The sequence below is a fragment of the Tauraco erythrolophus genome, chromosome 20, assembly GCF_009769465.1.
Source record: "Tauraco erythrolophus isolate bTauEry1 chromosome 20, bTauEry1.pri, whole genome shotgun sequence".
Taxonomy (NCBI): Eukaryota; Metazoa; Chordata; class Aves; order Musophagiformes; family Musophagidae; genus Tauraco; species Tauraco erythrolophus.
This window is the reverse complement of record NC_141484.1, coordinates 6,703,369-6,813,373: the sequence shown is the minus strand read 5'-3', so window position 1 is coordinate 6,813,373 and position 110,005 is coordinate 6,703,369. Positions and strand designations below refer to the sequence as shown.

Sequence of the window (110,005 nt, the reverse complement as noted above, 5' to 3'; positions counted from 1 at the left end):
CTCCCACAGGAGGTCACCCGTGGAAAGCAAGAAGCCACATCTCGGCAATCGACCGGCGCCTCCCGCCCCGAGGGGCGCGGGCAGCGGGGCGGCGGCGCTGGCACCTCCCGCCGCCGGCGGGGAGGGCGGGACGGGGCGCGCCGGTCCCGCTCCTCCCCGCCCTCGGCCCGCCCAGGAGCCGGCTTCTCTCCCGTCGGGTGCCCGGCGTGGGCCTGGAGGAGGCTCCGCGCCCCTGCCGCGGCCATGGAGGCTTTCTGCGGGTCCCGCTTCTGGTAAGCAGCGCGGCTGGCGGTGCGCCTCCCTCCCCTCCTTCCCGCGGCTTACTCCCGCCGCGGAGAAAGTTGGAAGGGGAGGTTTGCGCCGAGGGGCCGGGGGGAAGCGGGGACCAGCCCCGGGCGGAGGCTGACCGCCGTGCCCGCTCTGCCGCCGCCGCCGCGGAGTTTACCCGCGGAAGGGGCCGTGCGCTCGGCGCGCCGGGGCTGAGGGGCTGGAGCGGGCCGGGAGAGGTCGGTCCTGCGGCTTCGAAGGGCTCTGCTGCGGAGCTGCATCTTTCCCCGGGTCGCGGGGGCTCCTCCCGCACCCGGCTGGGGAGCAGCACCAGGCGCAGAGCAGTGGCATCTTTGCTGTTCGCGATTCAGCATCTCCAGACCAGAGCCAAGACCCTACAAGGCCCCAGGGGACCCACGAGACCCACCTTCCGCAGGAGGTGCGGTGTTTCTTGCGGCTCTCCCAACAGTTGTAGTCCACCTGTGGAACTCATAGCGATGGACCTGCTATTGCCTTCTTCTGAGGGGTCCTGGTTTAGTGTTTGCTGCTGCTCTTCAGAATCACTCCCATGAGTGGGAAAGTGCTCCTGTTAAGTGCTTTGTTACTGCTAAAAGCAATGGGTCCATGGCAGCCAAGGGTGGTCACAAGCCTCCAAGGGCTGCGATGACTTATGTTGGTATTTGGAGCCGTCAGCCTTTTGGAAAGGCTGATTGCAGCAGGCTCTGGGTTTGTAAGAAGAAAAGTTTGAGAATTGCTGCTGTGGTCTGCTCTGATGGCCAAGTGTGTAAGTGCTAACTGTTACTTGGTGTGGTTTTTTCCCCAAGGTACAGTGTGCTGCTTCCCTCTCATGCCGTGGAGGTAGACACTTTAGACCGTATGAAGCCAGGGGGATTTGAGTGTGTATGGTGAATCTGGAACTGCCCTCCAATAAATCACTCTTTTTTGCATGTGCCTTTCTCTTTTTTATTGATTTAGTTCAAGGGGGATTTTTTCAAAGAAAGATGAGTGGGAATGAAAGGAATGTCTGAAGATGAATCACTGCTAGAAAGCTATTAAAGGACAACACAAACAATTGGGTAGGAGGACTTAATGCTGAGCTCCATCTTCAGAGAACTATTATCTTTCAAAATCTGTTTCAACATTACTTTTTAAAAGAGGACTTAGGCTCCTAAGCCCCTTGGTTACATTTCTTTGTTCAGTTTCAGATTTCATTTCCAAGTGCTCTGCACGCTCTCTGCTGCAACAGCTGGCAGATAAGCTTGCTCAAACAAGTATTTTCTCCTCTTATTTCTACTACAAACACTTACAGAACAGGAACAAGCACAAACAGATCAACACTGCTCACTAGTTTATTGATTGCCTCAAAAAGCATGTCCTTAGCTTCTCAAGAATGGCTTGTAGTGCAACTACTCTTCATGGCCAAAGCTTTTGATAGCAGTTGTTGATACGTTACTGTAAAATGTTTAGGCAGTTTTGCTGGTTTTAAGTATGAAATAAGCGTATCATCCAGTACTTTATGCAGTACCATAAACTCAAGCACAGTACCTTTGTGGTTCTGTGCCTGGTGTATTGTGCTCAGGTAGTGTATCCTGGTTTTAATATTGCCACAGCTTTTCGAAACTAAATCGCAGGAAGTAATATAAAAGTAATCCAGGGAAGGTATTTTAATTAATAGACATTTATTTACAGCATATATGATGAAGAGATCTAAATGTGTTAATCAAAGCATAAATAGTGATAGAAAATACACCTTCAGCCTTGCTTGAAGTAATAGTGCAAATGTGATAACTCCAGTCGATCTGAAATGTCGTAGTTTGGATTGACAGAGGAATGCATTTTCTGTCTTGAGTCTATGAAGGAAGATGTCAGGCTTGTGTTACAAGCTCTCCAGAAACTTCTTTTTTCGAGTAATTATCAGATACTTACACCTTAACATAAAATATTACTAAATAATAAAAGGGGACTGGTTGAAAAGAGATGGGCGGTGTTCTTTAAACAAAATGGGCAGACTGCTTAATACATGTAGACCTGTTCTGTTTCTTTGGAATGAGTTGTTTAGGGTCAGAGTAACCTTCCATCTCTTTCATTGTTTTAAAATGATATTCAGTAGCTGTGTGAAATGGAACATATGACCCAGTGACTGGCAGATTGAACTCAGTGACCAAGTGTCTTAAAACCCTGGTTGTGGTAGCTGGTGGTATTTTCTCTCTTAACAGGAATATATGCAATGAACTGATTTATGAGACGTTTTAAGATGACCGTGTAGATGACAGTCACCTTGAAATTATTTGCTGTGCAAATATGCTGTTCCATAAGAAAACACAGGTGGAGGTGTCTTTTTGAAATATGTCCTCAAAAGTTGGGTGTCTCATACTGCTGTACGCTTGAAGAAAGAAGAACGAGGTGAAAGGCAGTTACTGACTGGTGGACACAAATGAATGGTGTTCGGCTTTGCAGTTAAGATCAGGAACTTGATAAAATGGGAACCAGTATTAGTGTTCACTTTTTCATAGCTTATGAAGTTAGACTCTTTCTTCCTATTTTGTCAAAGAAAATCCAGATATTTTTGGAAGCTGAATGACCCTACTGGTGTCAGTTTTAAAACTGTTTAGAGCGAAAGGAAACATGCTGCTCCATTTAAACAGTTCTTTATTTTGAAGTTTAAACCAACTACAATACTTTTCTGTTAAAGGGAAGTCAGAATCAAACCAAAACAGTTCAGAATTAGCTCCTGAAAATGCTTACATTGAAATATATCAACTTTAACAGGTGATTGACTTATCTTGGGGTTTTTTGGCTGATCAAAAATGTTAAGGTTTCAACTCCTTTCTGATGCAGAGTGGGGAATTTTGCTGGAAATGTCGTCAGGTTGGGTTTTTGTGTTTGTGCAGAGGCAAATAATTTCCTGTTCGACCCATTTTAGAAATAAGAAATTAAAGAAAACACTGTAGGTCCACGTTAGAAATCTATAAAAGCTTCTGACTTCCAGCTACTAGTTACCTGTTGAACATGCAATCAGCAAATTGCTAATACAAATATAGGGTGTTTTGTATAAAAGAGGAACAACCAGAACACTAGTTTTTTCGAATGCAGAATGAGCAATCTCTTCATCTGAACAGGCAGAATCATACTGTCTACTTCAACTGAGAATTCAGAGCTAATTGTTGGTATCTCCTAGCAGCGTTCTCATGCCAAATATCTTTTTGGGAGCAGATGAGTGCGATAGCGTGTACCCACACGAGCAGTCCTGAGGTGTGTTGTTACTGTTGCCCGTATTGTTTCCTATGTATTATGTCACGTACTTACTTTGTGGTAGTAAGTGTGCTAGATAGGCATGCAAATTAATGTGACCCACAACCTCTACACTTGGGAAGTAGGTACTAGTGAATTATCACTTATTTGTGCTGATGACCTCCGCTGTAGGTAAAACACGAGCAGTTCCTCCAAGAGGAGAGCAAAGTGATCCTAGGGAGAGTTTGCTGCAAAGTATTTTGGTCTAGAGACAAAGCAACGTGAGCTTAGAAACCAAATTCTATTCCAGTGAAAAGATGCATCGTCTATTTGTGGCTCAGACTCTCTGGGTAAGAAGTGGCCCTGTGCCTGCTGTGAGGATAAAACATTAGTGCTCTGCAGTACTTGGGTGCTGTTGGGATGATAGGTGGGATAAACCTTAGCCTACAGACAGGCAAAGTGCCTAGGCTTACGCAGCAGCTTGTGGTTTAGTGTTTTGTTTGGGTTTTTTAACAGCATAAATAGGAAATGGAATGACAAGTGATATAGCGCTTCAAAGGAGAGATCACAACTTCTAATCAGTTCTGAATGAGATCCAGGCTTGTTCCTTTTGACTCTGTGTAGCCCACAGCACTCAGTTTCCTTCCCTACCCTGTGTCTTGGTATCCTGACGGATATCTTTTTTTTTTTTTCTCCCCCATCCCACGTGGAGTGCTGGCTCCTTCTTCATCCAGAGACTCTTGAGTAATTCAACAGGAAGTTGCAGCAACTCTCGAAAGTAAACAATACCTCACACTTCTCTTGGAGACAGTCTCATACAAGCACCCTTTAACCTTTAGGTTTGCGGATATTCCTTCACCTGAGTCATTCTGTGAAATTTCGGTAGATTTGGACTAAAAGTCATGCTGCTCTCTGGAAACGCAACTTCCTGCTCTGTTGGCTCAAAGTGCCAACCAGCTTCCCCTCTGTGTAATTTCCATTTTTGCTTCGTCATGTATCATGCTTAAATTTTTCGTAGTTCAAGATGACTTAGCAGAGCTGCAGTAAGGAAAAAATGTTTCTTTTGAGGAAGATGACAAACAATGTACTTGTAACATATGTACAAGTTTATTTTTAAAACCCACAACTTATGTGATTTGACTCTAAATTTAATAATAAAACATTAAATTTCAATTATTCTATTGTATTTTCAACTAAATTCCAGCAGGGGAAGAGTGAAGCGAAAGGTGGTAGCAGGTCATTGCAAAGGAGGGATTCTGCAGTAGGATGGTATGGCTCAGACTGGCTGCTCCTTGTATACAAGCTTCCCCTTCTGCCATGTAGTGATAAACACAGAATATTCAATGTTTATAGATACTTAAACATGATACAGATCTGCACGTAATCTTTGTTAACTCCATCCAACTTCAGATGACTGAGTCCCACTTCTATAAATCTCTTCACAAACGGTCGTGTCGGGTATTTGTGTTCTGTCTCATGTTAGGTAGGAGATCAAAATAGGTCACTTTAATGTTCTCTACAGACATCAGATCTATGAAGTTGTGCTCTCTCAAAGGATAGCCGTGTTGGTAATATCATGAACTTAAAACAAATAAGTACTCAAGCTCAAATCCTCCAAGGATTTTGAGATTCTTGAGCTGAGTTGAATGGAAGCTGTTGCTAAAGGATTTGGGCCTCAGATTCTCAATGTCAAGAGCAGTATAAATATTAGCATTAGATTTGGAGTATTATCCAGGACCTTTCATACCAATGAAAGCTGCCAATATCAAGGATATACGGAAGCCTTAGTGTCAATTAATGAAGCATGTGAAATATAGTAGAATATCAGTAGAATACGTGAATGTGATTGTTCATATTTTTCTAGGAAAGCAGTCACTGCCATTTCCTTCAAACCAGCGTAATGACAGGTCAAACAGCACAGTCCTCTGTGCAGGAGAGTGGGGCAGCTGATAAATTGTCACCACAGCATCTGACCAGCATGGTTGAGTCCTTTCTGAAATTCCCTTTTGCAATTCTGGAATTCCGGGCTGCAATTCCAGAATTGAAGGATTTGTATGAAAAAAAAATGCCCAAGGGGAGAAGAATCTTTTTTTTTTTTTCCCCTCTGCCCAGATGCACTGTGGGTTTCTGGGACATGCTTCACAAAGATCTTCTGGGCACAAAAGCCTGCTTATCCCTCCTTTCCATGTATTTCCTGAGGGTGGGACAGGTTGTCATGACATGGAGCAGATGGTATGGAGCAGGAGCCTGTTGTAGGGAGGCAAGGTCCCACTTTGCTTTGATGGGAGATTAAAGCCCCACAAGGAGACTTTTTCTCTGTAGCAAAACTCAAGGTCATATATATTCTTCAACTTTCAACATAACTGTTCCTCCCTGGTCACAGCACTGACCGTTTATCTTAAGCGGCATGGCTGGTAGATGTAGTGTCTAGGACTTAGGAATTCTATAAAGTTTCCCTCCTGAAAAGAAATAATATTTAAAATAAAATCTGACTCGCTTGAGGAGCTCCTTAAAGTGGAGCTTATTTGATCATTACAGTTAAGAATATAAAGCATTTTGAGATGGGCCTAACCTACCTGGTAGGCAAATTGCTATGCCACTGGAGATACAATTCTTTCCTTTCTACACGTGTAAATTTGTAATGTATTAAAATGAACAGACTATTACTGTTTAAAATTTAATTTTAAAAAATTCCTTTGAGAAGCCTATTAAAAAGGATCTTTGATTTTTCCAGTAAGCTAATGCTCCATTTTTCTCCTGATACTGCCATGAATATGATGGGCCATTATCCAGTTGCACGTTTTTTGGCTGAGCTGGAGGAGAGCGTAGCGGCAAGCGGCCAGAGACCTTCCCAGGAATGCATTCAGGCTTTTGTACCACCGACAGCCTTGGTCCTGTGCTGGGCCCGTGCGAGCGGGCGCCTTGTCCCTGTGCCAGCCTCACAGCAGCGCCGAAGGTGAAGTCAATGCAGTAAAACTTGGATCGAAAAAAGCAGCATACTTCTCATTTCTTTGTTTGGTATCTCTCCTTTTCCCCCTAGCCGAGTGGCTTGTATTCTAGAATTTCCCTCACCTCTTAGACATGCAATTTTTTTCATTTTCCCTTTGTTATTTTGTACAGTGGGAAACATGGAAAAGTAAAAGGAAAAAAACCTCCATGTTCTGGATATCATCTTTTTATACAGTAAGGGGAGGTGAGAGCAGGCAAAGTGAAACAAAAAGCCTTAAAACACTTTATGTTTTGTCTCTTTTGAAAAAGCAAGATGTATCTTCTTGGGGGAAACAGTTTGCTACTGGAATATCTATCAGATGGAAAATCGTAGCCAGTGGTGATCTTCATATGCACCAATGCTATTCCATGTGCTTCTTTTTTTCCCTTTATTCTCCTACCCTGATACAGAGTTGCTACTTGTTGCTTACATGTTGGTGACCTGCAAAAACTCATTTTCCGTGTCTAAGCCTGTTTGTGGCAAAGCGTGGAAGTTCTGGCTCATTTGAGTGTTTGAAGCATCGTTATTGTCAGCATGTTGCAATTGGGCCACTGTGGTCTCACAGCAATTCGTTAGGGACGGTGCCGCTCTCCTCATACCAGCACCGGATGGGCAGGTTCACTTGCAGGGTGTTTGCACGGATCATAGTTAAACACGATTCTTTTAGAAATAGGGGGTTTCTGGGTGTCAAAATCACGTTTTAAGCTCCATGTTTACATCGCTTAGTGATACTGGAAAGACGCTGTGCATGGAACTGGTTTGGGGTTAAAACAATGTACCAGGACAGTTCTGCCTTTGCTCTGATTTCTCTGATTAACATGTTCCTTTTCCATAGTAGCCTGATCCCATCTTTTATTTATGTCTGAATTTTTTGGCTTCACTACACTGCAGGCCAACCTTTGAGAAGGGAAGAGAAGAGAGAGTAGCTGAGAGGGTAGGGAGAGGTGTAGGAGCAGGCATTTCCCATGGATGCTACCATTAGTGGGGCTTTGTGAGCTCTTTTTCTCTCTGAAACTTCTCCCATGGCTTAGGGCCGGACTGTAGAGTTCACTCTTTTTCCAGATAAAAGTGACTGAAATCAGTAGGTCTGTGGACTGAGAACGAGTACGGTTTGTGCAAATTGACTCCAAGCGCGTAGCGAGAGTGTAACGCTTGTCTGTGTTAGGTGAGCTCAGGTCAGTTCTGAGTGGTAAACCAGGCTGAGTCTTGGCATTAAAGCTCATTAGCACCCAGAGTCTGTTCGTTGCCCTCTAGCCTGCTGCTGCATTGGACTCCTTGGTGCTCCCCTAATGAGTGTCCCTGCAGCTGAAGAGCGTGACCAACCATGTGTGCTTGAGACGGCGCGTCACCTTTGTGTCCTGCCCCCCCGAACTCCCACGTTACTGTCGTGTTGGAGTCAGCCTTGAGCAGACACTGAAATCTCATTATTGCTGCAGTCAGTTTGTCGATTCCAGCTCTCGCTAGGCACACAGCGTGTCAGAGCAGCACTGATGACATTTTTTTGGTGACAATCCCTTTTATTGTTTTTGTATATCAGCCCGGCTGGATGGGCCAGCTTCAGATGGAGGAGTCAGGATGAAAATAAGCAGAGTCCTCTTGTTTGCAGCTGTTTCAGCTGTTCCTACCTCTTCTTAATTGAGCGACATTCATTATGATCCTTGGGTTACCCTGTTCCTTTCAACTAAGAGATGGGATGGCTCAAATTAAGGATATTCCCCCACACCCTTCATTATGCTGGGCTGAAGTAGAGCAACCCACTCCTTTATTTGTACTTGCACAAGGCCATGAGAGAGGCCTTTGATGCAATTAGAAGGTTTTCTCTACAGCAGTGTATAGCTTTGTTCAGTTCTAAAGACAGTCGGGGACTTTATTCTGCTGAAAGAATAATCCTGTTTCCTTTTCCTCTCAATCCTACTTTTGATTCATGAGCATTTGTACGTCTGTCGTCGTATTATACCTTTCCCTCTGCAAGTCAATAAATGTCCCCATGTCCAAGCAAAAGACTGACTGTTACTAAAAGAGTTGAAGTAGATGGAGTTTACTTTTACTTTAGGTGTATGTTGTCTTAGATGCAGATATTTGCTGTGGTCAACTTCTACTTTACTCTCTTTGTTAAACTACAGATGCTTTTCTGAAAGCCCTATTTCCCCGAGGTCCTGTGACTGCGGCAGAGTAGGAACCTACTTTTTTTGTCATCCTGCCTCATTTTTGTTCATGATAGCAGACAACCTCTGAACTTCTACTCTTAAAAACTAAAAGGAGGAGAAAGAAAAACTTACTGTTTTGTATAGCATCTGTCACTAAGCCCGTACCTTGGTTGTCGAATGCCTGGTCCACAGTTCTCGGGTGCATTGTGTGGTTGGTACCATTTGTACCAGGAAACTTCAACTCAAGCAAAATCTGTGACTATTTACTTGACGACCATAAACTAGCTCATAGAGGCTCTGAACTTGTTGTGTCAGGTCTATTTGATCTACTAAAATAAGCCACTAAAGATCTCTTTACTGCTGGAAAAGGAAATTCAGTGTCCTGCAAGGTGTCCTTCACTAACATAGGTAGCTGTTGCAGTGTGACTTGTAAACAGAGAAATACTATGTCTCGTTATTAACTATGTGATTCCTGCAGTACTATGAATGCTTACACCCCTTGAAGCCTGTCTTTTTCCAAGCGGTATCGCTGTGGTGTTGGGGTGGAGAATGTCATTATCTCTTGCCCTGCCTGAAGGGGAGGAGGTGGGGAAGGGTTGTTCGTGCAGTCGTGTGAAGGAACTGAGTTGTGCAGCAGTCGCTGTGGATTAATGAAGCATGTTACTCCTTTATGCATAAAGGTGAAATTGTTCCTTCGGAAACGTAACTGAATTGCTCTGAAGAGGCCATTTGGAGCCGGCCAGCCTTCTGGAGGCCTGGAGCAGAGCGCTCCTTGGTGTTTGTGCTCTAAGAGAGGTAGTAGAGTTTGTCCCAGAGAGTTTACCAGCAGAGACCAAGCAGAGAAGTTGGACAACAGCCAGAAGTGGGAGGTGAGACGTGGAGGGGCTGAGATAAGCCAGCGCTGTAGAGGAGTAGAGGAGACTGAGCCCTGATAGATGGTTTCTGGTGGTGTGGTTCAGAGCCGTAACTGCAGAGTCACCCTATGCTTGGGAGGAAGCTGTGCCGTAGAGCTGAGTGCAAGCCTTTTTTTTTTTTTTTTTTTTTCCCCCCTCTTTTTCTTTTTTTTTCCTTCCCCCCTCCCGCCCCCAGGCCTGTGCGAGTGAAACTCACTGCCAAGATATCTACTAGATTAGGGTCAAAAGAAGGGCAGGAAGATTTGCCTCCACATTTAAGTTCTCACTGACAATTTCTTCTACAAGAGATAACATTTCCATGTTTATTTACTGCAGGGAAGCATTGTTACTTTCAGTTATTCACTTCCCTATCTCTTACTCTTCGTGTGTACCTTCCCAGTCAGCTTTCCAATTTGATTTTTAATCTTAAATAACATGCCAGCTAGTGATAACTGACACAGAACCAGCGATATGGCATGTATTAACCTTGGGTAGAGAGTGAATGACGTCAGTGCAATGGCCTTCAACTTCCCAGCAGATAAAGAATGAATTTGTTTCCTGTGCTTTTCCCAATTCTTTTTGCACTATGGAAGCTTAGAAACGTGTATTCATTTGTGCATTCAATGGATATAACTGGTTGAGATTACTAAAGATATTGTTAGTCTTCCGTAGGGTTTGGAAGCTTTCTGTTGAAGGCTGTTTGAGGAGCTTTACTGCAGCATCAGCTGTATGCCGGGTAAAGCCACTGTGAGGCACTTTTATTTCAAACTTCTGTAGTGGAATAGGAGTTGGTTTAGACTTAAATTCAAGACCAGAACCCCAACTGGTCTTTCTCAGCAGGATCTCTTAGCACCCTTGGGGTTTGGGAAAGGGATAGACAGGAATTTCCCTGGTCATTTTTCAGCCTAGCTTTAGGCTTTCTGTTTGTTCCTCCTTTTATTTGAAAGCTGTAAGGGATGATGTGCAGGAAACCCAAGATATGTTGCATTGAACTTTTGTTTCCTTTAAAGGCATTATCAGTTTTAAAGATGGCCTTTTCAATAGCAGTGTTCTTTTCCAGAGGGGAAAGTGTGGTGATAGAAAGCACTAAGTATTAGAGCAGATTTAACGTTGCTCAGAGCTTCCTCTCTTGAATATCTTCCCTCAAATGAAGATCATGTATTTATAAGTGTAAGTCCTACTGCACAGATGGCCCTTACTACAAGGGCTGTGTTTATCCAAAGACTGTGACTGGAGTGATGAGTATGATTGAAAGCTGCTGCGAGGGCTAATGTCAATGATATTCTTAACTGATGAACAGAAAGCCCCACTAATTTGTAAGTTTTAGACTCCAAGGGACCCCTCATCTGCTGTGAAGCTGTAATAAGCATCTCTGATTTCTTTTGCCATAGATGTTGGCATTGCATTGAAGTATTGTTACAGGATTAAGTAATGTGTGTGCCCAGGGAGTTCGGTACAGCGTGCTGGTGTTTCTGCAGTGCTATATCTCACCAGGAGAGCCTCCAGCCTGATGCATGGTACAACATCCAAGGAAATGCTTCTACTTACAGCCAGTTGCCACAGAGCTCTTGGCAGCCTAGAGGAGCCAGGGAGCACAGTGGGAGTCTGGATTGGGAAGAGGTCAGAGGTTACTGCCCTTAAGACTTGGTTGCTTGTGGGGAAGCAAGCTGACAGCAATGTTAGGTGTGATGGAAGTGCTGGCTATTGAGTTCTCTAGGATGAGTTTCTTAGGGCAAGTGGTGTTTCCCAACACGTGCTGCTGAGTGTTTCCCTATGCGAAATGCCCGTTGGTGCGTCATTCTGGCTATGGGTCACCCCGGCTCTGGGTCACAGAGCTGCCTGCAGAGTGGGCTTTCACTGAAGGGGACACTGAGGCAGAGCTGTGATGCACAGAGGAAGATGAGCAGCTCTCAGGACAGCACAGAGCCCTGAGCTGAGGGATGTGTGTGCTATCCAACATCAGCGTATTAGACCTCTTTCAGTAGCAAGTCCAAAGAAAACCTTCAAACTCAGACAGCCCAAGCTGGGTGTTTTCATCCTCAGTCAGAATAGGACACAAGAAACATTTAAACTTGCTCTGCTTACCAGGACAGGGTCCAGAATATGGGAAGGCAAAGCCAGATTAAAGCAGGAGCCTTAAAGATAGGAGTCAAAGAGCAGGTGTGTCCCTCCAGCCGTTGCTTCTGGTGTTTGCTATCAAGGGTGGAGTTCCGTAACTTTAGTGCTGAATTGAAGGGTATTTAGCAATATTTAACAATGTTGGGTTAGTCAGGATAGATTGTATTGAGACTCCATGTCATACTCTGACTTGAGTTGTTTAGGGTTGGAGTGGATGTTGGAATATATGCTGTCAGTGTGGTGGTTTATAAAGCCGTGAAGCGGAACTGCCAGCTCTGTGAAAACAGATCCAGCTTGGTAAGAAATGTGGTAAGAAATGCAACTTTTGGATTCCCAGATTTAAAAGTAATAATAACTCACAGCAGAGTCCCTGCTACATGACAGATTACATGGCAGCATTAGTCCACTGTGGTCCAATCTTGCGAAGGAAAAGTAATTTGCATGGAATTACATGAATTAAATGTTTTAGGTATTGTGTCTTCTAACAGGAACTTCTCTCATTATATTCAAGAGTGGAAAGTGTCTGCTCTCAGAAAACACCAATTCATTGAAAGGGAAACTTTTTACAGAACCAGATTGGTTCCAGGAATGCTTGTTTATCTGGACCAGGATGGAATTGGACCTGGGAAACATTCCCAAGATAGCCAGTAGTCAGATCTGTCACCTTGGCTGCGGGTTTCTCCTTTGTTCCACATCCATGTTTCCCATATGCCATAGAAGTAGTAGGCTCTTGTTGGTCACCGGGTGGGTGCTGCTTCTTGTACTTCCACAGAATTTTGGAAAGGTTCCACTTTTATTCTCAGGGATAATTCAACTGAATCTCAAAATCTTATGTGTTTTTTTTTAGGACAGACTTTTTATTTTCTGGCCAGCTGCATTTATACATTCAGAAATGCAAGTCCTCTGCCTTGTTTAAATAAGAGTTAATGAAAACCTTTAAACGGCTTGGCAGCCATACAGTCTGTGTCTTAGATACAATAGTCAGCTTGTGTTCAGTCCAAAGTTAATGGACATCTGGGGCAGTTTCTAGGTTGCTGTCAGACAGAAAACCATTTCTGGACATTTTGGTCTTACACGAAAGGTTTAAATTAAGAGAGCTTCCCCTCAGCCCCAGTAACTTTTCCCTGAAACAGAATCTTTGTCTTATTCTGGGCCCACATTGTTGCTATCTTCCTCAGCTTTTCTTTTGCCAGGATTTTTTCCAGCAAGGAAAAGGAGCACAATTGCAAACATGCTCAAGACATTGCTAAACCACATGTAATTAACGAGGAAATTAGTATTTTGTTGAATAAATGGTAGAGATGAGCTCCTGCTTTGGAAACTAAAGAGCTCTTCAGGTCCAAACTTCTCGAGGGCATCTCCCTGCTGCAGGCACATAGTGCTAGAGGAGCTTCTCATGTTAGAGATGCTGAAATGTTTTGATGATGAGCCAAAATGGGTGCTCTTTGAATGTTATCTTCCTCTCTGGTGCCAGAGACCTGCTCACTGGAGGAAAGCACAGAAAATAGTTTGAATTTGAGGCTGGTCGTTTGTTTGGTTTTGATCTTGTATTTGAATGGCAGTGTAATTGCCCCTGTGTTGCTGATTTGTGGCTGGAGTTTCCCCTAGGTCTGGACAAACCTGTTTAGGTAAATGGCGATGTTTTTATTCCCCCTGGCCCATGCTGGGTGCTTGTATGCCTCCAAATAGCCATTTCTCTGCTGGAGAGGCACTAACTCTCGGCATTAAAGGGTGCAGTTCAGATGTACAGCTAATGGATTTATGCCCCCTTCACCGCTGCCAGAGGTTCATGTGTGCCAAAGCTGAAGTACTGAGTGACAAACTTGTCACAGTCAGCCAAACCATCCTGCAACCTGCCAAGGCTTTGTAGTTTCATTACACTTACGAGCTCTTTTGTGTGTATGAGGACCGATGCAGTGATGCGTGTTCCTTCTGACAGATCATCACTGAAACTGAACGATTGTCAGCAGATGTGGCTCTTCAGTTCTCCAAAAATCAACCATTGCTTCAGTATGCAGTCTCTTTTGTATTGGTAAACAAAGCAGACTGGAAATGTTTCTGAAGAATTCATCTTCAGACTAGTCATCATTTCATTTATAAGGGTTGGGGAGAAGTTGGCTCAGCTTAACTGGAACATACTTCTACTGAGTGCTCATATCTAGAAATAATTAGGTACAAGTAAATGATTTCTAGTGCAGAGATAAGGCATGTTGAACCCACAGAATCTAGTTTTATCGTCTGCTTGTTAATAGTAGTACAACGAAGTAATTTTACATTTCCTGCAAGTAAGTATTTATCTAGCACATTTAAGATGACACATCAGATGGTGAAATGCAAGTGTGAATTTCCAGTAGATTGGTTTAAAGCCAATTCCCCTTAGCTGTACTGAAATTATTTTAGTTTGAACTTATGTAACGTGTGTTTGCACGTGGTTGCATTCAAATCCTTAGTACAAGTTGCCTATGTGAATTGTGTTCAAGGTCACAGATGGAAAGCGTTGCTTGCAATGTTTGCAAGAAAACCCATATTCCTACCTCCACATGAATACGTTCATAGAATCCCGGAATGGTTTGGGTCGCGAAGGGACCTTAAAGATAACCCTAGTTCCAACCTCCCTGCCACAGACAAGGACACCTTCCACTAGACCAGTGGAAAGCCTCATCCAACCTGGCCTTGAACACCTCTGAATACCGCCAGGGATTCCTTTTACCTTGTTTAGAATAGAGAAGTAATTATAGTTGAAGGTATATGAGTAAGAAGGACAAAATTTTAGTCATAAATGGAGGGGGTTTTCCCAGGTCAGCCTATGGTTGATCTAAATCTGATATTTTCTCCAGTGCTGGACATTCGTGCTGGCTTGAGTTCTCAAGTCAAAGATTTTTGCCTCAAGAGCTTTAACAGTTGCACTCCAGGCTGGAAATGCCTGAGAAATGCTGTGGAGTCAGCACCTGTAACTAAGCCTTAGCAAGACAGAAACCACCAGAGATTTGTCTGCTATGCAATTTATGTCCAACTCTGAGATACAGGAGGGCAGAAGTCTGTTTTTCTAGGTTTCGCCCAGTATTTAAAACTGTACTTAGCCCTTTTACTATAACAGATAACCACAAGTAGCTGGGATAGGTGGTTTTGGAAAGCTTTTACTGAGGCGTTTGCTGACTCCAGCAGAATTTGGATGCGACTTCTTCAAGCAGATGTTCCAAATGGCAGGCTTCTGCCTCTATATTAATAAAATCTCATCTTTTTTTCCAGGATTCAAATCTTTCGATACACACTGATAATCCTGACCTGACACCGTGTTTCCAGAATACCATCCTAGCATGGATCCCTAGCATTTATCTATGGAGTGCATTGCCCTTTTATCTTCTCTACCTAAAGCACAACAAAAGAGGGTACATCGTGCTTTCCATGTTGAGCAGGTTCAAAACGGTAAGATCTCTCTGCAGTGCTCCACAAGTAATGTGCAGTTTTGAGTTTGTTCACATTAGTTCAGTATCCAAGCAAGTGCTGCAGGACAGTTAAACAAAATTCCCTCTGATTTATGGAGGAACTGAAGAACGTACTTATAGGAACAACCAGTGTACATGCAGATTTCTGAGGAAGGATACCAAAAGGATAACTCATCCGTCGAAAATACCATCCTGCAAGCCCACCCTTCTGGGTAGAGAAAGGAGTTGATTGCTCTGCAGAAGAGAGTTCACCCTTATTTTGAGCCAAAACATGCTGCTTCACCCTTGGTTAAGCTTTTAAACCACTGAAAACTGGAAAACAAAGACCTTAAGTTAGGTCTAGTGAGACTTTCATCTCACTGTGAAAGTAAGACTTAAAGGTGTTTTTTCAAGCCCCTCTACCCACCCAATAGCTATGTGATTCATCTGCATCTTGTGCTTAAGAGATGTCTGGTGTCAACAGCACCTCTAGTTTATGAATAACTAGGTCTAAGGATAAGCAAGTAAGTCACTCTCCATAGGCCATGAGAGAACTGGAGAAAAATTTCGGCTTCTGCTTCAGGGCATGTCTGCCTTTAATCTGCATGCTGCCTTGTTTCCAATCTAAACAAATAATAGGGGGAAAAAGCCAGGTAATACATAAGTCTTTCTACTGGCTGCGTTTGCACATCCCTTGGAAAGCAGTTGAGAGGAGATCCTTGGTTTGAATGCAGTGGGACAGTTCCGTGAGCCTGACTGCAGCTGATCAAGGCAGCAGTGTGTTTTGTTGTCTTACATTTTTGGTAGCACTCCGACTGCCCCTGGAGAAGAGTTTACCAATGCTGTTTCTGTTTGACTGCTTCCAGCTGTTTGGTGTCCTGCTGTGGTGTGTGAGCTGGGCAGATCTCTTCTACTCCTTCCACGAGCTCCTGCAACACAGAACACCTCCACCAGTCTATTTTGTAACTCCATTGATCGTTGGCATCACTGTGGTTTGTAGCTATTCCTGTTTTTGTGACTGATAAGAATAACTCTTTCTTAGATGAAGGAGGAAAAGGGTTCCTTTGCGTCATTGCCTCATCCTGTACTCTTTTAACTGAACTATTAGTACTTGTATTACTGAAGCAAATTTTGCTTATCAAAAAGGCCAGTTACAGATATCTCTTCATGTAGACCCAGCTGTGTAAATTAAATCTTTATAATGGAGAGATTGTTCTGCCTCTCACTTTGGTCTCATCCATTTCTCCAGGCTTGTGATCCAGGTGTGGAGAGAATTTGGATATGACTTTGCCTAAACAGGGAGATGTGACAGACTGTGGCTTATACATTGTTCAGTATTGTACTGGACTTTGCCAAAACTGTGTCTTTTATCTGGTGGTTGTTCCTCCCTTAAACAGAAACCAAATTTGCTTTGCCTAGGATGACAAACAGGCTTGTGGCTGTTGAATGAAAAATGAAGCGGTAAAATTTGCCATTAAGTTTTTAATCCCCTTGGTTAGATTTTTTTTTTTAATCTTGTTTTCTGAACAAGTTATGATTGTCCATCTGGACTGGAGAAATAATTTTACATTTGTTTAAAATGTTAGTAGCTAATATTTAATTGTGTCTAGCCCTAGGTACAAAGTCTGGTTTGGAAATTAAATTCTGGAGATGAGGCTCTAAAAACAGTAAAACCAAATTATTTCATAAAGCTATTTGCTGCCTTCCTTAGAGAGAGGAGGTTTTGCCATTGACTCCTATGAAGTTATGATGGGCTTTATTTCAAAGAGGTCCTGTTGTCGATGATGACTGTAACAGCTGCCGACTGAGAGCGTGAATAAAGGCTGCAATGGGACAGGATTGTGTTCACGTGTTCCTGTATTTACTTTTACAGCTGTTAACTACATTGCTTATTCAATACGAAAGGCTGAGAGGAGTTCAGTCCTCTGGAGTGCTCATTATCTTCTGGTTTTTGTCTGTGCTCTGTGCCGTGGGGCCTTTCCGGTCTAAGATCATGACTACAACAGCACAGGTAACATGCCATCCTTGTTAGCACTTGGAGAACAGGAAATGTAGCATTAACATCTCAGTGAAGGGAATGAATCACTGAGTTTGGAGTCAGATCTGAGCTCAGCTTTTGCCAGAGAGAAAGGGAGGTTTGGTTCCGTTGCCTTGACTCAGACTTGAAGGGAGCTGGGATTTCTCATGCAATGTCAAGAAGCAGATTTTGCTTAGCCCAAGGCTATACTGGATACCTGATAGACACATGAGGGCTGTACCAAGACTGAATGTATATTAGAACAGATGCTTTTTCTTCACCCCCACCCCAGCCCCCCCTTCCATTTTCCCTTTTGCAGCCTCCTTCATCTCCTGTGCTTAAAGAGGGATGGGTAGTAATCAGAGATGACGCATTTTAATATATAATGTTCCATTTTTGCTTAGGCAGCTTGGCCACATTATACAGCTCCATAGGCTGTCTTTTGTCAGTGCCTGATGTGCTGAAGACAGCGTTTTGACTCCAACTGTGGCTGTAAATAGAGAACAGAAAGTCGGAGGGAGAGGAAAGAAACCTGGGATGTTATGAGTCCTTTTTAAAAACATAGCAGGTTTTCCCACAGTAAGAAAGTTGTTACATTTTCCAGAGAAATGAATTTCACTAAGTAGGGCAAAGCAGATTGCTTCAGTGATTAGATCATCAAAGGCTAAGAGTGAAAAAGAGTATTTGAAAAACATTAAGTTGATTGCTTCTCCTCAGTGAAATCAGCGTTGATTCTGCTTGGTGATTTCTGTTTTTTATACTTACTTTTTTGTGACTATTAGCAGCATTATCCTTTTAGCAAGGATTTTGCTGCACCAGCCTGTTGTAAATATTCCAGTGGAGATTGAATTAAACCTTAAATGACAGTCTGTGCAGAACTTCTTCAGAAAATAGCTGCAATCCTGGTGAGACACTCTCAAACACCACTTAAAGTCGATTTAAACACGGTAGTAGTGGTGAATAAGTACAAATATTGAACTATCAATGTTTGAATCCTTCATCAACTTAAAATTGTGGGTGCGGAGTCCTATAATGGGCATGGGTAATGTTTCTCCTGTTCTTGCAACTGCTGAGGAACAAATATTCTTTCTCCTGCACTTAAGGTTTAAATATTTGAAGTGAACATTGAGAGCATTCACTGCTACATTAGAGTATGAGAGCTGTATAAGGGATGTACCTTCACAGCAAGAAGTTTTAAGTCTACTGCAGACTCGTATGAGGACGGAAAATATCTCTAGAGCAGATGGAACTGTTATTATGCAATACAGTGGTTTTTTGCAGCTTCTTCTGAAAGTATTTAACATTGACGGCTTGTCAGGGGCAAGATACTAAAGTAAATGGATGTTCTCTGATCTGGGTTGACAATTCCTATGCTTAAGACATGATCTTGCAAGAATCCCTGGAGGTAATTTAAAAGGATGTCATGTAGCCCTGATTCCAGAGAGTGTCTGCATGCAGTGAAGATGTATAAGCACTTTGAACTTGACGTAATTTAATGAAAACCTTGGAGATAAGCATGTTCTTAGGCACTTTACAGAGTACGTGCATACTTTTGTAAGATAAGTCCTGCTAGCAGCTACTTTGCAGTATTCAACTGTAGAGGAAGAAAGGAATTGCCAAAAGAAACTGAAAAAGTCAGAGTGGGGGGTGTATGTTGGGGGGCTGGGAAGTACAATAAAACCAGTCATTTACTGTGTTTCTTTTTCCCTCTAGGGCCATGTAAATGAAAGGTTCAGATTTACCACCTTTTACATCTACTTTGCTTTGATAATCATTGAGTTGATCCTTTCATGTTTTAAAGAAAAGCCTCCATTTTTTTCCCCTGTTAATACAGATCCTGTAAGTATTTTCGTGTTGTTTTATTTGCCCTTTACAGACTATATCATGTTTTGAGATATCCACTGAACATACTTGTCATTGAAAACAGCTTTGGATTGTCATTGAGATTGCAGTAGGTAGTGACCCTCTTATGAAACACTGGGTATGGAGAGTGATATTGGGGTGTGAAGCCTTTTTCCATTGTATGTGCCATCAATAACAACTGGAAACTATGTAGTGAAAGCAGCTCTCCTACTTGCTGCTTCACAGCAGTTTAAATTACATTTATGAACATTGAAGTGTAATATTAATGATTTCAAGAGTGAGTTTTGTGGAGATAGTGTACTTGCTTAACATTCGTTTAGAGTTAGCTAAAATCTATAAGGGTCGTCTTAATAAATGAGTTCTATATGTGTTGAGACTAGATATGGAAAAACATTAATAACAGAAGACACTAGTGGTGTTACAGGTTAAATTTCTTCTGCGATTCATAAAATGGTCTCTATAATTGGATTTATATTTAAACCAAGCTGAGAGAGAAGTTGAGTTCGTTTCTTAAAATGAACATTTCAGAAACATAGAATGACATCGAACTTTATGTAAGTGTGATTTAAAGGCAGTATATGAAGCAATTTTTAAAGATAAAGAGCTCTACTTGACACGGGAAATGAAAGAAGTCAATTTTATGTCTCGTTAAGACAAAGGTACATACATGTAATATACCATATAATATACCAAAACTGATCAAAATAGACTGTCTTATTATTAAAGCAATGGTAAATGACTTGCTTTATTTATTTTGGGTTTTTTTCCCCTCATAACTTTACTATAGAATCCCTGTCCAGAGTTAACTTCAGGCTTCCTGTCAAGATTGACATTTTGGTGGTTTACAAGGTGAGCTTCTCTTTTCAAGCTGTTGGACAGCTGACAACCCTAAAGTCTACTTGTGATGTGTGGTGTACAGAGTTAGCACTACAGAGATTTTTCCTCTGTAAGTAGTTCACGTTGGATGCTCTTTCATCCACAGTGGTGTCAGCACTTCTAGCATTCGCCCTTTAGAAACAGCTTTCAGAGTGCTCATACTGCCCAAACTTCTGCCCTGAAGAGCAGTGGCAATGGTTGTGGCATGACTAATAGGGTGTACAGCCTAGTTGTGCTTACTGCATGCTGGAACGTAACCTAAACAAGATGTAAGACTGTGTTCTACAAGATTAATTGTGGCAGCCTTTCACCCAACCTGAGGATGCATTTTGTTTCCTGTAGAGGTTCATGGGTGAATGCTCTTTTATGAGGACATTTTCTGTGCCAGAGGGAGAGTAAACTGGATTATAGATACAAATGATTACCACCAACTGATAACTGCTGTCAAAAGGCACGTGTATTAAAGATGCAAATTTGAGATTGGGCTTACTACTATTCCACAATAAAGAAGTGAAACAGCTGTCAAAGGTCATGTTAAGACCCAGTTTTTCCATATCCGTTGAGAATGTTGAGATCTTCGTTCTTGCATCCATGTAACTTCATTGTCGTGGCAACAGCTCTGTAAAGTTCTTTTTAGTGAGAGTGAGATCTTTCTAAACTTCCAGGGTTTTGAATGTTCAGCTTCCCCATTGAGATTCTCGGCAACTAGATGTTTGTATCCCTTGACAAAATTCCTCTTACAGTTGAGGAACTCTAGTTTTCAGAGAAATCTGATTTTCCTTTACCTTATGAGAGCTTCACTTTTGCATTTTCTTCACCTCTGACAGTTATTCCAGATAGACTTCTAAAGCTTCACTGTTTTCATTTAACACTACAGTTTCATTCAAGTGCTTCTGGTAGCTGTTTTTTTTTGTCCTTTTTTTCTGAAGTGATACTTTTGATAAAATATGTGTAATCAAAACTATGTAATGTTCTTTCCTTAATTGCAAACATTGGTGTAAAGAACAAAGGAGACTGAGGTATAATTATCACCCTTTCTGTGGAGATGTATCTTCTTGCTTTCATTAGCTTAATAGTTTCAGATAGTACTATTAGCCAAATAGTTCCAGTAATAAGTACTATTAGCCAAACTGAATTGAGCTGTTTTTCTCCATATGTGCAGCATGGCAATCCAGGGGTACAAAAGGCCCCTCGAAGATAAAGATTTGTGGTCACTGAATGAAGATGATACTTCAAAAGTGGTTGTGGAGCAACTAAGTATAGAGTGGGACAAAGAAAAAGCAGAGTGCAAACAGTAAGTATACAAACAAGTCTGCAGACAGAGATTGATCTGAGTTGTTTCAACATTAATAAGCTGCTCATGGCTGAAAATGAGCCAACTAAAAATGGCACCTGCCTCTTCAGCCTGTCTCTTCTTCATTCACATCAACAGTCAAATTTGTTTATTTTAGTATGCCTAGGTAGGGGCAAGCAGCAGCCTTCTGGGGCTTGTGTACCACCAACACACTTTTTAGCTTGGTGCTTAAAATCCACGTGGGCGAGTAGTGCTGGTTACCATGTGGAGAAGGGCTGAAGGTGCACCAGCAGAAGGGATGGAGTTGAGTGCATTGTAGAAAACGAACCACTTTCATCACTGAGCTGGTAGAGGTCTAACTCTGTAATTGCATCCCTCCTAGGCATGTTAGAGCACAGCTTCTAGGCACCATGAACCAAAACGAATTCCTCATCATCCCCATCGTGGGTTTTTTGGCCTGACACTATTTTTAGCCTTAAGGCTCTTAGCAGTGAGCAGCTGTTCACTTCCTAGCAGGAAAGATATGGAACTCAAAAGGTGTGAAAGGCAGGAGGGGAAGAGATATCCCACTTTAAGAGCTGAGACCCTACTCCTGTTGCCTAGAAAGTTACCAGCAAAATTCTCATCGTCTCTGATGGAAATGGGATGAGGGTCATAACTGGCATATAGTTACATCCGTGCCGGAGAGGATATCCTTTTTATTGCATGTTCTGTCCTAATTTGATCTGAAGAAATTATCTATTGTGCAATTGTATTTCCTTCTCCCACTGGTTAGTGTCCAAAAACTTTCCAAACAAATAGATATGATAATAGTGTGTTTCAAATCAAAAATGTCAATAAGGAGGAGGCCTGCACGTCCATTTCCTTTCATTGTGTAGATTTCTTCTCCATGTGGAGGCTTTCCTCTGTTCTCATCTGCGCATATCCTTGCCAAACTGGAAAGACCCTATTATGTGATAATATTAGGAGAGAGTTGTAAGGTTCTTGGCAAGGCTAAATATGATGTGGAGAGTTCCACTTCACAGCTAAAATTTGAAAGGTTTCCAGCACTAACACCAGCAGCGTGTCCACTAATGCTCTGTGTGTATGTGTGTTGTGGTTTTACTTTGCTTTTTTGTTGTTGTTGTTTTCTTAATGTCTCTATTTTTATGGTGTGGAATAACGTGCATTGTCTGGGTTCTGGTCTCATGACATAGACATAAATCTTACTCCCCCACGTTTTCATGTAGTAAGAGCGCAGCCATTGTGCAGAAGTGCCTGGGGTCCAGGAAAACTTTTGCTACGAAACCAGAAACCGTGCCTGGAGTTTTGTCAGGGGATTCATTGCATTTTGGAAATTATTCATACAAACTGGGGCCAGCTGGCAATGAATTTAACCATAAATTCTGGCTTTTATGTAGCTCAGGTAAAATTTTGTGGCAACTATATTAATGATTCTAAGGTGGGGAAAAGAGCAAAAACAAAGCAAGTCTCTATACTCCAGATTGCTGGGTTTCATATAACTGTAAAAGCTTCGTGGCTCTACTTACTCTTCAGTTGTAAGTAGGTATTCTCAATTACTTCATGTCAAATAATATTAGTGGTAGTTGCTTGGGAGCTGTTGTAAATACTTTTTTTTTTAACTCTTTTCATTAAATCTGCTTTTATGACATTAAAAATGCTGTGTCAAGTTGTACACATGTTGAAAGTGTCATGGAAAATATTTGCAGTGTACATAGTAGTAATTTATTTAAAAAAAAAATCAGTTGCAACTCTGGCATATCTAAAGCTTTGAACTTATTTTATGGTAATGATTATCACATTTCTGTTGTTCTTAAATCTACAAAATCTTTCTTAAATCTTGCTTCACAGCTGTCTTGTGAATTTCTGTTAAATAATTGCTAATAATTCATTTGCTACGAACGGATTACAGGAGAGATGAGTGTGGATTTAAGTTGTTAATATAGATACTAAAGCATTTTTCCTTTCCTTTTGCTGCCTTTGTGTGTATGGCTGAAGTCTCTACTCACTCACTTTACTGATAAGTGCAGCTGGTTCTAAGAAAGTTAGAGCTGTGCTGGATGGAGAAGACAGAGCTGGAATCTATTTTGCCTCATTTTTAGTTAGCTTCTGGTTTTAGAGACCATGCTTATGAAGACAAATTGAAGATGCAGGGCCTTGTCATCACCACTGAGAAAGCTGTGTGTTTTCCCATGAGATAACCAGCGTCTATTATCTGTCCTGCTATAAATAATGGAAACCAGGCACATGCTTTTTGCTTTGATAAAAAACTGGGTGTGAGCAGTCCCACACATTGCTGAAAACCTGACCTCACCTAGCTACCCGTAGTAAACACTAGAAGTGCATTTTCTCCCTTTGGGATTTTTTTTTGCTGTGAGAGAACAGTTGCTTTGCTCTTAGCTCACTGTAATAAACATTTTTAACAGCACAAAGCCAGGGGCAAGTAGTCTTGTTTCTTCAAATCCTTCAATGAGTTTAACAGCCTGCTTGCCAGAAAAATAAGGCTTTGCTCATAAACCCTCCAGGTTTGATCTGGAAGGACAAAGACAACACTGTTTGTTCTTGTCTGGAGGAAAAATAAAATAAATTGTCTGGTTTAGGTTCTCCCCCTGCTCTCAAACTTTATTGCAAAGAAATTGGGATTTGCACATGCCTTTGTCTGAAAGGATGTGAACAAGTTTCTACCTGTGAACTGTTAGGCACAGTGATCATTTTGAACGCTCACAGGCTGTTGGAATTATTTGACTCTGCAGCCAGCCAGCTCCAAAAAATCTGCACACTCTTTATGAAGAATCATAAATCCAACCTCACTTGGTAGTACTTACGAGTTATTTTTCAAATGCCTTCTTGTAAGTCTTCAATGTTTCTAGGGTCTCTCTTCCATCTATCCCTTTTCATAAGACTTATGTGCTCTAGACTAATTTCCTCTTCCCTGCTCCACCTGAACTTAACCTTCCTGGCTGACGTTCAGGAAATTGTTCTCTAGGTCCCCTAGCCCCCAAGAAACAACAGCAATTCGGTATTTGCTAGTAGAAAAGCTGCCAGGCTGCTCTTTGAGAGCAATTCGTGGAGGAAATAATTTCCCAGAGCACCCCCTCTTTATTGATGGGCAACACAAGTCAGGATCCTAAACCCCGGAGGTGCTTCTGGAAAACACACCTAGAGCTCTGGAGAGCAGCATGGACCTGTTGAGTCCATTTTTCATCAGTCAGTCTCAAAGAGCTTTGAAGAAGAGGTCACTTTTGCTGGCTTCTTTTCCAGATGAAGAAAGAGAGGCACAAAATAAGAACTGGATACAGCCAAACAGGGTTTAAAAGCTTAAATTGTCACCTGAGTAAAATTTAGGCACCTAAACCCAAAGTTTCTGTCCTGGAAGAACCTTGAACAGCTGTGGCCCAGATCTCGGAGGTGGCTCGGGTTTGGAGGTGCTATGTTTGCACTCTTTCAAGTTTCTAGGAATGCGAAACTATATTTCGAGAGGGCTGTGCCTGGTTCCTCTCTTAGCTTGGCGGGTGGTTCAGCGCTTGTCTCCACAGAGGGATTCAGGCTGCTTTTCTGAAAGCAGCTGTGTGATCAGATAAGGCTAAAGGTTTAGTACAGCTACTAATTGAGTAACAAACACACTTGCAGAGGACTAGGTGAGATGCCTTTTGTGGGATGTAGATAGCAACTGTTAGAGGATTCATTTACAAGAAGTTGGAGATTCAAGGTCAGCTCTGTCCTCTGCTAAAGGAAGTCAAGCCTTCATCTCCTACTCCTTTGGGCCATGTTCTCATCCCATGGTGACTGATTTTCTGGTCTATGGAGTACCTCATAAGTACTGCAGAAAAAGAAAAGAAAACAAGACTCACTGCAGAAGAGTGGCCTATCCCTGAACACATATAGGTCTTGTTGAAAGTCTTGCTGTTGATCAGTAAGTAGCAGAGTAAAGAAAGGAGCAGACGTTTAGATGTTACTGCAGTGTTGTACACGTAGGAGAATGACGTACTTGTTGTCAGTTGTCTCCAATTGCTTGTTTCTTTCTCCTAGGAAAGAAGATGTGACATATATGAAGAAATCTAACCATGTGCTGAATCATGTTGGTGATGGTCCAGAGGAAGCAGAAGTTCTGATCAGAGATAAAAAGCACAATAGAAAGCCTTCCTTTCTCAAAGCTTTGTTGAGGACCTTTGGGCCATACTTCTTAATTGGCTCCTTCTTCAAGCTGATACAAGACCTACTTTCTTTTGTCAACCCTAAGCTGTTAAGGTTGGTTTACTGTGTGAGTAGTTTCTGTGTGCAATCCCTACGGAGCTTGGCTTTGGCACAGATTATTTATTTTTGAAATGCATAGCTAGTTTCCCTCACAGTGCTGTGTGTGTATGCTCCCTCACCTTCCCACTGAAATGCCGTAAGACAGGACTTCTTTATTGTGGACTAAGCTGTAAATTGGACAAGCTTCACTGAAATGCAAGGTTCGTAAATCACCCATCAGCACTAGACAGCTTTGAATTACAAATTACCTGTTGCTCCTTGCAGCAGTCCAAAGCAATTTCTCCCCGTTTCTAAAGGATTATTTGTGAAATCGAAGTGAAGCACTGCTTGCTGGATCCAGTAGTCTCTGTACATATGATACCCACATGTGTTGGTGGTGGCTGCAGCTGTAGCGTGACTTGATACACAAATGAAGCATGATGCTCAAGTATGTGGTGCTTTGGCCATGCCACTGTCATCTGGGAAAGATTTGGAACCATTTAGATGAGTTCGTGTGTTCTTAGTTGTGCACAGCAATGCGAAAGTGTGAGGCACAGTGGCAGTAAATTTCCATGTGAAAGAAAATTATGGTTCTATTAAAAAAAAAAGAGATCTTGACAAAAGTGAGATGTCCTCAAACTCTCCTTGTATGAGGAACTCCTGTACCTCCCATGTCCAGAGGGACCAGTTCCTCAGCCTGATCCATAAAGGATTTTGCATGACCCCCACATTTTTTTCCTCTGTTAGTACTGTTCTTAAAGTGAGAATTTCGCCAGATAATAATTAACTAAGAAGAAAGTAACAGTGGAAATACCAGCATTTCTATCAAACAATTATTTTTTATTTCCAAATCAATGGAAAAGCACATAGTCCTCTTAATGCATGAGAGAGGAATGGAGTTTGGATGGAGGCCACAGGTGGATGTGGGGAAGGGGAGAAGAGGGCCCTGCTCCTATATGAATGTCTCTTAAAATAACACCGGTGAGGAGCCGTGTTCTGAGATAACGTTCTGTGGGTGGTTTGTGACATACCCAAAAATTTGCTAAAAAGAGGGTCTGACCCAGCATGGTGACATTTAATAGCTTGCAGTCTGTCTCCTTCCAGAGTCCCTAGTGAAGAGGAGGCAGCTGGCTTCCTTCTGAAAATACGTTAAGTATGATCTATTCTGGGAATTTCTCAAATTTGCATAAATTCCTGGATATGTTGTCAATGATATCTCAAGGCATATGATGGGGAATTTCTTCTCAAGTCTAAATTCCTGCAGTCTTGGAAAATGCACTGCTAGTAGTAAGAGAAAATGAAAAAGCCATGGCTGTCTGGCAGGTTGCATGTAAGATAGTTCTATGTTTCTAAAAAGATTGCTGAATCCCGTGCTGGGACTGCGAGGAGGAGGTTTTCCTGAAGCTGGCCACTTACATGAATGACTGGTGCAGTGCAGAAGGAAGATCTCTCTGGACTAGAAGAAGAAATATTTAGCGACTTCATGCTTCTAATGCAAGACTTTGGGGCCTGGTTTATAGTTTCCGGGTGTATTTTCCCCCTGCTAGTTATTTGAACCATGGAGTCAAATCGCTGTTTCTCCCATATTTTGACAATTCAATACTCTGGTCAGTAGGCTGAAATCACAAATATGTTTTTTGAGGACACTGGACATTTCCATATGTTGTTCTGCTTGTTTGCTGTATGACTGTGCAGATCTCGTGGGGAGAGCAGCTGTGTGTAGTAAGAAATGGCTTATTAATAAAAGATGATATAGCCAGTTTAATGATACTACCATTTCACCAAAAAATGTAGGAGTGAAAAACTCTTTATGCACCCATCCAGGAGGTTGTCTTTTAATCTGGCTTTTTTTTTTGTGGGAAAGCACCCCAGGCAGCAGCACTTAGGCTGCTTGAAAAGGATTTGGGTAAGAGGCTGGTTTCACCTGCTTTACTGCACTGGCCTACTGTGTCCTCTCATCCACCTCTTGCCCCCGGGTGCTGCCTAACAGAACTCAGCCAGTGAGTGTGTGATTAAATGCTGGATCTCAGGGGAAACCTAGAGTTTCTGGTCATTTCCTTTTCTACAGGCTCATTTGCAAACGGACTTTCTCCCTGGCAAAGCCCACGGTTTTGCTGGTGTATCTTTGCAGCATTGTCTGACTGAAATCGTAACTCAGCTTGCATCCTGGAGAGCTGTTTGCTTTTTGTGGTTAGAGAGAGGATGTGGCAGGATGCCATGGTTGAGAGAAGCTGTGTTATGTCCCATTAAACTTGCTGCATGTTTTTAATTTTTGTTTCTTTTTCCTCTTCCTTCCCTAATCTTCTGAAAAACAGTGTATTAATCAGCTTCATTAAGAACAAAGATGCCCCAGCCTGGTGGGGATTCTTGATTGCAGCTTTGATGTTTATCTGTGCTGTGCTGCAGACGCTCATACTCCACCAGCATTTCCAGTACTGCTTTGTTACTGGGATGAGGCTGAGAACTGGGATCACTGGAGTGATATACCGAAAGGTAAGACTGGAGCATTTTATGGACTGGAACACCAGTGTATAGCCAAGCAAGTGGCCTCAGTTCTCAAATACTCAGGGAAGAGCAGGCGTATTGGAGAAGAATAGCGTCCTGGAATATGAAAGATTGGGGTATTGGGTGAGGTTTTAGGAGTAGCTTTGTCATACTTCACAGAATTTTCTAGTGGTCAGCAACTTAATGTGGGTGTCCTGGTAGGTCACCAGACATATCACAGGCAAATATTCGTTCACTTTAAATATTTGGAAAAGGGATCCAGGAGAATAGTACGTTTGTGCTATGAGTTGATTAGATGCAACTAGGTTTTCTTCAGAATGCTACATACAAAGCAAACCATTTTATGAAATCTTGTTCTTTGGAGATTAGGAATTGATGTAGCTGTGAATTATTTTATTTTTGTTGAAGAAGCACATTCTTGGACAGTGTCTTGTTTTGCTAATAATTGAGGATTTCTTCTCTGTGTTTCTCCATACATATCAAGATTGTGAATCCACTGAATTTCTCTTATTTATCAGTCCTTAGTCATCACAAACTCAGCGAAGCGCTCGTCTACTGTTGGAGAAATTGTCAACTTGATGTCGGTGGATGCCCAACGTTTCATGGACCTGATGACTTTCCTGAACATGTTGTGGTCTGCACCACTCCAGATATTTCTAGCTTTATATTTCCTCTGGGAGGTACAAACATTGTCACATTTTTTCAGAATTTGTCTAAATGGTGTGCAAGCTTATTATTTTTTTGTTAATTTGACCCACCACTGCTTTTTTAGAAACTTACTGTTCTGCATTATAGTAAAATAGCTTGTACTGGTGTACATGATCAATTAGTCTCTTACTTACTTTGTTCAGCTGGTAGGCGAGATAAGGCATTTGAAGCAAAAGGTAGCCTTTATGTCTTCTCTGTCCATACCATGCTTTGATAGGATCAGTCTTGGACTCATCACAGTGTTCCCAGTAGTTGATACAAATGAGAGCTTGAGCAAAATGGTTTGAAAACCAAACCAAACAAAAAAACCCTGGACATAAGGAAATGTAAGCCGTGTATAAAGATTATATCATGCCATATAAAGAAGTTTTGTGGAAGTCAACATGAAACAAATCTACCTGGAATAACTGTAATTTTTCCTGTGCTACAGTGAGTTGTTTCTGGTTTATTCCAGGTTCAGTCTGAACACTGGCTTTCGTCCTTAAAATGTTTCTATGCAATTAATTTGTTTTACTGCATAAAACAGTAGCAACAACATAACCATATTGATTTAGACTTGAAAGCCATTAAGTTGCAGCAGCTTTATGAGTTACTGCTCTGCTGGTAAGCTGAACTCTGGTAGCTAGCAGTTCGTATGCTTTTACTCGGATTGAGGGTACTGGATTAATTCAGTAATTACAGTCCCCTAGGTCAGAGAGAAGTCAGTGGAAAAATTCATTCTGTGTGGTTATTTGTTCCCTTTCTACATTTGCTCAATAGCTCTGTATTTGCGTTAGTTCAAACTCACTTTCCCCTCCCACTGGGAACCACTCAAATCACAAATCACTCTATCACCAATACTAGCATAATAATAATTCAATTAATTTCAGTAATTCAATATTTTCAATTACTAGCATAATAACAATGCAATTCAATAATTCACATAATAATGTGATATTTTTCTGTCTCCTCCTCATAGTTGTTCTGTGGAATTGAAACACTTCACTGGGAGGGGTTCAACTTGTCCATTTAAAACATTCATTTCTGTTTCTGTAACCTACTGTTGTTTTAATGCTCACCATAGGGAACAGCGGCACTTGGGTACAACAACAACTTACCTTTTTTCTTTCAATCAAGACTTTAGGGCCTTCTGTGCTGGCAGGAGTTGCTGTGATGGTTTTACTTATCCCATTTAACTCCGCAATAGCAATGAAAACCAGAGCATTCCAGGTAAGGTACCAGCAGAGAAGGTGACGTTATCCAAATTGGCAGCTGTGCTAGGAGAAATGAAGGCATCAGTGATTGTCGTGGCTGTTAATGAGCTGCCATTTGCACCAATTTACTTATGAGTAAGATTGTACTGATACGTTTAATAACTGTATCCTCTCGGATAGTTTTTTCCATAGGGAATTGAATGCTATTTCAGGGAAAAATGTGGCATTGAGTCAGTGGCTCTTCATAATGCTGGAGCAGCTGCTGGGATTAGCAAGAAGTTTCTTTGTCTCGATATCCCTTCACCTGGTAGCTTCTTCTAGGTGTGTCTAGAGAAAGAGCAAATAAATGCTGTTCTTTAATCTGTGAATGACTGTTTTCAGAGATGGGAACTGAAACCTGGGAGCTTGTTCTTTATGCTAGTAGCCAGTGCTGACTTTCACTGCTACTGAGCTGGGCTAAATTTGAATTATTACCTTAAGGTAAAAAGATCCTTTATTCCTTTCTTTGTACTCTTAGTCATCTCTAGTCAAGGAAGGCTGAAAAAAAACCAATATAACACAGCCCTCTGGCTTTGTGCTAGAAAAATCTAATAAGTGGCTTGTGCTGTGTAACCTATCAGTGACTGTTTGGAAGATTTAAGAAAAAAAAATCAAGCTGTTGATGTGAAAAAGGTAAGAGTTGGAAAACGAATATAAATTATGACATTTAAGCACAGCCTGAGTAACAGAGTGGTATTATTATATGCCTTAGAGACATCCAGGCTTCCCATTAAATCTCTTGGAAGCTAACATGTTAGTATTAACATTTCTTTTCTCCCTTGCCCATTTTAAGATGCTCAGAGCTGCATAACTTGGTGTGCGTGTGTGTATGAACGCAGTTTTTCGTTTTGTCTGTACAGCTGAGAAAAGATTGATTTTTTTTTTTTTTTTTTTTTTTAAAGTAACTGAATGAAGCACTGTATTCTAATGTATAGGAAAAAAAATAAACTGGGAGTAACCACAATTTTCAGGGGATGCCCTAAGAAATACAACTATGCATATGAGGAAAAAAAATCTGAAGAAATCAAAGGCAGAAGTGGGGTAGAATTTTTGTGAAGTGCCTGAATCTTTATTTAAGGTGGTTTTGAAAAATGTAACCCCTTACAGTTAAGATGAGCAGAAAGCTTTTATAGTCTGCTTTTTAGCCATTTTCTTTGATTTCTGATTTCTTTGCAGGTATGGACTTGCACAGTAAGTGTACTGATAACAGTCTGGCTTTCTTTAATTACCTTTTGCATCCTCTTTAAGAATAGCCCAAGGACCATCACCCCTGTGAGACATGTTGAAAGCTCTCTTCTAGTCATTCCTGTGACACTCTGTCTCCTGTGTTTGCTCATAACCTAGGTGGAACAAATGCGATATAAAGACTCCCGCATTAAATTAATGAATGAGATTCTGGGTGGCATAAAGGTGCTGAAGCTGTATGCTTGGGAGCCATCATTTTCAGAAAAAGTGTTGGAGATACGAAAGAACGAGCTACGAGTTTTGAAAAAATCTGCCTATCTCAATTCTTTGTCCACCTTCGCATGGATCAGCTCGCCATTCCTGGTAAATTGAATTTGCATGACTTTTGAAGCTGTACAAGTACATCCTTGAAGGATGAGTGTGAGGCTTTCTGCTTACTAAGTGTACACAGGAATAAAATGTAAATAGTTTTTTAAAAAAAAATATTCACATGCTTTGAAGCAAAGTTCCCTGTTCGCTAAAGCCTTTTTTGTTAATCGGTATTAGAGTGTTTCTTGATAAAGCCTGCTAGTGGAAGCTGGGAATAGCTATCTCCGTAGAATTTCCAACCACTTCAAAGTACTTCCCATAACAAATTGAAACTGGAATTTGCAACCTCAGAGGTATTTGTGAATAGCAAAAATAGCAGAAAAAAAATTTTAATTGAGTCAGTCAGAACAATGTCTGTCTTAAGCTCTCATTTCTACCTTTTGTGTTACAGTGCTCTGGTGGGAGAGGGAGTTGTTAAATTATTCTATAGCTTAAAAAAAGATTGATTTAATGTAAAAAAATAAAGCCCAAATGGTACATTGCCAATTCTGAAATGCTTTTTCCTCAATTTTCTTTTTCCCTCTATTTTCTATTTCATTGCACTGTGAATCCCTTTTACCGAAAGAATTTTGGTGAAGAAAAATACTCAGATAAATGCTTTGTCAAAAATATTCCTAGTGAACTGTTGTTGAGATCAAAGGCCCAACCCTGCAGAAATATTCTTAACAGTGTCAAGATCCTGCCTCTTTCGTGTTTCTTTAAAGTTACTGCACTTCCTTAAACACACGTTCCCGTTCATACTCACCGTTAGTTTACTGCAAGGGATGGTCCCTCCGCAGTGGATGATCCCTGTCTTACAGCGAACCAGCAAATAACTTGGGTTTTACTTCCTTTCCTATTGATGAGTAAGTTTTGTTTGCTTAGCCTGCAGTTTACAATGGGAAAATTTGGTTGGGTGGAGTTGGAAGTGCAGCCAAACCACAGCCAGATAACCGCTTCTCGTTTTTGTTTACCCAAGTTCTGAAGTTCACCTCTTGAATCTCCGAGTTCAACTAAACGTAGGAGTTAGTAGTCTGAACGTTATTTAATTCTGCGTGCCCTTTGTTCTATCAACTTGTTCATATGACTTGTCATTCTTAGAGCATGTTGAAAAGGTTGGAAACAGAGAATTTGCCCAACTTTGTTGTTGATAAGCATCTTTGAAATAAAAGTATCAGGCCTGACTGCTTTTCAAAATGTCAAAATATTAGATATGTCTGGCAGTAAGCTCACTTTCTGGCTTTCAGGTAGCATTGACAACATTTGCTGTGTATGTTTCCGTGGGTGAAAAGAATATCCTGGATGCAGAAAAGGCCTTTGTCTCCCTCTCGTTGTTTAATATCTTGAAGTTTCCCCTCAGTATGCTGCCGCAAGTCATTAGCAACATCGTGCAGGTAAGGAGGATCTGGTGCACGAGTCGTTTTGAACAACTTGAACAAAAAGATTTCCGGAATGCAGAGATCCCTTACACCTGCCTGTTAGCTGGTTTTCTTTCTTAGATCCTTTCTCTACTGCTGCCCTGTATGGGAAAGCCTGACCTCTTCTGAGCAAGCTTGTCTGTGTGAATTTTGCATCACTCAGATTAACTCAGCTTGGTCTGAGAAATTTCACAGTTGAAAGCTTGAATTTCGGCATAAGACTGATGGCAGGGAAAGAATGAGTCACTGTTCAGGAAGCCCCTGGGGTGAAAGCTTAAGCCATTCTGCATACTTTCTTTTCCAGTAGTAAGAGTATTAAGTCCCTATGAAAAGAATGACAAAATAACACCGCGCTCTTTTCTTAGACAAGCGTTTCCCTGAAGAGAATTCAGCAGTTCCTGAGTCATGATGAACTTGATCCAAACTGTGTGGAAACAAAAGTGATTGCACCAGGTAAAGACATCAATATTTTTCTAAACTATGCTAGTACAACAAACATCTTGTATTTGTTTTGGACTAGTTGAGCTACAAAAAAAAAGCAAAAATACAATAACAATAATATTCTTTGTTTTGAAAAAAAAGAAGCTGCTGCTTTGAAAAGTGTATGTTTGTTGTTCAGGCTATGTGAAAATTACAGAAGTTTCTGGCTATATTTTTGAGCTTTGAGATGAGTTATTGGGCCTGAGTTTGCACCCACAATGTATTGGATGCTAAAAGTGCTGAGTAATGAAGTGCATCCACTGACTACGGACAGCAAGGCCTGCTCAAACCTTTTACACTGCACAAATGCCCAGGAACAGTGTAAACAGTTTTTATTTCTTCTGTTGGAAACAGCATCCCAAAACAAATAAGCAAACCAGGTGGTCTCAAAAAAACGTGTCTTCTTACGTAATGTGTTTTGGTGATACTGTGGTTTGAAACTTCTCTTGTGTGTGATGCTGTAGAGACAGGAGGAGGAGGAGGGATGACTCTGTGGCTGTCATGCAATTACTGTTTTACACTACTTCACCAGGAGGTAAAGAAAGCCTGCAGATCTGTAACTTGTTAGTGTGGCAAGCAAAAAGCTGTGCAGAGGCAAATTTAATCTGATACATCAAAGTCAACAGCATGCAGTGGTCTCCTCCCGACTCGGAAGTGGTTTCCGAAGTGAAGTTGAGCTAACAGTTGCGTGGGGATTCGGATCAGCAAATGCTGGGACCAGCCTCACCGGCGCAGGGTGAAGCAGGACAGCTTTTCAGCTCTATAGGTCTGTAAGCTCATAGTCTATAGCCCAAGCTGCGATCAGTCATTTTGACTCTGAACAAGCCTGTCTTGTGTCCCGCTGTCATGAGACTGTGCTTCCCATGCCAGCAGAAAAGGGAACTGTAGTGTATGTGAAACACCCATAAATGAAGATTGCTCTGTCTGCCAGTCTCTCAGCCATACAATTCTGTGTTATGTATTTCCTGCCTTCTCTGTTGTTGCATTTTTGTCACACAGGCTGTGCCGTCAGTGTAACAAACGCGACGTTCAGCTGGGGAAAGGAGCTTAAGCCATCTTTGAAAGAGTAAGATTTCTTAATGCAATTGCAATGCAACATCTACCTGATTCCTGGTTTCTGGCTCCTGGGAGATCTGTTTGAAAGGTCTAGTAATATCTGCAGGCTCACTTCTGGAAAAGGTCGTTTCCACACATCCCACATGTGCATCTCGTCTGCTTTTAAAACATCAGTCTAATCCTCGTGCCTCGTGGTATTTAGGCTTTACAGAACAGTGCTGTGAGACTTGAACTCCACAGCGACTAGCATGAAAGAGTTGCCTATTAAAGGACAGAAAGGCTACATAAATTTCTTAAATATACTTTTTTTTTTTCTGAAGTGTTGGACAAATCAAATTGATCCGATGGATTATGAGGACAGTTGAGATATCTGGGTTTGGACTTGCACGTGCAAGTGAGAGTCTTGTGGCAGACTCGTCCCTGTGGCTCTACATGGGCCATTTCCAGACCATGGGGGTGCATGTTTTCCTCGTTTGCCTGTTTGAATGAATGCAAACAGAATTTGCCTGAAAGTATATACTTCCTTATGTTATGCTTTGTTATCAGATCAAAAAATCGCAGAAACCTGATAAGTTTTCTTAGAATTCTCAGTCCAAGGAGCTCGTGCTGCTGTGCTGAGTGTATTATATAAGTTAACAGGTTATACACAGGTAACCTTCAAGCAAGAGGTTTAGAGTTCAAAGGAGCAAGTTTGGTTCAGGCAAACAAATATGCAACCAGGTAGACTTCAGTGTTCTGGAATTTATTTCAGAAAGAACCATGCATCTCCACCTCAAATTGCTAGCCACCTGGGTCTAAAAATTACCTGGTGACTTCCTAAAGTAGCAGTAAGGCAAAACTCAGCTAGAGGGAAAGAATAATGAAAAAAAAAAAAATAGTGATTTTGAGTTTTCCTGCTTTGAATGTTTTTTTAAAACAAACAAAAAACCTCTGACAGCATTCAAAGCATCGACTACCTGCTTGTTAAGAGTATGCATAAGATTTAGAACACTAGTTCTGCATCAGGATCTGTGCAAACAGAAGTTTGGCTTGATTTCGTTAGTGAAAGACACTTTAATGGCATAGAAACTGTGTCTGTCAGTCATCTCCGAACCAGTTCACCTCCAAAACCAGGATCTAAAGGAATACCTTTAAGAACATAGTGGAGAAAACAGTAAAGGATTTTAATTGGGAAAGTTTTGATTTTCTCATGTCGTCATGAACACTAACACTGGAAATATGATACTAAAGTGGTTTGAACATTTTTAGATGAGATGTATTCACTCACTGCTTTCATACAATTGCTCTTGGTTTTAAAATCAAAACCCAAAAGACATCTGGAAGATTGCTTTCAGAATGCTTATTAACCCTGTTTGCCTTGCTGATGGACTGGTACGACACACAGCAAAGAGTCTTAGAAGGCTTGCTACCAATCCTACTGATCTCACAACCAACAAGATAGATTAATGCTGAGTTTCCATTTACTCCTACAGTTCTGGTTACAATTCATTGTGCACAAGAAAGAGAGCAGAAGACCAGTGGCCAGCCTATGCTTACTATATCCAGTCAGGCTGATTTGTCACTGCCTATTTCAGCCCTGGTTTAAAGACCTGTAATGTCTTTAGTAAACTAATGTTTAATTAATTTCCAGCCTGTTTCCTCCACAGTGTAAATCTGTTGGTCTCCAGTGGTGCTTTGGTTGCTGTTGTTGGCCATGTTGGCTGTGGAAAGTCTTCTCTGGTGTCTGCTCTCCTGGGGGAAATGGAAAAGCTGGAAGGAGAAGTGGCTGTGAAGGTTGGTATTGTTTATGATGGCATTTAATGATGGTACAGTAATGTGCTGCTTATACCTGCCATTGCTTATAATGTACATGAGGCTGGAGAGGGAATTCTGTTTGCTCCTATGTCAGCTTGTCTGCATGTTTATTTGGGTTTTTCTCACACCTGTTCAGTTGTGTTTTATGTGAAATGACTTTCCTGATTCTATCAACTCTACATCAGCAATTAGCACAACTATGTGTATAATGCGAACGTATATCAAACAGAAGCCATATCTATGTGCTGCAGATCTTAATCAGAGTTGTAAGCATGGATTGTTGTTTACAACAAGTTAGAGGTTTCCTTTCTCCCTCCTTGGTCTAGGGTTCTGTTGCTTATGTGCCTCAACAAGCCTGGATCCAGAATGCTACACTGAAAGATAACATTTTGTTTGGCCAAGCTCCTAATGAACAAAAATATCAAAATGTCCTGGAGGCTTGTGCTTTAAAACCTGACTTGGAAATGCTGCCAGGAGGAGATCAGACTGAAATAGGAGAGAAGGTAATTTTTTTTTTTTTTTCCAAGTCAGGCCTGCTTGTGATGCCTGTTCTGTTTAGCTAAAGAGAGAATGCTGTAAAGCCAGTGCTTAATCTTGCTTGGATCTTTACGATGACATTCCTGCTGCAATCAACGCTGAAACATGTGGTGCAGTTTTGTAGAAGGCAGTTGGACTTAAAACTTATTCATAACTTTAAGCGTGTGTTTGTACTGTGATGCATGATTTGCACATCTAGCCGTGGAAAATCAGAGCATCCCCTACTTGTTGTCCAATTGTAAAGGTGCATCTGTCCAGAATGCTTAGTCTTTCCTTTTCTTGTAGAGTTAAAAAGGGAGGGAACATATGGTGTGCTTCAAGTGAAAAAGTGATATGATCATCCCTTAACACCTCATTTTAATGAGAAACTTTTACATCTGTGATTACCAACAAAGATTTTTTTCATAGACTGCTAAATTTGAAATAGCTTTCATGAAATGAGGTGGATATGAAGATTTGTATGTAAGATGAGAGATGTGGAAGATGTTCCAGGTGCCACAGCCCTGCTTTGAATGTTTGCATTGTACATCCTGGTTGATGGTCTTCCTTTTTATAGTTTTGCATTTTAACAGCTCCCTTTAGGAGCTTATTAAGCAAGAGGCTTATTCCGTCTCCAGATTGCCGGGTGAGTGGAAGTTTGGCAGTGAACAAACAGATTTAGAGGCGTTCTGTTCCTGTCTCTGGCACTGAGTGAGTTATTCTCTTCAGCATCTCATGTTTCATTTAGCATCCGTGTGTTTGACTGGGTGAGAGCCATGAAAAGTCATAGCTGTTGTTGGAACCGAGTGGTGTGATATGTTTTGTTCTCTCTGGTTTCCCTTCAGGGCATCAACCTCTCAGGTGGCCAGAGGCAGCGAGTGAGCCTCGCTCGTGCGGTGTACAGCAACTCTGACATTTACCTATTAGATGATCCTCTTTCTGCTGTGGACTCCCATGTGGCAAAGCACATCTTTGACAAAGTTATTGGTCCAGATGGGGTACTTAAAGGAAAAGTAAGCTGGCATTTAGATCCTCTTAAAATGCACACAAACTCAGAAACACTGATGGGTAACGGGAGAGCTGTTTCACCACTGAGGCTTGAGTGCTGAATCATCCCTAAATTTCTGTGTTTAATTGGCAACATGGACACCTTTTCCCCACAGCACAGACTGCAGTGAGCTGCTATTTAGGCGTGCCCAGAAGTGATGTGGTCTAGTCAGAACATGTAGAGGCAGAAACTTGGTCTATTTTTTGGTCTATTTTTTTTTTTTTAAATCCCTACTGTGAGATCTCCAAAAACAAGGCATTTGCAGAAACTTGTAAAGGTTGTCAGCTTGGTATTGCTTGTTGTTACGTGGAGGCAGTGCAGTGAGGAAGTTGTAACAGCTTACTGATTTTACAGAGGTCTTTGGCATTATGCAACCAAATTGTGATCTCCTTACTTCCCCTTCTACTCCTGTTACCATCTTCTCAGACTATCTCAGAGCTCTGAAGGGATGGGCTGCAAAGAAGGTCAGCATAAGGGAAAGGGGGAAATGATGATTGAGTTGGTTTACTTCTCTCTGTGGTTGTATCAGCGTGCAGTAGGAAGCGTACTAAGTTCATGTACATATTTCCAAGCTAATTTGGCTAACAAGGACAGTGTATTTCCCCTGGAATTTCATCTTGACATAATTAACTCATGCCCTGTCCAAAAATGTGGTAGTATTTGGCATGCTGAGTAGTAGTGTTAGTCCCCAGGTGACAACTGAGAGATGTGGGTTTTTCCTCTTTTTCCCTATCCAGACCCGAATTCTGGTGACCCATGGCATCAGCTTCCTGCCTCAGGTAGACCATATAGTTGTCCTGGTAGATGGCAAAATCTCTGAAATGGGATCTTACCAAGACCTTCTGAAACAAAACAAAGCCTTTGCAGAATTCCTGCGAAATTATGCACTTGACGAAGACATCGAAGAGGATGAGCCATCGAGTACAGTATTGCTTTTTCTTAAAATATGTCTTATTCTGTCAACCAGATTACAGAAATTTTCTCTGTATAAAGTGTCCCCTGCTTTTTTATGACAACCTGGCGTTTGTCTTTCTGCACTACCAAGAAAATTGTTCTCTATGGCCAGGTCTGAATTATTGATAAATGTTTTCATGAATTTCTTTCAAAGTTTCATGTGGTTTGCCCTAGAAAAAAGCGATTCTTGTGTTAGAAATTATTTTGAAGTTGGGAATTTATTTTACAACTAGCAAGGTCAAGCTCAGCAGGAAAATGGAGTAGCCAAGAACAAAGAGGCTACCCAGAGTCTGGCATTTTCTCTCTGTTTATGTGTTGTAATTTTTTTTTTTTCATATAGCAAAGTTAAAGTGACATTTTAATCTTGGGTTACTTTTCAGCTTGATTTGATTCTGATAAAATGATACAAGATTAAAGCGTTTTGATAAGTGTTCCCATGCTCTTTGATTGCAGCACTGCTTCTCTCCAGACAGGCAGAGAAGAACATGCATGACATCTACCAACAGCAGAGGCTTGCCCTAGTTCCTGACGTGACTTCCCCATCCCAAGATCATGCCTAGAGCATGCCCTATAAGTGAATTTAGCTAGAACCAACTATAACACTATTGCTTATCACATTCCTTTAGCGTGCCAGAAGTGTTGTAAATGCATTTGGCAGCCAACCTGCCTCACAAGATCTTTGCAATCTAGTTAGGAAAAGTGATGCACAGACGGGATGTAAGCAAAACTGTGGGGGAGTTTATGCACTTTGATTTTCCTGCTGTGGTATTGTTTTTTATGACTCTTGCTCTGTATAGCCAGCTTTTTCTGTGCTTTCTGCAGCAGAAAATCTGAGATGTGATGTTGTCTTGCAGTGCTGGAGGAGGAAGAAGTCCTGCTAGCCGAAGACACCCTCAGCATCCACACTGATCTGGCAGATAGCGAACCGGTGACAAACGAGGTCCGAAAACAGTTTCTTAGGTAAACATGAGGTCCTTTTGTGTTTATAATCTGTGTCTGGCCTGAAATGCATCTGAAAGATGTTAGTCACATACTGCCTCTCAGTCTGGGCTTTAGTTTCCTCTTATAAATAAATTGGTTTAGTGTCCTTTTCAAAATAAATGTGAAAGAACATCAAAAGAAGATCAAACATCTGCAATCCTCCTTTTAATCTGAACTGAACCGATTTCTTAAAGCAGCTCTCTGGTTCTCAGGTAACACCACTGTATGTATTTACCCACGCAACACTGAGCTGCTGCCACTTGCGTGATAAATAAACCCTTTGTGTTGCGCCTTTCCATTGGGAATCTTGGAAATCTTTAAAAGTTTTCATGACCGTGCCCATGGACACTGTCCAGCTGCTGTTGATGTGAAAACAGAGAAGCTCAGGGCTCAGCTTTGAAACATCTCTCTTGCAGTGAGGCATCTGATGGCCTTTACCGCAGAGCCCAGGCCCTGCCACAGCCTTTGTTAGGAACTGTATTTCTGACATGACTGAACGTTCAGAGCGGTGATACGAGCACCCGTAGCTGTGAGTGAGGCTGTCATGGGAACTCAGCAGAAGAGCTGGGAATAAGTCCAATCTGCTGCATCCCAGTCTTGCCTTAGCACTGCCACAATATGCCCTTTTTCTCCTAATGACTCTCTTGTTTTGACTAGGCAACTTAGTGTAATATCTTCTGAAGGAGGAGAATGTCCCAACAAAATGTCAACAAAACGAAGAGTCTGTGAAAAGAAGCCAGCAGAGCCTCCTCTGCCAAGAAAAAATCCTAATGAGAAACTTATTCAGGCTGAAACCACTGAAACGGGAACGGTATAGTTTGATTCCCCCCTCCCTTCTTCTACATTTTTTTTTTCCGTTTGAAAAAAAAATATTTTTACATTTGATCAATTCTGTTAAATGTGTTGTATAAATTATGGCTGCAGATTTTAGGCATTAATCTGGTGGCCACTGACCATTCAAATAGGGGATTTTGGCAGAGATTTCTGCACCTGGACATACTTAGAGGGGAAAAAAAAATGTCCCTTCCAGCTCCTGCCACAGTCACCTGGTATGGTGTAGCACTGTGCTCCATCACCGCTGTGTTTGCATTGCGGACCTTTCAGCGCTTTTTTAAACTGTTTGGCTGCTGTGGAGTCCAGCTGCAGCGCTGGGTATTTGAAGACCTGCAGCAGTGGGTTGTACGAGCCAGCTGCCTGCTCTGTGCCAGTGGGTCTGTTCGAAGTGATACCTGCCACCCCATCTTCAAGAGCATTTTAAGCTCCTAGATTCTATATGGGCTGCGCTCTCACTGAGCAGGGACAGGGAGTCACATAGAAACAGGGGAAAAGAGAAAAGATGGAAAAAACGAGAAGATGGGAATACAAAAGGGAAAGAAAGGAACAGAAAAGAGCAGCAGATGGAATAGGAGCAGGAGGTTTTTGTTAAATAAAACCCCTTCCCTCCACTTCAGAAGGCTCTGTGTGTCCTGTTTAATCTGATGTACATGGTCCATGCTACAGCCATGTAATTAGCTGTTTCTGTGGATTATTGTAGCTTTCAGATTCCCTAATCAGCAACACCTATTCTTTTAATTATTCCTTCTTACACTTTTTTAGAGACAGAGTTTTGTCCTGAGTCTCTGTCTCTCTGCTTCTCTGCCTTTCTGCACTACTCTAAATAGCATCTTTACTTTTTGCCACAGGCATCGTCTGTGGATGTTCCTGTTGGGGTGCACTACCATTTGGTACCTTATTGAAGCTGCTGTAAAGACACCTGAATGGAGGCTTATTCGGTGCTTTCCCTTAAATAGACCACTTAAACTAGTCCTGAGCTTGATATGTCTGCCAAGTTACTTCTTTGCCTGAGAATCTTGGCTCCTTTTCTTATTACCCATCCTTTGCTGCTATTTGATCAGCCTCTTTTTTTTCTTTTTCACGTTTGGCATAGCCTTAAAAAATAAAACCCCACAAAATTAATAAAATATAGTTCCTCAAAATGGAGGAAAAGAGTATTTCAGAGAAGTTTCTGGTTTCTTTTGAAAGTCATCTCCCTGACGTGGAGCTCAGGCAGATGAACTGTTCTCTGTGCTATATTAGAGTTTGGGCAGTTTTTACCTTAGCAGTTCCTCTGCTGAAGAGGTTTTTTTTTTTTTTCTCTTCTTCTGTCTGAACTCCTGGTTGTGTAAGTTGTACAAACCAGCTCTGGTGTTTGATTTTGCAGGTAAAGCTAACAGTGTTCTGGCAATACATGAAGGCTGTCGGCCCTGTCGTTTCTTTAGTGATATGTTTTCTCCATTGCTGTCAAAATGCTGCTGCTATTGGGGCCAACGTGTGGCTCAGTGACTGGACCAATGAGCCGGTGATAAACGGGACTCAGCAGAACACAGCCATGCGAATCGGAGTCTATGCTGCCTTGGGCCTCTTACAAGGTGAGCCTAGACAAAATCGTGATGCCTGAATGTTTAGTAAAGAGGAATTAGGTGAGAAAGCCATGGCTCCGGTTGCTGGTGACCAAAATTGCCCTCCACATCCTGTCCTGAGGAAGGGAAGTAACATAACGTGGAGCTACAAAGTCTGAGCTCGGTCCAACACTTTTAATTTTTTTGTGAAGCCCTTGGGGTTGAGCAGGTGACATGGAAGCTTGAGAAGTAAGTTGGAGAGAAAACATGAAAACTTAGGTGCAGAAGAGGCTGAAGGGTTGAGGCAAAGGTGTAGCATTAGGACTTCATGGAGGCTCGCGGAAAGCAGAGAAAGGAGGGTTGTGCATCTGTCTTATGTGGACAGCATGGTGAAATCCTACAGGAGATGTTGCTGTGCCTTCGGCACAGCCGTAGTGCCGGTGGGAAGGGTGGACAGGGAATATAGTAAAGCAAAAAAAGCTTCTAGCACAACAGAAACTACCGAGAGTCAGAGCTGCGAATCGGGAACATCATGTTCACTGGTTAACATGTCTCCTTTTCACCTGGTAGGCCTCATAGTACTCATCTCTTCCTTCACCCTGGCCATGGGAGGCATTAATGCAGCCCAGACACTCCATGCTGCTCTGCTGGAGAACAAATTGCACACCCCACAGTCCTTCTACGACACAACCCCAACCGGCCGCATCATCAACCGCTTTTCGAAGGACGTCTATGTGATCGATGAAGTAATCCCACCAACCATCTTGATGTTCCTCGGAACATTCTTCACCTCTTTATCGACAATCATTATAATTATAGCAAGTACTCCACTCTTCGCTGTGGTTATAGTTCCACTTGCAATTCTGTACTTCTTTGTTCAGGTAACTGGAAAAATACCTGACTACCATTGCAATGACTCTTTTTCCATTGCTCATGTTTCTTTTTTTGGATAAAACCCATGAACTTGGGGTAAAATGGAAATATCTGAAGTAACTACATGTTTATGTAAACAAAGCATTATTTACTTCTCCCAGAAAAAGAAATGTTCTGTGAGATGAGGTCATGAAATAAATAGGCATAACCTTTTTTTTTGCTTTTAAGTAATAACAAATAAGCCTACTGCTAGAGATGGAGCTGCAGTGCACTTCCATATATTGAAGTGTGTATATATTTGACATATTGACAATCTTTTAAGGTGGTGAGGAGTTAAAATGTTGAAAATAGAAAACATCAATTTTATTGACTTCTGAGCAAGTGAAGCTTATTTTATAGACCATAAATAGAGACCTGATAACGGAGGTGCAGATTCATGTTTCATTTTCTTGGAAAATGAGGCTCCTACAAATGGATTCATTTTGTTAGGCTATACTAACTAAATTTAAAGGGACATAGATAAATTCAACTTACAGTCTATAGAAATTGCAGTTACCCGTTACTCTGTTGTGGAATGAAGCAAAGGTAACTTTCCTGAAATTCTTCTTAATTGTAGAGAATATTTTGGAGAGTTGAAGTGCATCAGTAGCAATCTCCTTTAAATCCTTAACCTAAAAATTTCTTCACTATTAATTAAAAGAGAAAGTATTTCATGTACCCTTCAATTTTCTCCAAAACACATCAGCGATTCTACGTAGCTACCTCTCGCCAGCTGAAGCGTCTGGAGTCTGTGAGCAGATCTCCCATCTACTCACACTTCTCAGAAACAGTGTCAGGGGCCAGTGTCATCAGAGCCTATAGGAGAGAGAAGTCCTTCATAGACATCAGTGATCTGAAGACGGATGAAAATCAGAAGAGTTACTATCCCAGCATAGTATCAAACAGGTAAAAGGCATATAACGTCTTGTTTCCACTTAGATAATTCTGTGTTTGCATCACTGGTCCAACCAACCGTTTACCACTCTGCTTACCTCTGCCTTTTTACCAGGTGGCTGGGCATTCGAGTTGAATTTGTGGGGAACTGTGTTGTCCTTTTTGCTGCCCTTTTTGCTGTGATTGGTAAAAACAACCTGAATGCCGGCTTGGTAGGACTTTCAGTATCTTATGCGTTACAGGTATGTATTACAGCTTTCTGTTCATTCATGGCTTTGCATTTTTGTAGATGTATGGATATATTAGCAATAATTTAAGTGCTTGTTAAAGCCAAAGTTAAGGAAATAATAAAAATTAGTTGTGGGACATCTGGAAACAGTAAAGATTTACACTGAATGCTGACAGACCATCAGCAAGCTGACATGCAGTAGGACTTAAGGGCACTTCGGGAGCATTGAGGTTGTGCTGCACTCCAGTATCCCCAGTGGTGGCATGCAGGAAGCTCAGGGAGTGTCAGATGCATCCACCGAGAACAGGTCATTTGAGCATTATGCCTGCTACGTAGCACTTCTGTGTGTCCAGGTAATCACAGGCGGATCAACAGGATCCATAAATAGGTAAGATAAACTGTACTCACCCAAGCTGTGGACAGTTTAGCAGATTTAATGACCTCAGTCTTGCCAGAAGCTTTTTAGATACCATGAGTGTGCAGGATTGCTGTTAGGAATTTTCCAGTGAGGCCCGTGGCTAGGGGAATGGCTTCAAACCAACTTTGAGAGGGCCATTTGTTAAATCACCGTTGAGGCATATGTTGCTTCACATGAGCACCTGATTATCTGTAGACTTGTCTCATAACTGTGTTAATGTCGATGCAAAGGTAATTATTCCATTCATAATATTAATGTGAATCCGTGTCTTAATAGCACTGTCTGATTTTGTTGTTACTATTATTAAATCTGTTGTTCCTTTGTGGGTGATATTTTGTTCCTTACCTTCACCAAGGTGACCATGTCTCTGAATTGGATGGTTCGAATGACTTCAGAGCTTGAAACTAACATTGTGGCTGTTGAAAGAATAAAAGAGTATTCCGAAACTGAAACAGAGGTCAGTTACCAAGCATCAAGCATGCTCACCAACAAGCGTGGTGAAATTTTAATGCACACATTTACGTGGTTTTTCTTTAGACTCTTGAGAGAGAGTTCCTGCTCTGAGACTGTTATCGTTTAACCTGAACAAATGTCACACTCTGAACTGTAATTTATGCTATCACAGCTCCAAATTATTACTGCTGTCATGCAGTCTGTGCTTAGTATCTCATTTTCTGCTACTGTGAGTGGCTATAGTACAACAGAGATGAGTTTCACCATCAGAATATTGCTCCCATTGGGTTTGAAGTGTTGATGCATAGTCCTACCTGCATGGATGGTGCTCTGATCCAGCTAGTGAGCACAGCTGCGGTACAATTATCAGGCTATGCACACGTTTTCAATAGTATTTTTTTTTAATCAGCTTAATCAGTCCTTGTCTCCCCCGAGAGAACATCTCTAGGAGCACAGTCCTGCCTAACCCAGGAAAATCATCCAGTCATCTACCCTTGTTGCAAATACTTGTGAAGGTGGCAGGTGGAGCTATGCTGGGAAATCTGCTGCCCTGTGGACACACTGGGTTTTGTTAGCCCTGTGTGCATTATGAGAGACTAAGAAGTAGGAAATGGAGGATCTGAGGAGAGCTGCAGTGTACCATTCCAGAGGTCAAATATTTAATCTGGAAGCTAAAAGAAAGCTAGACAAGATGCACGATGCATGTTTTAAGCCAGAGCTTGAGCTGGTGTGAAACAGGCAGTGTTGTATTAAAGTTAATGGAAAAAATGTTAATTTATATCCATCGAGGATTTGGCCCTATATACTCAGACATTTTTCCTGTAAACATCACAACAAATACCAAAATGGGTGAATGCTTTGGAACCCAAGATTTTCCCCCATCGTTATAAATTTATTTGATAATGGTGATTTGATTTATCAGATATGTTTCTAGTAACCCACAAATGTTAACATTTGTATCTAAGTTTGAATTATTTTTTCTTAAACCTGTATGAGGCATTTCTGACTCCTGTTTTCCTTAGGCTCCCTGGATCATTGAGGACAAGAGTCCCCCAGAAGACTGGCCATCCAAGGGAGAGCTGGAGTTTGTGAATTATTCAGTGAGGTACAGGAAGGGCCTGGATCTTGTGCTGAAGGGTCTAAACCTCCAAGTGCACGGTGGAGAAAAGGTGAGTTACCAGCTGTAGATCTTTGCTAGAACTTTGCTCTGCACCTCCAGTGACAACCCTAGAGTGTAGAGTGGAGTACAGGGGCTACAAGCACACTTGACCACTGTGGTGGAGACCTACTCAAGCTGGCACTGCAGGAGCCAGCAGTGATAACCATGCTGTTGGTGTGCCAGCATCCTCCAGGCTGGCAGTAGTAGGACCAATTGCATGGGGCTTTCTGGACTTTCCCAGTTAGGCTGGCAACAGGTGACTGCTCACCATGTAGGAGGCACCAGCGCAAGTGACAAAAATTCAGTGAAAAGAATGGTTTGCTGAAACAGCGCAGATGGGAGAAGAAATTCCAGCTTTTTCCACTCTCTGGCTTTTCCTGTGAAATTTTTGGCATGGCATTCTTCGCTTCCTTAATCAGGAAGTTGTCTTTGTTCTGGGAGATCCGCTTCTTCATGCTTCAACTGAAAGTTCTGGGTTTTGTGTGCTGGTAACAGAACAATTAGCATGGGAAAGTCCTCCAGTTAACAGGCTGTTGTTAGAAGAGAAGAAAATTATCCTTACACTGAGCAGACAGGATGACAACCGCCTTCTGGAGTGGAGATACATGTGCTTACCCTAAAAGCTTTTCAGACGGCAATTCAGACTTTGTTTCTTGTCCTTGAGTGATTGGACTCCTCACATGGGTGCTTCAGCTAATCACCCAAAGTTATGTAGGATGGCTCTAGGCCTATGTACATATTGATATGCAATATCATTCAAATTACAGGGATGGCAATATATACCTTACAGTGTATGACACAGGGAGTTTCTAGGGAAGGATGGTTACATTCTTGGATTCAAATCTTGTGTCAGACCTCTTAGAGGCATCTTGAAAGGTTTGTGGTTTTTTTTTTTTTGTTGGGTTTTATTTTGGTTTTAACTAAATGCTTTGTTGTTAAACCTGTGATTTGTTGTAGATTGGAATTGTTGGCAGAACCGGAGCGGGGAAGTCCTCCATGACCCTCTGTCTCTTTAGGATCCTGGAAGCTGCAAAAGGGGAAATTAAAATTGATGGTGTGAAAATTTCGGAGATTGGTCTCCATGACCTTCGATCGCGGCTAACAATTATTCCCCAGGTACAGTGTCTGTGTGTGTCCATAAAGGAAGGATTTCTAACAGCTTAGCAAACCGTAAGAAATGGTTTATCCACAGAGGAAAACGCTTTGTTACACTCACAAAATTATTTCAGAAGAACAAACTATTTTTACTTTAAGCGGTCTTGTTCTGCCACCTTATAAGCTGGTGCTGGGTGATAAAATAGGATTTAGGATAAAGCATCTTTACAGTTGGAACTTGAGTTAAAAGTGTGTATAATGTAACGTATTTTTGGAGTGGATAGGATTGGGAGGTGGTGAATGCAATGCAATGGAGACTTCAAAGCAATAACTCGTATTTTAATATCTGTACTTAAACCAGCTAAAGCACTTGTCTAATGAAAGTTGGTTTTACATCCAGGATCCTGTTCTCTTTTCTGGAACATTGAGGATGAACCTGGATCCATTTAATAAGTATTCAGATGAAGAAATATGGAAAGCTCTTGAACTGTCTCATCTCAAGAGGTTTGTCAGCAGTCAGCCATCCATGTTGGACTATGAATGCTCAGAAGGAGGAGAGAATCTTAGGTAAGGGATGCTTGGACTGGAAACATACCCTGAGCTTTTGATTGGCTGTAACAGTGAGTGACACCTGAGCACAGGTTTACACTGTAGTCCGTTGTGTCTGACAAGATTTGGCCACCAGGTCCTATTTCAAGAAAACTACAAAGGCTCAAACGTTTGCCTGTGCCTACTGCCACGAGTGATCTGATTCTTCTCTGCTGCTGGGAAGGGTTTCTCCCAAACCGAAATCCTGTCTTACCAGTAAAGAAAGAAGTCTCAGGATGACAGTGTATTAGGAATAGGCAGTTCCTTAAAGATGGTTTGGTAGGAAGAGAAACGCCACAGTAACATATGTAACTGTTGTGCTAATAAGAGTCCTCTGCCTAAACTCTATAATTCTATGATAAACTGACACTTTAGCAATGTTTATTTTCCATTATTGTTTGGAAGACCCATGAAGACATGAATGGGGATGATAAAATGCCATGCTTGGATACGCTGTGTTGGCTTCCAAGACTGTGGTGTAACCAGATTATGTACGTGATGAATGTTCAGCTCCTTCCTCATCCCGCAGAGACACTGGGACAGAGGCTGTGTCTGAGGGGCTGCTGTAGCAGGAGAGGAAGCATGGTCTGCCCAGGTGTTTGGGGTTTTTTTGATGGTAGAAAGGACTTACAGCCTCAGAACACTTCTTTTTCTCTCTTTAAAAAAAAAATAAAATAAATTGCATATGCTGAGTGTCATTACAATAGTGTGTGTTTCTGAAAACTCGTGCCAGAAGCATCGTAATTGTTAGTCCCCCTGGCTTTTGTCACGGTGATAGAAAAGGAGCATTTGGTGGGTCTGTCATTCCTGGGTCAGGCAGCAGGTGAACTCATATGCTAAAACTAGCTGAGTAATGCTGCAATGTGTATTTATTAGCTCCAGGGCTGACAGACGGGGCTGTTTGCTAAATCCTATTTTTCTTGCTGGGTAACTTTACCTGAGGAGCAATCTGCTGTAGCACAAGTGGTTCTGCGCAGTGGAGGGCTGAGGGCAGGGGGGCCTCGTTTGTGAAACCCTGCCTGTGTTCCCAGCGTTGGCCAGCGGCAACTGGTCTGTCTGGCCAGAGCGCTGCTTCGCAAGACGAGAGTCCTGATCCTCGACGAAGCGACGGCAGCGATCGATCTCGAGACGGATGATCTTATCCAGATGACAATTAGGACCCAGTTTGAAGCCTGCACAGTGCTGACCATAGCGCACAGGCTGAACACCATTATGGATTACACGAGGTAAAAATCTCTTCACGGTGCGTGGAGGGGGGGCTCACTGGTTTACTGGGTATGTGAAGCAGCACTTAAAAGGGTCGGGTTTGTCTCTAGATAGTCACACTGAGGCTCTTGTCAGGTAGTGTGTTAGCAATGATGTTTAAACCATATAATCCTAGAATATCCAGACCCGACTTTGCTTCTGTTGGCATAAGAAAGATGTTCTATATTCACTAACCAGAGCTGTGCCAGAGACGCTACCCAGTTGCATTAATGGCCCCATCAGCAATTTTATGGATCCTTTTTTAACTAGGAGCTGCTGTAACTTTTTCTCTAACATCATGTCATATTAATTACTTTAAAATAGATTGCTATACTTCATAAGCTTTTATCTCCTTGGCTTTCTGGTACTACATACCAGTATGACACTTTTTTATTTTTCTTTCTTTGTTTCCCCCCTGGAAGATAGTGACTGTCCTGTACCTTTTCAAATCAAACAGCAGCTCAGGGAGAATGTTTATCATCTGTTATGTTTCAACGTGTGAAAATAATTGAGCAACACAAAGGCAAAGCTTAGAGCAGTTTGCTTTGTGATAAAAAGGTGTATCACGTTTCTTGCGAGGAATTCACTGACGTATCTTCCCCCTCCACCACCACCTTTTGTTTTGCACAGGGTTCTTGTTCTAGACAATGGAACCATAGCTGAATTCGATACACCTGCAAGCCTTATAGCATCAAAGGGTATTTTCTACAGTATGGCCAAAGATGCTGGACTAGCATGAAAAGAAGACCTCTGGGGTTTTTGGTTTGTGTTTTGTTTTGGTTTTTTTAACATTACTGACTTGCCACAAAAGTGACTTGTGAATGTACTGTAATTTACAAAGCAGTTTTTGTAGTAGACTAAACTTATGATATGTGAACAAAGTATTTTACAATTATAAGGACCAGAAAGTGAATTTTATATTTTTAAGTATTTTCTATATACATAAAGTATTTTATTATCTCCTTTTTTTTTTCCAAAGAATGCCAAATATCCGGCCAAGAAAATGTTATGTATCGCAGGGTAATATGTACTGTATTCAGGTTTACAATTAGTAAATTATATTAATGGTACAAAATACACCTGTTTTCTGTGTTTTCTGCATAAGGATTCATTGGCTTTGAAGTGGAAAGACAGGCCCAGTTAAGCAGTGACTCAGCTGAAAAATAGACAAATAATGTATAATCTCTGAGTGATTCCAACCTGTTCCTTTCAATATTTACCCCCAGGACAAGGGAGTTGAATGCCACAACTTCCAGGCTGTGAGCTACCCCAGGACCTTTGGTATCCCTGCCCAGGGCAACTTAAACATTATAAAATTCCTCATTGGCATAAGAATTATGAGTAACGTGTATTTAAAACTAAACCTACAAATGGCTTAATGTAAATCATTAACTACATAATTTTTATCCATTTAGTAGACTCCACATAAGCCTGCAGGGACATGATTGGCACAGAAGTATTATAATTTTGCTGTATTTCTGAAGACACTATGAGTAAGTTTCCACTTAAGCTGAACATGGGTGCTGAGCAGATGTGTAATTTAACTCATTCAGCACTTCATCACCTGACATAATATGTGATTTGTTTTGCAGAAATAAATACCTACCTTATTATTGATAACCAAGCCTCCTCAGATAAAGGGTGTACTGTGTTTAAACAGTATTTGCTGATAGAATCTGATGGAATGTCTCTTGCTTTAGTTGTTCACTTCCTCCACCCAGAGGAAGGAAGTTCGTGGGTTTCTCCATAAGTAAAGTTCAGAAAAACTTTGAGAAGACAGAAATAATCATTTATTAATTCTTACAAATAATACTTACTAAATAGAAGCAAGAATCTGCAGCCAAGCATTCACTTGCCATAAACATTTCATACAGCAGAGCACAAAGTATTTATCATACACAGTAACATAATGATTATACACTGATCAGATTGTTAGCAGTGTTAATAGCATCATCTGTGTATAAACTGCATAAGGTAGAAAAATATTCCTCTGAATGCATAGATAGTGATCTGTATGTGTGCAAAATAATCAGTATAACAATCAAGTCAGCAACCCAGCAGCTGAGCTTTCCTCTAGTAGGTCTGACTGGTTAAGCCTGGTACCTTCATGGATTTAGCTGGCATTTAAACAGCCGATGCCTAAACCCCATCTGTTCCGTGTGCCAGGGATTGCAACAGACACAGTGTGATACGAGGAACAACAACTCTCTTACTTCGTTATACAGAAGTTAATACACCACGTGCAATTTGGTATAAAAAATAAATGACTCGGACCACATTTGACCTCCAACGCTTTTCACGAGAGGGTATTTTGTGGTGACAAAGCGTTCTACTGTTCGCCTTAGGAGACCGAGCTTCAGTCCAGTTAATGGGCACACAGGAAATCTGGGTGTTTGCATGGATCTGTGCTTCCAGGGGAACACTGGACATCCGACTACACGGCAGACTGGGAGAGGGCTCCCTCTCGCGTGCTCAGCCACTCCGGCTGAAGCTGCTTCCCTTTGCACAAAGTGCCATTCACTGGATGAGACAGAGAGAGCACGGGGAAATCTGGGTACCAGTTCCTACTGTATTAGCGGTAATACAGGTGACTGCTCCGACCGCGGGGCAAGGATGAACTTCTTTACCTGCCACAGCCTCTGAGAAAGGAGACAAGGCTGTGGTGGAAACCCTAGTCCGGTCAGAGGAAGAAATCTGGAGCGGTAAGAGCTCACGATGCAGTTCTCACCTCAGCCTTTCCTCCAGCTACTTTGGGTGGGTCCCTGCTCACATCCACATACAACGTACAGCTAACCTGGGCTGTAAATTCTTAGACAAGACAATAAATTCCTTTGGTTGCTGTAGTTTCCAAAGAAACTGGGTTGGGGAGGACGGGGGAAGGTGAAAAAACAGTGGGAAATTCAGTCCAGTTTGGTGTGTTCTGCTTGCCTGCTATATCTCTTAACTTTAGTTCATTCATCTGATCCATAATACATGCTTTTACAGTTAGGCTACCGAATACAACTCTTCTTCAAATGCAGATGACTCAGTAAATACTAAAATCCTAAAAAAAAAATAGATAAAATCCAGCTCTTAAATACTTTTCAATTTATTTATTCCAGAATTTCATAGCAAAGTAGTCTAATTCTGAATTTTAAGTTAACAGGAAAAGTCATTTTTCAGTAAGCAACGCAAGAAAACACAAGTCATTGGAAAAAAAGAAAATACATTGCATAGGAACATCAAGATTTAATATCAGCCCAGAAAATCCTGGGCAGTTCACTAGTTTCTTTTTACACAGGCAACTTTGAAGTTTCAAGATAGGATCTTTCTCAGGAATGTAGAGGTAAAAGGAAAATAAAATTACAATATTTGTGCTTTTAAAAGGGGAAATTAAAGCAGCATTGGAGAACTGTGTTTTCAATACAGTAACAAAAATAGTATTTTAAATTGCACATGTCAATACTCTCTATTGACAGACAACAATAAAAGGGATTTTGGTTGAGAGCATATTTACGATTTGAAAAATTACTGTCACTTTTTGTTTTCAACCTGAGAAATAGGGAAAAGTGTAAACAGGGATTAAGAAATCGCAGGTAGTAAGTCACTTGATAGTATTTAAACTAGACATAGTTTTGTGCTTCTTCCACAGATTTAAACCCTTCTGGTTTTCTCCTTCTAAATAAGATAAGACTTAAAACACACGATCTAAAAAATTAACGTTAATGGTAATGGACTCAGTAGAAATATTAAATGGGTTTCATGGCAGGCTCTTTAGCTTGAGTACCTCTGCTATTTTATAGCAAACGAATTATTAGAACAGTTTAAGGTAAGCCTTTCCCTGAGAGCTGCTAACTCTACAGTATTTCAAGATTTTTGTAAGGAAAAATGTTGCATTCAGAGACAGTTCTACCAATACTTCCTTTGCTTTAAGCTACTTTTGTATCAGACTCATTACTCTTAGATTAACTAGAGGCTGTAACTGTGCATAACAACTGCAGTTTATTTCGAGGTTAACAAAATAGATTTTTTTAACATCATTAGCCCTTATAGATAATTGTATTTTCAACTGTAGTTTTAAATGAGAGATACAAATATTTTGTTTTATTTCTTTAAACAATTAGTACGTCAGTTCTGATGCCTTCTTGTTATAACCACTCCGTTCAGAAAGTGTTGGGACTCTGAAAAGTAAGTTTTTGTCGCTTACTGTTAGAACAAGCTCCAGTTCTTGGAAATCCTGTAGCCTTGCAACATCTTTGTCCTTTAAATAAACACAATAAGTTGTTAGGTCATAAACCATCTAATCGATTTTGCAGAGGTAAGTTAAAATAATAGGCTCATACTAACACAAGGTATGTATTTATCCATAAATATGACAATTCTTTACAGTAAACTGGAAAGCAGACATCCTGTTGCATCTTGTATTTATTCTGGGATCCTATTCAGCTCCTCACTTCAGGCTGTTTTAGAAGGAATGCAATACTGGCGGTGAGTGCAAGTGATTAGTGGAATCACACTTGTAGAGATCTACTGCATGCCTCTCCCAACTCCTTTTTTTTTTTTTGCCCTTGGTAATTCTTAGAAGCTCATGAATTGATTCTTGCCCCTACCCAAGAAGGTCCTGCACGTAGCCTGCTCCGGAGCGGCCCCGCAGCGCTGGCTCAGGCAGGGTCTCAGGGGAGCAGTGGCAAACACCCCTCCCCCAGCACAGGCTCCAGCTCTGACCCCTCTGCAGCACCACTCTGCTGCTAAACAGCATTACGTAGAATTAGTTGTATGTCACCTTAAGGAACAATAAGTGTCCTGCAGTCCTACCTGGTGAGCCTGAAGTAATTAGAGCCGGAAATAAAAACAGTCTTTTCAACAACTTAAGTTGGCAAGTGACAGAATTGTTTGTCTATGTTTTTTTTTTTCTTTCCACTTCTTGACTAAGTCATCTTATAGTCAGTGAAGATGCAGTACAGTGAAGTCTATTGCTCTAGTACTAATCAGATCAGCTCCACGACTGACGCCAACAATGCTCTAGAGGGATCTGAGAGTAAAAGAAAGGTCAACGGGGAATGAGCACAGCAGGTCAGCACAGGTAAGCATCGCCGAAGCAAAAGGACAGTTACACTCAGAGACCTGCGCTCAGAATAATTCTGCAACGCCTTGCTGGTTTTGGAACGGACTGCGTGCAGTCCGCGCTGAACGAGCACCACTCGGCTGAGCACTGCTGGCTTTTCTGAACGCTGACGGCAGGTCACAGTGCTGAATTCAAGAATGTAGTAGAGAAATCATATAGTAATTGGGCTCAACACCAAATGTTTGTGAAAAGAAATGATCATGAAATTTGAAAACCTTTTTAACTAAACCAAAAACAACTTATGGAAGTTGAAGGGAGGTTTTTGTTGTTTTGTTTGGGTTTTTTGCAACATGGGCCTCTGCAGGTGACCAACAAATTATTCCTTTGTAATGGTAACCTAAAAATCTTTTTTGTAAGTTACTGCACTTCAGAATTGAGAGTTCTTACCTTTCTTAACATTGTATTTGGTAATTTTCTGATCTTCTGTACGTGCTCAGGGTTAACACCCAGCTCACGGCAACTCACTCGGAGCAGCTCCTTATAGGTCAGCTCTTGTCTGTCCAGTTCAATTTCAATGAAGTCATTTTCTCTAAGATTAGGGTTTTGTATTCTAACTTTAAGCACCAGTTCTATTAGAAATAAAAAGGTACATTAACAGGCAGATGTATTTAGGAATTGGAAAAGATATCTCTATTCTAACTTCCAAATATTTCTATGTTTTATTAACCTTGTTTGTGTCATTTGTAACAATACAAGAATCCTCAGAAAGCAAACGACTGGACTTGTGTGACCACAGTCTTCATTAGATTGACTTTCATCAACCTATATGAAAAAATCATTACAAATCTAATACAGTGTGTGCATGTGCATGTATGAACCTTTGCATGAATACTCTTCTTACTGGATTCAAGCTAACTTAAAATCAGATCATACTGGTTATGAATTTCCTGAGCAACCCAAGATTGCTTTTATTGGTTTTTTGATTATTTTGGTCATCGGTTAACTTCTTGCTAATTCATGGCATCAGAACACCTTTTATTTCAAGAATGACATTCTGAACTGAAACTGAAATTCCAGATTTCCCTCTTTGGGCAGGCATTATTTGCCTGCAGAAATGGCAGGTAAATGGTGTAATAGTTCACCATTAGTAAGAAAGCTATTAGTTAGCAAGCTATTTAGAGAATTAGATTACCCTGGTGTCTCTATGCTTTTATAGCGTTTGAGACAAATGGCAAATGTTTGCATCAATATTTTAATAACAGTTCCAGCAGAAACAGGATTATCTGCCTCTTTATGCCTTCAAATGTTTCCTGAATGCCTAAGCATGGGAACCTAAAAAATCTCTGGAAGTGCTGTGAATACGCGTAACCCTGATTAGTCTGTTTTCACTGTCCAAGATGACAGAAGTTCTAAGACAAAGCGAGAAGAGGCTGTTACTGTTACCTTGCATATTAAGTGGAAAAGCTCCTGTGAAGAAAACGGGCTGAAATGCCGGCACGGGCCCTGCACAGGAGCCGTTCTCCTGCTGAGGTACAGACTGATTTGATCCAGCTGGCGAAGGGGCACTCCTGCCCCAAGACACGGGTCCCTGGTAAACCGGACCTCTCTGAAGGATGGCTTTGGAGCGTGGTGGTGCAGTGAACCCTCTGGGCAGCGATGGGGTGCCTCCACTATCCACTGCCTCGGGAGCAGCGTTCCCACTCTGTAATGGTGCACGCGTGCACCTCTCCACATCAGGTAAGGAAGGAGAGTTGGTCTCTGGCGGTCCCACGTGTGCGATACTCCCATTCACGGAGAGATCTGGAATACTGTTACTCATGGTGTTATAAACGTAAGGGAAAGGTGGGTTAGCCAGATAATTGGGGATGATTGGCAGATCTGAATCTTTCTTGAAGTCTGGGAGTTCATCATCTTCCACTGTAAAACAAACAAAACAATGTTCTCCAAAGCTCATTTGAGGGGAAAAAAAATGAAGTATTGCTATTGCACTTTGGGGTTTCTTTCTTTTTTTTTCCTTTCGATTTTTTTTAGGGGGAGGGAGTGGAAGGTTAAAAGCATCACAGGATAAAAGATGAATCAAGAAGCACTATGCCTTTTTTTCTACAGTAAACCGAACCGTGCTCAGGTGTTGCAATACAGTAAACACAAAAGCAGAATCTGATTCCAGTAATTCTACGGGTGCTATTTCCTTCGAAACACTGCAATACTTTCGGTTTGATTCGTTTTCTTTCAATCCATGGCCAGCAGGTTGTAACACGGTCTCTGGTGGTACAACACTATTGTCTTCATAATGTATAAGGCGATGAAAACCAAAGGGTAATACCTTGTCCGATTAAGGCAGGGGATAAAGGGAAAAGAACATGCAGTACTGGGAGAGCTGAAACATTACCAATTCAACAGCTGGGAGACAATAATGAAAACAAAACCAGACAAGGGAATACAAAGAGGAGGGAAAAGGTTGTTAATCGACCCCATTTCAAATTCTTATCACCTCTAGCAGGAAAGCCTACTCTGCTCCAACAGTTACAAAACACAATACAAATGCTCTACGGAAATCCTTTAATGAGCTGTTTCTCTGGGCTGCTAATTTTCCATTTATTCAACACAGTGTCTAAGCTCCATAGAGCACCAGGAAAATGAGGTGTTGCTCATATAAAGGCTTCGTACATATTTGAGAGATTTTCTCCTGTTGCTCTTTTGAAAATAGGAAGCTGCATCTATCTACCACGGGTTTAATCGTGGCATTTTTCTAAGAACAGTTTTTCTAATTTTTCAGTGTTTAGAAAAAAGTTTGGCTAGCTGGATGTAGAATTTGTTGGTAATCCTCTTTTCTTAAACTTGGATTTCTTACCAAGTGAACACTGTGGAAATCAAACCATAGTTATTACTAAAACCCAAACACAGTGTCTTCACATGCAAAATAAAGATTGGAACATACATGCTTTAAACCACCTTTCACTACAGTCTCTGATGATCAGATCGCATAGCCAATAGGTTTACCTCCCAACATCTTCCTTATCTCTCTCTTCGACGTTAATTGGGCCGGACTTTCTCCCTTCTTCGTGAGGATCTCCTTGTCAGCACCAGCGTGCAGCAGGTAAGCCACCACTGGAGCATGGTTCCGTTTACATGCCCAGTGCAAACACGTCCTGCACATGGAAAATGTTAACGCTGTTGGAAATACTAAATTATAGCAGATTAATTTTCACTCGTTCTTGCTGCCTATGAGAAGAACAAGATCTAATGCATGTCTAACTTAAAAAAGGTTTTAATTGCAATCTTCCTTGGAAATTTACACTGGTTTTGGAGGAGCCTGCAGGGACACCTGCTGATGTAATTTTCCCTTGCTCTAATGCTCTTGATACCAAGTTACCAGAGTAGTATTTTTAAAGTTCAAGATCTTTTCCATTTGTCCTTTATTAGGCTGCTAACATTTGTGGAAAAATAAAAAGGCGGCTTGTGTATGCTATTTTAATCTTTAAAAGAATAAGTTGTACTTAAAATACTTGCCTGTGTATATGTGAGCTAATAGAGATACTTCCCTAGGATGCTATTTTTACTCTTTAATTAATGCTCTCAGCACAATGACTTGCACTTTTGGGGAAGTAAATTATGTTTAAAATATTGTAAGCGTAGTTTGTAAGCACAGTTCTTTGCCCAGTTGCTGTTCACTGCACCAGCAATTCCCAAGCTCTGATCTGCAGACAACTAGTATTCTGCATCTGTAACTGATGCACAGAACTAACGGCTTTTCTGGTTTTTTTTCATTATTATTTGCAGTTGCTGACCTAGAGACACTAATAAAGAAACATCTTAAAAGCTACTTAGCTTATTTAGTGCTTAGTATTAGGGACTTAGCAGACTCACATTGTAACTCGCTGTACAGTCTTACCATTCGTCCCTATCTCAGGTTCTCGTGATGTTTGACCTTTCTCCAGCTTTTAACTTTTATTTTAATTCTCTATCTCCGGTTGAAGGAAACTCTTTGAAAAAATGAACACAACCCTTCTCCAAGTTTGTTTGTTTGGTTTTTAAGAATTAAATAAAATAAAGCAGAGATAAATAACACACTTACAAAGGGAAAAGTTTCAGTTGAAAGTCCTGCTCTAAAAAGCTTTTTCCACTTTCTTTTTTTTAAGAGACACAGTCATTGGACTGCAGAGTTGTATCTTGACCAGTAACTCCCAACTTTGAATACAAAATTCTGTTCTTTTAAATTTTCTTATGTAAAAGAATGTGATGGAGAAAAGAAATAATCTAATCTCTAGAGGAACAAACTAGGTAAAACCAAGAGAAGACAAGGTAACTTGCAAAACCTTCTTCTTGTTCATTGTTATATATTCTGATTTAATTAAACCTGTCTTACCAGAAACAAAAGGCTCAATTCTACAATTTCTTCTTACTAAAATTAATGCATCTTGATGGCAGAAAGTATCTCTGCATTAAAGACAGTGGGACTAGTCACTGCAGTAACAGGTTATGTAGAATTAGATCGAACTGAAGACATGAATGTAAGTGTATGTATTCATAATATTTTTCTTCATAGACTACCCTAGGAAGGATGACACAAAATCTGTGTTTCAGAGGTGATATTGCTAACAACAGTGTAAAATCCCGCATTCTCTCTCCAAGGTTGGGCTGTGCATTTCAGCTAGAAAGTGCCGTTTTTAAATAGGATAAAAGAATTTTGTCAGGAGACAGTATTCCTGAGAGAGTATTCCTTAACACCAAAGATGCCACAGAATCTGAGACAAGCTCCATGAAACTCAGACCGGGTTTTTTTTTTACTATGCAGTGTTTTCTGGGCTTTTTACACATATCATCTTGTGAAATGAGTGCAAGACGCTGCATGGATTCTAAAGTAGCGCATTGCCTTGTCATAAACTAGTTTGGACCAAAGTGGTGGGAAAAAGCACAGACAATGGCTGTGTTTGCTTTTCGTGCAAAATCTGCAGGTTTAATTTGTACAGAAGGTGCGTAAGCCTCAATAGCATTGGCCTCATTTTGGATCCATCCTGATCATTTCACATGGTCTCATACAGAGAGGTACCAGCTACCCATGGATTTGACACGTATCAAAATGTAAGTACTTGGCACCTCTTAGCATCAGCGATACTGATGTCATTGGAGACATTCAAATTCTACAGGCAAATTTAAATAACAGAGAAGATCCATTTATTGCCACAGTTAAATATGACCAGATCATTATTTTAAAAAAAAAAATATATTTTATGACCAATTTCTTCGATCAATTCCAGTTTTACACACAAACTCATTTTGATGACAAGCAGCTGTTTATCTTACACACTAAGATAATTTAACATCTTTATGAATCAGTTCTCTAAAATTTTTACAAGTTCTAATGTTAGTCACCACACTTTAAACATCAAGTTGCAAGTGTCCCACGCTTCTCAAAATTACTAATTGAGTTTTCATCTTTAAGAGTCTAGCTCTTTTCCTAATTTTATTCTTCCTATTTTTAATTACAAATTCAAGCACAATACAGCACAGCAAATACAGGCTGAATTGAACTTATGGAAAAGAGTTTCCAAAAATGCCTGAGCGTTCTCCGTAAATTCTGCTTCAAATACCATTGTGAATGTGTGTGTGTGTGTGTTCATGTATAGAGTCCTGCTTGTACAAGTGAATATTACAGAAAAATCTTGGTTTTGGTGTCGTCAGGTGGTACCCGAACGAGATGTCAAAACCAAAGCATTTATATATATATATATATATATCACTGAAATAGCCTTCAAGTTCCCAGCTGAAAGGGAAAGTCATGTTCAAACCTGACAACAAAAAATATTTCTGGTTAGACATGAACACGAGTTTTGCGTTTTGACTCCCGCGCTGTCTCAGGCTGCCAAAAAAAAAAAAAAAAAAGGCACCATAAAGTAACAACGTAGTGACCTGGAGAAGCACAACAGGAGCCAGGCAGGAGGTGGGATGGGGACGCGTGCTTGTCACAGCGGTTATCAGCTGCATCACCGTTTTTCCCTCTTTGGAAGAGAGGTATTTACAGAGAGGAGTATCTGGCAACGGATCGACCTTTCAATTCCATTCCAAATTCAAACTGGTTTGTATTTCATGTAAAAGAGCGAACCCACGGCAGCCTCCGCACCGGAAAACCGGAGGAGAAATCGCTGTTAGAGCGGGGGGGCGGCGGGAGGGAGCCTTACCAGCCGTTGACTTCGTTCTGGGAGTTGAGGCTGACCCCCAGCTCCACCAGCCTCTGAACCTCCTGCTCGTCCCCCAGCGCCGCCGCCTCCCGCAGCCGCTCCTGCCGCTCCCGCTCGGCCGCCGGAGCCGCCATCTCGCCGCGGCCGCCGACCGCCCCCGGGCCGGGGCGGGCCCTCGTCTCCCGCGCACCAACCGGCCGCGGAGAGACACCGGCGGTGGGAAACAGACCCCGCCGGTTCCAGCGGCGGAGCGGCGCCCGGTGTCACCCCCGCAGGGGTCCGGGCCGCGCTCCGCCGGGGGACTCTATTACCGGTAACAACCCCGGCCCGGGCATCGAGTTCCGGCTCACAGCCGCGCTGGCGACCGCGGCCGCTCTGTCCCGCCGCCTTACCGGCCACACGCGGGTACCGGGCAGCCCCGAGGCACTGGGGCATTATTCCATATACACATTGCATAACGCACAGCGTGTCCTGCCCTCGTATTTGTTCCTGCGGGCTCCAGAATCATGCAGTTCTGTGTAGGAGATTCCCATCATCTTTGTGGGTTCTCAGCAAAATCAATTAATCTATTAAAAAAACCCACGACTAACATCTGCCTGCAAATCAACTGGAAAGATGACAGGTAATTCTTGTAATTTGCATTATTTGTTTTGAAAAGCTTGTTTTGGTAGTTGTGGATTTGTCCAAAACCAAGTTACAGGAGAGAGAAGAGCTGGTAAAAATTTCACAGCTATAGAAAGTCAATAATTTCAAACTCTAGCCAGGGAGCTAGCTAGTTCTGTCGTAGTCTGCTCTGTGCGACCATGCCGCTATTCTGGGGAATCTGCAGTAGTCAGGCTCCAGTGTACCTGTTTGCTTTCCTGGTGCACTTGGGAGTAACATAAAGAAAGTGAAACACAGACCAGTTCTACCCGTTTTATAAAGCAAACACCCGCCTCCCATCCCGCCCCCAAAACCCAGACTGTAGGATGTTAAGACTGAAAATTCATACAAGTTATGTTGCATCGACTTAAATTACACTCTTCCAGCAGTTCCAGTGGGTTGTTAAATCATTATAAAATTGCAAAACTTGGAAAAACTTTGTGGTGTCTTACAGCACTGCATAACGGAGGTGGGAAAGAAAACTCTGCAGGTAACGCTGGCGTTTGCGTGAAGCCCTCCGTCATCCTGAGCGAGGCCGCCCGAGTCCTGTGGGTTTTACAAGATGAGCACAAATACAGACTTCGAGCTCTTCCAAAAATACAACTGAAAAGTTTAATTAATTTCATGCACTTAGGATTATCAAAATGATTTTGAGAAATCGAGAAGTAGTTGAAAATTGGTATGAGAAATTCGGTAAAGACAAAGTACAAAGTCACGTTCAGAAAGGAAACAAATACCCAAACGAGCAGAAACTGGTTGTAAGATCTGAGAGGCTTTTTTTTCCCCCACTGTACAGGTAGAATTCCTAAGGGAATACCCGGTGCCGGCGGCACTCGAGAGGTCAGTAACGGTGTGTCAGGGATGGCGCTGACGCTGCCCGGGAGCAGAGGGGCCCGCGGTACCCCTCGAGCCGCCCGCCCCGCCCGGCCACGCACCGGCGCGTTGCCTCCCGGTGCCGGTACCTCCTCATCCCTCCGGTCCCTCAGCGGCCGCGCGCACGACGACGCTCCCAGGCCGGGCCGCGGGAGGGGGTCCGCCTCTCCTAAGTGAAGCCCTCTGCGCTTGTTGGCAGCCCCCCCCCCCCCCCGTTTTTCTCCGCCGCCGTCTCAAGTCTCAACCCAGGAGCCGTCCCGGCCTCCGCGGGGGCGCGGCTGTTCCCGCCCCGCGAGGCCGCCAGCGGGCCCGGCCCGCGTTCCGCCAGGCCCCAGAGGCGGTTAGGCGGCGCGCGGTGCATTCTGGGCAGGGCGAGGAGCCGCGCCGCCATTTTGTCTCTGTCACTCTCAGCGGCGGCGCGGTCGGTTGGGGAGGAGAGGCGGCGGCATTTGGCGAGGGGGGGATTCGGCCAGGAGGACACGATGATATCGGCCGCCCAGCTCCTGGATGAGCTTATGGGCCGGGACAGAAACCTGGCCCCGGATGAGAAGCGCAGCAACGTGCGGTGGGACCATGAGAGCGTGAGTGAAGCGGAGCCGCCTCTCCTCCCCCCTCCCTCCCTCCTTCCCATCCCCCTCGTAGCGCTGGGGCTTTGTAGCGGCACGGACCGCTGGCGCGGGCCTGTAGCTTCTCCCGGCCCGAGGGCAGCAGCGGGGACGGGGGGAAGGGATGCGGCCCCGGCCCAGGGGGGCTCTGGTGGGGGTGCGGGTCGGGCCCTCCGTGCGCGGTTCCGGCATGGCGGCCGCGGGGTGGGTTAGGCCCGAGCCGCTGCGCGGGAACCTCGCCGAGCCTTGAGGAGGAGGAAGCGAGCGGCCGGGCGGGAGGAGGATCCCGCGGTAGCAAAGCGGTGCGGGAGAGGGCTGCGCTGTTGTTTGGGCCGATGGGAGGAGAGAGGCCCTGTGTTTGGGTTCCTGCGCGCGGGGGAGAGGCGGTGTTCGCCGTGGCGTGTTCTCCACCGAGCGTCGGCAAACCGGACCGGGGGTTTCCGAGAGGCCTGTTGGTGGCTGAGACCTCCAGGGGAGGGGAAAAATAACATGTTGGAGAGGCGGGGGTTGTGGAGTTCTTCTCTTAGGAGTAGAAGCCTGCTGGCTTGCACGAAGAGGGATGAGGCAGATGTTAGTAGTTGGGAAGACAAATGTCTTTGGATCTCTTCGTGAGTGTGGAATTGGGGAGGGAAACAGAAGGCTACCAGCATACTGACTTAACTGTGTGGAGGTTGTGGCGCAAGGAAGAACCATAAGACTTTTGAAACTGAAGATTTTGCTAAGAAAAGCTTGATTCCTTATTTCCTCTGTCAAAGGAGTTCTGCAGTTCCTAGTGGGGGGCTAACTGAAACAGTGCGTCGGTTGGTAGTACTAATGTATTTTTTATTAATGTGGTGGTTCATTAATTTTCTGCAATAAATAGCTCAAACAAGATGATGATGATGATTATTATTATTATTAGAGTGGGGTTTCTTCCCGGGTATGGTTGAGCAGTAATGAATTATGTTGTAAGTTATTTCACAGAAAATCAATGGTAGTTACAAAATTTCTATAGGCTTTCTTTGGGAGAGATGAACACAGCTGAAATTCTTTGGGTTTTTATCCCCTTGTTTATAATATATTTTTTGAGTTATGGTGTATGTTAAAAGAAAGTGTCCCAGTTGCAATAGCTTATTTATTGTCTGTGTGGTAGGAATTTCTGTGATTTAAGCTGCAAAAAGCATTTGGTTCCTCCCCTTTTAGCATTTGTTAAACTGGGAGGTGGGAGAAACGTTTACTTTTGGCTACTCTAAATTCCATCATAAATCGCAGAGGTGGGAATTTCATGTTTTCATACGAGAGCTATGTTGTTTTAAACATGGCTAATACATGTTTTAATTTGTCTCAGAATGCATGAGATAAGGACAAAATCTGTCTTCCCTTAGATTTTGCAAGCGCAGGGAACCTTCCCCCCCCCCCCCCCCCCCCCCCCCCCCCCCATTGAAAAACGCTGCTGTGTAAGTAAGCTGTGCATGTCAGGAGGAAATTGTGAGTTCAGGAAGTTTTCATGACCTTCTTAATGTCTTTCTAGACTTCTCTTATTAAACAAATATCATTCAGTTAGGTGTTCAGTTACATATTTTCTTTTGATTCTGAACTCAAGGAAGAGTTGCTCAGCTTTGGAAATACAAAGTCAATGGCTTGAGCCATGTTGGTAGAATAGATAGGGGGGTTGTTTTGGTTTATTTCTTAGGGTGAAAAAGACTTTTTTTCCTCTTTAATCAAGTTCAGATGAGTTTCTTCATTTTCAAATAAGCAATTTTTTTAATTTTAGGCTGAAGAGATTGACTATAACCATAGTAATCTGTCTCTAAGCTGTTATTCAGTTTTACTGTTTCAGAAATGGGGCTTTGTTTCTTCTTCCCAGTCCTCCTTTGACAATTTAGAAAGTGAAGAGCTGTCCTGTGTCTGAGACCAGAGAGAAATTTATAGACTTTGGGTCGAGCCTTCATTCTTGCAGGAACTGCTGCTGTTTGTTTTGTGCCTGCTTTTGTTTATGAAGTTTATAGGACCATAATTCAATGCGACCTCTCGGAAAGGAATGTTTTCATAGATTCCTATGGTCAACTGACAAATTCATAACAAAAAAAAATACTGCTGTTAAAACGTGTTTCAGTTGGTCTTCCTGCATCACCTAAAGATTAAATTTGCAATGCTGACGTGTTTTAAAAGACAGGAAATGCAGATAAGGTTCAAATAGTAACATTAATTCATCTACTTGACTACTGTTTTGCTTTTCAGATGAAATACATATGCTAATGTCATTTCTTGTACAATCAGGCACATATCAACATAGCCTTTCCCGTGTAAGCATGTTGTATTCATACCAAAGTCTAGGATTTTGTGTCACATTTGATCAGTTTTAGATATGGAAGGTTATCAAAACAAGCTCATCTCTATTTTCTTCACCATTTGTAAATTGCATCTAGGTGGATATCAAAAACTGCATGGAAGATGCAATGAAATACAAGATAGGAGTAGGTTGTTTTGAAGGTGTGGAAGCTGAGTGTGATAGCTGAGCATTTATTTTCAGTTCTAATGAAACATTGATTATGTATGTGCCTTTTGTAGACTGTAAGTTCTTACTTTAAACCTTTGACATGATTAAAGCCTTTAATCTTAAAAAAAAAAAATGCAATCCCAGTTGCTGTATATTTCAGTATTGCATCCTTAGATGATCAATTCTAGTTTTGGCATAAAGGCTTTCTGTTTTGTATGCAGGAGGAAATTATTAGGGTCATATATTTTAGTCTTTCTGCTTACTGTCATATCTGTAGACAAAGTATATTTCTGGAACAGTAACTTTATTGATTCACACATTCTTGCTTTAATATGCCACCTATACAAAACTAAATTCCTGTGGAAACAGCGATTGCATAAGAGGTCTGAGGCTGTTGTGTAGCACAAGAAAGCCCAGCATTGACTACCCATGCTTTGTATAAGGCTTTGAGATTGTGATAGTTCATTCAGGGTAAATTCTGTGTTTTCAGAAAGTGGGGAGGGTCGGAGAGCTGTTATGGACAAGTGACTGTGAGCAGTTATCTCTGATAGGAATGCAGTTTCTTGAAATGTAGGTTCTGTATTTAAAATATGATTTGATGGTATTAGCTATTTATGATGTGTTACATTTTTATTTTTTTAATGCCAAGGACCTAAATTGGTTTGCACCTAGGTGGAATCTCAGAACTTAATCCTCCAGGGGGTGAAGGGAAGGAGGACTTAAGTGTTACTTGTTTTGGAATAATACTAGTAACGGAAGGTTGTCTGTAAGAGTGGATTTGGGAGAAGGACTTGTGTGTGTTTGGTTTTGGGTGGCTAGGCATTGCTCGTAAAATGTCTGATGTAAGTGAAATTTAATGATTTCGGAGAACTCGTCTAAATGAAGGAATTTTCTAGTTTTTGGTGTGTAGGCCACAACCTGCTACATTTTACTCTCAGCCTTTTTTACTAGGAATTGTCTGCCTAAAGGAATTTGCTTACATAATTGTTTATTACAGTTATGCTGATACTTCTCCATCAGTAATTAATTTCTTGCAGAAGAGGAACATCGTAATGATACAGAGCTGTTAATAGTTTCTTTATACAAGAAAGCTTTGAATTGGTTCACAAACTGTGGAAGAGCTAACCGTTCTTGTCAGCTTAGTTAACTTTGAGGTGAGGGATACTACTTCACTATCTCCAAGAGATTTCAAGGATTAGTGAATTTGAGATGAAGTGGAAAGTTCCAAGTGTCTATCTGTATTTATTCTAACGTCTTATTGAAATGAGACCCTAAGAGCTTTGAGACGAAAGTTATGGCTAATCCTGCTGCAGTAGTTTGACAGTAACATTCCTTATTCCACCTTCTTGGTAGCAGAGTCATCAGAATAATATGGTAAAAAGAACTAAGTGCTTGTTACCTGCTTAAGTAAATGTCGGTACTAAACTGCCTGTTGCGCTGTTTCTGCAAATATGGAATGTATTCCCATATTCCTGACTTGAGCTAAGCGCAGCAGTCTGATAAGCCATGGATGAGTAATGCCATTTGAAGCATATCACCTCTGTTTCTGTCCTTCAAAGGCTCTGTGATGCTTCATCCATTTTTTGGCCCTTTCTGTTCTTACTCATCATTGATTACTGAAGACCGACCCTAAGTGCAGCTGACTGGCTTCTGCAGCTTGTCAAGGCAGATGTGCCACACCTTGAAGCTAAGCCAGAACGATACCTTTCCAGATAACTGCAAGATTCTCTCAAGTAATGTTTTTCTGTTGAAGCAAAATCAGTTGAAGAGCATAATAAAATAGGTATGAGAGGGAGAAAATTGCTGCAGACACGCTAGTCTGAACCACTCTAATCTAAGTATTTCTCTGCAGACTGCCTCTTAGGAGAGCATGTCAAGGAATTCATTAGGTACCAGAACATCCAGAGCTAGTTAGGAGAAAATTTCTGCAACTTTTCAGTGTGTGTGGTTTTTGTTGTTGGGTTTTCAATATATAAATAATTAATACATGTGACACATGTTTAAGCTGCATATTTTCATATTGGTCATTACAGTTTCTAGCTTTAACCATCAGCTCATAAGAGGAGGCTTTTCCTAGCAGTGCTGCGTATAAAATAATTATTTCTGGTATTGTTTTGGTTTTGAGTTGTTTTTTTTTTCTTGATCATACTTTTGCCTCTAATTTCTCTTTTGCTCCTTTTGTTGCTACTTGTTTCAAAGCTGTTACAGACTGGTTTGCCTAATTTTTGAGCTGATACAAGACGTTCTACAACTCTATTTACATCATAATATGGTCAGATTGTTATTGTTGTGTTCCCTGCATCTTAGGAAATTGTTTAATCCATCCCTAAATTTTTCTAGGGGAAGTGCCTTTTCACTGACTTCAGTACTTGGATGTGAGGATGAGAAAACGGAGGAGAAAAAGAATGTAGAGAGAAATTAGAAATTATATTTCTATTGATTAGTACAGGAGTTCATTCTAGAAACTGCTCCCTTGAAACAACGTGATATTAGAACAAGGGATATTGGAGCTTTCAGAGAAGAGAGCAGATTCTGAAACCACATTTTTTCCAGTAACTTTCTGCTTGCTTCCTAAGAAGAAAAAACAAATTGTGATTTCGTGTGATGTTTTCTTAACTATTCCTGACAAATGGCTTCAGATAGGTGCCACAGTGTTGTAACCTGGATCACAAGAGAAGTATTCAAATTATGTGATAAGAGATTTCTGTTTTGGTTTGGGTTTTTTTTTTTGTGTCCATGGCTTGTTAGTAGAAAGCTTGATTGTTTTTCTGTGTAATCTGTAAAGCAGTCAGTCCAGTTTTAACTTCTGTAGTCTGATTTGCAGTCTGGCAGTTAGTGTGGAAAAATAAATCAGACTGATCTAATTTGATCAACTGGTGTCACAGGCATTTCGGTGAGGTGTTGGTGTGGGATTGGTTTTGGGTGTCTCTCTTCACCTGTTTGTTAAAATACTTTGAATGTATCTGAGGAAATAATATGTCACAAATCTTTGTCCACAGAATGTGTGAAATTGTTAGAACTAGGTTGTAATGTGCAGTAGCAATTACTAGATTTGCCAAACACTAGAAACTGGTGTAACATAAAGGAGATGTTAGAAGAATGTCCAGACTAGTTTTGGATTGATGCTTAAGTTAATTACTGGTCATCACATCCAGGGGAAGGGTCTATTGAAGAATTAATTATTTAAGATTGCTTATGAAGTTAGAGGTGAAAGTATTTCTGATTTTTATCTTCTTGGCTGTTCTGATGGATAGACAGGAGGTATTTCTGTTTATGAACTTCAAGAACTGACCAACTTGACCAGCCAAGCCCATGCTCATGGGTGAGGGTGAATAATCTTTTTAACAAAAGCTGGTTTTATCCCATCATATGTTAAGTATTTACTGGCTAGACTAACAGCTTGGTTTTTTTCTTGACTTCCTGGTGGTATTTTTCTGTTATCAAAAAGAACCTGACTTGCTAAAGTAGAAATAGACTATGTAGAAACAAAACAAATCCTTTTTTAGTTGGCAGGAAACGAGGTTAAAATGAATGTCGTCTGCCTTAAGAGGTATACAGCGTGTCTTTGCATGTCATTCTTAAAGTAGGCATTTTTAAAAGCAATGGAGCAGGGAAGCGTTTGGATAGTTACTGTGTGTGTTCTTAAGTCTTTTGATGGACAGCAGAATCCTTGAGGCAGTGCCTCAGTTTGAATGCTGATGGCTCCTGTTCTCCAAGCCGGTAGCATTGAAGAAGTGGAGGCTGAACACAAAATTGTTACAGACAAGCTAAGAGGAACTTGCTTTCGTGCTTCCAAGGCAGATGTTTCTCACCCCTTGTAGGTGTTCACAGTTAGGGAACTTCACAGTAACTTTTTCAGTAGTCCAGTGTGATTTAATTCCTTTGGAAATACCAAATGCTATATTGCATTTACAAATAGATGACACTTTCCTGTAATCTGAAATATTTAGCAATAGAATTAAGAAATACTGTTATTGCAATGGAAAGTAAGAATTTTGGTGTTTTTTGGTTAAGATGCACCTTGTAGTGTTTACTGCTACCAAGTAACACAAAGATAGAGGGTGTACCTGTGTAATTTTCAGAAATTTTGCAGTGTGCAAAGGGGGCTTTTACACTGTATTTTAGAAGATAGAAGCAATTATCTAAAACTGCTAATTCATGAAGAAAAAAATGATGGTTATTTCTTTTTTCCCCTCTGTCAGGTTTGTAAATACTACCTTTGTGGCTTTTGCCCAGCTGAATTATTTACAAATACCCGTTCTGATTTAGGTAAGTCTGTAAGTCTTGTAACTTTATTCACTTGTATGTAATTACTGTTGAACTTTTGTTTGCACACTACGTTTTTATTGCTTAATGCTCTGTCAAAACACTTTAAAAAGAGACTTTTATTTTTAAAGGGTTGCCGTGATATACTATGTTAAGAGCAGTATTTACTCCAGATCCTACTTCCTCTAAGTGAAAAAAGTTTTTTTTCCTTACATTTTTGGGCCTCATTATGTTAGATACTCATTTACTAGAATAGTTATTACTGAAGGCCATCTCTAATTACTAGTAGCTTTCAAGTGATGGTATGCAGACAACGTGTGGTTTGGAGACAGTAACTAGGAAAAACAGGCTTCTTGTCTTAGCATTAATTTCCTAGTCCATTGCAGAGTTTGATAGACTGGGGAAGGTGAGGAACTTTAACATGACTGCCTTCAGAAACTCAGGCCACATACCTCCTAATTCTACTCGGAAAGTCAACGTTTTACGAAGCCACTTGTTTATGACAAAGAACACTGGAGCTTTGAAAGTGCTTGGTTAAATTACCCTTCCTATGTCATTTTTCTTTTTTCTTTTTTTTTTTTCCTTCCCCTTAAGGCCCCAGGTGTTTAAGGTATTATTTTGTTTGTGTAGTTTCACCTGTGCAGAACTTGATATGGAAATTCTATTTTATGTGAAGACTTTATATGTGATTCAGAATCTCCTTTGGTTTTATAATTAGTAAACCATATTGACATTCTTTTTCTTTAATGTGTCTTTCAAACTCCAAGCAAAGAAAGCAGAAAGGCAGGCATAAGAGTCCCTGGGAAGTGTTTATAACTCTTTTCATTATGGTGCACAAACAAATGCTGATGGAGTGTGAATACAGCATTCAAGAATGCAAGCTTAAACTTTTTGTTTGGTCTTTTTAGGTCCTTGTGAAAAAATTCATGATGAAAATCTACGTAAACAGTAAGTATTTTAGTTGATATGTTAATGCAAATAGTGTTTCTAGTGTGTTTGAAATTTCCTAAAAGCCACCCAACCATGAGAAACTAATTGCTTTTTCATTTATGTAAACATTTATTTAAATGTATAATATGCTCTTACCTCGAGTAAGAATTTATAACATTGTAGGTTTTATTATTTATTTTTCATACGTTATGGAGTGACGTGAGCTTTCATTTTTGAAATATTTTACCAGGTATGAGAAGAGCTCTCGTTTTATGAAAGTGGGCTATGAAAGAGACTTCTTACGCTATTTGCAAAGCTTGCTTGCAGAGGTAGAACGCAGGATTCGAAGAGGCCATGCTCGTTTGGCACTGTCACAGAATCAACAGTCTTCTGGGGTGAGTCTGGAAGAATCATTGAGGCAATTTTTCCTCTAGATAGTGTCTTCATGTTCTCTTTACCTTGTCTCTTTGGGTAAAATATATTGTTTTCCAGAGGATTCCTATTAGATAAATCTCCTCAATTGTTAGCCAGCAGATTGCATCTAGCCCTAATGGACAAGCCAAGTGGCTCCACAGTCAGCAGGAGTCCCTCTCTATTCTCCCAGTCTTTTTTTCCTTAGAATCAGTATCTGTTCTCTGCCCTGGAACATTAATCCTGTCAAGTGTTGTCTTTACCCTCAGATAACCTTCTCTCCCTTAGTTGCAGATTCCTCCTTCCCCCTCAGTTAGTAAGCTGTCTCACATTGATGTTACTGAAGTAGGCAAGTACTGGGTCTTTCAGCAGCTGGTGATGCTAAATCCCCCGGTCATCTGCCACCCTTAGGCTGTAGCCTCTTTCTGCTCCATCACCACCATTGGCAGGCAGTGATGGAATCATGGAAGTTGGAGAAAGAAGTACTTCAGTGCAGCTTTTCTCAGTTCCAAGCTGCATACTAGACAGCTGTTAATGAAAAGCTTGAACTGACTGGGAGAAAAATTTTACATGTTAACTCCACTGATTTTTTTTCTTGTCTCTTGATTGATTGACTTGGAGCAGTCACTGCTCTCTTACATTTTCGTGGCTGCTAGGGTAGCCTTGAGCCTTTTTGCTGCCCCAGTTAATTGTTCTGTGCAAAGTCCAGTTGCTTCAGAGGGAGCTGGGGAGAGTATCCTTGGTCAGGAGAACTTATTGGCTGTGGAATAGAGCAAAGGTGGTGGGGGAAGCAGATGTAAGTCTGTTCCAGCAGCCTATAGAGAGAACACTACTAACAAGTACATTTTGGATGAAGTGAGATTCTTTTTGCGTTTATGCTCAGAAGTTAAATTTCAGGGCCCGTGGAACTTCTAACTCATACTTGAATGTCTGCAAAGATATGTAATAGCTCCATGGCAGATTCAGAGTTTAAATTTAGGACTTTGAATTCAGATGTCTTACCTTTTATGGGCCAGGGCCTTGAACATTTTTGTTGATTTAGGAGGAATTAGTGTGACTAGAGCTTGCTTCACTCAGCAAGAACGGAGTAAGCTGTGTTGAGTGTTTTGTGTTAGACTAGACTATTATTATTAGTAGGTCTTCATGGGAGAAGAGGCAAGGGGAGGTTATTCCTAAAGTGTCTCTGGAATATGAGAAGACACACATTCATGTGTTTTAAAATTATTTTAACTAAACCAAAACCAACAAAACCTCAACACTTGTACTGTTTGGCAGGGAGCGGGACCTACCGGTAAAAATGAGGAGAAGATTCAAGTGTTAACTGACAAAATTGATGTACTTCTACAACAGGTGAGGTTTTTTTACCCCGTATAAGAGAGATCTCTTGCTTTTGTTACTTGATTAAAAATTATAGTTGAATTTTTTAATTGTCCTTTAGATTGAAGAACTAGGTTCAGAAGGGAAGGTGGAGGAGGCACAAGGAATGATGAAACTTGTTGAACAGTTAAAGGAAGAGAGAGAATTGCTGAGGTCTACAACGTCAGTAAGTAATGTGTTTATAGTTCTGTCAGACTTATTTCAAAATTTGATGCAACAGTGTGTTCTTAATAACCTTGTTTTTACACTGAAGGTGTGCAAGTTCTGTGCAGAATTTTTTTAGACAATAACGTGACACTTAAATGTGTTAATTGAGTATGTTGATTTAGCATGCTACTTCGAGAGTGGGTTTCATACACACAAATAATGAAGTTATTTACGTAGCAGTCCTGGAGGTGAGCTTGCAGCTTACTCTAGTTCAAGTCTCAGTTAAACTTTGCCAAGTAGCTTCTGAAATATTATTTCACTGAACTACCAATCTGACTGTTACAGAAAGCCCTTGTGTTAGGGCTGTGACTAGAGACAGGCATCTGTCTGACTTCGAGAGCTACAGAAGCCAAAAGTAATGTGTTAAGTAGCAAATTCCTGTCAACAAAAAGGAGCTTATGTTTAAACATTGTATTTCGGTGTTTAATAATACACCGAAATTGATTTCTGTTTTATTTTTCAAAAGTTCTGAAATGTTGCAGGCAGTAGTGTTGGTCCTACTGAATCATAGTCCATACTGTATGATTCATGAACATTGCACAGTAATAATCGCTTGGGTTTATGTGGAAATTCTGGTGTATTTCTTGTATGTCCATTGAAACAGTGAATTAATTTCGTTGCTGTCCTTTTAAATAAAAGCCCAGTGTTCCTTTTTGTATTTCTTCATGATATATTTCTTGAGACATATTCCATGGTTATTCTGCAGCTCCAGACATTTCAATTCATGCCAAAGAAGTCCTCTTCAGAGAAAACTGATTTTTATTTTCCTTAATCCTGAGATTGTAAGGAATCTACAGATACAGCTATATACATATTAATCCTTTGCAGTGAGGAATAGCGTTTGTTTTGTGTTTTATAATTGACTCTTTCCTTGTGGCTTACATGGAATGGGTGTATGCAGCCTATTTTTGCCCTGTTAATCCTAGTAGCTGCAGTGCTCTGAAGACAAAGCGTTCAGTTAATGATTTTCAACTTTCATTAGTGCCTAGGATTTGACAACAGTAACAGTAAAGTTCTAAACCTCTTCACTGGCTTCTGGCTAAAACTTTTCTTTTGCTTTATTGAATATTTTTCTTCTGCAGACAATCGAGAGCTTTGCAGCCCAGGAAAAGCAAATGGAAGTTTGTGAAGTTTGTGGAGCCTTTTTAATTGTAGGAGATGCACAGTCTAGGGTAGATGACCACTTGATGGGAAAGCAGCATATGGGTTATGCCAAAATAAAAGCTACTGTAGAAGATTTAAAGGTAAGCATCTCTTCAGTTATTGAACGTAAAAAATTGCTTGGAGGCTTCCTATGGTAAACAAAAGGCTGTTCAGTGGACTTTATCAAGTGGGTGAAATACTCTCAAGATAGTATATAAAAATTAAATGGAATCCCACTGCACATTTAGCATTGTGCTTCCACTGATGTTCTTTGTCATATGTGATTACACTGGATGTAAGCAAAGATGTAAATTCAGGTGGGAATTTTTTGTAGCTTTTGTAAAGAACTGCAGTGTGGCCTCTGTTCTTTTGAGAATGACAAGAAAAAAGTTCTGCAAGACAGAGGATTTCTGTTTCAGGGATTTTAGAAAGGGCTTTTGTGTAGGCCATCCTCTGTTTGGAAAGAAAACCTGAAATACTTCAGAAGCTTAAGCTTCTACATCTTCAAAATGTATAAACCTAAGTTATGTTGAATGGTTTATCTTGAGTAATCTTCATTTCTTTCTGTGAATTTTTTTTAAAGGAAAAGTTACGAAAAAGAACAGAAGAACCTGACCGTGATGAGAGGTTAAAAAAAGAGAAGCAAGAACGAGAAGAGAGAGAGAAAGAGAGGGAACGGGAAAGAGAAGAGCGGGAAAGGAAGAGACGACGTGAAGAAGAAGAAAAGGAAAAAGAGAGGGCTCGTGATAGAGAGAGACGTAAAAGGAGTCGTTCACGGAGTAGACATTCAAGCAGAACATCTGACAGAAGATGCAGCCGTTCACGAGACCACAAAAGATCAAGAAGCAGAGAAAGAAGGCGAAGCAGGTCTGTGAGGGTGTGTGGTGGTCTGTGGGGGTGTCTAGTAGTGGATATCTTTTAAGCTGTGTGGTGGAATGTTTGAGTAAATGAAGAAGACAATGTGAAGCCAGGTCTTAATGTACTGAGTGCAAATAATCAATGAATTGGAAAGTGCTACTGTTTCACAAAATACCAGCTGACATTTACATTTTTGAAATTTCCTCTGAATGTTAAGGAGTCGTGACCGACGAAGAAGCCGCAGTCATGATAGATCAGAAAGAAAACACAGGTCTCGCAGTAGGGACAGGAGGCGATCAAAGAGCCGGGATCGGAAATCCTACAAGCACAGAAGCAAAAGCAGAGAGAGAGAACAAGACAGGAAGTCAAAAGAAAAAGGTATGTTTGTGTGAACACTTGAGTTCATGTCATGTTCTGAAACTAATCTTTCCCTAAAGTCTCAAAAGCTCTTAGTCTTTCAGTGAGTGACTGAAAGTTCTTGGCATGAAGTCAGATCTGGTTTTATAAACTCTGGGTTGCTGTTAACCAATTTAGAGCATTTTGTTCATTCCAGTTATTAACTCACGTGCGTGCATACGTGCACCTCAGTGTTCACCTCTTAGTTACAGTAGTTATTAAAAGCTTACCACTTTGTCTGCAAATTAAGTGTGTGAGGATTTTGATGTATTTTAAGACCTGTTTACCTTCAGAAAAATAGAAGCTTGTAATCAGATTTTCGTAAGAGTGAATATCTTCTACTCCTACTCTTAGCAGATGTTTCCGTAATTACCCTTTGCTGGTACGTGTTTTGTGGGAGATTGGTAGCTGGTTTTTAACCTGCAGCATCTATTGCTTCTCTACAAGATCATGATTCCTTTATTTTCCTTTAACAATGCTTTTATTTTTTCTCAAAATCTATGAATGCAGTCCAAGAGAAATCTTACAGAATTTCTGTAAAGCTCTAAATTACAATTTCATGCCCTCTGTCCAATCTTCTGCTCTTCCTCCCATCCTTCTCCCCACTCCCCTTGTTTTGTGGGGTTTTTTTTGTAAATGAAGTGAGATTTGCTTTGTCACTATTCAGGTGAGTCTCAAAGGAATGCTGTATCAGTCCTTGGAGCGCTTTTATAGCAGTATATGCATTGTACAACAGCATTGATGGTGACTCAATGCTTCATCAAAGGCCAGTGTTGAGAAGCTTTACCTTAAAGTAGGATTAAAAAGAGCTACAGAGAGAACGCTACAGATTCACGTTCTGTGAAAAGACGCTAATTCACTGGTACTGCCAAATTTCCCCCTTTAAAAGTCTGGAGGAATGTAATACTAACTTCTGGCTTAAACTGCTGGCTAATGTGCAGTCCGGAGCAGCCGCTCCATGTGTAGTTGGAGCTGACGGTCAGTAATGGGTGAAACAGCTCTGTTATGTTCCTAAGGGGCTTTGGAGGTTCTCTGAAATGAAAGGTGCTATGTGCGTCTTTCTGATTGCATAGGCCTGTTTGCCCTACCCTTACTTTTCCATATTGACCCGGCAGATTAGTTCCGAAAATGTTGGTAATGCTTTATGTATTTTTCTTGCCTGACTTCCTTGGATCGTTTTAATTTCTCTGGTTTACACTATGGTGCATCTTTAGTATCGATTCGTCTCTCATTTTGCTTTGCCCTTTATAAGCAAGCAGTTTTTAGTTGCTTGCTCATTGGCAGTGGAACTGATGCGTAGTGTTTAAATTCGGATTCAGTATTGTAATCTATATCTGTCCATTTATTACTTTATTCCTATCTGATATTGTGTCTCTTTTGTCTACTTTATGAACAGATTTCTGGTACTTAGTCAAGAAAGTCCTGTTCAGTTCTCTGAGTGTATCTATGCATATAAATAACTGTTAGTATTTACTCACATTTGGTCTGTTGCTGAGATTAATGGCTTTTCAGTTTTTTCCTTAATCCTTCCATAAATGGAGGAGCTAGTGAACTTTCTTCAGCATCTCAATATTTTTAGTTTTAACTTGATTGATTTCCTTGCTGGTCGTTTTGTTTGCTGCTTGCTACTTTCTTCCTCCAGAAATGAGAACAATGAGGTGATGCTATGAGCCGTGATGAAAATTCCACCTTGGAAAATCAATTACTTTTTTCAATAACACTTGCAGAAACACAAATAGGCCTTAGAGCAGGACTGTAATACTGAAGAAGTTTGTTTTTCCTTTGTTGAGAAAAATCTTCAATACAAAAAATGGGGGGGGGGGGAAGGAGAAAGCCAAACCAATAGTATTTAACAAGCAAACATTGAATTTCTCTGATGCTGTAAACACCAGTATATCCTCATGTTTGCAGTGTGGCATTGTTGGTAGTTAAGTAGCTTGCTTTAGAGAAATAATGTAGAAGTTAAGGCCTAACTTACTATGTTTACTGCTCCGTTGGAATATTGGCTTCAGAATGTAATTGTCTTTTATCTGCCATTGATCTGCAGTTATAAAAGCAAACAGCAAAGGCCTGACTGTAACTACTCCTGGTAGTGCCTTTCATCTTGAAATCTCAAACTGCTTTATAAATATGAATCTTAACAGGGCGGGGGAAAAAAAAAACCAAACAAAAAAACCACCCAAAAAAAGACCCAAGGAACAGTTACCCAAGACTTGCCTACTGTTACGCATTAAATTAGTGCCATACTTTGAAAATTCAGAAGTCCTGGCTTCTTGTTTACTAAAATGCTGTGGAATACAGAGATCTTTAAGATGGTAAGAAAAAAAATATATGTAAAAATGGAGGCAATTTCTGACTCAAGTTTCAGGAATAGGGATACCTTTGCTAAAGGAGGGAGCCTGCCAGCTGTGAACACCAGCTGAGCATTAGCTTAATATAAACCAGCAGAACACAGGTACTGTCAAGTAAACTGCCCTCAGAGTAGGTGGAATAATTAAGGTGGGTTTTTTTTTTAAGAAAAGGCAAACATCTGTTCTGCAAGTACCTTCATTTTATGAAGAGTTAATACTGGAACTTGCGTCCAGAGCACTAACTTGGCTCTTTAGCTTCCTTAATCTGGATTCAATACTTCTATTATATTTGTGACTGTGTTTTCATGTTAGTGATTAAACCTCAGCAAATACTGTCAGAACACCCAACCCCTCAGTAATACTGGATATTATGTTTGACTGATTTTTGCATTCCCTGAACAGTAAAACCATTCACATTACCCCGGTAAGAATTCTTACAAAATAAATCTCAGTTGCCCACGTGAACTCAATCAGAAAAACGTGCATGTGCTGAATCAGGAAGCAAAGTCAATATTAAGTGATGACACCTAGTAGATCACAGCTGAAATAATAGACACAATTTCAACAGCAAACTAATTGTATATGCTTTTAAAGAAAGAAATCTTACTGATTGAAAATACAGTGGAGGAACTTAACTGCTTGCAGATACTCCAGGAGTTGAAAGAAGTTCAGTTATTGGACTATTTGTTGAATACACTTTCTCAGTTCCGCTTGGCAAACTGGAGGTTTGCTATGGTAAAACTATTTTATTAAAGTTTACAGCAGAGTTTCATCTTTCATACCACAGTTTAGTAGTTTTTTAACCTTAAACAAAATTATCCTTCCTGAATAAATTCAAGAAACAAACAAGACAGAACAAAACCCTGCACACTGCACATCCATAGGGCTATTAAGATCTACCATATCTACATAGGACAGAAGATAAGATTATTGGACTGACTACTAGTCCTCTGCGGGGAAACAAGACTACTATTCCTCAGTGGATCTACGTGTGCATCGGAGATACCTATAAGACACAAAAAGAAGACTTTTTAACAAGGTTAGTTAGAGTGCAATCTACCTGCGGAGTTGCAAAACCGAGGGCAGACAGATACAAAATGATTAGTTCTCCAGTTGGCTTTTTGACATCGCTGCGTGCTTCCTCCAGGCACCGTGCGCTGGATGTGCTGCTTCAGGTGAAACCCCAGCACTAGTGTTCGTTAGGCAGTTGCCCTCATTTCTGTGGGGTCTTTACTCCTCCCGTTGGTGGTCTGTTTTAAAATAAAGAAGTCGGGATGTTGCTTCTCTTTTCAAGCTTAATTTCTACTTTGTCTTCTATATTCCAGAAGTGTGTAATGCCAGTCTAGGTGATAACATTATTTAAAATAGCTTTTTCGGAGTGTTCAATCTGTGTGTTCCTGTATTGGGGGGAAATATATATATATTTATATTATTTATTTTAATTGCCCGGATAGCAGGGAATAATCAGAAAAAAAGAGCATGAATGTTGTTCTGTGTGATGACATCCAAGAGGTTGGTTTTTCAGATTTTTTTTTTCCTTTCCAAAGTGTCTTTACTCATCAAAGGTTGAATATTATGATGTGAAATAATATAGAAAGAATTGATATTTTTGTTAAATTTGCGAATTTATGGATGAGGCACGCAGCTCCATTATGGAATGTTTTTCTTCCCATGGAAATATTTTTATTTCTGGCTTCCTTCCTTCTTTGAAGATTATTGAGGAAAAAATGAGGTTTTCAGCAGTGTAGCAAAACCTCCAGTCAGCTTTCCTGTTCATGATGGAATTACGAGGTTCTTTCCATCTTGCTGTTCCTTTACCTTTGGAAAATAGTGCTTTTTATGTATCTTGCAAACTGTCTCCCCAAGCCTTTTTAATGAGTGGATTATAAATGATTACTGTTTTTATAAAATTGAGAATTAATCATGCTGACAAGTCTGCAGCTTCTGTGACATACTCTACAGTAAAGTTAATTGTCACTGCGATCCCCACCTTCAAAGGTAGCGGTGCTTAATGTTGTTTGTTTCTCCCAGTATTTGATTGTTTGGCGTTCCTCGTTTATTTTTGATTGGCAACTATTGATTTATTTGATAATGCACCAGAACTGGCTCCCTGCCGGTTCTGTTTTCAAGAACCATGTTTAATGAGAATTGTAAACCAAAGAAGGCCATACACATCATAAATTAAAACTTGGGACAAAGAGTGGCCCACGATAAGTAAGGAAGCCATGCATCATAATTACATATTTGCCTAACTTCTCGACTGCCTCTTTAACCCCGATTTTGTGTGTTTGAACAGACAGCTGAGCAGCTGCCTCTGTTAGGAGATCTGTCCTTTCTCCTCTTTTCCCCACCCTTTGACCTTTTTTGTACCCTCTCCATTCCAGCACAGTAGTCTGAAGCCTATTTCTGTAACTTTTTGAGTATTACTGTTATTGCTATAGAAAGTAATTGTCCCATGTTGTATGCAATATATATCTCATGTGCAATGTTTGTTTTTACTTTGAAATCCATGGTCAATGTCTTCTTTCATGGCAGAAAAGAGGGGATCTGATGATAAAAAAAGTAGTATGAAGTCCAGTAGTCGAGAAAAACAGAGTGAAGACACAAATACAGACTCGAAGGAGAGTGATACTAAGAATGAGGTCAATGGGACCAGTGAAGACATTAAATCTGAAGGTGACACTCAGTCCAATTAAAACTGATCTGATATGACCTCAGATCAGACAGAGGTAAGTGCATTATTTCAAACTTTGATTAGGGCTTTTTGTTACTGTTTAACAGTGCAGCGTAAGTATGCACAGATGAAGATGGAACTAAGCCAAGTAAGAAGACATACTAAAGCACCTTCTGAAGGAAAAGACAGTGTAGTCCTGCAAAACATTTTGAGGTACATTGTTTTGTCTCAGCTATTTTGTAGCAGACTCGTGCCCCCATTAATGTGCCTCTTTGGGACATTTATATATGGTAATATAGTCACCATAGAAAAATTAATTATCCTTTTTTATTTTTAGGGATTTTGTTATCGTTTTTTTAAAAAGTTGAACTGTTTTTGTATTTAAGTCCATATTGTGTTGGTACATCAGCAGAAACTTTTGCTTTAATACTTAATATTTGAGGCACATGTTGGACTACTTTGTTTTCATATAAACTGCTAGTATTTCTTTGTCAAGGATGTTTCTAGTTTTTTTGCTTTATTGCCTTGCATTCTAATGCAGTTTGTTCTGTAACTCGAGAGCCAGTAGCATTGGATTGATGGAAGTGTAGGGTTTATGAATTATTGCAGCTGACTACCATACCTCACACAGCGTTGGTGTTGTGAGCGGCCCATGAAAAGCCAAATTAAAAATCAAGGATTCAGTCAAACTAAGCAGGTACTCATGCCAGGTACTCCTTTCTCTACCCACATCCATGTTTGAATGCTGTTGCCTGTAATCTTTAAGCTTACTGTTGTGTTTTTGATTTTCAAGATAGTGAAAAGGACTTTTTGTGTATTGTGTGAATACTGTTAATCTGATGTTAACAGAATGGAATTTTCTTTCAACTGTATGTAGGGATGCAGTGCTGCCCAGAATTAGATATCTTTAAAGAGTTTAAAATGCAATAAACACTACATAATAATCGCCTTGTTACTTTCAATGCAATTCAAGTCTTTAAGAGGTATGTGTTTAATATTTCCTACTGTGTAGGAGAATTTGCAGTCAGCCATAGTGCAGAGAAGTGGAATGGCTGATAACAGACTCCTAAGGCAAATGTAAAGACAGATGCCACCAAATGATTGGAATGTTCATGGCAAGAATGTATGCTGAAAAACTTTGTTGGAAATGAAAGAGCTAAAATAGGAAATACAAATACTCTGTTAAAAGGAAAACCTGAAGTTTTTTCCCCACTCTTGACATAGCTTTCTTACTCTTACAGAAGGTGTTTAGTTGTATACCTGAAATAAGGAACTAACAATGGAGAGTACAGCTGATAAATGAGCTTCTTGCAACATAAATTGTTACTGTAGTTTCATTATTTATGCTAGGAACTCTTAAACACTTAATGCTGATTATTAAACCGTTAATGCTACATTATTGCTTCTAAAGCCAGTCATGTTCAATGTTGACATTTTTGTAGAGTTAAGATGACAGCTAACAACTGGGCCAATATATAGGAATGGTAAACTAAATGCCCTTAATGCTGTCTAATTGTCTGTTTTCCCAAAATTTTCCATTATAGGACTACTACATGAAGAGTCTGCGAAGACAACGGAAGACAGCTTAAACTGAAGATCTGCATTAAAATGAGGTGAAAGAAAGCTGTAGTGGCGTAGAGAAATATAAAGTTGAGTTAGAATTTTTTTTTTATAAAATTTAATTCAGGACTGGTGTTTCCTCCCAGAATTCATAAAGATGTGTTGATAATAGCACACATGCTACTGAGAATATAAGTCCTGTATCTTTTTTTCTTTAAGACTTTTTAAGATAAGAAACCAACATAACCTGAACACATGGCTTGCTCAGTGTTTAATTGCAAGTTTTCATTCTTGGACTTTAAAACACAAGAATAAATGTTTAGTATTTGTGTGAATCGAACTAAAATGAATCCCATTTTTACAACTAAGCTATTCCTAGCTTCTTGATATACAAGAAATGGAAATAAAGTATCTTTGAATTTCTGTTACAAATTTGATTGTCTCTGTCATTGAACGTTTAATATTAAATAAGTTTCTTTCCTAATAAATCTACTCATGTCTTCAAGCTTAGTCCATTAATTTGGATGCTTAGTTATTCTGTGGTGTTTCTGGGTTTGTTTTTTTTTTAGTACCATCAGTTAGTATTTCATTTCAAGCTTACTTTCTCAGCAGTTGGACAGCTGTGGGATTCTGTGTCCCCTAAAAAGTGGGGCTTATGCTGCAGTTGGTTAAGAAATAACAGAAATCGCGCAATGAAAACGTAGGCCCTAAGCCTTTATAAAGCAGTTAAGACTTTGACAGTGTTATTTATCATCAAGATGCCACTGATGAGATTGGCCATCAGGCTGCCTTTATATTTGCATTGCAGTATCAGTTTGAAATGTTAATTAACAACTGTTTGCAGTTGGCATGCTACAACAGATAGCAGGGAAGAGAGACTTCCCTTACGCTTCCTCGTGAAGCATAGTTCCTGTTGGAAAAGAACTGCGTGTACTAGTCGGCAGTAGAGACAGTAAAGTGCACTTCAGTGCTGTGTCTGTGAGGGATATCATTTACAAAGAGCATTATCCTTCCTGTTAGTATGCAGGACTTGATTGTACATGTAACTGAAGTCAAACACGGACAAAGCACCACTGTAACTTGCTTGTTGCAATGTTGGTGTGCCTTGCATCATCTATCTGTGGAAGTGCACTTATGAAAGGACCTGCATGGTGGTCCCTCTGGTGACATGAGTGCTGGGTTTTTGCCAAGGAGGGGTACCACATGCAGCCAGCCATGTGCCTTTTTTTGACTTTTATCTTTCTAAAGCAGACACCTGTATGGGGGCCCAGGGGCATGACACTGGGTAGTGCAGTTTTAAAACAAACAAAAACCCACAAAACAAACGAGAAAAATGAATGCAAGTGAGCATGAGTAAAATTATAACTAAGTTCTAATTTCATGAACACCCACTCCTTTTGAAACTTGTGTAAAAGACATGATTCAGCTACTGCCTGAATGTGTTACTGCTTTCAGTGGCTGAAATGTTTGTCATGCACCTTCCATTGCACATATTTGTTAGAGGACTAGTGTTTTTCCTTCCTTATTTTGCAGAGGTACAAATGATGAAATGAGGTACCTTGTGTTAAGTTGGTGTGTCTGATAGTGGAGTCTTTCTCTAGTGCATTGAAGGTGAAGGAAAAATTCTGTCTTTCAGAGCATAGGAAACATGGTGCCTTTCTGGTAACTACCTTCGTAACGGGAGTCTCCAGAACAGATGCATCTGTGTGAAAAATGTCATCCTCAGGGCTCAAGCCCATGATAAATATCGTCTCAGATTTTCTAAGAATGCTATGGAAAAGCAAGTGGCTTACTTAAATAAGCACCTCCTGCATGGTTTCTCCATACTGGTTTTGGCAGCCGGCCAGTCTTTTGTGAGGTGTTAAAAATGTACTGGCCCAGGATTTTTTTAAAGTTGTGTTAGATTTTTAAGAGGGTGCTGTCCACTCTAGAGTGCCATGCATCATCCCCCACACCCCGCCCCTGAAAAAGAAAGAGATGTAGGTACTTGAAACAACTGATACTTTTAATATAAGTGAAGAGTAGCTGTGTCAGTTCAGTACAAGTCTGTAGTGCAAACAAAAGTTGTCCTTGGAAGAACAGTAAGTTTTGTAAACTTAGTTTCAGTTGTCATACCAACAGTTTACTGTTCAAAGGAAAACCAACAACAACAAACAGTTAACATAACTAGTGTGCCTTAGAGTTTATCAAACTGCATAAAACATACAAAAATATTTCTCTGAATGCATAGACTTACTGTTATTATTACAGTCAGATCATGATTAAAGTTTTAGTCTTACCACATTAACTGTTATTCGTTGTGGAAACTAGAGCAAATAAAGCTTTTTTTAAACCAGCAAATAAAGCTTTTTTAAAACCAGCTGCTCCAATAGCTGAATGTTTAGTAATTAGCAGAGGCAATCTTTACACCGATTTCCTAAACAAAAGAACTGAAAAGAAATTAGGTACTCTTAATTTTGAGCTATTTAACTACTGCTGTTTTTCAAGCAGTTATTGCACATAATCTGAACTAGCTTTAGCTTCCAAGCTATGCTGAAAAGACAAATATGCAGTTGTTAAAACAAAACCTCCTTTCCTGTCCTACAGGAAGAACAAAGCGGGAGCCATGGTTGGGAAATTTTACTTTATACTGTGTCACAGTCTTGAGCTTACCAGGACTTGAATTGGGCTTTAAACTAGTCCAGTTCCTGGAGAGAGAAGAGCCAGGCTTGAGAATGGGGGCTAGCAGAATTTTGAGTGATAAGATGAACATGGAGCCAAGGGTAAAGGATGGTAATTATTTTGAATACACTAAGCAAGAAGAACTTGGTGAAATCCCGAACCCAGAGGCAGGTGTCTCTGCTGGTGGCAGAAGGGGCTGCCATGGGTGCTTTTACTGACCTGGCTTGGAGGAGCCACTTCAAGGATAAAGCAGCTGTGCTGCAGGAAGCTCAGGCAGGGGGCAGCCATGCTGCTCCTACCAGAACACGTTGATTGTACTATTTATAGTCTGAATGTCAACACTACAGTCAGATCAGCAACACCACACACTGCATCGGCTGTGCGTAAACTCTGCTCTAATGTAGCTTAATAAAGCAGAGATGGAAGGAAAATCCATACTGAGTGGGGAGGAGTGGGGAAGCAGCTCATATCCAGAAAAAAGTGATGACTCACCCCTCCACCGGCCCCAGTACCCAATTAAGGTTTTTGGTGCAAAGGTCATCATTGTAGTTTTTGGTACAAAAGAAAACAAAAAGCCTCTTAAGGTGTAACTTTGGGGCATGCCAGGTTAACAGGAAAAAATTCAGGCTGTTAATACTCCAGCAATACTGCCACTTAAATACTTTGTTTGGACTGAAAAGGAGTGACTTAGGGTGTGGTTTAATGCTGACTTTTGCCATTCATAAAACCACAGATGGATATTTTCATTACTGACATGCGTAAATGAAAGTTAAGCAGTCAGTAGCTTAACCAGAGTCCGTTGGGTTTTGTGGGTTTTTTTCACCAAAAAAATGCAGTTGAAAGCACCTGGAGGTATTCAGCCCTTCTGGTACTCACCTCGCTAAAACGCTGGATGCTGTGTAGAAGCCATAGTAGACCGTGCGACATGCAGAGTTACAGGTTGGTTGTTTCCTGGTGGTGTATGTTTCCAGTTCAGTACGGCTCATCAAGGGCACAGTACGTGCCTTACTGTTGTGCTTCTCCTGCTCCTCACACAGCAGGAACTAACCACACGCCCTGGAACTGGTCTGTGAGGGTGGGCCACGAACAAGTTACCTGACTTTACTGACGTCTGGTGCGAATAACACATAGTCTCCTTGTCGCTGGGGAAAACAAACAAAACCACGGACACAGATTTGTGTTCCTCTGCCCTAGCTCTTTTGAAAGGGCACCTTAACTTGCTTTACGACTTAAATGCTCCTTAATTAAGAGGGGCTTCCATCTATTTTTTGTGGAGGTGGAGGGATGCCATCACTTAAGTTACAGTATTCTCATACAGGAAAGAAACAAAACATTGAAATGTGGACACTCTTGCTCCACTTAACTTTCAGCCCAGTGAAAGTTTTTCTCCTGTCACTTCAGAGCACTACCTATTTCTAGCCCCAGTAGGCACCACAACACATCCTGGTAAACCTTTGTGAAAAGGAAACAGATTAAGGACTTCTCAGTTACACGATTTTAAGAGAGCAACTGTTCATTTTATGCCAAATACTCTCTGATATTTAACTTAATCAGGAAGTTTAAAAAAAACCACGTAAACACACACACACAAATTCCTGAATCTTTTTTTCCATGACTTTCCATACTTGGTCAAAGAGTGGGAGTACTCAAAATACTTTTTGTATCAATAATTAAGTCTCCTGCCCTCTGTTGACAAATACAACCAATGAACTTCACTGAAAGACATTGGAAGCTTGTGATTTTAGTAGACAAATGAGGTATCCCTTATCAGAATACAGTATCAAGTAAAAAAATAAAAGCAAAGGGGATATTAAATATAAAAGATAAACTATTAGTTAAAATAGTAACCCTAACAATAACTTAAGGTTTTATACACGCTTAATTCACTGCCTTCAGAAGGCAGCAGCATATAATGAGCAGGTTTTCATACTCTAGATGCATCTGGAAGAGTCAGTAGGTCAGCTTTGATGCTCTGCTGTTGTAGCACGGTCTCTCAGTCAGGGCTGATGCAGCATTTCTGAAAGGAGAGCCGTCACTTTTCACAAGAACCAGCTCCAGCTCTTGGAAGTCCTGAAGTCTGGCAACATCCTTGTCCTTTTATAGAACAGACAGAACTACGTGTTACTTCTAAACATATCTGGTCTTACTTTGTAAATCTTTATAATAACAGCTAAAGGAAGCACAAACTAGAATTCCAGGGAGGTCACACCCAATGATAGGAATAAATAATGAAAGAAAAAAATCCTACCAGTATACACTCCTTCTGTCAAAGCATGTTGTGGTTTCTGTTCTCCTTGAACAGCACATTTTTGTCTCCTGGAACATCAGTATGATTTGACCGTGTTTGTGCGTGTCACTTAACTGAGAGCTGTGACCAAATGTGCTTCATTTACAGACCTCCAGAATAGGTATATTTGGAACAGAAGAGCATGTTCATTTGTTAATGGCACATCTTTAAATTATTCACATGCCAATTTGTGGGTTTCTTTCCCCTATTTGTTCTTTTTAAGCAAGCAACCAGTGCAGTAGTCCAAGGCAATTATGTTAAAAGCATACTAATGCACTGTTTCTGAGACATTTTTTAAAAAGTCAAGCTGTAATAGTTTCATGTGCTTTAGGAGCTGAAATACTCTGCCTGTTTTGACAAGAATATTTTTTAAGTTATGACGAAGTTTTAAGGAGTCCAACATCCTTTTGAATTCATGAGCTTATGTCAGTTTTGCTGGTCATTTCACAGAAATGCCTCCTCTCTTGCCTGCAAAGTCAAATTAATCTCTGATGTCAGTTCTTACCTTTCTTACTAGCGTATTAGGTAATTTTCTGATCTTCTCCACTTGTTCTGGATTAACGCCCAATTCACAGCAACTCACTCTCAGCAGATCTTGATAGGTCAGTTCTTGTCTGTCCAGTTCAATTTCAATGAAGTCATTGTCTCTGAGGTTCTGCACTCTCACCTTAAGCACAAGTTCTGATTGAAAAAAAGATTAAAAAGTTTTTTTCCTCAAAAAAAATCCAACCCAAACCTAACACTACAGTATTTACCATTATCTTTCAAATTCAGGTTTTATAATGCAATGTCTATTATTTCACTGAGAAATACTGTGCAGTTAATGGAAGCCTCCATTTCAAGAGCAAGAAATACACCGGGGAACCATGTTTACAGTGTTAAAAATCTGATCCATCCAGACACAAAGTCAAGTTATTACCAAACTACCAGAGATGCGTTTGATGCTATACAACATATTGCAGAATGTGAATTTTTATGCTGCTTGGACTGATCTTTCCATCGGTTCACAGATTATTACCATGTTTAAAATACAGTGTAACAGTTGTTTTACTTAGCAGAGCAGAAAAAAAGTTCTGGGTACTTTTGGCCAAGGAATTCAGCATTTCTGCCTCTGTTGCACACAAGTCTGAAAATGGAATGATTCTTTAAATTCATCTTTCCCCCAGTAACAAAAACATGGAACAGAGTATAACAGAAGGACGGGAAATGAGATGTCATTACCTTGCATGTTATATGGGAAAGTTCCAGTAAAGAAAAAGGGCTGAAACGTTGGCGTGGGACCAGTAGGAGAACTGTCGGTGTGCAGAGGTGCAGCCTGCGCGGATGCTACCGGAGAGAACAGCCCCCTGCTGTGCTGCGCCGGCTGCCAAACGGGGCCGTTCCGCACCTCGGGCTCGTTCCGCACCTCGGGCTCGGCGCGCTCCGGCACGGCGATGGTCGCTGACGGGGCAGGCAGCTGTTCCGCAGCGGCTAGTGCAGGAAAATCATCTTCGCTGGTGCACGATGTGGGCGTGCGTGTGCTTTCAACCTGAGTCGCCGATGAGCAAGGACTAGTTTCACACTGGGAAGCAGGAGAGGTGGAAGCACTTTCATTCTGGGATTCTGCCAAGCTGCATGGAATGCTTTCTTCGGTGTAAGCGTAAGGGAACGGTGGGCTGGCCAAGTAGTTTGGAACAATTGGCAAATTTAGATCCTTCACTCCTTGACATTCAGTTTCTTCCTCTATTAATGGAGTTCAGAAAGGGGGGTAGGGGATGGAGAGAGAAAAAAAGCCACCATGTTACTGGATAGACCTTTCTCATTTTGAATATAGTTAGTTTTCCTGTTGCGTCCTAAAACTACATCCCATTCTGAGGTAATCAGAGGGTGATACTGATTTATCATAAGCATGTAATACCTGCAAGGCAAGTAGCTGTAAAATGAAAGAAAAGTCTCCAAATTTCTACAATGTATTGTGGTTTTTAAAAGCAAAGTGGGGAAAAAAATAACCATTGCAAGATACGTCATTTCTAGCAGTGTTGTTCCAGCGTTTTCAAAGGAACTGACTGACTAGTAGTTCTTTGCTAAATGTAATTTTGTAATGCTTTTAGTAACAGTGCTGTAAAGAGTTTATTATGACCCATGCCAACAAATTAAACAGAGTGTTTCTTCGAGTGAGCATTTGATACAATACCCAAGCCAACTCTTCTGTTGCTTAAAAGTACTGCAGTAAATGACATTTTTGCCTGGCTGAGGATTACAGGACACTGATACTAATGTCGAAGGAGTTCAGAAAGATGTGCTCAATAGCACTGCACTCCCAGAATAAAAACCATTTAGGAGAATGTGTGATAGGTGTTTATTCCCCAGGAAACGCATGAAAGCTTGGCAGACAGAGAAATAAAGCAGTCATGAGCAGAGTTCATTCACACACCCTTGAGATGGTGTAGAATGCAAGTCGTTTGCCATGAGCTAAGTCCAACAGCTGAGCACTTTGCCCAAAACAAAACCAAAATGCTTATGCAAAGGACATGCCACTCCTTCAGCTGTGGCTTGGAACCTCAGTCATGATTTGGCTGCAACTTCATTTAAGATAACCATGCACTGTTGACGTAAGAGTGTACTATTGTAGAGAGCAATTTAAATGCAATTAGGAGAAGACAGAACATCAACATTCCCAAAGGTGAAGCACTTCAAAATTTTAATCTGGCAAACGGTACCAAGATGCTGATGGAAACAGGCACTGGCAGCATTCCGGGGTGTCACATCTGACTAGGTTTGCTGTGTGTATGAGAAGTGCATGACACAATTATGGGCCAAAAATTAATCACGCTACAAGTCACAGTATAACAAAATGTTCAGAAGCCATAACTTCTGAAATGATGCAGGTGTTTTGAGTGGATTTGTAACTTTTCTTATGGTCAGACAACAGTCAAATGGTACAACTGTGAAAGCCTGCATTTGCAGCCTGCATGCTAGGTTCTGCTTAATGAGCAAACAGGACTGCAGTGGCACATTTCCCGAAGTATCTGCTTTTCAATCTCTCAGTGACACAGCTCAGAATAAAAGGCCTCCCCACCTGAAATCCCCCAGTCCATTGGTCTGAGTATGAATTACAGAGCTGTCTCATGAGATACAATAGTCCCAGCCAAAGTTTTGCCAATCCACCACCTCAGATAAAAGCACTAAAAATGCTTCAGACCAAGAATTCTAGATAACTTTTAAGATGGGAACGGTACCTCCCAAAATCTTCCGGATGCCTGGTTTCGAAGTTAACTCTGCAGCCAGCTCTCCTTTAGCAGTGAGGATCTGCTTATCGGCACCAGCATCCAGCAGGCAGGACACCACCTGCGCGTGGTTCCGCTTACAGGCCCAGTGCAAACAGGTCCTGCGGGGGAAGGAAGCGGAGTTGTGCCACCAGCCCCGGCGCCATCGCCCCAGCTCCATCGCCCCGGCTCCTGCTCACGCGCCCATCCTAACTCGCCTGAGTTGCACGTCGAGTGACAACAACTGGGAATAAAGTTTCCTTCACTGCATCACTTTTTTAGGGGGAAGGCCCTCCTTGGCCTTCCTACAGCGTAAACGCTGATTGTCCTCTGCTGTTGGTGGACATGAGCTACTTGAGCAGAGGTCCTCGAGCCAACAAAACCCACAGTGCCAGGTGGAAGGAGGATGGCGGCCTTTATTATGATCCTCCTTAGCAGTAAATCTCAAAGCCTCTCGAGATAAGCATTTCCTTTTCTGTAAACGGGAAACCCACGGAGAGCTGCATCCCCAAAGCCGCTCTCTCCCGCCTCTCCCGAGGGGAGCCCCGAGCCTGCCCGCCCTGCCGAACACCCCCGCGGGGCGAGGGCAGCCGCCTCCCCAGCGGGAGCCGGGCCCGGCAGCCGCCCGCGCTCGGGGCCCGCCGCGGGCACCGGCAGCCCGACCCACCGCCCGACCCGCCCGGGGAGGCGCGCGGCCCGTCCGCCCCTCACCAGCCGTTGATCTCGTTGCGGGAGTTGATGTCCGCCCCCGCGCTCAGCAGCCGCCGCACCTCCTCCACGTCTCCCAGCGCCGCCGCCTCCCTTAGCCGCTCCTCGAGCTCCCGCGCCTCCGCCGCGCCGCTCATCGCCGGTGCCGGGGCGCGCCAGACAGGGCCCCCCGCGCCTCGGCCCGCTGCTGCAGCCCCACCTCGGGCCGCCGCAGCCCGTCAGAAGGCGGCGAGGGGCCGGCGGGCCGGGCAGCCTCCTCAGCGCCGCGCCGCCGGGCCCTCCCCGCCCCGCCGCCCGCCGCCCCGGCCCTTCGCTCCAGCGGGCGCCCTGGCGGCCGCCGCCATCTTGTGCCCGGGCCGGGGCGGGGTGTGCGCCGCGCGCGGGCTGCGCTTCCCGAGGGGAATGCCCGGGGAAGAGGGAAAAAGCTGCGGTTCCAAATCGCCCACCCAGCGGGGGCGCGTCAACGTGGCTTTGCCCTCCTTGGGGCGTTTTTAACCGGCTGAGCTGCCCCCCGGGCTCCTGCCTGCGCGCCCCGGGGCCGCCCCGGGCGGGGACCCCGGACGGGTTCCGAAGGCGCGGGCCGGGAGCGACACGTGCCAGGGCTGTCCCTGGGCACCCCCGGCACCCCCATTCCCAGCCCTTGCCTCTCCGGCGAGTTGCTCACGCTCTTAATTAAACGCTGTGGTGTGCGGTGGAGAGCCCTTTTTTAACTCCAGGGTTCCACTTTTGGCATCAGTGCCTGCCGCTAATGAGAAATCGGCACTAAGCAGGGCGGTTTTTCATCGCGTCTCTTTTATCGCTTACTTTTCTTATTAGCGACATTATTTTTAACCTGCTGTTTAATTTAGGACTTGGGTTGCCATGTTCCTGCCATGGCAGTTGCTGCAATTATGTGAAGACTATTCCTGCAGCATTTAACGTCCAAACAGTTCCCAAATATCTATCAATATAAATGGAGCTTCAAAATGCGGAAAAAGAGGAACAATCATCTTCATTCTAATCAGTCGGGAGAGGCTGTGGCACACAGGTTAGACCTTTCTGAGTGCCCAGCATCCCTGCAAACCACCCTCCGGAACGCAGGAGGGGCACGCACAGAGAGCGGTGGCATTTGTAACTGGCATGACAAAGGTTACACGGTGACTCAGTAGCATTTTTTTAACACCGGATCACATGCCGTTGATCTCACGCAAGAGAATGCCAACAGGCTGAGCAAAAATTTTGCCCAGCTTGTACCAAAAGACACGACCAACTGTAGGAGCAACAGTTCGATTTAGAGAAGGGTTTGCAAACAAGATTTAACCCTCTTCTACTCACAATTAGTAATAACTGCAAATGCAGACCTCAGAGACCTCCAAGTCCAACCTTCAGCTGCTGTCACTTAGATCTTTTTATTTTAACTCACTTCTTTTTTTGGTAAAAGTTGTCTTAAACGATCACACTTCTTAACCCCATGAGCTCTTTTGTCTATTTCAGCATCCGTGGCATAAAGCTGTAAAACAAAGACAAGACACAAATGTGGAGACGTGGCAATACACTCTGGGAAGCAGAAGGCTCTCTTGCACTCCCTGAAAGCTTTAAGCAATCCTAGTTTATAAAATCCAATAGGATAAAGTGGCAAAATAGCCTTTTCCAAAGTCACATGCAACCTCTCTCAAACTGATGGGGAAAAGCTGTTCAGGAGATGAGTGCAGGAGCAGGCCTAAAAAACCAGACCCGAGTTGATGAGTAAAACTGCACTGTGCCACTAGATGTCACGGCGGAACAGCAAGAGAAGCCGCGCTGTGGCTTTGCACTTCCTGCTGTAACTGTAAAATGCCTTTAAATTTGTCTCGGCACATCCATAGTGCCTCCATACGGCTTCGATCCTGCGGATTTCAAAGCTCCGCGTAGTGCAAAGGGACATTATGCAATGTTTCAGCAACAAGCGCAGGGAAGCCCAGCACAGTGAGCTGATTTCTTTAGGGTTATGGGGCCTTTTTTGTCCTCTTTTTTGTTTTCTCTACTTGAGCTCCTCTCCCAAGGCCACACCAGGGCTTTTAAGGACTCGACACACTGCGATGGTCTCTCTCACGCTCTCTGGGGATGAGTATCCTACTCTCTCGTGTTTGTGCCAAGCCCTGTTAAATGGAACTCGGGTTCACCATTGCTTAGTTACACAGTGTACTGCTCCGAGGTGTCATAAGATTTCCTCCCACAAGAAAGACTGTGTGGAAGAGGATTAGCGGCGAGTTCCCTTGATTCAAAACTCCTCACTGCTGCCATGAGCCTTCCAGCTCCTGCCTCGTGCGTGGAGCCTCAGCCCCCCTTGCAGGCACTGCCCCCCGCCCCGTTTGTCCCCACCAGTGTTGCACACACCAAAACCGAGCAAAGCCAAGACCTTGTTCTTTCCCTGCTCCTCCCCTCCCCTTTCCCACATGGCAGCTGGGTTTGTGCCCGCGCTTGGTGCCTGTACCTGTGCAGGGCACACCGCACGCATCTCCCTGCCAAGAGCAGCAGGGGCTGCACGGATCCGGCGGCCCAGAGGCAGGTGCCGGCAGAGAGCTGGCCATCGCCTTTGGAAGCTGCTGGGAATCGCACCCGCTGCCGCACGCAAAAGCGAGCAGTCGCTTCGCTTCCCAAACCCTTCCCTTTGCCTGCTAAAAGCCCTTGGCCTTCGGCAGCAACACGCTGAGCTCTGAGCCGCAGGGAGAGCGCTTGTGCCTGGAGCCCAGATCAGTGATGTTTGGTTTTCTTTGTGATCTACAGGTGCACAGTGCTCCCTGCGCGTTCACCGCTCCACAGGGAGCCGTACCCACCAGCCTCGGGTGCAGCCCTGGCAGCCAGCGGGCACGGGTGGGAGCGCCGGGGCATGCCCGGCAGTGCACAGCCAGCGCCTGGCTGTGACGTGCTTGGGCATCCTGCGGCTGCTTGGAGGAACCACAGGGGAGAATTGGGCCCTTCTTTGTCCTCAGAGCAAGTTTTCCAGATTTTATTGGTTTGGGTTTAATATCTGTCTTTTTGCAAGCTTCTGACTGTGACTGAACCTCTGGATTGGTTCTTTTCTCCTTTTTTGGAGAAACCATGGTCTGCCTGTTTGGTCTTTGCTTCTGTGGGTTTTTTAAGGCTTAGGAAGTTTTTCACTCTCTTTGCATTTCAGGTTTTATTCCCCAACTCCTTTAACTGAATTCTCAGTCATTTAAAATTATTATTAAACATTTTTTTAAAGGATTAATTAATTCCCAGTTACTCAGTGATACAGCTGTACAGTTGTATTTGAAACACCCAGTCCTCACCCAACCCACCAAAATAATGTTTCTGGCAATTTCAACCAACCCTACAGTTGTGAGAGGGTATTCAGAAACCTTAAATGTTATACTTAATGTGCATACACACATGGATAGGGATTTAAAGCTGTTATGGCATTAAGGCTCCGGGAAATGGCAGGCCTGGTGGAGACTAAAGACGGAATGAATTAAAAATCAAGCCCAATATTCACCTAGTTTTAAATTAATTTATGCTGCTTACTTTGGGCCTTTCACTGAGTGTTTGAATGCAGAGGAGATGGTCTCAGAGGGAGAAGTCAAAGTCACACGGGACAAGCAGTTTCTACTATACCAGTTTTTGTGCTGGCCCCATGGAAGTCCCTGTGGGAGGGTTTGTAGGTGAATTAGGCTAAATTCGAAGCTCCACGTTATCAAGTCTGAGCCTGCGTCACCCAATGCTCACTTCATGCCCATGGGAAGAAACAGGCAGCACAGAGGCTGATTCATCTCATACTGGGACAGGTGTCTAAGAATAGCACAGACAAATCATCCTCTGGAGATGCCTATTGTGTTCTACCTACTGTCGAAGGAGCCAAAGGTAATGAGTTTGAACCCAATAATTTCCAGCTGTCTAGTGGCAGGAAGATGAGCACCTGAGACAGGGTGGCTAGGGCCCTTCCTTTAGTTTCTCTATTCTTGATGAGATAAATAAATCCTTCCAATGAATTGCAAAGTTGCAGGAAACTCATTGATCACCTTTCTTTTGACCTTAAATCATGGCTCTTTTCACCAAATCGCTGAGCAGCAACGCTGAGAGCTGGGATTTAGGCTGGGTCTTAGCCACCTGGAGCATCCCTGAATCACAGTGCAACCAGCTATCCCATGGATTTTTCAGCCCTGTTGAGGGCTCAAGGGGAAGCTGAATGCCTAAGAAAGAGATTTTTTAGGCAGTGTGAGCACACACGCATGCACACAGATGCACGCGCCTGCAGCATGGAGTGAAATTTGATGGGGGGGTTGGCAAATGGCATTGATATTTGGGGGACTGGTTATCTGCAGGAAAAGGATCTGCTCAGGCAGCCAGATCCCTTTAGAAATCAGGCATGGTGTGTGGTTGATTTTTTTTTTTTTCATTTGTTAATTTAACATTGTACCTATTTGTAGGACAAATAAATCATTTCTGAACAAACAAGTCAGGGAACTGGAACCTGAGGGAGGTGGTACATCAGCTCAGGGACTCATGGTTAAGAAGTCCAATAGATTTTGATAACAACTGGAAATTGTTCAGTGGATTAGTATCTAAAGCCAGTTTGGCTTCAAGTAATGAGAAGCCTGAGCTGCAGTGCCGTGGATCCAAACTTCTCCCCCTGAGGGTTATTGTTGCTTGTGTTGCGGTTGTGGGTAGGGTCCCCAGTCGTGCGCCTGGTCCCCTCTGAACTAAGAGATGTCCTAACCCAGACCACTGAGCAGATGAGGGACCACCTTTGCTTTTTCTGCAGACATCTGGTGCATTCCTCTCTGCCTGTGTCTGTAGTCCCTCACTTTCGTCTCCCAAGTCATGAAACATCTGGGGGACATGGGGCAAAGGTATGTAGTTGCCTGACTCCTGCATAGGGCCATGTCCTATCTAGGTGTTCAGAGCCAAAACGCTTCTTTGGATCTTGTCTCAGTTCATCTCCCACAGGAGCTGACTCGTGTGGAAAGTGCACGTGGTGTTAACAAGATGACAGAGGTGGTTCACCTGCATTCCTTAGAAAAAAATTGTTTTGCTAAGGCAAGGTCTGCATCATTTGTTTCTGCAGGGCTTTTTTTTTTTCTTTAGAAGAAGCTGGCTCTGTGCAGGAGACCAGATCAAGGTGTCTGGATTCTCCTTAGGTTGTGTTTTGGCCATCAAGGAGAAAGCCACAAAAGCAAATCATAACCGGTTACACGTAAGGGCTATGCCCTCTGCACTCTTCGTGGTCCTGAGACATGGCCAGTCAATTAGAAACACTCCACTGGCTTGGACGGGCTTTCGACCACACGCTAAACAATTCAACAGAGCAATTAGCAAAGCTGTAACTAAAAAGGTCTCCATGGAGATTGACAGCATCACCTCCCAGCTGGTACATTCTCTGCCTCCTATTCTAAATTTGTTCTCGCTGTCTTCCTGGCTCTAATCCATAAGGTTAGCTAAATCTTCCAACATTTGTGACACATCAGAGCAGTGGAGAGAAGGACAAAGGCAGCTGGGAGGGCGCAGAGGAAGAAATAACCCGGTGCCTTAAGGAAAGCAACAGAAACTGTTCAGACACATGTAGTCGGAGTTTGGAGAATGGGATTAGGCTGAACAGCACCTCTGCCTGCCTGTCACTTGCAAATTCTTGCTAATACTTTAGGAGCTTATTGGAGGTCAGCACCAAACACCCAAACAGACTAATCTGTATTATAGACACATAATCAAAGTCACAAGGTTTTACATAATATATATTGGTGACACAAGAAGTGTTTGTTCGAATCATTTTGTCACCAAGATTAGTGGCCATGAAAGCCTCTACTGTGCACTAACCTGGTTTTCTATGGCCGTGGGTACGCCAGGTTCCGCAGAGAAATCGGGAAGGAGCTGAGAAAGTACAAACCAAGTGTATGTTCTGAAACAGTAACAGTACTAGGTTTCTAGCCAGGGCAAAGTTAAAAAAAAGTATGTGTGTGTGTGAGCTAGAAAGGGTTGTGCTTAAGCTGCAGCTTAAGACACGGAAACAAATGGTGGTAGATACAATTTTTGCACTCGTCATTTTTTTCAGACAGTTTTGGGGTTGCAGCAAGTCACGCCTCACACTCACACATCGCTTCTGCGGCAATGGCAAGAAGTAGGGGTTTAAAAGACAAACTGATGTCATTTGACCCACTTGTGAGCTTTGTGTTCCCCTTCGGAGAGGTGGGAGCTGTGGCACAGGGAGAATTAAGTGGTTTAGGCTCGCAGAGCGAGTCAGTGGCAGAAACAGGAACGGGTCCTGTGCAGGTAACAATTCCGTATTGACAAATCTGATTGATTTTAAAAGGAAATTAGCTCATGGAAATGTTTGGAAGCGTGTGGAAGTGTCTGATTTTCCACCCTGCAGAGCTTTGTAACTGCACTGTTGTAGAAACACACAAGAAGTATCTACCCAGAGAGGTGGTAGATGCCCTATCCCTGGAAACACTCACGGTAAAATTACAAAAGAAGAAACACAAAAGATAAATGACTTCAAGACCATTTTCTCTGTGATGGGAAGAGACAAAGTCACAGCTCATGCCATGGGTTGCAGAGATAATGTAAAGGTTTTCCAGGCACATAGGCCGCCTTGTTGTCATGGCTGATGCACAGCAAAGACAAAGGTTTTGTGAGGGTACCCCAGATCCTCCTGTCCCACTGCAGGAGTTCACCCCACCAAACCAAAGTACCTAATTAGGAATCCCATTGCCTTAAACTTCCCGATAGTCAACGAGGAGAGAGCAAAAGCGATGACAGCCAGACATCTGCAGAAGAGAAATCAGAACTTGGGAGGGCTGAATTGTCCTCTAGATTTGCCACAATTCACATGCTCCTACCATGTGAACCCTGGGCTAAAATCACTCCGGCAGCTTTTACAGGACTCCTGAAAGCTCCTTTGTGGAAGCAGAGCTGACTGAACTGGCCTTCAGGTCACGAAAAATCAAGCGCTGGGTGGGATTTCCAAGAGCGTTTGGCTGTAACCTCACCCCGCTCCCCTTTGAAGTCAGCAGAATATTTACCATCGACTTCAATCGGGGAGAAATCAGGCCATTACAGAGCGCGTTGGAAACGCTCGCCTCTAACGATGCTCCGGTTCCTTTGTACCTCCCTGCTCAAAGGCAGCCTGCTGCGTCTATCATTAAAACACAATCCTGGCAACTGGGTAGACAGTGCAATGAACCCAACGCGCAGGCCCTGGAGGCACAGGAAAATTGTAACGATTAAACCACGTGAATCTCTTCACCATTACCTACAATCGCTCTGCCGGCCACCATCACGTCAGGCAATCAAGGACTCGTTAGCTTCAAAACTGCCATGGAAAAGAAGGTGCTGCATCTCAGTGAACCCTGCGACGACGTAGGCTGCAGGTGGACTCTTCATGCTGCAAACAATAAAAGATCAAAATAAAAATGTACGTTCAATTAGCTGAAATCAGAAAGAGCTACAATGAAAAAAAGGCCATTAAATGCAGACAAACATCCCGTTGGCAGGGCAGGCAGGACTGGCTGGCTATTCTAAAGATCAATGGAAGTGGATCATCACAGCTTTGCAGACATCACTCACACATCTAGCCTGGGATCAGATCTGCTGCGGACTGAATGCCAGGAGAGGGGCACCCTGTTTACACCAGATCTGCATTTAGTCTCCTTTGGGCATTTCAAGTAACGGCGTCAGCCGCCCAGAAGAGATTTACTCTTTCTGATGGCCATCATCGAGGTTCAAGCAGTGCAGACCAGATGATGTCTTGCATCTGGTGGCTACAGAGTACACAGAGCAAGTGGAAACAAAATAGTTCCTCTCTTGGGAAGACTGTTAATAGACACAATTACCAGGTAGGGGACTGCTTCTGGCAGAGGTCACACGCTGAGTGTGGTCAGAGGATGTGCTGAGTGACAGCCAGGACCGCTAACAACCAGCAAAGCCAAACAAAGGCAATAATTCTTCAGTTAAAAAGAATTTTGTCCTAATTTAGATTTGAATTCCAAGAAGACGGAATTGACACTAAAAGGATTTCATGATATTTGCAGAAATGGAAATAGTTCCATTTTGTGAAAATTAATTATTGTTTATAGTGAAGTTTTGGATACCAAACCCTCAGAGGAGCTCTGGGACTTCCAGGTTGTCTGAAAAAGCCAACGCTCATTGCCCGATGAAAAGCACAGTCGCTGGGAGCTGCTCTGCATCTCCTGGAGAGGCTCCCAGCCACAAGGAGGGCTTCCAAACATCGACAGATTCAGTGGTTTGGTGAAGTCTCACAACAAAGCACAAAACCAGGCAAATCCGCAGCAGTTCTTATCTCACCTTACAAACCCTCAGCTTCGACCTCATCCACTGAAAGGTTCATTAACTTTGTTAAAGGGTCATCTCAGAGCGACAAAGGGTCACCTCATCTCAGAGGTGGTATCTGCATGCTGAAGTTACGGCAATGAAGGCTTACAGTACAAACCAGGAGAAACTCTGTTTTTTCAAGGAAGAAAGGTGATGGGGGGAGAAGTTTAACTTAAATTAGCACAGCCGGTTAAAACCTTACAGTTTATGTAAGGTGGATCACATCACAAACAAACACAACATGACATTTCTATATTGAATTAGGGTTTTGACAAGCAAATGGTGCCCGTGGGGTTGGAAGCAGGGTCTGGAACTCCAGCCTTTCATGGCTGTTGCTGCGTGATACTCAGCAAGTGATTTCCTCCCAGCTTTAAATTCCTAAAAGTAAATAAGGGAGGTTAAATTAGGGTCATTTGCAGACTGAAGTGAATCTGTGCAATGGGCTTAATAATATTCTTCATAATAATTAGCCTCCTACATGTGGAAGTAAATTAACTCAGGTACCTGGAGAAACATCACCAGCTTGGGTGAAAGATGTGCTGAGCACTCAGCCTGACCACATGCCAGGCCCACACCCCACTTTTATTCTGAGCTTTCATTCAAATCGAGCTGGAACCAAGCAGAAAAACTGAAAATCATAAACAACAATGTACCAGTTGAGCTCTGAGGTTTCCATGCTATGGCTTATACAGGCACAGCAGTGCTGCAAGACATGGGAACACACCACGGATTTGGTGCCAGGGTTTCCTGAAGTGCTGTTGCTGAAGCTGGCCACGAAATGAACCACTAGTTACCAGAACCTACAGCAAAGTGAGGTGCTCAGCTCTCTGCTGTGGTGCGGGTTTCCCGTGTTCAGCAGGTGACAGTGCCGGTGTCCAGCCTGTGCACCATGCACCATCTCTAACTGGGATGGCCTAACATGGAAAGCAACGGGCTGTGCAATGATGCCGCCGTGGCTGCGATTTCTGTTTCTTGGCTTTCCAGGTTGCATCTCGGTTCTCAGATTTCCCTAACTCAACTGATAGAGCAGGTCTTGCTCCACGTTGAGGGTGACAGAGAACAGGGCTGGAAGGAACTTTGGGAAGTGACTGAGACCCTCCTGCTTTAAGGCAGGATGAACTCATTCCCAGCGGTTGACCTTTGCAATCTTGACAATCCAAAGGTATCAACTTCGTGGCCTCCCCAAATTATCTATAGGATATCTAAGGCTTTGCCTCTGAGAGAGAAAGGAGATGGGCCAGTGAGAGACAAGCCTCTGAGCCCAGCTTTTCCCCATATCTCACTGATAACTGGTTGATTATCTTCCTTTGTATCCTCTTCGCCTCTTGCTGTGCTGTTTCAGACAGAATAAACCTAGCGATAATGATCCGCCATCAAACTGGCAATTGCTTCCTGCCCAGCTTACGTTAGAGAAAGAGAAAGCAAACGATGATTAGTCGAACGTCTGCATTCGACGATAAAACCCCCCTGAGCAGAAGCCATCTGCCGAGGCATAAAATAATAATTCTGGCGCTTGCCTTGTCTGAGTGCGATGCCATCAGCCCCCACCGAAACACAACGTAGCACGGCCTAATGCCGAGTTCTAGCAGGTGGCCCATAACCCTGTAATAAACTCGCTGACATTATTGATTTTCCCCCCAAACTGAGCCCTTTTGTCTAACTACATTAACTTCTGCTTACTGAGCATCTGCGCGTGAGGCAGAACGTGCGTAAACGGCGGCTGGTTTCGGTGAGCAATCGCTGCTCGAGATGTGCCCCCGGTTCCTGCGCCTGCCTGCACGCGCCGTGCTCTGCTCGGGGGGGTTATTTCAGGAGTCAAAACCAGCACGTGTCAGCTACGGGTGCTTACAGGGAACCCTGACAGAAATCTTAACTAGGGAGAAACTGAAATATGCTTCTGCTGCTAATTATGCATCTGAACAGCCCCGAAAACAGGACCTGGGCACGCCGTTACCACCGCGTACCTTCAGCCCGAATCCACCTCTGCTCCCGTGTGTGTGCTCCCGAAGCACAGAACCATAGAATGGTTTGGGTCGGAAGGGACCTCAAAGACCATCTAGTTCCAGCCCCCCTGCCATGGGCAGGGAAACCCTCCACTGCACCAGGTTGCTTAAAGCTCCATCCAACCTGGCCTTGAACACTGCCAGGGATGAGGCAGCCACAACTTCTCTGGGCAACCTGTGGCATGTGGCCACGCCGCAGCCTTTGCCTGCGCTTTGATGTTCGGAGGTGCATCACATGGGGCCAAAAATCCTCCTTGCTCAGCCAACCTCACAGCCAGTGTGAGCCGTGTGTTCTTCTAAGGGATGTGGAAAGGCATCCAGGCTGGGCATCCCAGCTGGCCCCTCAGCCCTGGCGCTGAGTGCGTCCTGCCAAGGCTTGTGGGAGCCAGGCATCGCTCAGTGGAGAAGATTTGACCCCTTGCAATCCCAAGAAAGCTAAGGCTGCGGTCCCAAGTCATCGTCTGGATTTCGGTGTGGGTTTGGAAGCAACGTCACTGCTTGAGGTGAGCAGCTGTGCTCCAAGAGTGATCCAGCAGTGACATTCCCTCTCCAGTGTCCGGCTATCGGCCGCGAGTGCACGAAGCGTTCCGTACAGACTGGAACATCGTTACTTTCTAAATGAGACAGAGGTGGGTTTTAAAAGTGCATTTCATCTGTGCACTGACGAGGAGCCGCCTAAGGAGTGTGAACGATGATGGTGGGACTGAAGAAGAGCGTGTGGTGGGGCTGCGTGCCCAGGGCAGGGCTTAGTGCCGTGTTTGGAAGAAGGGGCAGGGGGTTAGTACCAGGTGCTGCTGTGCCCAGCTGCCCTGCGTGGAGGAGGAGGGAGGCCTCAAGGACCGAAGCCTTTGCTTTAGGCTAAGCTTAAAGGCAGAAGAGGTCCAGCAGAGGCATGCTGGTCCCACCCGCAGCCCCGGGCTTGCCTCTCCTGGCAGTGGGTGCCACAGGCACCCATCGCACCCCGGCACAGCCGCGAGCCCTCGCGTTAGGGCTCCGGATGCCGCCATGCACCAGCCACCACCCGGCAGCGCTGAATCACAGCCGTGCCTGGAGAGGGGGTGGTTTGTGTTTGTGTTGGCAGAACGGGCTGCGAGTGGCGGCGAGCCCGGACAGCACGAGAGGCCGGATCGGGAAGGGCCCCTCTGCCGAGGCAGAGATCGATGGGAGATGGGAGGTTCGACATCGCGGGGCGACGGTTCCTGCCAAGAGCCCTTCCACAATAAAACTGGCAAATCAATCCACCACCCCGAGTAACTCCAGATGAGAGTTGCTCGTTTTGCCTAATAAATTCAATCAACAGTTTGCTGTTCCTCCAACAGTGGTATAAGAAAAAAAAAACAATGCAATTATACTTTCCTGTGTGCCAGAGAATCCTGTTTCCCTCCTCGATTAGAAAGGGTCACGCCAAACACTGGGTCAACGGAGCAGAGAAGGGCAAGGACATCCCAGAGGAGCTCGGTAAGAGTAAGAAAAAGGGCAAAGAAGTCATCGTTTACAAAACCAGCAACAGTTAAGCCAACTCTAGATCAACAGCCCTGACCAGGACCCTGGGCACCCTGGGAGGGCTTTTCAGGACTGTGGTGTAGTGTCGGACGGACATCTGCGGAGCACGGGCTGGTCACAGGCTGCGTGTCCCCACTGCCAGGAGCAGATCTGGGACGTTGCTTTGTGCCATCAGGGTTCAGGTTTGTTCATCCGAGATCCAGAGAAGGATCATCCCAGCTCCCCATCCGACAGACTCCCATCAATACCTTGATCAGAAAAGGGATTTTGGGGCAGTAGCGGGGTTTCTTCCAAGGCTTGAACTCATTTGGGAAGGTCTTTATCACATCAATATCTGACATGGATGAGACAAGAGAAGCTGTAAACTTAGCGATCATAATAGATTTGTTTATAAAAATGGAGTATAAGGATTGTTTTATTTCTTATAGAAAAGAAAAAAAAAATGCATGATGCTTTATAAACAAGTTAGAGCCAAAAAAATATGCCCAGGGACCTTGACAAAGACCCTGATCACAGCTGGTGTTAGATGGAGTACCTGGTCAGATCCTTTGAGGTCAGTGGAGTTAAATTAATGTAAACCAGGTGAGAAAACAGCCCTCGGTGGAACCCAGGAGATGTTGAGTGCATGAGGCAGAGCTTGGCTGTCCGTGCTGGGACAAGCAGGGTCCCTGCTGTCCCCAAGCCAGCCCAGGGCAGCCTGCATAGTGGTGTCCTCCCCTGGATGTGTCCCTCAGGTTGGGTAACAGCCTGTCTGGGATGTCCTGGCAGGGACGGGGCAGCTGTCGAGGATTATTCAGAGTCCTTGCTGCCTCCTCTGACCTCAGGAGCTGCCTGCCCATATTCACAGGGAGATTTATGGTGCTGTTTTCCTCTCTCTCTCGGCTGTGTTCAAGTGGCCAAGGGACTGATCCTTCATGGGTCTGAGCACTCCCTGTTCCTGGAGCGATGGGAGCTGGAGGGGCACAGTGTCTGTCTGGTTTCCATTGGATTAGGCCAGGATTTGGTTCCCAAAGAGGCGTCCTACGCAAAAGTTTTGCTGAAAGCAGGATTTCTCAGTGTACACAAGTTTCTCACGCCTCATTGGGTCCCGTGACCCAACAAACCCATCATTGTCATTAATGATAATTGCTTTGCCCTTTTTCCCAAGCTCCCACAAGATGTCCCTGCCCCTCTCTGCTGTGTCAAGTGCCGGCCCAATGTTTGGGGTGACAGTACATCAAATCCAGCCATTCAAACGGCCTTTCCTTGAACGACCCCCGTGACCTGCAATAGGGACACAATTAAATCAGCCGAGTTCCATGTCCCATGCAACCACTCCTTCAGCCGGGCGCATTGATCTGTCACCTCTTGAGCTCCACCACCCTGGCCGTCATGCACTGAACATGCTACTTGGGAGCAAAAAGCTGCGGTGGGACTTACCTGTCCCTGGAGAATTTCCCTCTGGATGGAGGAAGACATAGAGCAAAGCAGAAGACTGCTCCGTCTCTCTAATGCAAACCAGTGTCTGATTCTTCAGAGCCCCATGCTGCTCCCCCGCAGCTGAAATGTGCCTTTGGGCAAGGGGATCCTTGGTCTGGGAGAGGAAAAAAAACAAGATAGAGTTATTCCTTCCTCCTCAGAAGGGAGTCCCATCTGCAGTGGGCCTGCACTGGTGGGTCTCTCACTCTGCACAGCCAAAGTGTGCAAGGAGGTGGCTTTCTGGCACCAGGAGAGGAGACAGAGGCTGCAAGACCACCAGGGACCAACCAGCTCCCCACCTTTGGCCCAGCAGGTAAGGAGGTAAAAGAGCCCAAAAAGACTCAGGATGGCAGAGAAATACGACTTATCCACAGCTACACGGTGGCGATCCCATGGACCAAGGCCAGATGCCATACATGCACAGCAGCTGTCGAGGTGAGACCCCCACACTCATCACGGTGGCTCCTCTGGTGCCTGGGATACCCGCGCTCCGGAGACCCATGTATAGCTGGGTTCAAAGTTTATCTGTAGTCAGTTTTACAATATAAAGTGTCTTTGTTTAGTCAACAGAACCACTAATACATGTGATTTTGTTGTTAATAGAGCTGTAAGAATTTTAAGTACCTCTTGGGAATGTGTCATTTTTGGTTGGCTTTTTTAGGCATCACAGGGTGCTGCGTTCGTCTTTGTAAACAAGTATTGAATAAAACATTTTGCGCCCAGCCGCACTTTGTACGAGTGTCATGCAGGTTTCTAAAGTTTCAGAGAGAATAAATCAACTGCAAACTGCTGCCTGGTGGTTGACTTCACTCCTTATAAATAGCTAATTTGGACAACTTCTCTCTGCACGTCATAGGAAATTCAAATACTGTGCATATCGTTAATGCAGTCACACAAATCAAAACTGTTAGAGCCTCTTTTATAAGCCTGGGTTGGTACAGAAATGCCACAGTCGAGGGCAGAGGGGCTTCAGGTTGCTCTCCCTTCCTTTTGGAGGCGAAACACCAGCAGGTCACTGCCCCAGGGCAGGAGCAGGAGCCCCATGGCTGGGGCATTGCCTGCGTGGTGGCCCAGTTCACCACTGGTTGTACTGGTTGGCAGCCGTCGTCACTCGGAGGAGAATTAGACCCAAACTCAGCCAGGAAAACCAACCCTGGTTTCATAAACCCAACAGAAAAGCTTTACTGAAGGAAGGGTTGGTTGCGCCTGGGTCTGTCGGCTTCGCAGCGCTCAGCGCCGGGCACAGGGCAGATGCACGACCTTCCCTCCTACCAAAGCACAGTGCTGCTGGTCCGGTCCTGCTGAACCTCACGTGGGCTGCAAACTTACCTGGTCCTCCCAGGAGGCTCTTAGCACTGGGCAGGATCCATCCAAGCTAGCCCAGAACTCAGCCCAAAAGCTCTCATTCTGGAAGGTGCTGAGCAACTCTGGCTCCAGCCACTCGTCTCTGGATTTTGGCACGTGTTCAGCATGAGCAGGATCAGCTCCTCGCTGTAATAATCAGGGAAAGAGGAACTCAGCTTGACTGAACTTCCCCCCCGCCCCGCAATGCAAAAATGCTGTACATTCCTTTATGCAGGTTTCCATAGAGTTAAACTTCTACTATTTTTTTGTTGTCGCTGTTAAAGGGGTCAGCAATGCACTGTACAATGGGATCTGGCTGTCAGGAAATGTGGAGGAATTCAGGGACACTTTTAACATCTTGCTGGTGGGGCCGGAGGGCAGCGTTAACCCCGGCGTCCTGCAAATCTCCCCACCAAAGAGAAGAAAAAGCCCAGAGGAACCCCGAGAGAAGTTACGAAGACGTCCGGCTTTGTCGATCCTGAGTTTAAAGAAGTTATTTCTTCCCTACCTCCTTCACTAAAATATGATATTCCAGCTTTAATTGCTTCAATCCTATTACTCGTTCCTTTTAGCAAGTGATTGTGCAGCCCCTCGCCGTGGGGAAATCCCCTGACCGTGGGTCCGTGTTATTTAGACAAGTACTCTTTCAGAAGCAAATGCCATTCTTAGCATAGGGAAGTACTTTAGGTCTAAAGGGGTTAAGAAGGCCTCCCTGCATTCAGAAACATGCAGGGGTCCCACCGTGCCAGTTCCAGCCTTTTAAACTCTTTCCAGCTTTTTTTTCTTGCAACAAATCTGTCTGACTGCCACCAGGACATAGGAAGCGTGTGCCTGTCAAAGAAATCAAGTTTACTTTTTCTGACTTGTTAACAGAGGCAGGGTATAAATAGAGCTAACTCTGCTCAGACTATTAGCATTTCTCTTAAAATAAGGGGGTGACTTCCTAGGACCTTTAATCCAATGAGGTCCAGACCAAACTGCACTATCGACAGAGGCAGCAAAGGAGCTCGCTGAAGTTTTTACAGAAGTCAGGTGCATTTGGGTTCCTCGAAAATTTAAGGCTTACCGAAAAAAAAAAAAAAAAAGCAACCCCAAGCAAACAAGAACTGCCTCCAGCTCGGTCACTGCCATTGCCCTGGAGAAGTTCTGAGATGTTGGTGCTGTTCACTCGGTGGATGTGGATCTTGCTGGGGAAGAGCAGTGTCCTCTTGCTTCTGGAGGTCTCTCTGAAAGGGAGAGCTCTACCTCCCATCCGCTATTCCCACGCCGGGATATGCCCCAATGACATGAACCCCAACCTGTGGGTAGACGCGCAGAGCACTTGCAAGAGGGAGTGCGAAGCTGACCTGGTGAGTGATGTGCGGTTTTGTCCGGCTGCGTGGCGGGCGCTGGGGTTTGCCGGTGGGCTCGTTCGCTCCGCGCTGTGTCCGTTCCAGCCAGAAAGGTGCCGGCGCCGTGCGGGACTTGGTGCGGGCAGCGCACCGTCTAACTGGCCCGTGACCTACAGAGAACGAAAGGTTTGATGAGCTATCCATCAGTTACGCGGGGAGGTGTGTGGCAGCTGTCACACTCCACACACGGGTAGAGCACTCGCTCTGTTTGATCGTCTTCCTTGCTTTTTTCTCAAGAGAAACGTCTGACTTTGATACTCCAGAGCTCAGCATGCCTGGGGGCCAATCCATACTATTTTAGCAGTGTCACCATGTTCTTTGGTGGTGGTGGCCATCGTCAACGCTTTATATTTCTGGGAGGACTCATGTGCGAAATCATTTGATTTCACGTGTAAAGCATCAGCCTTTGCTGCACTTGAAACACAAAGTGTGCTTGGAGTGCAAAACAGGGGCATGGGTAAAAGGACCAGGCAGATGTTCTCTGTGCTGCTCCCAGCTCAAAACGTGCTTAGCTCACAACCCTAAAATTCATTTTTCAACCTGTCAGCACTGCCAGCTCAAGCTGGCGTCTGAAAATACCTGCTCGTCCTGCCCCTTACATCACGTCTAACGGCAAAGCTCCCGCAGCCCAAACCAGGCTGACGGCAACACGTACCATGCTGAAGAAAGTCACTGGGTTTATGTTCCGCAGCCAGGTTGTTTCTGCAGGGCTGAAAGGAGCAGGGGGGTGAGGGAGGAATAGAGAAGAAGGCTGGCCATCAAGTAAACAAAGAGATTTGCCCAGATGGAGCCCATGTGTTACGAATGAAGGCGCTGGTTTTACTTTTGCTATTCCCACACAAGCCCCCTTTATTTCAACTACCAGGTGCAGCAACGAACATTAAAACACTTGCAAAACCCCAGCAGCAGCAGCAGCAGAGGACGTTGTTTTAATAATTTACTGGTCAAAAACTGAATGCCAGAAGCCACTGGCTAAAAATACTCACTTTTGCCTTGTGGCAGCTCGGAGTTCCGAGGCCTCGCACAGAGCGAGCGGTCTGAAAGCGGCCGAGGGCTCCGCCACCGGCTTTGCTGAACCCCCAACTCCTTCACCCCAGCCGAAAACGTTCCCCGCTCTGGTTTCTAACTTTGCTTCTGAAACCTAGTAATGTGCTGCTGGAAATGAGGAAGGAGTTATGTTATTAGGTCATCTTTTTCCCAATAAGGAAAGGATACTGGACTCGCGGGAAGCTATTTAGTTTGGGAGCTTAAAAAAATGTTTTGTTCTCACTTATGGAGAAAGCCGTTGGGTTTCGGAGGGGTTGTAGAGGTTTAACACGGTGGAAGTGTGCCCCATTGGGTACGTGGTAGCAGTGTTCATGGTGCTTTAAAGTAGTCCATAACGCCACAGCAGCCGTGATCACACATGTCAAATACCTTTTCTGCACAGAAGATGAAAATTCTGCTAAAATTAACCGCAATTTAGAGCTGACTCTAGCTGAGACAGGGTGTAATAAATCACTAGAAGAGCGATGCTGCACTTGGAAATCGGACTAAAATAGGGCAGAGAAGCCATAATGAGCTGTTTTGGGTTTGTTTTTCTAAATACCATAGAAAAATTATTTTTGGAGCAAGAATTTCTTTACTTTTGAAATATTCTATTATTTCCTCTACAATGTGAACAATTACAAATCCTTGGCAGTTTCACCTCCAAGAGTAGGCTGTTAGTCTCAGGGAATTCAAATAATACTTTACATACTTCTGTGCAAAATAAGAAGGATTACTGCCTACAGCCATATGATAAGACTTTCCATCCGCTCTTGTTTCTCAGGGCTTGTCCTCAGGCGTTTTGGAGAGTGTGGAAGGGGGGGTTGTTGGTTCAGTAGTCAAGAAGTCCATGTGACTCTAGGAAAGACTTAGGATGAGGTCAGTGTTTCAGAAACAGAAATACATCTTCCTTCTCGAGAGTCTTCTCTTGGAGCACTTCAGAAACCCCAGTGTGTTTAGACACCTCTTGGGAGATGCTGGAGGGATGTTTCTACTGATTGTCAGTGGGGACACCGAGTTTCAGACCACAGATATCTGTGGCAGACCCCTGAGCTAACACCTTGAAAGTTTCTGGGCTCTCTGCTTGCCGGGTCTCTAAAAAGGACTTTACTCTGTCCCTAGTAATGATTGGGTCATTTTCTTTCCCCGCAGGAGTGCGAGACCTTTGAGAAGTGCTGCCCCAATGTCTGTGGAACGAAGAGTTGTGTGGCAGCTCGGTACATGGATGTCAAGGGGAAAAAAGGGCCGGTGGGAATGCCGAAGGAGGCAACCTGTGACCGTTTCATGTGCATCCAGCAAGGCTCAGAGTGCGACATCTGGGACGGGCAACCTGTCTGCAAGTGCAAGGACAGGTGTGAGAAGGAGCCGAGCTTCACCTGTGCCTCCGACGGGCTCACCTACTACAACAAGTGCTACATGGATGCAGAAGCTTGCATCAAAGGCATTACACTGAATGTAGTCACCTGTAGGTACCATCTTACCTGGCCAAACACCAGCCCTATCCCACCAGAAACAACAGCTCGCCCTACTACTGCCTATTCCGAGACAACAGTCATTGATATCTTGCCGCCTGCTCTGGTGAACAACCCCATCCACCAGTCAGTCTACGTGGGAGAGACCGTCAGCTTCCTCTGTGATGTTACAGGGAGACCCAAGCCAGAAATCACGTGGGAGAAGCAGGTTGATGGGAAAGACAAAGTCATTATGAAGCCAAATCACGTCAGAGGGAATGTGGTGGTCACCAACATCGCCCAGCTGGTCATCTACAACACTCAGCTCCAAGACGCAGGCATCTACACCTGCACTGCTAAAAACAGTGGTGGCCTTCTCAGGGCTGATTTCCCTTTGTCAGTCATCAAAGGAGAACCCACATCCAAAGAAGCTTCCCAAAACAAAACACATTTTCCAACTGATGAGTGCCTGAAGCAACCAGACAGTGAAGACTGCGGGGAAGAGCAGACCAGGTGGTACTATGATGCAAAGAAAAACAACTGCTTTACTTTCATCTATGGGAACTGTAACAGCAACCTCAACCACTTTGAGACCTACGAGAACTGTATGTTAACGTGCATGAACGGCCCAATCAACATTTGCAACCTGCCAGCCCTCCAAGGTCACTGCAAAGCCTACGAGCCCAGATGGGCCTACAACAGCTTGACAAAGCAGTGCCAGTCCTTCATTTATGGCGGGTGTGGCGGCAACGAGAACAACTTTGAGAGCCGGGAGGCCTGCGAAGAGATGTGCCCTTTCCCGAAGAACACGCACTGCAAAGCTTGCAAACCACGCCAGAAGCTGGTGACAAGCTTCTGCAAAAGCGACTTTGTCATCCTGGGCCGAATAACAGAGCTGACCGAAGACCAAGACTCGGGACATGCCCTGGTGACAGTGGAGGAGATTCTCAAAGATGAAAAAATGGGATTAAAATTCCTGGGGAAGGAACCACTAGAAATCACACTTTTGAACATGGACTGGAGCTGCCCGTGTCCCAACATGACCACAGTGGACGGCCAGCTCATCATCATGGGAGATGTCCACAACGGCATGGCTGTCCTACAGCCAGACAGCTTTGTGGGGACCTCCAGCATCCGGCGTGTGCGGAAACTCCGCGAAGTCATCCACAAGAAGACCTGTGAGCTTTTGAAAGAGTTCCTAGGATTGCATTAACCTCCTGCACACGTGTCAGCCTTCCAGGTCCGTGTGTTACGTAGGGCTAACGAGCGCTAGGCTAGTGCACAAACTAAACAAGCTGTTTGAAGATACACCGTAGGAATTTTGCAGAACCCTTATTTTAATCCATTAATGATGCTTAGCAACAACGTAGTATGGTCTTTGGCAAGCACGTAAAACAGCAGCAAAAGGCTATTAATCTTGCATTGAAATAAATTCGTCCACATAGGAGTGCCATTTAACTAGATGACTCACTGCAGTAATTAGACAATTTTTATGTAGCTTCCATCATAAATGACGGAATTCGTAGCATTTGTTTAGCTAATTGGTACACAGCTAAGTAATATATAATGTCAACTTAATCTGTCTCGTTTACAGTATGGAAATGCTATGGTAAGTCATTATAAGTCAGTCACACTCTTGTCTCCTTAGAGCAGCACTAGTATTTCAAGAGAAAAGCCTGT

At 42.8% G+C, this 110,005-nt stretch overlaps 5 protein-coding genes across 17 annotated transcripts; 3 read left to right on the top strand and 2 right to left on the bottom strand.

Annotated features, from left to right (window-relative positions):
- The first annotated feature begins 243 nt into the window (after positions 1-243).
- Positions 244-50,276, top strand: ABCC3 (ATP binding cassette subfamily C member 3). Its single transcript, XM_086624323.1, has 32 exons — positions 244-272; positions 9,359-9,503; positions 14,895-15,071; positions 15,937-16,062; positions 16,944-17,081; positions 18,801-18,926; positions 19,738-19,799; positions 20,989-21,120; positions 25,150-25,368; positions 27,669-27,846; positions 28,377-28,538; positions 29,683-29,775; positions 31,143-31,346; positions 32,579-32,725; positions 33,115-33,202; positions 34,229-34,295; positions 35,932-36,058; positions 36,406-36,582; positions 37,441-37,608; positions 38,381-38,564; positions 39,452-39,557; positions 40,236-40,389; positions 41,779-41,986; positions 42,527-42,837; positions 43,575-43,774; positions 43,878-44,004; positions 44,765-44,866; positions 45,885-46,031; positions 46,979-47,137; positions 47,517-47,683; positions 48,736-48,930; positions 49,580-50,276. Exons 1-32 carry the CDS (start codon positions 244-246, stop codon positions 49,686-49,688), a joined length of 4,734 nt encoding a protein of 1,577 aa, XP_086480449.1. The 3' UTR covers positions 49,689-50,276.
- Positions 50,277-50,794: 518 nt separating this feature from the next.
- ANKRD40 (ankyrin repeat domain 40) lies at positions 50,795-60,342 on the bottom strand. 3 transcript variants are annotated; one of them, XM_086624090.1, is made up of 6 exons: positions 60,173-60,306; positions 56,994-57,142; positions 55,437-55,910; positions 54,441-54,622; positions 53,136-53,189; positions 50,795-51,992 (listed from the first exon to the last, which is right to left on the bottom strand). In XM_086624090.1, exons 1-6 carry the CDS (start codon positions 60,304-60,306, stop codon positions 51,975-51,977), a joined length of 1,011 nt encoding a protein of 336 aa, XP_086480216.1. In that variant the 3' UTR covers positions 50,795-51,974. The 3 variants fall into 3 exon arrangements, with proteins under 3 accessions (XP_086480216.1, XP_086480218.1, XP_086480215.1); XM_086624092.1 differs by lacking the exon at positions 50,795-51,992 and having other exon boundaries at positions 52,068-53,189; positions 60,173-60,342; XM_086624089.1 differs by lacking the exons at positions 50,795-51,992; positions 53,136-53,189 and adding an exon at positions 53,796-54,178.
- A 1,733-nt stretch (positions 60,343-62,075) lies between these two features.
- LUC7L3 (LUC7 like 3 pre-mRNA splicing factor) lies at positions 62,076-81,804 on the top strand. 9 transcript variants are annotated; one of them, XM_086623842.1, is made up of 13 exons: positions 62,076-62,268; positions 68,974-69,040; positions 69,946-69,985; positions 70,218-70,362; positions 71,654-71,728; positions 71,817-71,921; positions 73,045-73,206; positions 73,689-73,972; positions 74,181-74,341; positions 79,246-79,386; positions 79,492-79,597; positions 80,016-80,081; positions 80,929-80,964. In XM_086623842.1, exons 1-12 carry the CDS (start codon positions 62,170-62,172, stop codon positions 80,038-80,040), a joined length of 1,410 nt encoding a protein of 469 aa, XP_086479968.1. In that variant the 5' UTR covers positions 62,076-62,169; the 3' UTR covers positions 80,041-80,081; positions 80,929-80,964. The 9 variants fall into 9 exon arrangements, 8 of the variants coding, with proteins under 8 accessions (XP_086479968.1, XP_086479969.1, XP_086479967.1 ...); XR_015222732.1 differs by having other exon boundaries at positions 79,492-80,094; XM_086623843.1 differs by lacking the exon at positions 80,016-80,081 and having other exon boundaries at positions 80,929-81,803.
- A 1,124-nt stretch (positions 81,805-82,928) lies between these two features.
- On the bottom strand, positions 82,929-89,982 carry LOC104375065 (ankyrin repeat domain-containing protein 40). Of its 3 annotated transcripts, XM_086624157.1 has the most exons (6): positions 89,849-89,982; positions 89,111-89,259; positions 87,114-87,614; positions 86,398-86,573; positions 85,536-85,699; positions 82,929-85,057 (listed from the first exon to the last, which is right to left on the bottom strand). In XM_086624157.1, exons 1-5 carry the CDS (start codon positions 89,980-89,982, stop codon positions 85,556-85,558), a joined length of 1,104 nt encoding a protein of 367 aa, XP_086480283.1. In that variant the 3' UTR covers positions 82,929-85,057; positions 85,536-85,555. The 3 variants fall into 3 exon arrangements, with proteins under 3 accessions (XP_086480283.1, XP_086480284.1, XP_086480282.1); XM_086624158.1 differs by having other exon boundaries at positions 82,929-85,699; positions 87,114-87,612; positions 89,106-89,259; XM_086624156.1 differs by having other exon boundaries at positions 82,929-85,699.
- Positions 89,983-105,608: 15,626 nt separating this feature from the next.
- Positions 105,609-109,538, top strand: WFIKKN2 (WAP, follistatin/kazal, immunoglobulin, kunitz and netrin domain containing 2). Its single transcript, XM_009992456.2, has 2 exons — positions 105,609-105,806; positions 108,027-109,538. The coding sequence occupies exons 1-2, from the start codon at positions 105,609-105,611 to the stop codon at positions 109,536-109,538; spliced, it is 1,710 nt and encodes a 569-aa protein (XP_009990758.2).
- The last annotated feature ends 467 nt before the right edge of the window (positions 109,539-110,005 follow it).

Coding starts and splice junctions, on each gene's coding strand:
- ABCC3 (XM_086624323.1), top strand. CDS start 244: ATGGAGGCTTTCTGCGGGTCCCGCTTCTG. Junction 15,072..15,936: donor TGTTGAGCAGGTTCAAAACG/GTAAGATCTCTC, acceptor GACTGCTTCCAG/CTGTTTGGTGTCCTGCTGTG. Junction 36,059..36,405: donor AAGGAGAAGTGGCTGTGAAG/GTTGGTATTGTT, acceptor TCCTTGGTCTAG/GGTTCTGTTGCTTATGTGCC.
- ANKRD40 (XM_086624092.1), bottom strand. CDS start 60,306: ATGGCGGCTCCGGCGGCCGAGCGGGAGCGGCAGGAGCGGCTGCGGGAG. Junction 57,143..60,172: donor CAGAACGAAGTCAACGGCTG/GTAAGGCTCCCT, acceptor TTCCATGTGCAG/GACGTGTTTGCACTGGGCAT. Junction 55,911..56,993: donor GATAAGGAAGATGTTGGGAG/GTAAACCTATTG, acceptor TTTGTTTTACAG/TGGAAGATGATGAACTCCCA.
- LUC7L3 (XM_086623841.1), top strand. CDS start 62,170: ATGATATCGGCCGCCCAGCTCCTGGATGAGCTTATGGGCCGGGACAGA. Junction 69,986..70,217: donor GATGAAAATCTACGTAAACA/GTAAGTATTTTA, acceptor ATATTTTACCAG/GTATGAGAAGAGCTCTCGTT. Junction 79,598..80,015: donor GTCCTGCAAAACATTTTGAG/GTACATTGTTTT, acceptor TACCTCACACAG/CGTTGGTGTTGTGAGCGGCC.
- LOC104375065 (XM_086624158.1), bottom strand. CDS start 89,982: ATGAGCGGCGCGGCGGAGGCGCGGGAGCTCGAGGAGCGGCTAAGGGAG. Junction 86,574..87,113: donor TTTCCCATATAACATGCAAG/GTAATGACATCT, acceptor TTTTTCAATCAG/AACTTGTGCTTAAGGTGAGA. Junction 85,700..86,397: donor CTAATACGCTAGTAAGAAAG/GTAAGAACTGAC, acceptor GTTCTATAAAAG/GACAAGGATGTTGCCAGACT.
- WFIKKN2 (XM_009992456.2), top strand. CDS start 105,609: ATGTTGGTGCTGTTCACTCGGTGGATGTGGATCTTGCTGGGGAAGAGC. Junction 105,807..108,026: donor GGGAGTGCGAAGCTGACCTG/GTGAGTGATGTG, acceptor CTTTCCCCGCAG/GAGTGCGAGACCTTTGAGAA.